At 36.2% G+C, this 144,179-nt stretch overlaps 1 protein-coding gene across 2 annotated transcripts; it reads left to right on the top strand.

The window, feature by feature from the left end:
- Nucleotides 1-30,262: 30,262 nt before the first annotated feature.
- Nucleotides 30,263-81,708, top strand: LOC131032646 (monodehydroascorbate reductase 2, peroxisomal). 2 transcript variants are annotated; one of them, XM_057963671.2, is made up of 7 exons: nt 30,263-30,591; nt 33,846-33,897; nt 60,364-60,444; nt 78,830-78,948; nt 79,196-79,415; nt 80,034-80,152; nt 80,713-81,708. In XM_057963671.2, exons 1-7 carry the CDS (start codon nt 30,472-30,474, stop codon nt 81,451-81,453), a joined length of 1,452 nt encoding a protein of 483 aa, XP_057819654.1. In that variant the 5' UTR covers nt 30,263-30,471; the 3' UTR covers nt 81,454-81,708. The 2 variants fall into 2 exon arrangements, 1 of the variants encoding a protein (XP_057819654.1); XR_009103490.2 differs by lacking the exons at nt 30,263-30,591; nt 33,846-33,897; nt 60,364-60,444; nt 80,034-80,152; nt 80,713-81,708 and adding exons at nt 69,974-78,470; nt 78,566-78,649 and having other exon boundaries at nt 79,196-79,211.
- Nucleotides 81,709-144,179: the final 62,471 nt, after the last annotated feature.

Here is a 144,179-nt window from a genome sequence, read left to right as displayed (position 1 = left end):
ACAAAGTTTGAAATGTTTTCACATGAGTCAAGGGGTCGCCTTTTTAATTGTGCAACTGCAATTGAGGGACTTCCATGTGTTTAAGAGGGACAACACAAACAATGTCATCGGATAACGGACTCACTACATCAAATGTGCACACATTAAAACCCAATTGTTGATGTAGGGATGTAACAGTTTGGGAAAGATTATTGATGGTTGCTTATGTGGATGGATTGAAATTAAACATATTGGATTGTGATGGAGTAACATCGTAGTATGTACTTGGAGGTTGAGAATAAGGGGGCAAAACATTATAATATGTGGGTATGGGAGATGATTGGGATACAAATGGAAGACTCGTGGAAGGAGGTATTTAAGAGTATTCATTAATGGGATGGGCCCTGTGACTAACATGTGTAGGATTAATGTTTTGTGTGCGAAGTAGGCATGATGGAAGATGTAAATGTAGGAACACTAGGCAAGGATGTAGGCATAGGAATAGAATGATTAACTTGACTAGTGGGTTGAGAATAACCAAGGACATTGGAACAACTTTTGATTGGCATGATATTAGTGCCAACAATATGAGCAAAGTCATGCAACAAATCGACACCAATTTTATCACTTTGCGACATTCTTTTTAATCATTCAATCAATGAGATTGTCTCACTTTTCAGGAATTGTTGGCTCATCCATTATTGAATATTTTCAAATTCATTGTCAATTTTCTCTAATTGGTCAACGGTAACACTGATTAGTGATTCATCTACATCACGGAAATTATGAGGAGAATGAGGATAAATAATGGCATTTGTTGGGTTGGAAGAAGCACCAACATTCTCATGAAATAAATTATCCAAATTAGGCTCCATATCCTTAGCGTCTAAACCTTGGGAAGCCTTAATTCTACAATTTCTTCTCACAAGAATATTGTAGGTAGGACTAATGGTAACAAAACTCATGCACAAAGGAGGGAAATTTGAATGCACAAATTGAAGATTAGGATTAAATAATGAAACGTTTTGTAAAAGTAATTGATTAACCAATTAATTAGGCAATGTAAATTTTGAATCACAACATAGCATGCCATAAAGATCAAATCTATAAATACACTTGAAAATTTATGAAACCCACGAGTTAAATTTAGAATAATATATTAGGGTTTTTATGAATTTAACCTCTAAATTTGTGTAATTCAATTGAAAATGAGATCTATGGGTGCGAATTTGAATTTTAAAATGCATAAACAATTGGGTTTGAGAGCACATATCAAATATTATGGTGTAAGAAGTCAGGTTCACCAAAATGTAATGGTAAAAAATGGGTTAGGGTTAAATTAAGATAATAAAACCACTAAATGACCTAATTAACCATCACATTAGGGAGGAAATGGAATCTAATGACAAAGATTCAAATCAGATCTTGGACTCTCTTTGATAGGGCTTCCTCCTTCCTAAATTTAATTTAGTTTAATTATTGAAGATTAGGGCAAGACAGTGAGCTATTAAGGCAATCTAACATAAACAATAAGCTATAGTTGTTGTATGTAGCCACCAACTTGGATCTAAGCAAAAGAATATGTTTCAAATATGTTCCTAGAAGTTTGAGCTGATTTTTCGGGACTAGGTAGTATCAATTTGCCATGGTCCTCTGAATTTCTCGTTGTCAAAAGTTGATCTTGTTCATCTTTATGAATTATGTTGATCCTCCTGATAATAACTCTATACTTGTTACTGCACATAGAGAAAAGGGTAAATATGTTGGCAATACGGGTTTGCCTTTGGTCAAACCCTGGTTTTGCATTTAACCATGAAATTGAATTGATAAATGTAAATGAAAGACTGGAATAGAATGCTTTCCTTTTGAGGGAAAGGTTGAAAATGCTTGAAACACTAATGGTGTACCTTAACAAAGTTTTGTTTATCTCCACAAAGTTATTAAGGTTTCATGTATATTGTCTTCATAAAACAAAGATTACGAATATCATCTTCAATGCTTGAATCTTGACTTCACTTATGCTCCAATACTTGATGAAAGACTGAGCTCACTTGAATTTGCTAGATTGTAGATCTTGATTTCAAATTGTTAGGTTTAAAATGAGAGGGGTAAACCTCCTTTTATACCTGTTTGTTGAAAATCAAATTGAATTTTAGTAATAGGCTGACACGGGGCTAGTTTTCTCGCTCACTAAAGATGACCATTAGAGGGGGCTAATTTGGGGCCTATTTAAGAGGCCTAGGGTGTATACACCTTGGTATTGATTTAGGTACATGGTGTGGTCTTCTCTCGTCCTAATTTGGACCCAGGGAGTGGTACACCCTAGTCCTAGAAATTAGGACTCCGAATTGGGAGCTAAGATGGAAAATTCATGAAAATGTGAAATAGACGGGTGGTGTAAGCAGAATCGGTATTGCAGGCAGGCCTTGGAAGATGAGACACCAAAGTGAAGCCTCAGTGAGGACAAAATTGCAGGCGAGTATAATTTAGGACGTTGCAATGGTTGTTTGTAAAAAAATATTGATCAGCCTACTGTGGTTATTAATCTAGAAACCAATGTCAATGATGCCTAGTATTTATCAAAGCATGTTATTATATATAAATTCATGGGCCTTAGAATTTTTATATGTTATGGAGACATGGATAAGTTGGAAATGGATTCTTGGAGGTTATATGTAAGTTGTCATAGCTACAAATGTTTTTTTTTGTTATATTTTCTCAAATGACAAATTAGAACATGGTTTTTGAAGGAGGGCCTTAGTTCCATAACTAGCTAGGCTTATTCATCAAACACTGGAATGTGGGATTTGATCTAGTAAAGGAGTTACGTTCTAATATCCCTTTCTAGGTTTCACTTTTAAGGTTGTTAATATAATTCTAGCGATCTAACATTTTGCAATCTATTGCAATGATTGTAAGGAAGCCCATAGGTCAGGATCCTGTCAAACCATTGACAAGAAGATTGCCACATTTAATTGTCTTTGTGTGTAAATTAATATAAACAATATTCTTCTTAAATACATTTAGATCAAATTGGGTAACAAGAGTTAGGTCTGACAAATTAATTATGAGGCACATTAAAGATAACCATATTTTATTAATTTTCTTTTGTGGTGGTGTTGAGCAATCCAAAAATCTTGCCAAATTTTGTCATTTGGTATTGCTAGTAATGATTGGCATGAGTTGAATTTGTGGGGATGGAGATTTCCTTATTATAGCTTATACACCTCTCTATTTTTTAAGGCGATTATTTCAAAGGCCCTAAACACCTTGTTTGTGGCTTATTTTCATTTGCTAAGTGTGTTAATTGTTAAGTCTTGGGCTTGTATTTGTATTGTCATTGTGTTTTCTGTGTTGTCCAAAATGGGTGGGGACAGGGTTAGGATTGAGCCTAGTGTGCATTATGAATTCAATAACGATCCTTCTATTTAGAATGTTTGCACTAAGGGAGGGGTTGTAGAGTTTTTATTGGGGATTATTGGGTATAATGAAAATATGTCAACCCATTTTGCTAAATCTTGGGATGATAGAAGAGTCACTATTGGTGGCATTTTGTTTGAAGTTACTGAATATGTTATCCTTGTTGCTACAAGCCTTTCTACCAATGGAGAGAAATAGAAGAGGCAGAGTCATATTTTAGACAACGAAATTCTAGCTCAATTTTTTAGGGAGAAAGAAGAATTGATGAAGTTGCAAGGGGCTTCGCTAGCGAAAAATTGTCAAAGCCATGGAATAAGGCGTGTTTAATGATTATGAAGTTTTTTACCCTAGAGGGTAGGTTTAAGGTCTACTACTTTTATCATTTCCCTTTCTTAAACCACTTTCTCAATCATGATTTTCTCTCTCTTCCTTTTTTCTTGCTTACCTCTCTTGAGATATCTATGCTTGAGGCCTTGGAGGTGGCAAGAACCCATGGGAAAAAAACTATTTCGCTCCATTAGGGATTTAATATTTCATCTGTATCATTTTCACTTTGTTCTTAGCCCTCACAGACAACCTGATAACTTTAGAGAATGAATCCCTCAACTCTCTTTCACCCCCTGCAATAACTATTCTTGACTCCTTGGGGAGTGGTAAAAAGATACATTTAAAATTGCCTTTCTATAAAAAATCCCTCTCATCCTGGCTCCCTAATGACTCCTAATATTGCCATCATAGTTGTTTCACATCGAGCCACATCCTCTATGACTAGGAAGACTGGGAAGACCCAAGCTCCCCCACCCCATACCAAAAAACAAAGAATTGAGGTTGATAGTGAGGTGGAAATAAAAGCTAAGGAAGATGTTAGCAAAAACATTAGTGCCAGCTATAGGCATTTGAATAGACTAGTGGGATGCTCGATGTGAAGTATTGTTATGCAAAAATTGCTAGGGTATGAAGAAGATTCTGATAAGGAGGACTCTATTGGAACGAGGATGCAAACTAAATTAAGGAGATTGAAGATGGTACTTGGAAAGTCAACAGTTCAACTAAATTGATTAATTAGGATTCAAATTAGAGATAAAGAATTGAACCCGTGGACCTTACCTAGGAAGGAATGGTAGAGGAGGTGGAGAATAAAGGGGAGAATGTGAATGATTATGTAATATGCAGGTCTATGATGATTGATTTGGATTCTTTAAAGAAGAAGGTGTTAGAGCGGGAATAAAAGATGGTGAATGTCTTTAGGTTTAGTCTATGGGTGATGCACAATTCAGACATCTCAATGTGCTCGATGCAAAAGAAGGTTCTTGGCAAGGATGTAGACATTGAAGGGAACTAGAAGGAATTGTTTAAGTTCCTTACTAAATACTGGATTAATGTGCTCAAGCAGACTAGTTAGGCTATTTTTTTGTGGTCTCTTACTAGTTATAAAACTATGGTTTGATGCTATATACTGGTTTATTTATATGCTTCTAAGGCTTTATACTCTCAATTACTATTAGTTGTTTCTGCTAGTTTTATACTAATGTGCTGTTACTATTAATGTTTTCCAAGGGATGCTAATGTAAGGGCCAACACCCTTGTTTTTGTTGCTTACTAATATAAAAAAAATAAAAATATAAAGTTGCCTTAAAAATCAAATAAAACCGAATAGGAAATAATTAATTTTTTTAAATAGAAATATGTCCATGTTTTCTTCTTTATATGGTGGAAATAAAAAAGAATACTAATATAAAATTAAATCTTCTAAATGGAAACATGCTCATGTTGTCTTTTAATCGCAAATGTGGAGCTCTTATAATAACTCTTAATTAAATAAAAAATAACATTTCAAATAAATCTTAGATAAATAGTAAATATATATCAATTCAAACAAAATTGAGTTTATTTAATATAATCAAACACTAAAAGTATAAGTAATTCTTTATTATTATATTATAAGATTATATATTGTTTTTTATTGTTGATTTTTTTTATATTAATATTAATAATAATAAAGATTACATTTTTAGTTTACAAAACTTGGCATATCCCTGCCACATCCAACTACCTAGCTTTTTTGATCCATACGAACTAGAGTTACAATATCTATTTCAAAGCCAACTAACCGTATCTCTCAAATCCTCTTTCCTATCATATCATAAAAGTAATGTTTCAATTATGAAGACTAATCCATACATAGGTAAAAGCCATACACAACAACCAAATCAAAATAACAATATAATCATTTATTGGTTTGAAGATTCTCCCTTTGGCCTTCCCCTACTCAGTCAGTAGTCTTCCTTCCTGAAGATCCATCTCTTTGTGTTCTTCCTTTCCGTAGTCTCCTAATCTTGAAGTGCAACTCCCCTGTTTCTTAAATAATCTTTGTAGTCACATAAATCTATCCATTTTAATCAAATAAATAGTTCGTATTTATTTGATTAAAAACCCACTAGCCATAAGTCAATTAAATTAATATTTAATTAATTCATCTTCAAACATTCTCCTATTAATTAAATGAATTATTCAATTTATTTTAATTAATTCATTCAACCAAATTCACAAATCAATTAAATGAATAAATCACATTTATTTCATTTAATCTCTTTTTCCTCTTTTAAATAAATTAAATAAAATATTTATTTAAATCATTTATCCCCCCACTTGCATTTTCCTACAAATGCAACTTGCACCCATTTATTGAAAAAAATGAATTTTATTTTAATTAAAATCCTATTTCCCTCAGCCACCAAATCCACTTGCACTCCTAAGCCCCCTTCTAGATTCTTCTAAACCCTCCCTAATTAACCTAATCCATCCCCTAATTATTGTCACATTCCTAAGCAACTTGGAGTCATTCGATCTTGTTCTTTCCGTACACTCTATCCTTTGCTCACCAACTTTAGATCCAGACCAAAACAACCCACATCTACTGCTTGCTTTGCATTTTGGAAGGGCCATATTACTAGAGGGAAACTGTTAATCTTGAAAAATTCCCATGTGCACCACCATGCCACACTAAAACATGCCAATTAGAAATTTCGGTGGTTCTCTACATCAGTGACGTCCTCTACTATCTCAGTTTAGTAGGGTCAAATCACCTACATTCCACACTCAACTTCACTTCTTGCTTCGCACATCTATTGTCCTCTTCACCAATTTCAAACAACTCCTTGCATGGGTCATCCCACCAATCTATTCTCTCATATCCATTCAAACTACAACCCCAATTTGAAGCCTTGTTAGCTAACATATTGCCTTCTTTGTCTATGTATGATGATTTGAAGTCTTGGAAATTACCAAGCTTCCTAATAATCAGCTTAATAAATTTGTTTAGTTTCCAATTTGGAGCCTCTCCCATAGATATGGCATTAATTATTATATGTGAGTCACCTTCTAAGTGTAGTTTAGATACTGGTAGTTGGTTGGAAAACATGATTGCAAGGAGTACAACTTACGCTTCTGCTTCATTGTTAGTGCCATTCTTTAATTTCTGGGCACCAATTGCTAATATTACACCATACTCATTGATGAGTCACATTTTTTGTCTTTCTATGTAAACTTTGCGTTGAATCAGGACTGCCATTTCATGATTCAAACGTATGGTCATGATAGATATAAGCCTTCTTGTGTTTGACTTGTGAACTTTGTTATATGCTAAACAACCTTGTAAATGATATAAGAAATCTATACTAATGATATGGGAATGCTTGATTGAATGTCATTTAAAGGCAATATTATGCATATGTATGTTGTGCATGTTAACCTTGGTGTATGGAGCTAGTAAGTGAGATTGAGTCAGTGAGGGACATATGTTGTTGTTTCGTGGAGTTGCAGTCACAATCAGATGGAAGTTGTTGAACCAGTCAAGCCAGTCCCTGATGTCATGATAAGACTCCTAGTTGCAATTGAGATAGTTGTTTGTTTCAAAACATCTGTCGTATAGTCGAGGAAATCTAGAGAGAACCTTGTCCTATATCTGTGCAAGAGACAGAGTCTTGAGATGATTCATCTTTTTGTTTATTTATTTTCAATATAAGTTGTCCTCCTAGTTTGTTGGGAGTGGATCGGTTGAGTAATAATTTATTAATAGAATTTCTTATAAATCCATCGGTTTAAGGATAGAGTGTGTAATGCAGTTCTTATCTTTCAAAACTTAGTGTGCTCTATTTTATAGTTTGAATAAAGAGTAAGAGATTTTGTTTCTGTCATCACTATTGTCAAGAAATCAATGTGTCAATGACACTATTGTAGTTCTTAAATCTAGTTAAGATTTTGGAAGCTCATCCAAGGGGGCCCACTTGGGGAGAGTTCCATCCTCATTGCATTATCTGGTAAGTTCATTTATGTTACTTAATTCTCTCAATTAACTATCTTGCAGCCACAAAAACTCCATTTTGTGTCTGTTCCTACAGCCAAGTGAAAACAAAGTATTATGTCACCAACTAGTCAGTTCATTTTTTGTATGAAGGTATATATTTGACATGTAATAGACTAGATTGATGTCGGTGAATCAACATTAGAATTTCATGCTTTCTATCAATTTCTCGTTATCATCTTCAGTTAAAATAACATTCCTCGTGAGTTTCTTGGTGAACATATAGTACAGACCTATTTCAAGCTATACATTCCTAGCTTCATAAGTAAACGAGTTTCTGTTAATGAGTTAGTAACTATGTGATACAAAGAATTGAACCATTAAGTCGAGGACATGTGTTTAAATTGCTAGGGCATTATTTGGAACCAACATTTTTGGCATTGTTATCGGGGATGGTGTCAAACTAAGAATTATTAGGGATATAGGATTTAGGATTTTTAGGTTTCTAGTTTGATGTTTTTAAAAGTATAGCCACCTTTGAATCATTTGGGAATGAGAATACAAATCTATATGTACATTGGTAATTGAGACAAAGTCTGCATGCATAGGGGACAAAGGAGGGATGCTCTAGGAAGATTCCTTCCTACTCGGTCTAATCTTGAAGATGAATCAATTGCACTAAGGCTTAATCTTTACCAAGCCCCAGAAATAAGCCCCAGAAATAAGCCCCAAAAATAAATCATTTTGCTAAAATCTTTGTGGACTTAGGAATCTGTGATACTTCCTCATTTGAACTTGTGGAAGGTGACATTAATTTCTTATATGAACCTCCTAAAGACAGTATGAAATCTTTGGTTGTTTATCAAGGTCCAATGGCAGCTCCTAGTGGTGGAGGTGGTGGAGCTTATGCACCACCCGCTAACCCTACTTTTGAATTCCCTATTACCAACGAACATGACAATGTGAAACTCAAGAATATCCCAATCTCCTCTCTTCCCATATTCTATGGCCTAGTCACAAAAGACACATACACCTTCTTATTTGAATGTGATGTGATATCCTCTGCAAAAGTTATGATTATACCACTGATGCCCATAGAATCAAATTATTATGTGCTACATTGAAAGAATTTGCTCTTAGGTGGTTTATGAGCTTAGGTAGGGATTCAATAGATACCTGGGATGAAATGAAGACAATATTTATGGGGAAATATAAGGACTATTGTAGAGGAATTGATTGACATGGTGATGATATCTTCAGAATGACACAAAAAGAGGATGAGAGTCTGGAGGAATATCTTGAAAAGTTTTTGTTTAGTGTCAAAAAGTCCAAGCACAACACTTTGAGTGAGGAATCACTAAAATTATTTTTTCTAAGAGGAATCAATGAGGACTGCATTAATGCACTTGACCTTATAGGAGGAGGAGATATCACTCAAGCTGAATGGGAAGGAATCAAGAGGATTTGTCAGAAATACTTTGGGGCTTCCACCAAGATGGGAAGACATTATGGGCCTAAAGGTACGGCAACAACAGCAAAATCAACATTTTCCAGAATGGAGATAACTCATTTGGTGAAGGATTTCAAAGAAGATATTATCAACAATTTGGCAAAACAATTGGATATACTTCAAACCACTGAGAAGCATATTGAGGTAGAATCTTCGAATACTGTCCTCATTGCAAGCAGAAAAAAAGGGATTGTAGATGTAAGAATATTTCAAGCATTGAGAGCAAGCATGAGCTTCCAGAATTCCAACCCATAGAGGATGAAGGAAAAGTTTTCTTTGTGGCACAAAGGAGACCATGGGTACCAAGGCAAGACAAATCCCTATGCAAATAATAGTACTCGACAACCTCAAAATCATGCCAATTGGGTAAATTATGGGCAAAATTATTGGGGAAACCAACAACATTCATGGACAAACTACCATAATATGAATGTACAACCACCTCAAGGTAATTGGCGGTCAACACCTCAATGGAGGGGAGGGAAATAATGGCCAAACCAATCTGTTGGTTTCATGCAACCACCTGTACCCCCTCCTCAATAAGCCCTATTGCCACAAGGTAGGCCAAATGCAAATGCACCTAGACCCACTCAATTTCCAGCTCATCCTACACCAAATCCTAATAGTAAAATGCAACAACAAACATTTGATACTGACCCTATCCAATAGCCTACTTACTATGTGAATATCAATAACATGCAACTATGCTCAGGAAAAGACTCAAGGGTTCCTCATTCACTTGTCATCACTGAAATTTCCTCAGAAGAAGAAGGACAGATAAAAAATGTTCATTCTCAAGCCACCAAGTCTACTCCAATAGGACAACCTGAGCCAACACAAACAATTGATCAAGAACCTCCATTTCCTAAAGACTAGCAGTAAAAGAACTTGAAATAGTGCCAACCTTTAATTTTCTAGATCAACTCAAGCATGTTTGTGTTAAAATACCCTTATTCCAGAAAATCAAGGATGTGGCCATCTATAGTAAATCCATAAGGGAGATGTGCCTGAAGAAACCAAGCAGGGAAAGGAAATATCCCCAAGTTTTTCATGTAATGGGTGAAATAGCAGATATCATGTTGGGGAAAGCAGTGGTTCCTAAGTATTCTGACCCTGGTAGTTCAGTAGTGGAAGTAACCATTATTGGGGTTTTGGATTAAAAAAATTGGCAATCTCAGAGGAGGGTGAATCCCCTTTGGTCACAGTACTAAAGAAAGGAGGCAAGTGGAGAGTTTGTGTTGATTATATAGAGCTTAATGCAACCACTAAGAAGGATCACTTCCCTCTACCTTTCATTGACCGGGTATTAGATAATTTAGGAGGGAAGCAATACTTTTCTTTTCTTGATGGATTTAGCAGATATAATCATATTATAATTGCACTTGAAGCTCAAGAGAAAACTACCTTCAAATACCCTTGGGGTACTTATGCTTATTCAATTCTTCCTTTTGGATTGCACAATGCACCTGCAACATTTCAAAGAGCGGTTATTAGCATATTCTCTGATATTTTTCATAACAGTATGGAAATATATATGGATGATTTCATAGCATATGGAAATGCATTTGATGAAGCCCTATCCAATTTAAAAAAGGTCTTACAAAGGTGTGAGGAACATATTCTATCTTTAAATAGTGAGAAGTGCTTCATGATGACGACAAAAGGCATAGTTTGGGGCCATCATACATCTCAATTGGGCATTAAAGTGGACCTTGCTAAAATAGAAGTGATCACAAATCTTGCGGTGCCTACAAAACAAAAAGATGTAAGGAGCTTCTTGGGGCATGCGGGTTATTACAGGAGATTCATTCAGGATTTTAGCAAGATAGTTGAACCCTTACATGGTTTATTAACAAAAGATGTTGACTACAACTGGATTGATCATGGTGATAAGGCATTCTCCACACTTAAAGATGCTTTATCAAAAACTCCTGTTCTGTGGGGGCCTAATTGGGAAATTCTATTTCATATTCATATAGATGCCTTTGGCTACAATGTTGGAGTTGTGTTGGGATAGAAAGAAAGAGTAAGTGAGCATGCCATATATTTTATCAGTAAGAACCTGCAAGGAGTAGAGTTACACTATACTGTAATAGAAAAAGAAATGTCAGCAGTAATATATTCCCTAAATAAATTCAGACATATATTACCGATTATCCAATGTTTGTTCATATTGACCATGCAACTATTAAGTATCTCGTGAATAAAACTTTGGTGGGAGGCCGAATAGCCAGGTGGTTATTACTTCTGCAAAAAATTGATCTCACCATAGTAGACAAAACAAGGAAGATAAATGTAGTAGCTGATTTTATTTCAAGGCTTTCCATACCCAACAATAAACCTGTTATTGATGGCTCGTTTCTATATGAGCACCTATTTGTGATCAATACTTATACACCATGGTACGTAGATATATCCAATTATTTGGTTTGAGGAAAAGTTCCTCCACACTTCTCACCTAAGGAGAAAAGGTTACTAGTCAAGAAGAGCTTTCCATACTCATGGATTGTGGGATGCTTATATTACACTGTACCAAATCATGTCATGCAAAGATTTGTTAGAGAAGATGAGACATATGATATTCTTCATGTTTTCCATGATGAGCAATGTGGAGGGCATTTTGCTACAAAAAGGACACCAATGAAGATATTGAACACTGGGTATTATTGCCCAACACTTCACAAGGATGCCATAAAGTATACAAGGAAGTGTTATAGATGTCAATGAATGGGGAGGCCAACTAAGTTTGATGAGATGCCTCCGAAGAGGGTGAAAATCACAAGAAGGTGGAATGGTTAGTTAATCAAATAAAACAATCAAAACACAAAAACAGGAACCATTGTACCTTGAAATTTTACCTTCTCATTCGGATTGAGCTCTTGGTGAAGTTGAGGATGTGCCCCTCTCCAACTTGATTTGATTAGCTCCTTGATGGGATGCAGATTGTTCTCCACACACAACAAATATGATCAAAGGATGGAGTGTTAAGTGGATGAGAGATATCAAGAGGATAATGGATATGGGTGGATATCTAAATTTGCCTATAGTATAGATGCACAAGGAGGATTTCAAAAGCTACATTAGCAACATGAGATTGCATAAAAAAGTGATATGGAATGAAGGGGAGGAGACCTCAATTTATATATTGAAAGGAGGAGGAATGGATGGTTGAGATTAAAAATCAATCAAGGGTTGAGATTGAAGGAGATGGATGAGATGAATTGAGAGGATATGGTGTGGAGACCGAGAGATTTTCCATAAAGGCATTTCCTGTCTCCACACTCCACGATGTTCACGGGGAAGATACCCTCAAGTACACTGGGAAGACAAAAATAATTTAAAAATTCCTTGGGGGAGGTCAAAGGAATTAAAAATTCCTCGGGAAGATGAGAGTGCATGGGGAAGAGAGGAAATTTGAAATCTTTGAAATGACCAAAGTTGTTTCATTTAAGGTTTGGATGGTGGAGGGGACAAACCATTTATGGCAAACAGTTGACTTTTCTCTAATGAAGATGATTAAGTTATGCAAATGATTAAGGAGAGGGATTAAGTGGGTTAATGAGTGATTAAGAAGCACGTGGAAAAGTTAGGAGGATGTGACATGAGGAGAGAGGATGAGTGGAGGAATTTAAAATTAGAGAATAATGTTAATGAAGCTTCTAGAAGAATTAATTAGCCTAAACGAGGGATTAAGGAAAGTGATTTGTAGGAATCACTTTAGTTAAGTTAATTAAAATTAATTAACTTAAAGAGGAATAAGAGAATTAAATATTCAAACGACTCTAGAAGAAAGAGAATAATTTCTTTATTTGATAAATTAATTATGTGGCTATAGTGACAGGATTAATTAAATTTAATTAATTAATATCGAGGAGAATAAAAATGACATAATTAAATTAATTAACTATGTAGAAAGGATAAATTAGTTTTAAATATTTAATTCAATTAATTTTAGAAGTCTACAACCTCTACAATCACAAGTGGTTGTCACTCAATTTGACAAATGGGGAATGGACTGTATTGGTCCTATAGATCCACCTTCCAATGGTAAATCTTATATCCTTGTTTGTATTGATTATGTTACCAAATGGATAGAGGTTAAGGCTACGAAGCATGCTAGGGATAATAAGGTTGCAAAATTCCTTTATGAAGAAATTTTTACTAGGTATGGAGTTCCTCGAGAGTTGGTCACTGATCAGGGGCCTCGGTTCACTTCCACTTTAATATCAACCCTAGTAAAAATGAGTACAACATTAGACATAAGAAGTCCACTCCATACCATCTGCAAGACAACGACAAGACATAAGTCACAAATTGAGAAATTGAGGCAATTCTTACAAAAATTGTGGCTCTTCATAAGAAGGATTGGGCATTTTGGTTACTTGAAGCAGTCTAGGCCTACATAATCACATGGAAGACAACAACTGGTTTTACACCATTCGAGCTTCTTTATGGAAAAATAGTAGTTCTTCCTATAGAATTTGAGCATAAGACTTTGTGAATGACCCTTGATTTGAACATAGACATTACTAATGCTCAACAAAAGCGTATCATGCAACTTAATGCCCTTGATGAATACAAGAAACAAGCTCTTCATCACACAAAAATAGTTCAACAACAACGTGTAAAATGACATGATAAGAATATTAGAGACAAAAAATTCTCTAGGAGATTGGGCACTTTTATACGACTTCAAATATCAAGATAACTAGGGTAAACTGCAAACAAGGTGGTTGGGGCCCTATGAGGTTGTTGACGTCTTTGATAATGGTCTTGTATGCCTCACCACTATAAATCCAATCCATTTTAAATTGTTGGTAAATGACCATCGACTTCACCTTTATCACAAGCCTAGTACTAAATAGAAGTTCTTGTAGCAATTCTCGACAAATTCAAATTTGTAACTTCCTGCAGCATCATCTAGTGAGCTTCCTGGTTTGCCACGTGCAGAATAAGTTCCAACTTTCCTTCTTCATAATAAAGTTTTCATGTCCACGTAGAAACCACGGTGAAGTGCACTAGACCTAGCAAGCAATTAGATAATTATGTCAATATAAGTTGAGTTAATGAAATATGTTAACAAGATGAAACACATTGTTGATTCTCTAGATTTTATGAAATATTAGATAAAAGTGCATTTAGATTAGAGAAAATTGTAACATATGAAATAGTTAAATGAAAACAAATTGTTAATTCTCTATCTTCAATGAGTTCTTATGTATATATATCATGCATAGCGAATGAATAAGGGTGCCTTTGGATAATTTGATAGAATGTTTGTATTGGTAGTGAGATTTATGACATGACTTCATAAATAGTTAAAGGATGTGCCTATGTGTGAAACATTGTGCAAAATGTAAATTTGTCTTCTTAATTGTGTGTAAATAGAGGCTAAATGAATGTTTCCATACTTCAATGGTGTTAATTATTGTGATTATTGCTTATAGGTGCTAACTCGGTGTCAAGAATTATAGTTTTGCCTTGCAAAATATGGTTAAATGGAGTACTCTTGAACGTATACTAATGATCTAGCATGCTTATTGTAACTAGTAAGAGTTTTGTGACCTGTTTTATCTCTTATGCAATGCTTTTACCTTGAATAATTGAAGCATGGTAAGAAAACTTTTATTTTCATTACCTTATTTTGAACTAGAAAATGCTTGAATTAAGATGTTTTATTGATTGATGAGTCCTTAAATGACAAAGATTGGGTATATTATTTGTAAGTATCCTAAAGGAAATATTTCAATTTTTCTATGTTCAAACAAGTTTTGGATTAATTCATGCATGTTTTCAACTTATCCCTTGCGACTTCCAGGAGTAAGTCGAGCCCAGGGGGGAGGATGTAGTGCCCCTCCCTGAGTCATCTTGCTTTTTTGTACAACAATATATCATATTGATATAGCTCAGTTTATTTAATGATGATTTGAAGGTATTTTATTATGTAGTGACCCCATTTCATGATTATTTTGGATGTGATGATGAATATGATAGTGCTTGTTTGATTGTGAGTGTCTTCTACTGCATTCGTGATAAGGGACGATGTCATAACACTCATTCATGAGCATGATATGATGTTGTGATTTCCTTTCACTTGTCTGTCTATTTTATGATACATGTTATGGTATATGTCGTTGTATTTATGTTGGTGATGGCAGGTTGTAGGTACTAGACATCGACTCCACCTGGCTTCACAGGTTTGAGCATGTCTTCATCCCAATGGCAAGTTGATCGAAGATGACATAAAAATCCATCCTACATTATAGGTTTAAGTTGATTACCCTTGTTAGTTTAGTGTCTTAGTGTGATTTATTTAACATCAACCGATCTCTTGAGTTGTCCTATGTTGGATTTATTTGAAGTGTTATGATTATTGATTAATTAAATTATCAACCAACTAATTGATTTACATAGTTTAATAATGTTAAATTAAATTAATGGATTTACATAGTTTATAATTCTCTTCTCTTTCGTCGTCCATCCATTTCATCTTCTATCTTTCGCTATCCATCTGTACCCATATTTCTTAAATCTCTTTTGATCAGTTTTATGTCGCATGAATATGAGAAATCACATTACCAACTATACTCATTATTTAATATGCTTCTGCACCTCAGGTATGTGCGTATATATCCTTGTGATTATTACTCTTATTCGCATCTCATTCAAACTATTTCATATTATTATTATTATTTGTTTTTATCACTTTTTTAAGTGTTGTCTTTTACTTCGTATCCCTTCCCATGTGTGGACCCATGTGAAATTTTGGGTTGGGGGGAGGAGTTATTATGTGCAAAAAGGCCTTATAAAGACATATGCGAAAATTTGCACATTGCTTGTGAAAAGTTTTATTTGAATTAATATCATAATAATACACTATGACGTAACATCATAAGATTAGAGTCACGTTTCCTTGCAAATTATCCTTTACACCACTCTGTTATCTTTAGTTCATACATGTGATAAAATAGGTGTTATAATTAACTCCGTAGAATGTGAAGATTGTGGGTAGTAGGGTAAGGAAATGCTAAGCTTAATATTTTCTTTTTAATAAGAAAATAATTTGGAAGGAAACAACTTCAGTGAGTAAGGAAATTGCTTTGTTTTGAGAAAGTTTAGAATTCCATAAATGGGAGTACTGCCCATTAGGCATGAACCTATAGATCATGAACTCCTTCTTTCAAATGGTGAGTGTGAACTTGTGTTTTGAGCAAGTGGGTGGCTATATTACTTTCTCAGGCTACAAAATTTTGGCAATGGTATAGCCTAGGAATTCGCATCCACATTTCAACAGGGAGAAGCAAAGGTATGAGGAATGAAGATAGTAGCTACAAAAGAGCGAATATCAGAAGTTACTGGGCTACCCCCAATTGGAGAAAAGTTTTTGGATATATTTGATGCAAGGTCAGCTAGAGCTAAATTCACACTTCGTGAAGATCCTCCATTTAGGATTAGCAAGCAAGGCATAAGTAGGATGTCTTTGCCAGAAGAACGGGCCCTTAGAGGAATATATATTATCAAATATCTCACTTGTGAAGGTCGACAATCTCTACTTCATGCCGTGCATTTCAAGTTGCTCTCTCATCTTTGCCATGACAAACAAACAAATGTTCCTATTTCATTGTATCATATGTTTAAGAAGATGACTATGGAGATACAAAAAGGTAGGGAAAAAATCCGTTACCCATCACTGTTTGATTAAATTGCTGGTAGAAAGAAGTTTGGAAGAAACAAGTCTTGGGTTATCTTGGGACGATTTTCTCAAGAATGCAAGACTTCATAATTTAGGGCTTGTGTTTCAACCCACTACTCCTAGGATGAGAAGGTCAATTATACTAGTTCTAGGAGCTTCTTACTTGAGAACCCTTAATGAACAACTTATTTCTTTAGAAGAAGGGGCAAACCCTAGAAATCTAAAATGGATACAAACCTTGGTTTCATCATTCCCTGCCAAAATATAATTTATATTGAGGCAAAGAAAAAGATTAGGAAGTAGGAGACAATTACTGAGAAAAGGGTATCTAGTGCTAAAAAGGGTAGTCCTCGGAAACTTAGGACAAAGGAAACAAAACCCTCGTTTGCAACCCTACCTACAACCAAAGCAAAAACATTGTTGCTAGAAACTTCTAAATGGCCTCCAAGGTGAAATTATAGGAAAATAGTGAAATCTCAGGATAAAGTAAGGGTAGTTTCTCAACAAGTGGTCATTTAGAGTGAAATTGAGTCAGAAAATGATTCTTTAAGGAAACTGGCAAATATGATGTATGATAAACCACCTTCCAAGTTACAAACCCCTTTGTCTTTCCCTGAAAAAGCATTTATGGAAAGAGATGAAGAGAGAACTTTGTTAGTTGAACTAAATGCACCATTAAAAAGGGGCAATCGGTCAAAAATAGGGGGAATGGTTGGTTTAGATGAACTTGCAGCAGTTGCAAAGCATATGGCTTCTACAAGTCAAACAAGAACTAGGATGAATTTGTGAATACCTCCATCATGTATGTGGTTGGGTTTATTATTACAAATGTATCAATCTATTCAAGAGGAGAGGGAAGTCTGGAAGAAAGAGAAAGAGAAATTACAGAATGAGATTAGGAAGGATAAAAGAAATTTTAAAATTAAAAACCAGTACGGGAGAAGTTATGGAATTGGTTCCTCAAATTGTTTATTGTAGACCTCCACCAAGGATATATTCTCTACAGCTAAAAGAGTTATATCTTTCGTATAAACTCTCGAGAGAATTCTTTAGTTTTTGTTCTTCTCTTCTAACTCCTAAGGAATTTCTTTGTGCATGTGAAACTTCAAGCTTTGTTGACAAGAATTAGCTTTGTGAGCTATACTTACACAATTATGTTGTCCTTGTCGATACCCATTGGAACCCTCTCCTATATATTGGCAATGTTCAACTCAAAGCATTTATGTCCTATATGCAAAATCAAAATAATTGGGGACAACAATTCAAGAAATACAGATACCCGGAGCTAACTACTCCATTGAAATTGAGGGATAAGACATCTGATTCAGATAATGTTTTGTGCCAATGGAACCAGATTTTCTGTGACACCAAATGAAGGGACACTGTTATGACATTAGGAGAGAAAGTATATCAAGAATATGAAAATATGGCTAATACTTCAACCCAAATAGTGTTTGGGTATCTTGCTCAAAGGTAGAATGGGTTACCAGATGAATTGAAGTAGAGAGAGCCGCACTCCCTTTAGAATTATCATGCCATGTCAAGAAGAGTAGTAAGATACATTTAGCTGGGTAGATCACTGTAGGAAAGATGGATTCCACTTACATTTCATCCTCCATTGTTGTTGTGGCTTGTTCAAGAAAATCAAGGTTTTTATTGGGATCCACTTATTCAAGCTACAGGAGAAACATAAGCTATTGATCTCAGAACAAAGACCTTAGAGGAACATGCTAGTGATTGAGGACAACCATTGGTTAGGTTGGGGGGAGCGATGAATTAGGATAGTCATTCATGATTCAAACATTATGGTCATGATAGATATAAGCCTTTTTGTGTTTGACTTGTGAAATTTGCTATCTGCTAGACAACCTTATACATGACATAAAAAATCTATATTAATAATGTGTGAATGCTTGATTGAATGTTGTTTAAAGGTAATATTATGAATATGTATGTTGTGCATGTTAACCTTGGTGTATGGAGCTAGTAAGTGAGACTAAGTTGACAAGGGACATCTATTGTTTTTTTCGTTTAGTTGCAGTCACGATCGGATGGAAGTTGTTGAACTAGTCAAGCCAGTACCTGATGTCATGGTAAGACTCCTACTTGCAATTGAGACAATTGTTTGTTTTGAAACATGTGTTATATAGTCGAAAAAATCTAGAGAGAACCTTGTCCTATATTTGTGCAAGAGATCGAATCTTGAGATGATTCATCTTTCGGTGTATTTATTTTCAATAAAAGTTGTCCTCCTAGTTTGTTAGGAGTGGATCAACTGTGCAATAATTTAGTAATATAATTTCTTATAAAACCACCAATCGAAGGATGCAGTATGTAATGCAATCCTTATCTTTCGAAACTTAGTGTGCTTTGTTTTAAAGTTTGAATAAAGAGTAAGAGATTTTGTTTCTATCATCACTATTGTCAGGAAATCAATGTGTCAAGGGGGCCCACTTGGGGAGCATTCCATCCTCGTTGCATTATTATGTAAGTTCATTTATGTTGCTTAATTCTCTCAGTTGATTGTTCTGCAACCACATAAACTCCATTCTATGTCTATTCCTACAGCCAAGTGAAAACATAGTATTATGTCACCATCTAGTCAGTTCATTTTTTGTATGAAGATACAGGTTTCACATGTAATAGATTAAATTGATGTCAATGAAGTAACATTATAATTTAATGTTTTTTGTCAATTTCTCGTTAGCATCTTCAGTTAAACTAGCAAATTCCTCATGAGTTTCTTGCTTCACATATAGTGCAGACCTATTTCAAGCTATACGTTCCTGGGTTGATAAGTAAATTAGATTTTGTTAATGAGTTAGTAACTATGTGCTACAAAGAATTGAACCATTATGTCAAGGACACGTGTCTAAATTGCTATGGCATTATTTGGAACCAACTTTTTTGGCACCTTTGCTAGGGATGGTGTCAAACTAAGAACTTATTCGCAAAAAAATAATTTTTTTCAAGATTTTAAAGTATCTCATGTACATGGAGAGGGGAACTCAGAGGCTGATGTGTTGTCCAATGTGGGATGTGAGATGGATTTCCAAGAATTGAAGTGGTGGGAGGGAGATGGGGTAACCATGGAGAGTACTGTTTGAGATCAAAGATTGTTTTAAAATTTGGTTGGTGTGATGAGATGTAATTTACTTTGCCTTGGGATGATGTTGAGTTGGTTTCCTTTGCATGTTTAATGCGCTATACTTCGAAATGCCACCAATTTCTACTCTCTCATTGACGTGGCACATGGTTATGGGATGAACAAAAGGTTACATAGGAATAACATTCATGGTTCTTGCAATGGCCAAAGGGAGTTGTCCTTTAAATGAGGGTACATTATTAGTAACCATTAATGGGCCCGCAAGATGTGGATTTCTAATTCAAGGCGAGGGTGAGCTGGCATTCACTCATAAAATTTGTGTGGAACAATCTAGAGAGTGACAAAAGGAAGGAGTTTTATACTACAAGTGGCATTCACGGAAGCAAACTTTTTGCTGCATTCAATAAAATAATAGTTGACGTTTTTTGGGAAGGTCTTTGAGAAGAGACTTAGAGGAATTTTTAAGTCTGATGATGATTTGTTCATGCAGATCATTGAAACCCTATTGGAAGAAGAATATTTGTGCTTTGAGTTTTGGTATCACACCAACTTTAACATCATCTCAATGATGGTGGCATGGGGCTTGGTGTTTGGGACGAAGGAGGAGGTGGTGTGAGTTGCCAAGGCATGTGTACCTGACCATTCTCTATGCAATTTAACTTCTTTGATTGCTAGAGTTGTGGTGGGTTGTGGCTTACGACACCCTTTTAGTGAAGGGATAATACCAAACAAAAATGATGTGGAGTTTAGGTCATTTGTGTTGTGGTGGGGTGGAGTAGAGAGAGAGGCAAGGACTAAGGAAGCCCAATTAGGTTGGGAGAATTTAAAGGACTACCTTAGGTAGAAAGAGGTGGAGCTACAGGAAGCCAAGAAGAAGGACACAAAAAGCAGACAAAATTCGCCCCTCGGGACTATTGGATCAAGGCAAGGACAAGAAAAAATGAAAATTCGAAAGTTTAAATGTTTATCTATCTTTTGTAAAGTTTAACATTAAATGTTTATATTTAAGACTAGTGGTGGATGGTTACATGTCATAATTTTGGGGATGAAATAGTAGTTTTTTCAGGATGGGTAGCTATGTATTGATGTAGGAGCATCCCTGGTTATTAGCAATCTCGCATCAATCAAAAATATTTCTTTTCTCATCCTGTACATTTCTCATCCAGGATTCATAATAGAAAAACTAACCAAACTAATCTAAAACAAATCTTAAGGCAGTGCCTTGTACATGCTGACTAATTCCCAATGTGTTGGAGTATGACAACCATGTTCTCTCCAATCTCCATTAATTTGACAGTGGCTAATACCAAGAGCCAGTTATCATCAGAGTTGAGTAGTCTGCGGAAGGGATCCAAATTCCCATTCCTAACCCCTACCCTAAACACCTCCCATGCCTCTTGGATGAAGTTCTTCCTCCTCTCCCGTGCTGCCCTTTTTTGGGCAATTTCCTTGTCTTCACTGTCTGACTCCTCCGATTAAGAGGAAATGTAGTTGGTGTGGTTAAAATAGATTCTGAGGGTGCTTACGCAATAATCAGAATCCAACTCTAGAATGGCATTTTCCAGGGCTTGTCTGTCAGACGGGCAGACAAAGTCGTCAATCCTTTGTATGGTCACTTCCTTTGAATCAAATATGTCAACCATAGGGCAAATGACAGCCTCATAAACAAACCCATCACACCAATGTCAATTTCCACATAGTATGTCGTTAGCCACTCGCCATACAACATTCCAGACCACATCGTTTGCTTGAAATAGCTGGTTGCATTGGGCTTGGATGGATTCCTCTCTACATAGGCAACTGAGACCAAAATGATGCACCATCAGTTGAGATAGATACTTCTAGGCTTAAGACTGCTGATGCTTTGCAAAAAGGATTAGAAAATCTGTTTGATGGCAACACACACAAGAGCACAAGAAACAAATGTTAGTGTTAGCAACAAAAGATTATCCTAAACAGGCATATCAAGAGAGATATTAAGCATGAAATAGAAAGCATACAAACATAGAATAGATAAATTGTACTCCTCCAAATGTTAATCAAGATGCTCATAGTTGCTCCTTCCTTGTTCCTCTCCTCTTCAAGTTCCACATGAGTGTAGCTCTCAGCTTTTAGCACTAGCCATGGATGTCATATGGAGATTCAAGATGGTTGCATATGATAAGAAAATGCTATGCAAGTGTAGATAGTGATACTATGAAAAAGCTCTATGCTAATACCAGTATAACAACAATACTCTAATGCTTCCTTCTACTTGAGGAGAAGGGTTCTATTTATAGAAGAAATAGGGAAATGAAGGGTTAAGATTGAGCAATCTTAACAAGGGTTGGGATTGAAAGATATTCAATCCATGTGAGACTTTCAACCCAATCCCATGTTGACAAAAGTCACCACGAGGAGGCTTGAGAGGAGAGATAAGGAGCATTATATGCTTGAGGGGTCATGATGGTTACCCTAGGGGGGTTGGGTTAGGGTTAGGTTAATGGATATTCTTTTATCCAAGGGATAAATGAATGTGCAAGGGTTAAATGGTTACCTTAGTAAAAGAAATAAATGCTTTGAAGAGACCCATGAGTCAAAAGGATGGTTAAGTTAGAGGAAAGTCTCTAACCAAAGGTAAAAGGTGAGTTAACCATAAATGGTTATGTAAGAGCCTTTAATGGTTTGGAAGACTTTAGAGGTTAACCATTTGAAGACATAAAGCCTTAAATGTCTTTCAAAGACTTTGAGGGCTTTGAGAAGTGACTCCAAGTTGCTTAGGAATGTGACAATATTTAGGGGATGGATTAGACTAATAAGAAGGAGTTAGAAGAATCTAGAAGGGATTTAGGAATGCAAGTGGATTTTGTAGGAAAATGCAAGTGGGAGGAATTATGAGATTTTTAATTGAAATAAAATCATTTATTTCAATTAAATGGTGTAATTTGCATTTGGATGGATATTTAAATAAATATTAATTTATTTAAATGTGAATGTGAATTTTGGATTTAAATAAATATTAATTTATTTACACGAGAAAAAGGAAGATAAAGCATTTAAATGCTTGAAGACTTTGAGGGAAACCATTAGAGGCTTAAGAAGACTCTAGAAATAGGCCATTAAGTTTGAAGACTTTAAGGGAAGCCATTAAGTTTAAAGACTTCAAGGGAAACCATTAAAGGCTTAAGAAGACTCTAGAAGGAAGCCATTAAGTTTCAAGACTTTAAGGGAAACCATTAAAGGTTTCAAGTGGGCGAGGATAAATAGGATTTTAAATAAATAATTTATTTATTTAAAATAGTTGTGCAACTTACATTTGTAGGAAAATGCAAGTGGGTGGAGGATAAAGGTGATTTAAATAAATGTTAATTTATTTAAATGCGAGAGATGGGATTTTGAGGGATTTAAATAAATATTAATTTATTTAAATGTGAGAGAATATTTAATTAAACAAATATGATTTATTTATTTAATTAATGGTCTGAATTTGGTTAAGTGAATTAAATCAAATAAATTGAATAATTTATTTAATTAATAGGAGAAGAGGGTTAAGATGAATTAATTAAATATTAATTTAATTAATTATTGATTGATGGTTAAATAATCAAATAAATACTAAATATTCATTTAATTAAGTGGATAGATTTATGTGACTACAACTGCAATCTGAACCATTCCTTATATAAAGTTTCGGTCTTTCTAGAGAAGTCTAGAGACCAGAGCAGGCCCGACTTCCAATCAAGCTTCATCTGAGCAGCATATCTTTACTATTCTAAGAACTTGTTAGGTCGTGGGTCATACCTTTATTTAACCGGACTGATACCAATTTGCCAAAGCGCATGAAAAATAGAGGTCTCTGGTTTGTCCTTCCACAAAGGCATGGCCTACCTCTAGCTAAAATGAAGCTCCCATGCTCTATCCACATTCACCAACATCTGATGCGCAATCTTAAGAGAGCTCAAGATCTGCGTTGGTTATGTCTGCACCTTAGGCCATAAAATTACCCATCGAAAGATTCCATGATGGCCCAGGTACCTTCCTGCTTCTTATCCGATCCCTGACTTGACTTTGTAGACTGATTCAGCCAAATCGTCCTTTGCAAACTGTTTTAGCTCATTCTGCCAATCAAAAGTTGAGATTTTCTTAGTGTATGATTCCAGTGAGACACCAACATTAGCTAGATAATCAGTTGCTTTGTTTTCTTCGCAGAAAGTGTGGGAAATTCTATAATTTTGAAATCGGTTAAGGTGCATTGCAATATCAACCAAATGTCGACGAAGCTTCCAATTGGGTGTCGAGTTGTTCTTGGTGGCGTTGATTATAATTTGTGAGCCCCCCTCTATTTCAACTGATGTAAATCCGTTATCAATACAAAATCTGAGACCTCTAGCCAGAGCCATTGCTTCCGCCTCATTATTGGAAGCAATGCCCATGTTTCCTGTACACTGCCCATAATGTCTCCTGCATCTTTCCTAACAATACAACCATATCCCGCGGCCTCTGGGTTTCCTTTAGCCGCCTCGTCAAAATTGAGTTTGATCCATCCTGCCATAGGGGGTGTCCAACTGGCATTTGCATGTTTGACACATTTGGACAATATGTTGATGTTAGGGGGAATCAAAGTACCCCACTCCAGCTAGATTTTTTTTGTCCCAGTTCAGAATATATTCTATCTTCCTACAATAAGTCCTGGTGTTGGCTAATTCACTGATGCTTGATTTAATTTTCTCAAGGAATCTTTCTAAAGTGGATTCTCTTTCTTCAAAGATTCTGCTATTTCGCTCTTTCCATATTTGCCATATCAACATTGATGGGGAGATTATCCATAGAGAGCCCCATAACGATTTGCGGTTCAGATTTGGCCAGCTAATAATCCAATTTTTTAGATTGATTTATGAAGCATAAGCCCAACCCAAACTTTGACATAGCCAGTCCCAACAGTATTTGGTAGAGGGGCACTCAAGTAATAGATGGTTGATTGTTCCCTCATTTTTTTCGCATAGGACACATATGCTTGGGCCGTAAATGCCATATAGATTCAAACGTTCACCAGTGAGGATTCTTTCATGTAAGGTTGTCCATAAGAAGGCCCTGGCCCTAGGGGCTACCAATTTATCCTAGCAAAGGATCATGGGCCAATCGCTCTTTTCCTGACTTAGTCTTTGTACTTGGTATCCAAGTTTGGTAGAATATTTGCCAGATTGTGTAACACACCATATAATTTTGTCATCCATATTCTTGATTACAATCCTCCTATCTTTTAGTAACTCAATTAGATGTTGCCGATCACCTATCTCCAAACTATCAAAATGAATAGGAATCCATTCATATAGTCCGCTTCCCGAAGAAGATTCCCTCGCATAGTCCGCTACATGGATCCCATATTTATCTGAAGAAGATTCCCTCGCATAGTCCGCTACATGGATCCCATATTTATCTTTAGCCTCATTTATCTAAATGTTGCCTTCAAACATTTTACTCAAGCTTACGTGTCCATCCCAAGAGTCATCCCAAAATCGAGCTTTCTTCCCGTCTCCATTCTTCCAAGAGAGATGGTTAGTAATCAGAAACCTGCATTCCTTAATGAGCCTCCAAACAACAGATCCTCCATATCCTCTGATGGCTGTGAGTATCCTATTGGGATCATAACTATCAAAGTATTTCTTACGCATGATTGAGCACCATAGTTTCTCGGCGAATCTATATATTTTCCAGATCAATTTCGCTCCTAATGCCAAATTATATTGTTCTAACCTTCTGAGGCCTGCACCACCCACCTCTTTCGAGTTGCAAGCTATATCTGAACGGATGAGTGGAATTTTCTTAATTTGTTTGGCTCCCCCCCAAATGAATTTTTTCAGAATGCTTTCTAGAGCTTGTATAGCTTTAGAGGTTAATTTAAACACAGACATAGCATAAATAGGCATGGCAGACAACACGACTTTGATCAGTTGTATTCTCCCTAGAAGAGCCAACCATTTATGCTTCTAGGAATCGATCTTTTGCCTGCATTTGGAAATTAGATCTTCCCATAGTGTAGTCTTGGAAGAACCGAAGAACAAAGGAATACCAAGCATTTTTGTAGGTAGGGAACCAACCAACCATCCAAACAGCCTCAATATTTTTGCTTGTGTATCCTTTTTTGTGTTGAAGGAAAAAATCTCAGACTTCTTGTCATTTATTTGTTGTCCAACAACATTGGCGTATAATTCCATAGTATCTTTGATGACCCTCACCTCCTGAATGGTTGCTTCACCAAAGAGGGTAGTATCATCTGCGAATTGTGAGTGCATGATTGGCTCCAAATCACGGTGGACCTTGACCCCCTGCCATATCGCTTCTTCCAGAAGTTTGGATATATATCGACTAAGTGCCTCCACCATAATCACAAATAAGAATGGAGACATCAGATCACCCTGTCTTAAACCATTTTTACTTTCAAAAAAGCCAAAAAGAGAGTCGTTGATTGGTACCAAATATTGAGGGGAGCCAATGCAAACCTTGATAATTATGATCCAGTCATTAGCAAATCCAAATTTCCTCATCACATCCAACGAGAATTCCCACCTCACCTTGTTGTATGCTTTTGAAATATCTAGCTTGATGGCCACAACTTTTTGTCTATCCACTACAATTGAGTGTATGGTTTCAGTAGTGAGGATAATGCTATCAATGATCTCCCGTCCTGGTGTGAATCCGTTTTGTTCCTTAGAGATGAGATTTGGTAACACTTTTTTTAATCTGTTGGCAAAAGCCTTAGTGATAATCTTATATATCGTGTTGCAAAGAGTAATTAGATGAAACTCATTAAAGGAGGAGGGATTGGATTTCTTAGGGTGACCACCAACACAATGTTTTTTTATTTCTCTGACAAATCTTCCTTTCAGTCTAACTTGTTCCACCACTTCCATAAGCTCAGATTTCACGAACTCCCAACAATTATGGTAAAAACTTGCAGGCATGCCATTCAGACCTGAGGCTTTATCCCGGTGGAGTCCAAACACTGCACATTGGATTTTAGTTTCTGTAAAAGGTTCTAGCAGCATTCGGTTGTCCATGTTAGTTACCAACATTGGGATTGTGTCCAGTAACTTAACATCACACTCCCCCTCTCAACAATCATCAGAGTTTAGAATGTTCTTGAAGTAGGCCTCAACTGCCTTGCTGATACTTTCTCTATCCTTAAGACAAGTTCTATCCTCCGAGAGAATTTCATTGATTTGATTTTGAGCTCTTCTGGCTTTGACCGATGTGTGGAGAACTTAGTGTTCTTATCCCCCTCCTTAATCCACTGTTCTCTGGCTTTATCTCTCCAATAAATCTTCTCTTTGGATAAAGTCTCTAAGAGACTAGCCATCAGTTCCTTTTCACGCCTGTAGTCTTCTTGATCCATTCCTTCAATCATAACTTTCGTATTTATAATTTCCAACTCGACTTCAATTCTCTCTTTCTCAGAGAAGATATTCTTGAAGACTTCTCTATTCCATATTTTGAGCTGGCTTTTGATGTAAGCTACTTTCTTAACAAAACAAAAGCTAGGCATACCTTTGATGTGGTTGCACTATTTCCACCATGTTTCTAGATTGTTTAAAATGGACTTGTCCCTCCACCACATATTCTGGAATTTGAAGTAGCTACTGCCACCCTATATCTCTGACCCAATTTCCAATTGGACCAGAAAGTGATAGGAGATGCAATATGGTAGAGTTTTGACAAAAGTCGCCATATCTGCCTCTAGCAAATAAGGCCCAATCAAGAATCTATCCAATTGTTCGACAATATAGGCCATTTCGGGACGTTTATTACTCCAAGTGAACCAACCTACTGATGGCTTACAATTTGTAACACCAACCTTTTGCACAAAGTGCCTAAAGTTTAGCATGTCATTGGTGATTTTCTTCGATCCACCCTTTTTTTTCTTTTTCTAAGAGATCAAGAATCGCATTAAAGTCTCCCCCAATTATAATTTTCCTGTTCCCATTGGTTGCTACCAATTGGGTGATATCATCCTAGAACATCGATTTCTCCTGGTAGTTCGTGTGGCCATATATATTCCAAAGTTCTATTTTCATCTGACTGAGTTTACACTTCACCTGATAGACTTGCCAATTCTTCCCCCCAGAGACCATAACAATATCCACCAAGGAAGATCTCCATAAAATTCCCAAACCATCGACTCTTCCATTTGCCGCTTGAAAGATGCTAGACCACCCTCTGCAATAACCTAACAAATAATCACCATCATTTGAGTTGCATTTAGTCTCCTGTAATATAACAATTTCGCTTGATAATTTGGCCAGATGTCATTTCAACATCCAGCATTTGTCAGGGGCCTTTGACATTCCATGTGGCGATCCTCATTTCTTCCCAAGGGAGTAGTTAACTCCCTTGGTAATTTTTCTATTCAAAAATTCGGTTATGCTAAGAAGCCCTTTTTTGACCGCTTCTTCTTCTCTTCTTTTCTTATTGGATTTCATGCCTTTACCTCTTCTACCCTCAGTCACATGATTTACCATAGATTGATTGATATTCCTAACATCTGTGATTCCCAACAAATCCTTATCCATTTTATCTCTAGACATCCACTCACTATTCGAGTCTGATTCCATTGAATGCTCAATTTCCTTGTCTGAATTTTCCTCATTGGGCTCTACCAAATTGGAATTCGCGTGGTTGGTTAGCATATCATGGGCTTGGTAGGAACTCTTTATGTTTTTCGGTCCAACCTAAACATAATGGCTCCTTAGTGGTAACCGTAGCAGGCTTTGGCTTGGCCTTCCAAATATTTTTTTTCTTTTTTGGGGTTTCGATAATTGTCCCTGTCATGGTTCCTCCTGCTGCAGTTTAGGCAAAATGCTTATCTTCTTTGATTTCAATTGATTGAATCCAGTTCGATCCTTGTAATTGTAATTTAACTTTTGGGGGGATTCGCCAAACCACTGCTATCTTCACCCTTGCATACAAATACAAATCTCCTGTAGCAATATCTGCATCAATGTCGATCAGGGTACCAAGTGATCACCCTATTTTTTCTAGGGCTTCCTTCGTCTAGTATTCCATTGGTAGGTTGTGTAATCGGATCCAAATCGACTTTTCATAAGGTTTGGTTTTGAGAGGGTTGAAATTCTGGTACCATTTTTGTATATACGGAGGTTTAGCTTCCATTGTCCAGAGGCCCCCTTCAAGAATTTTTTGGCGTTCTTCTTCTATCGCGAAAACCACTATAAAGAAACCTTTCGGCAAAAAATTGGTAATTTGGGGAGTTTTTCATGTATTTTTGATCCATTCAGTGATCTTTTTCCGGTCCGATCTAGGGCCAATAAATCTGCAAATTATCGCCTGCTCTTTGAGCGATTCGATGTCATCCCCAACCTCTTCCATGACATCGATAACTTGGAGGGATCCATCCTCTATGTTCAACTTTGGTTTCTCGCAAGCTTTTGTTGCTTCCTTTGGTTCCACACCTTGCTTGCTTTCTTTCGGTTTGTTCTGCTCTTTTTCATTCCCCATTTTTTTGTCAACATGTCAACAAAATAGTAGTTGATGCTTCCTATTACTTTGTAACATTTACATTTTATTTATATTGTTAAAAGAACTATTTTATTGTATTTGATTTACTTAAAATAAAAAATATTATATTATTTATTATTCCACTTAAATAAATAACTTTATTAAATTAAAATATTAAAGTCACTATATATTATATATATAAAAAAGAAAAAATATTTTATTTTATTTATATTGTTAAAAGAACTATTTTATTATATTTATATTGTTAAAAGAACTATTTTATTGTATTTGATTTACTTAAAATAAAAAATATTATATTATTTATTATTCTTCTTAAATATATAACTTTATTAAATTAAAATATTAAAGTCACCATATCTCTTGACTATATATATACTTAATATATTTCATTATATATCTATTTATTAAATATAAAAAAACTCATTCATCAACTTTTTGTTTACTTAAAATTTATCTTTTAAAATTATTTAATTTTATGTTCTCAAAGTTATTTTACTTATAACACACTCAATTTCAAATGTGCAAGTTCTATTCTACCAACCAAAATCACTATGTCATGCCTATAAATTGACAACAAATACTTTTAATTTAGAAAGTAGATGAAACAAAAATATTGTTCTCCAATATAATAATATAAACTATAAAAATTTAATATCTTTAACAAATATTTTTGAAAAATTAAAATTAAATATATTTTACAATTATAGGTAAAGGAGTCCTCTTTCTATTTTTAGCCAAAACATGGGCAATAATTGGAAATTGTTAGAACACGGAGTACATGCGCACTCAATAATAGAGTACCAAACAAACAAGCCGCCATTAAATCCAAACTACAGAAATCTGCCCTAACTCTTCCCCAGCTCCTCACTCCACACTTCTATATATAGAAATACACGGCTAGTTCAAACAACCAAAATTTTAACTGTTTCACTACACAGAAAATAAAAATTATGGGCAGAGCCTTTGATTATGTAATTCTCGGTGGGGGTGTTTCAGCTGGCTACGCAGCTCTTGAGTTTGTCAAACAAGGGATTAACCATGGCGAACTCTGTATTATATCACAAGAATCTGTAAGTTTACCCATCACAATCTTCTCTTATTCATTTATACAAAGGCATTGGCATATGTGTATTTAAGTGTGCGTATCTGGGTGTTTTGTAATTTAATTGTATAATTTCTTATGAATACAACGAGACTTCTAGCTAGAAATTATGTAAGCGTGTGTGTTGATGTGCATTCGTATGTGAGTGTTTTGTAATTGCAATTGCATATTGTATTATGAATGCCAACGAGATGTCTGGGTAAAAACTCTTTAAATATGTCTCTGTGTCTGTGTATGTGGGTGTTTTGTAAGTGCAATTGTATACTGTATTGTGGATGGCAATTAGATTTCATTAAAAAATTGCTAAAAGTAAAAAAAATGTTTAAATAAGAGTGAGACCATAACTTTCCAAGATCAGTTTTGGATCAGTGTGTAATATGAAATTGGATTTTTTTGGCTTTGGAGTTCCATGGTTCAGATCCCTTTTCTAATTTTGAGCTCAAAACAATAACTATCAGAGGATTTCGTTACAGAAAAGAAATTATGTGGCGAAAACCTGAAACAATTAGTTGCTAGAATAATCAAGAAAAGATTAGTTGTTAGAATAATTGGACTTGCTTTTATTGAATTGCAATTATGTATTGGTCAAATATTGGATTTTAACCTTTTTACCTGATGATGGTGAGATCTGAAGAATTGGAAATTAAACACTATATGCAGGTAGACCAAAAAATCTCTTAGCAATGCAATTCACTGTGAACAAATAATTTTTCAAAGTAAAAATGATAGTTTTTAACAAAAGGTCGATGTTTCCAATCCTCTCCCCTGCCTGAGTTGTAAAAGAAAAACTCAAAGAGAAAACTATTAGCCTTGAATTCTGAAACAATTAGTGATTTAAGTATTTGAAGGAGGTGTGCATGTTTTTGAATTTCAATTATGTATCATATTAGGAAATTATAGAATCTTATTTTGTAATTTTTAATTTTTCGCCCTGGATTTCTGTTGTTCAAGTCCCCCACCTGCTCTGAGTTTGAAATTGTAGAGGATTGAAAAAGTTGGAAATTCTAAATTCTTACTCCTGATCCCAGAAGCACATCCCAAGAGAAATGTCTGATTACACGTTGGAGCATTCTACTGGATTTGTGCCTTATTGAATTGCAATTATATATTATATTGGATGTGTATGGTCTAGATCCTTAATCCCTCCCTGATGTGCATTCCAAATGTAAACAAACATTTGAAATTCCGAAATAAGAAAAGTTGAAACAAAACAGCCCATGGGACTGGAATGTTGGGAGTTTTAAGTTTGTCAGAAAGACCAGTGGTAGACATCTTAATTTCCAATATTTGGGTCATCAGTTTCAGAATTTTGAGTTCAAAAGGTAATGATTTCCCAAGTCACAGCATGATAAATTAACTGTAACTAATTTATGACATTTCTTGGTATGAAGTATGAACCTCCCAATTTTACAAACTTGTGATTGTTCTTAGCACAATATGCTATTCTGGAAGCTTGATAAGACAAGTTGTTTGCTTTGAAACTTTATGTAAATCAATAAGAAATGTTTGTCTTTAGATTTCTAGATGTTGAAAACTAGGATATTTGATTTCTAGATTTTTTTTGGATCAATATTTTCTTTTAGATTATTTTGTGAGAGTTGGTAATGGGTTAGCACAATATGCTATCCTGGAAGCTTGATAAGACAAGTTGTTTGCTTTGAAAGGTAGAAAGATTTGTAGAATTGCTTTGTAACTTTATGTAAATCAATAAGAAATGTTTGTCTTTAATTTCTGGATGTTGAAAGCTAGGATATTTGATTTCTAGATTTTTTTGGATCAATATTTTCTTTTAGATTATTTTGTGAGAGTTGGTAATGGGGTCTCCACCCCTTTAAACTTGTGGATATTTTTCTCTAAGTAGTGCTCTGCCAGTGGGGATACCGCTGGACTTAAAATTTGATTTGTGGGGATAATGCACTCCACCCTTCACCTTGCCTCTAGCTCCTCCTCCTTGTGGGACTGCTGCTACTGCAGCTTCTCTTGTAATACTACTACTTATTCACTCTACCTGCTCCTCCTCTGATACTACTTCTTTACTCCCCCAACTCCCCATTCTCCTGTGCTCCTCCATCTCCTACTGTGCTTTCTCTGCCTATGCTCCTTCATTTGCTGCAGGTTACCACTGCTCCTTATACTCTTCCACATCATCTCCTTCTTGTGGACCATTGCTCTGCTCCTTTGCTCCACCTTGTTCTTTCCTACTTCTCTGCACTGTCCTCGCTTTTTCTTCTGCATCACCTACAAGCCTCCTTCTTGCCTCCTGCTTGCTTTCAATTGTAGCAGGGATACTGATCCAATAAGCCCACCGGCACTAAGATGTCATTTGGGGAGATTTGAACCTTAGTTTCCAAAATGAGAACCAAGTGGCCCTTTTGCTTGACCATAACCTCTTCGATTGTTTTGGATCAAACTTACTCTATATTCATAACACAATTGTATTTCGATGACATGACTTGTCCCTTTTGATGCAAAATGCCAAACTAAATATAATGCTCGCACTTTCATGGTGGGGGCAGGTTGGGTGCAGTAACTCATTGGCCACACATGATTTACATCTTAGCCCAGTACTCTAAGAGTCATTTGATATATTTTATATTTTAACTAGAACAGACTTATTTTCAATTTTGTATTTGGTTTAAGTGTCACTTTGCAGTTCCATATTACTTATATTCGATTTAGGTATCAAGCTATACTCGTTAATATTTATCACATTTCTGGATCTTAACTGCAATCAAATAGTTTATAATAGTTGTTTGTTATGTATGGATATTGTGGTCATGATCAGAACACCAGAGGAAGTTTGATAAAAATGCTACAACTGAAACTGGATGTATATTTTTCTATATGCCATTGAAGACCTTTGTCGTTATCCTTTTGTCTGTCTTCTCTCATTTGTTTTCCGTGGGATTAGGGGTTTTGTGTCTTTCTTTATGAGCCAATTGGAAAATGGTTTGATAGCTCTGGCGTTCTATATTCATTTCTGTCAACTTCATATTTATGCATTCCTATCCAAGGTGTTTGTGCCTTTCTACTGATGTTAGATCTCTCTCTCTTTGTTACCTGTGGGTTCAAATTTTTAAAACTATTTTATGTGTAGATGCAATGAAACATGCTTAGTGTGAATCCATAATTTGGTTTCTAACTCTTTTGTTGATTCACCTCTTTAATATCTGAATATTTTTATAGTTGTTAATATCTTATGTAGTTGTATGTATTATATAGGTTGCACCCTATGAAAGACCAGCACTAAGCAAAGGATTTTTGTTACCCGAAGGTAGCATATTTTATCTTCACTTTTCCTTTACTCAATAATTGAACATACTAAGGAAAACATGAAAACATGGTATGATGATCTGGAAAGCTTGTTTAGAATTATCTGTTTGGTTTTTCCTACAAATTTCTTTGCATGGTATGATTTAAATCATAGGAGTTACTAAAATGTACTGTGCTTATATTTAAATGGTTACTATAAATGGTTCAGTTTAATACCAAGAGGCCTAAAGTAAAATACTTTCAACTATAATAGAGGGTGTGTTTAGGAGTTTATTGACAAGATGCAGTGTGCCCCATCCAACACAAAGAGGCCTAAAGCAACATTCTTTCAATTATAAGAAAAAGGGTTTGTTTGGCAGGGAAACCCCTCAATGCCCACTGTCTACCCAGTCTATCCACCAATTTCTTAGTATTTAAACTAGAAAGCAACACTTGGACACCCTTGTATGAAACAGGTGATAAACATTTTTATCACATGGCAAGTACTGTCATTGTATCTTTATGGGTTTCTGAAAGTGAGTTCATTTTTACTATAATGACTAGGACCATTGAAGCAAATACTGTTCTTGGGAATTTCTTGGCATCCCAAAAGATAAAAGTAATTTTAATTTCTTGAGATATTACTGGAAAAAAATGGAAAAATATTGGGAACCCAAATAATGCAGTTTTTTTTTTTTTGAAAAAAGTAAAATTTTATTCAAAAACTCTTAAATAAAAACATAAGAAGAGGATTTCCAGATGGCCATTGCTACAGTAACATATAATATAATACAAATCCACAAAGGGATTCTACAAAAGCCCCAAATGGCAAATAGTACAGATTACAAAAGCAAAACTCCTCTTGGCTTCTAATCTCAAAAGCTGGAATTACTTTCCTTGATCATCATTAATTAAGTTGGTTAATTGCCAAGATTTGTCATTATTTAAATAATCTCAATCTGCATCATTCTAGTTGTGATCCCCTTCAAAGGCCCATTTGGCTAAATAGTCAGCAACCATGTTTCAGTCTCTAGAAAAATGCACAAAGGAGATAATCACAAAATCTGAGGCCAAAAGCAGAATCTACTTGGCAACAAGAGCCAGTCTCCATGAGGCATCTTGGAAATTCCTCTTATTGAGCAAGGAAACAAGAATCACAGACTCTATCTCACACAAAAAGTTTCTCTTGCCCATTGCATTGGCTCTTTCTAGAGATTTAAGCATTGCCCAAGCTTCCATTTGATTGTTAGAGTGTGAGCCCATACAAGAAGAGAAAAGAAAAAAATTGAGCCTTCATTATCCTGGCCAACATCACCAATTCCAACCATACCTGGATTGCCTCTAGAATAACCATCATTGTTAATTTTAAGGAAACCATAGGGAGCTGGAGCCCAATTTCCAGATCTATTCATTTTCTTTGGATCTGACCCCTATTGTTAGAGTCATTAATGGACTTCTTGTCATTTTTATGACATCCTTGGTCCATCAGTGAGAACCAATCAGAGATATGTTCCATGGACCAGCCTTGCCCCAGTTGATCAAGGACAAGGCCAATGGCCATGAAATGTCAAGTGTTGTCTTGTTGGGAGGCAAGTTCCCAAGTCTTTGAAACCCGTAACCTCGAAATCTCAAAATTCCCAAGTTCCCAAGCCTTTTAAAACTTGGAACCTCAAAATCTTGAAATTCCCAAGTTCCCAAGCCTTTGAAACCTGGAACCTCAGAATCCCAAAATTCCCAAGTTTCCAAGTCTTTTGAATTGCGGAACCTTGGAATTCCGAAATTCCCAAGTTCCTAAGCCTTTTGAAACTCGGATGCTCGAAATCTTGAAATTCCCAAGTTCCTAAGCCCTTTGAAACTTGGAACCTCGAAATCCCGAAATTCCCAAATTCCCAAGCCTTTTGAAACCCGGAACCCCGAAATCCCGAAATTTCCATTTTCCCAAGCCTTTTGAATCCCGGAACCCCGGAATCTCGAAATTCCCAAGTTCCCAAGCCTTTGAAACTCGGAACCTCGGAATCCTGAAATTACCAAGTTCTTAAGCCTTTTGAAACCCAGAACCCCGGAATCCCGAAATTCCCAAGTTCCCGAGCCTTTTGAAACTTGGAATCCCGGATTCCTGAAATTCCCAAGTTCCTAAGCCTTTTGAAACCCAAAACCTCGAAATCCTGAAATTCCCAAGTTCCCAAGCCTTTGAAACTTGGAACCTTGGAATCTCGAAATTCCCAAGTTCCCAAGCCTTTTGAAACTCGGAACCCCGGAATCCCTAAATTCCCAAGTTCCCAAGCCTTTTTCCTTCCTTTGAAACCTAGAACCCCAGAATCTCGAAATTACCAAGTTCCTAAGTCTTTTGAAACTCGGCAACCCGGGATCTCGAAATTCCCAAGTTCCCAAGCCTTTTGAAACCTGGAACCTTAGATTCTTGAAATTCCCAAGTTCCTAAGCCTTTTGAAGCCCGAAACCTCAGAATTCTGAAATTCCCAAGTTCCCAAGCCTTTGAAACCCAGAACCCCAGAATCTCGAAATTCCCAAGTTCCCAAGCCTTTTGAAACCCGCAATCCCGGAATCTTGAAATTCCCAAGTTCCCAAGCCCTTTTTCTTCCTTTGAAAGGCAGAACACCGAAATCTCGAAATTTCAAGTTCCCAAGCCTTTTGAAACCTGAAACCTTGGAATCTCGAAATTTCCAACTTTCCAAGCCTTTTCTTCATTGACATTGGAATCTCGGAACCCCCAGGTTTCCCACTCCTCTTTGCGGTAAGGTTCGACTTCTGACACTTCTGGATGACGAGATCAACACTCAAGGCTCTTAATGCGCCACCAACCCCTGCGACTTGTCTACTTTCTTTCATGGAGCTACAGGGGCGCATTTAATGTTTTTTGCAAGATTGCCTTCAAGTGGAGTACAAGGCCATGCTTATTTATGGTTACTTGATGAACTTAATGTAAGAACTACATGCTCTGACTTTGGAATGTCAAGCAATCCATCTTCTAGAATGACTTTTCTTCTAGGGATTGCCTTGTCAAGGTATGGCCAGATTGCTTGCATACACACCATGTCAGGTTTGTGTACCTCCTTGCCTTCCCTGACTAACATTCCTCTGTGTATGCCAGGGTCAAGGGTTCCCATCTTTGACCGTTGGTCTCTCCTGTGCGACTGGTTTGCTATATATAGGCTGTTAAACCTTATTGTAAAGGGTTCTCTCCTTGTTGGCTTGAGCTATTCTTATGCTCTTTCACTTCTCTCGAAGACTTGTGTATTTCTTGCATTTTTGCAACTGTAAGTCTGGCCATTAGCCTTAGAATGAATTGAAATTATCATTCTTGGCTCCCTTCAACTAATGCATGTTGTGTATGTTTCCTTACCTTCATTGTAAGTGTATGTTTTTGGCTTTCTCTCATGTATATGTTGTGTTAACTTGTTTCTGGGTGTGACTTGTGGGAAACCTTCTCCCCTTTTGACATTCATCAAATTCTAACCTCCATACATGTGTTTGGGGTCATTCCTGCAACCAAAGTTTGTGCATCTTATGGGTATTTCTATTGGTTCTTTGTGTCAAATCTGGGTCATTTTAGCATTTCCTGCTTCCCTTTTCCTCTGCAAGTTGTTAGGATAGGTTTAGAAGTAGAATTTGGAGTGTTGAGTTGGTTCAACACTTGCACTTGGATTGAGAAGGAAGCCGACCTTCTTTGGAGATTCAACTCTATTGCGCAAGGTCCCACACTTCAAGGTTGTTTCTACGTTTCACAAGGTTGTTGAGCTATCAGCTCAACAGGGGTGCAAACTTTTGTGACAACAATTTTTGGCACGCCCCATGGGACTCGTTCTTCATCAGGCTGAAGATTTGGTTTGTTCTTCAATGTTTTCAACCTTGGAGAGGCATCTTCCAAGCACCTGGCCACTCTGCAATTAGTTTGGCGAATTTGTTGGTACATTATTATTCTCTGGTTGAGCAGATCTGTTCGCTCTTTTAAGCATTTCATCAAACAAGTTCTACCTCTTGCAAGTGCTTTATAATGAATACATATCATGGGAATACATTCTTTTCCCATTCCTCCCATGCGCCCATTGGTTATTTTCCTTCTCATCAACAATATCAAACTAGGAATGCTCCGAGTTTCATTTCGAATAACCTTGCTGCCACAGGGTGTTAGCACATCCAATATGCTTGCCACCCTACCACTCGTGCTCAACCTTCTTGGCAAACTAACCATGCTTATCAACAACCCCAAGAGACCTATTTTGCTTCCTCCCAGCATGCCCATCAATATGTGAAAAGCATGGAAGATGTCAGCATGAGTGATGTAATGTTGAACTTCCATGAGCAGTTAGAAGCTATTGAGAGGGAGCAGGCGTGTAGTCTACAACAAGGTCAGCTTGCTTATCAGGCTCAACTTTAGCAACAACAGATTGAAGCCCAAAGACAACAAGATGACGACTTCCTTGCAAGGTAGCGTGCTTCTGCTAGGAAGGAGGAAATTAAACAACTAGTAGCTATAGAGATGCAACTCATACAAGAGGAGGGTTCGGCCCCTCAAGTTCCCAAATTTGAAATCCCAAGCTTCAAGCAAGGGAGACCTTCCAAGCCTTCAAATAAACCTGCTAGGTTTAAAATCCCAAGTTGAAAGGAGCTCAAGTTGTTGTTTTACAAGAGCCTCCCCCGCTACAACCTCCCTTGCAACATCCCCTACAAGATCAATCTCCTTTTACTGACACTATTTCACTCTTCAAAGGTGGACATGTTGTTTGGAAGGCAAATTGGCATGATCATTGAGGGGGAGGGGAGGTATTGTTTGCTAGTGGTGAGCTTCCTTGTACTCAACAAGATTGAGGTTTAGACTTGTTGCAAAGGCAATTTAAAGATAATCTACAATAGTAGGGCATTGAGCGAGAATGTGGAGACAACATGGAGGAGCTAGTTAGATCAGCCAATGCAGTTGATCATTTAGAAGTTAGAACATAGGTCAACCTATGACAAAAATGGTGAAGAAAATATTTTTGATGTCTCACCTACTTTTGTTCCATTTTCAGTGGATAGGATGGAGATTGACACTCCTTATGTTCAAAGGATGTGGATGTTGCTACACATGTTGAAGAGGCCACAAAAAATGATGTTATTGCTATAGGCAATATGGGGAACGGATCTTGCCATGAGCTTGAGGTTATTGCAATTGGTTGCCAAGAGGAAGAAACCAAAACAGAGAGGCAATCTGAAGATTTTAGATCTTATGAAGTGCCTCGTAAATCTGAAGTGCCTCATAAATCTGAAGTTGGTGTTGATGAACTATCAACACATGTGATTATGATGTAAGTTGGTTCTCCGCTATCCTAGAATGTGATGATGTTGAATTTGAAGTCTTCAGTCAAGGTGAAGGTGTTTCTTTTAGCATTAGGGACAATGTGCCTAAGCTTGAACGTTTCACTTGGGACCATGAGCAGCAACATACATGTGAAAAGAGTAATTCCCTTGTTGCTCAAATTGATAGTATACTCGAGCTTCAAAGTTTTCTATTTGATGTGCATGAGGAGTCCCCTTGTCTAGGTCAAGAAAGAGGTATGGTATGCTTTTCATTACCATGTGAGTTTTAGGCCTTTTCTTTTGGTTTCAACTCGTGCCTAGAGGAGGTCGGCTATTGTGGGGACAATGATGCCCCCTTGTTTGAAGAAGGTGCCTTCTTTTTTGCAAGGGGTAGTTCTTTTGAGGCTAACCTACTCCTAAAATACTCCCTCCTTGCTACTGTGTGTATGCTTGATGCATCCCCAAATGCCTCAAATGCTTACATTCTATGGCTTCCTTATGGTGGCAAGGTGAATGGTGAAGTGTTCTTTCACCATATAAGCAGTATGTATGGCTTGATGCATGCATACAAGAGACTTCAATTGTTGCATTTGGCTGGTGATTGCAACTATGGTATAAAGGAGATCAGCTCCTTCAAAAGATCTGTCTTTGATAGAGGCAAATGCATCAATTTTGTTGTAAATTAATGTAAATATTAGATTAGAGGTTGGTTTGCTTTCATAAGTGCTTTTGCACCTGCTGCATTCTCCTTAAGAGAAGGTATACTCTAGTATTCGGCTTCCCTCCAAGTGTTGGCACACATGTTTTGGGTCCTAGTGACTTAGTGCCCAATGGACGCTTAAGGCTTCTGGATTCCATGCTTAGTAGGCAGGCATCCTGTAGAGGTCGCCAAAATGTTGTCATTTTTATGACATCCTTGGTCCATCAGTGAGAACCCAATCAAAGATATGTTCCATGGATCAGCACTGCCCCAGTTGATCAAGGACAAGGCCAACGGTAAGTGTTAAGTGTTGCCTTGTCGGGAGGCAAGTTCCCAAGCCTTTGAAACCCGAAACTCCGGAATCCCAAAATTCCCAAGTTTCCAAGCCTTACTTAAGCATGGATTTCACTACCCAACTTCCTGAGTCGGATGTATTCTCCAGCATAATGGTGGTTGTGGACCGCTTTTCTAAGTATGCCATCTTTGCCCCCTGCAAGTTGCCTTGCACTGTCGAAGTCCCCGTGAAGCTCTTTTTCAAGCATGTGGTGAATTATTGGGGTGTCCCCATTTTAGCAGACTTGGATTTTGTGAGATTAGCCTATTATCCTGACCCTCGTAGGCTAATGTGTTGGATAGAGGGTCTTTTGAGGATTGGTATCATCTCCAGTGTTCAGAGTGCTTCAGTTTGGTCTTCATTTGGCATCATTCGGACATTATTTGCTCTACTTCCTATTTTTAGTAAGTCTTGGGATGTTAGAGATGGACCCCTGCTATTTTTAGTAAAGGGGGTATGGTCATATGCAGTCTCCTCATGTTAGCTCCCAGTTTAGATGACGTTTGAAAATACAAAGTATTCGTGGAGATATTAATGTTTAATTGGCTCAATTAAACATTAATTATTTGGAGATTATATTATTAAGTTATAAAATGACTTTATATTATAAAGCACTTAAATGAGGGTCTATTTATCATGAGAAGGGGGCCAAGTTTATTAATAATTTATGAGCACATAACCCAAGGTTTAATTACATTATTGATGCCAATGAAATATTATAACATTTTAATGTTAATTAAGAGCTTTTTGAAAAAGTTCGAACTTCTTGAGGAAATATAAGTGTGCAAAAGGAATTGAACTTCATTATGTGATTGGAGTTTTTGATTGAAGTTTCTCTGGAGCATTGAAGTGTAGAATACCAAGGGTTTCTGCAAGATTCAAGGCTTGTTGGCATTGGAGAGCGTGGCTTCTTCATTGTAACAGCATATAGAGGGTGTGCAATATCATCTGATTATGCTTGTGAGAGTTGGCTTCATTCAGAAGTCAATATTGAGCTGATTGGAGGGTTTATTTCAGAGTTTGTTTGCAGATTGAAAGAGACTATAGTGCGCTACAGTGCCGTGAACAGTGCGCATGAACAGTGCGCTACAGTGCCATGAACAGTGTGCATGAACAGTGCGCTACAGTAGTTTGAATTCTATAGAAGGGGATTTAGAAAGGTGAACAGCTATATATATTTGACAAGGGCTTTGCGTATGAGGATAATCAAACCAATATATCAAGGCAGCCATTGAAATTCTAGGTTTTCTATATATGGTCATTGTATTAGAAAATCATTACTTCATTGCATCATTTTCTATTATGATTATATCATGAAATACTTGGAGGTTGCATATGTTTAATGGAGATATGAGTTGCATATTCCACATTCATGGTAACATTCAACATTGATCAGCCACTTAGCTTTCATGCCAATTGTTTGCTTAAATGCCTAATGGCTGTAGGTATACATTGGGATGCATGACAAGTGTTTGTCTTAATGTCAACTAGCTGTACTAGTTAATTTCAGTCATTACATGTGTGTGTAAAGGTCTAAAACAGCTAGTATATCATTTCTATAACAACTTTGCATTGTTAGAAGCTTTCCATAACTTCATTTGCAGCCTACAAACCCAAAGAAGACAAATAAAGAATTCACTACAGCGGCTTCAAACATTGTATGCCAAGTGTTTGACAATATTCCTTGGGGTTCAAATAAGCGAAACAGGGTCAGATTAGCCAAGGGATATTACAGGGTATTTCATTGAGTATTGTTTCTGATAGAGATCCATGGTTTACATTAAATTTTTGGGCTGAGCTCTTCCATTTGGTTGGAATCGATGTCAACAAGTTATCATCCTCAAATGGATGGCCAAACTGAGAGAATTAACTCAATCTTGGAAGATTATGTACGTCACTTTGTCCAAGTTGATCAGATGAATTGGTCGAGTTTGCTCGACGTGGCTCACTATAGCTACAACATGTAGAAGTTGAGTTCTAGTCAGTTCTCTTCGTTTGAGTTGGCTACAGGCCAATAGCTCCTCTCCCCACATTGTCTTCTGAGTGGATACAAAGGTCTGAATTTGGAAGCTGCCAAGTACGTTAAGCAATTCACAGATCAGATGGATCTAGCTCGGTATAATCTCACTAAGGTGGTCAACCGAATGAAAAAGTTTACCAATGAGAGAAGAAGGTTGGTTGAGTTCAAAGTGGGAGATAAAGTGTTGCTCAAAATGGATCCAAAGCAGTTTAAGACGCTTAAGGGATTAAGTGCATCCATGATTCGAAGGTGGGATGGACTGTTCGAAGTGGTGCGGAAGGTTGGGAAGGTGGCTTACAACTTAAATCTATCTTTGCATTTGAAGGTGCATCCTGTGTTCCACGAAAGTCAGTTGAGGCCTGTTGATGTGTATTTTGTACACTATCAAACACAGAATAAAATACCTAAAGGTACCTTATCCTCTCTTGAATAAAGCCTCTGAATGCTGAAGATATCGCGAAAAGGATCAATCAGGGTGACTTCAAGGTTCTTTGCTGTAGGATCTCTACGTGTGGATAAGCTCTCTGTGGTATGATGTGATTTTGCTGGAATCACAAGGGGATTTACACTTGATGACTGAACGTTTGATTTGCTTTGAATATTGCTGGAACACAAGATTTTACCGGCTTAGATTTGAAAAAAAAAGAGGAAAAAAGATGAGGGCGAGGAAAGGATCTAATCTTAATACTAAGAATGTAGGAGCAATGAATGATCTTTGATGAAATTCTAACTAAGTCTTGTTTTGACATCCCAGGACCATCTCCACAAGGTTAGTGCGATCTTCGAAGGAAAGCTTTATGATGTTCAAATTATCACTACAGGCATAGACACCATCAGGCTGATGCATATCAATGAAGAAGCAACAATTGAAGTTAAGCTTAAGCTGAATGATTCCAGTTGACTACACAAGGCAAGTCTGCAATCAACAAACTGCTAGTAGTATGGATATATGAATTTCACCATCAATCAAGCACATTTCTTCCACTCATCTAATAACATGAAATCAAATATGAGAAGTATAGAGACCATGCAAATTGTCTAATCGACCCATAAATTTCACCATTTCTTCAATGAAGTTACAAGTCTTTCACAACAACATCTTGGCAACAATCTTTGCCTTCTCTTTCTATTCTACTCTAATTGCTATTCTATCAACTAGCTAATCACCTTCTAACTACTCTCTATCTCCTATTTTCTATTCTAACTCCTAACTCTCTTCCTATTACAAAATGAACAGTCGGGGCTTATATAGTGCCCACAATACAACTCGATGGCTAAGATCAATTTGAGATCAATGGCCAAGATTCAATAATGAAAACCCTAATTAGGGTTTGTTACGACCATTACATAACATTTAATGCTCGACCAATGAAATAATTGTATTAATAGGACACATGTCTTCTCTGGAAAATTCAACCAATGGATAGCTGGGGTAGGTACATCGAAGTTTGTGCCACCTCCCATGAGTTAGGTACATTGAATTTGGACATGCTGAGGTGGACCACACCGACTGGAGAAGTGATGACTGGGATGCCACCTCGTCTGACACTCGGTTGATGCCAATTTGGTAATGTTGAGAAGTTAGCTTTAATTAACTCTTCTGAAACTATCTGCTTCTTCAACGAACCCTTTGCTCTGACTTCTTGTGTCCTTGATTTGCAGGATGATGATGTACCTCGCCTTGGAATACTGGACTGGAAGAGGTCGCCCTTATCTTGATGATGCTGGATCGAAGAAGGCCGTCCTTGTCGATGCTTGACTGGAGGAGGTCGCCCTTATCCTTGCTTGATCTTCTTGGAGGAGACCGTCCTTGATTTGGCTTGATTTTCCAACTTCCGGGATCTCCATTTGATACCTACACAAAATATTAAAGTCAGTCTTTTGAGCATCAAACCTCAAAGCATGAAATTTAAGACCTTTCAAAGGTAAAACTTAAGATATTAATTTGAAAAAAGCCATGATAAATCAAGAATTATACATTTTCAAATTAATTATGAATGGAATTTGGATCTTCAAGACTTAGATTTTACAAAATTGCAATGGGATCACAATAAGTCTTGAATGAGATCTTCAAAAAAGTAATTCTTCATACCTTCCCTTGAGTACTTAAGTACAAAACCTTGAAAAATGAAGGAAGAAGACTGGATTTTGTTGGGCAAGATTTATAGCCATCCCTTGGATGAAGTACGCCTCCTTTAGCCTTCAAAAGAGCATCACCTTCCACTAGCTTCTCCAAAATCTGGAAATTCACCTTCAAACTTGCTTAATTTCACCTTCAATCTTCTGGATTTCACTCCTCAAAATATGCTCTTCAAGTTCGCATGAGAGATAATGCAAGAATGATTTGAATTTGCTAAAGAACCTCTCCCATTATATAGAGCGCTTACCTTGATTCTTGTTGAGGCCAACCTAGCAATTAAGCCTTAAAATAAAATAAAAAACCACCAAGAAGAAGGCCAACTTGATAAATAAAGACAAAATAATGCCTTGTGCGCTCAACCTTTAATTTTTTAACTATTTAAATTAATTTTAATACCTCTAAGATGTTTATTTTGATTATTTCAAGGTACAAAATTAATTTATTAAATTAAAACGCCTTTAATTTAATGCGAATTTGATTCAATATCTCCAAAGGCCTCAAAGTTAGCAAATTTGGTGAACTTTTAAGAATATCAACGCTCAAATGATGTGAAAATGAAGGACATCACCAATTTCGCCCTGGACCCTCAGTGAGGGTCAGGAGCGATTTTTCAATTTTGCTCTCAATCCTTCATTTTTTAAATGTCAATTCTCCTTGTGGGGGTAAGCAATGATCTCCTTCATTCATTCCATGCATGCTTGATTAGCTTTTGCAATGCAAAATAGGGACTTCAAAGATTTTCGCCCTGGGCCTCCAGTGAGGGTCAGGAGCGACTTTTGTATTTTAGCCTAGGATTATCAAGTTTTGAAGTCAAATCTTTGTTCACCACGCTTTAGAAGACCTTTTCCACCTTTGCACAACCTTGCCTTAGCGTAATCTTGAAGGGAAGTTGTTGGTTTTGTAAAAATCGCCCTGGGCCTTCAGTGAGGGTCAGGGGCGACTTTCCCTATTGTGATCAAAATTTGCACCCTTAGCATCTCAATCCTACTTCAAGACATTTCAAACATCATTTCTAACTCATGTCTAGACTTAGCTTCATTCAAATCTGGAGAAAAAGGCTCAACATTAGGTTTTTCGCCCTGGGCCCTCAGTGAGGGTCAAGAGCGATTTTGCAATTTCAAGCTTATCCATCCTTTGTTAGCTCTCCAAATTTTCTTCAATGGGTAAAACATACCTCTACGCATCCATTCCAACCATAAAAATTGCTTTGACCTTGCAAGAAAAATGTACTTTTGAGAATTTCGCTCTGGGCCTTCAGAGAGGGTTAGGAGCGATTTTCTCTTTGTTGCCCAAAATTCACCATTTTTCAAACTTTCAAACTTTCAAATGTATCCAGTAACGTCCAATCTTCTCTCCGAGAAACCCTGCACAAAACAAGTTAGCCAAAATTAGCGAGAAATAAACTTGAACAACATTTTCGCTCTAGACCCTTAGCAAGGGTCAGGAGCGAAATTTACAATCTAGGCTAAATTGCTCAATCTTTTAGTTTCAAACCACTTCACAGGGCAAGGTAAGATCATTTTCAAGGCCAGGAACAAGGTTTCAAATTCAAGCGAGTTGGCAAACGAAATCTACAATGAATTTCGCTCTAGACCCTCAGCAAGGGTCAAGAGCGAAATTTCTAATCTTGGCCAAAATTCATCATTTTCTTCAAGGTGTTCAATCAATTCCAAAGTCCAAACAAAATGCTTTGCAAATCAAAATTTGGTCAAATAAGGCTAGGAATGAGTCCTAGGTTGATTTTCACCTTGGACCCTCTGGAAGGGTTAGGGGCGAGATTCGCTTTGGACTCCCTGAGAGGGTCAGGAGCGAAATCCGCTTTAGACCGTCAGGAAGGGTCAGGAGCGAAATTTGACTTTTTGAACTCTCTATCAGGATAATTTTTATGGAATATAACATTTAAGTATAAGACTTATACTTTAAGTTATATTCCAGATATACTTTCAGGATGTTTGAGAGTGGTTTCAGACCTCCAGGAGTTATATTGCAGAATCTAGTTTTTTGAGGTTTTTCAGTTTCCAGACTTAGTCAAATTTCAGGATCAGGACATTCCAGACTTAGCCAATTTTTAGGATTAGGACTTTCAGACTTAGCCAATTTTCAGGATCAGGACATCACTCAAGCCGGACTTGCTATCCATGTGATCCCCTTGGCGACACTCAAAATGCAAAGGCTAACGGACAAAACCCTAAAAGACCTAGAAAACAAACCCTAGAAAGCAAAAAAGCAGGGGTCCCCATTTGCAATGGGGCAATGTGTGAAATGGTCACAACAAGGCTGCATTATGCTGATCTAGAGGACTCTGTCCGCAATGTGCCTACACATGGTCCTGCCAATGTGGTAGACCAACTTGACAAGGAGATTGAGGAGGTTTTGGCAATGTGAAGTTGCGGGTATGGAGTGAAAGCTTATAAAGAGTTCTTGGCTTGGTGGAAGGACAAGCGAAAAGATGAAGCGACTTGGGAGCGTGCCGAGTCTTTGTGGCGTCATCAGGAGAAAGTTTTGGAATTCCTAAAAGGGGCTCTGCTTGACCTGAGTAAGGTGTTGCACCACACCTCAGTGTTAAGAAGTCTTTGCGTGGAGTGAAGATGGAGCATCGACGTCGAGGGTGTCACCTATTTTAGGTGGGGGACAATATAAGGGGGTATGTTGGTTTGAAACGCCTCCTGAACATTCACTGTTGAGCTTGAAAGTTCGACCTGACCAAACTGGCTCGACTTAGTCTGAATTTAGTCTGAGAAAGTCTGAAATCAGTCCGACTTGAGGCTGATCTTGCTGAAGGTGGATCTTGGGTGCGCAACAACCCAAATTCATCTGAGTCTCGACTAGATGGATAATGTTGTCGAAGTGAGCTAAGTTTGAAATCTTTGTCACTGAGGATGAAAGAATGTTCTTCTTGCATTGACCAACCCCCAGGAAATGCAGAGCGGTGCTGGGCAAGAAGGTGGCAAGATCCTAGCCGACGCGGGGAAGGCGGATTCCTATTGGAGCCAACTTCTATGCGCTGAGTCAAGTTCTCAACCACCCGATTGCAATCCGACTTGCATCAATCCGTGTGTGCCCGATCCTTCTTAGCCGTGCGATGTGAATTGTGTTTGCTGGCTTACGGGGTGCAAATTCTTTAAGTCGAGTGCTTCTTTTCTTTCTAGAGGCACAAGTTGGATAAATTGAGTTGTGCAGATTGTGCTAAGTGGTGAGAGTGAATTCTGAGCGTAAGCTTGGTTGAGTGCTTGTAATAATTTTGGTGCAAATTCTTGAGTGCGGGATCTTGGGTTTTCAAGTCGAGTGACTTGCTGCATGAGAATTGTAGGCAAGGCTTGACGCTGCCATGGGGGAATAGTATTGTATAAATTTTCTTGTGCTGGTAGGCATTTTCGGCGGAGTCTGACCTGCCATGCTTTTCTGGAAGTTGCATTGTAATTCTTAGTGTTTAGATAATGGATAATGAACTTCTTGTCCTAAATTTTGTGCGTTAAGATTCTTTCAGTGCGTTTCTTTAGTTTTATGCTAAGTTGAATTCATAGTTAGTTTGCTTTGTGCGTGTTAATCTTTAAGCCGTGCATATTCTTTTTGTGGTGCGAATTTTTGTGAGGCGTAGTCAGAATTACAAACTCCTTGTAAACTCACTGGGACAAGTCGAGTTGTAAAGTCCCTGTTGAAGGCGGATTGCGGAGTGCAGCCCCCTTATAGTAATGCTACTATGAGATTTGAAGTTGTTTTGTTATGAGACGCAATTTAGTAAAAAAGTTCCTTAAATTTTGCTGTTTTTCAATGGGTTTTTAATTTTGCTAAGTTTTGCCGAGTCTTCACCAAGGTTTGGCATTGAGTCCAAGTTTAGTAAAAAATTGGCTTGCCAAGTTTTTGTTTAGCCCAACTCTCAACACTATGGAATGGACGTAATCACATTTATAGCTCTCATCACATTCACATAGAATTTATCCATATTTCTTGTTTCATTGCAAACTATCCTCCTATTTCTTTCAATCCATGGACCAATCAACCATTGCTTTCTTCATTTTGAAAGATCCTCCCATTTCCTCTTAATCCACAAGTACCGACAAATCATTGTAGGAGTCATCGCATGTAGTATGTTCAGTATTTCCAATTGCGCTTTCATTTCCAGCTAGCAATGTGCTCATAAAAGAGAGAATGAAAGACACAATTCATGCCATACGATCTCAGAATGCTTCATCAAACCTCTTGTGTAAAACCACAAGATGATGAACATCTGCATCTTCCCAATGACAATTCACACATCTTGGAGGTCTTGGGAAACCTTTCTTCTTTAACGGATCTCCCATGAGGATCCTTTTGAGAATTGCCAGCTGAAGAGATAAACGCATCTTTTTCCAAGCTTTAGTTGCCCATACTTTTTTTCAAACTTCAAAATTATAAGCTTTCAGAGCCTTGTCAACTTGTGAAAGCTAACCCTTCTTAAAAATATAATCCTCTATACCAATTAAAATTCTATCATAGACTATTCAAATCTCTCTCCAAGCAACTCTGGGTTATACGGGATGTGTTGAAGCTCAAGCATAGCGGGGCTTATTTGATCACATTTGAGTCCCAAATCCTTCCATCTGTGAACATAATATTAACCATTGTTTTTTGTAATCCAGTAATCCTTAGCCTCAAGGCTCCAGGCATAAGTACCTCTAAATTAGATCTCATTTGGTTCCACTTATTGAGAAAGGAGGTGACAAAGTCAATCTCTCTCCCATCACAGATTACCCAAAAAGACACTCAATGAATTAGGAGTCTAGCTAAACTAATGTTATTCTAAATCTCAAATCCTTCTAGAAGAATTGGGGTAGTAAAGACTTTATTTTAGGGTCTTCACCTTTTAAGTATTATTTTGCTCCCATGTAAAACCTCCATACCAACTTGGTGCTCAATGTTGTATTGGCTGTTTCACAATTCCTTACGCTTGCTCCTTGCGACTAAATGGGGGAGCAAATCCTATCCCAAGCAACTAATGGAAACTTCCTCTGCTCACTCAATCCCTGGCACAAGAAGCATTAAATGATAGTGGGGAATCACTTAAAGAACAAACTTGAGGAGGGTTAGATGACCTACAAAAGAAAACCATTTTCCTTTCTAACAATTTCTCCTAATTCTCTTCACAAGGTAGAACAAAAAGCTACTCCTGACCTTACCTATGAAGAGTGAGATCACTTAAGAGGTATCAAGGAGCCGGGCTATCTCACAACTCAAGATCTGGGAAAGAAAACTTTGTTTGTTAATCCTCATATTTAGGAAGAATTTTTGAGATTTTCTTTTCATGATTAATTGATCTGAAACATTGTCATAAAAAATAATCTTTTAAATACTATTACATTCCCTGGGAGTAGGCTTAGTCACCATCACCGTGTTATCTACAATCTGCAAATGTCTTACAAATTTCATCAATGGCTGAGATTTTCAAACCTTTGCGGTTTTTTATATCCCTCTTATCTAGCAAAGTTCTACCCAAAGCCTTTGCTAAAACAATTCTCAGAAATAAACCAAATGAAACACAAAAGAAATAACTGGCAAACATGAACACAAAGATTTCTTGTGGAAAACCCTTTCAGGTAAAAAACCACAACATCAATGAGCTTTCAATAACTTAAATGGACACCAACCCAAAGGGCACCAACCTTGTGAACTATCCTTTGACAAGCAAAAACAAACAAAAACTCTACGCTAGATGCAACAAATATATTTTTATTGATTTGCAGATTTCTGGAAATAAACTGGAAATGAAAGAAACAGAACCATAAAGAAATTTGCTGTCTGAAGACATGTTCCACCTTATCACATATTCTCAAAAGCACTCACAAAACTTAGTGTCCGCGGATAGCTGTTTGTATCCCTGAAATCTTCATGAAACTTTGAGAACTCGGTGACTTCTAGAAGTCTGAAATGAGTTGCAGACTTCCTAAACCCTGAACTTCATGGCTGATTAAACTATTGCGATCCTCAATGGATGCTGGATGCTGATCCCATGCAGTTACACTAACATGCAGATCTTGGGTGGCCGTCCAAGCTGGTTATCATGGGGTTTTCGTCCAAGGGCAGGCAGAGAAAAATAATAAAAATCAGAATGATCAATAATATGATCTGCCTTAACTCTTCTCCAACCTTAAGAAGACAATCAAACCTAAAATCCACGCCCACTCTACTTCCTTTAAATTAGGCGGCTTTCTTAATTAATTCCAGTGATAATACTTTTGCTTAAAAGTATTCATCAATTATGTATTTAGCTCCCCCTCCATAAAGCATAAGGAATCTAAAGCAAATGTTTGGATAATGAATTGCAATGGCTCCATCCTCATGACTGAAAATCAGGATTCACTTAAGTGAACATGGACCCCGCCACCTTATTGAAAACAACCTCCTCTTTGTTCACTAAAATCGACTAAGTGTTGGAGGAAAACTTACACTTAGCGAGTTGTTTACTGAGCTACAGCAGTGCTAGAGAGGGGACATGAGACCTTGATAACAAAATTTTTTTTTGAGAGCACCAACTCTCCAAATAGCTTGATCAACAATGACGAAGCACCTACTCCATCAAGGAGGCACCAACCTCAAGATTTTATGACAGTCTTTCAGAGATAATATTCTCAGATTCAAAGCATCAAAAGTCTGATTTTCAATCTTTTCAATCTCCAAAGAAAAACACAGAATTGTTAATCACTGAAATTTGAAATTACGTCCCAACACATGCCAATGCATTCACATGCTCAGCACAGCACTACTGGACAGTTCCATATTGTATTAACTCAGTGATTTCTGTAATGATAAAAGCTTATATTTCACTCTGTAGCATCTCAAACAAGAGATAGCAGCAAGAGATAGCAGCACACAGAAACAGCAAACAGCATTCCTGAAGCACATTAAGATATATCTGACTTCCAAACTGCCTTTTGCTAGTCTTCTTGCAATCTGCTCAAGACTTCATACATCAAAAGGAACGCTCAGAATCAAAGATACAGCACTGGATTGCAGTCTTTAAGAGTGGAATGACTCAATCCACCTCAAAACAATTCAAAGGATACATACACGGCTACACCCTTTTAATTCAAACAACACTTTTTGAAAAAAAATTCTCCAAATCGTATCTCGCCACTTCCAGCAAAAAGGCAAAAAAATTTATTTCCATGATATGTTTGCACAGGTTATTATTTCAACACCACAACCAAAAAAGAACATTCAGTGATCAAATCTCTTCCTTTTAACACCACACAACTTGAATATTTTTCAGTGTTAATTTTAGGCAATCAGATGTTAATTTAAGCAATTAGATTATAATCAGACTGTGAATGAATAGTAACAGTAATAAAACACAAGACAAAGACACAAATACCCTGGGAAAACCTCCCTCTTGGAGGTGAAAAACCCAGCCTCAAAATGCAACATGTATTATCTCAAATGTAGGCAATTACAAGGCTATACACCTATCTCAGATCGCTGTTCAATATATCAAAGAAGACTGCAGCCCTTATCAACAGCGAATAGCAAGGAGGATTAGCAACAGATGTCTAAGATCAGATGCACACAGTAGGAGTCCTTATCAAGTTCACATGAGGATCTTTGACCACTTGAATGCAGCCCTTATCAACAGCGAATAGCAAGGAGGATCAGCAGCAGATGTGTTCACATGAGGATCTTTGACAACTTTGCCACACACAATCAACCTCGATGAGTTCGCACAATAGGCTTGTATAATTTCGCATGAGTGAAGGAGAGATCGCTGCTTGAAGAGTAGATAACCTTTTGCATGAGATGAATATATGTTATGACTTCATTTGCTTGTTAGATTTATATCTCATCTTTGGCGTCAACCCTCAAGTTGGCTTGCATTAGATAATTTATTTATTTCCATTTATTGTCACCATGTTACATGAGTTTGGGCCCAGCCCTAAGTTCCATTTATTGCCTACACGTTACATATGTTTGGGTCTAGCCCAAAGCAACAATTTAGTGTCACCACGTTACAAGTTACAATTAATTTTCTCCACGCTACATGATTGGGTCCAGCCCAAAATTCGATTTACATAATAGATAATACATGTGTATTTTAGTTGTCATTGACAACATTAAAATACAATAGATAGGTATCCGAGCTAGCTACTATATCAACACTCCCTCTTAGCTATGGAGGATATTTGCCACTTGTCATGATCCATTCATGACTTTCATCTTGCATTGCCCGCAAGAATGAATGTATAAGCTTCATAGAGCATACCTGCAATAAAACACATAAATATCATGAACTCATTTCATGATGTCCATCTTGTATTGCCCGCAGAGGATGGATCCACCTTGCATTGCCCGCAGAGGGTGGAAGAGGTCTTACACCTCAGCCTTCTCTCAAAGAAGGATATACTGTCACCTTGCATTGCCCGCAGAGCATGGAAGAGGTCTTACACCTCAGCCTTCTCCAAGAGAAGAATACAATGTCACCTTGCATTGCCCGTAGAGGGTGTAAGAGGTCTTACACCTTAGCCTTCTCCTAGAGAAGAATACAATGTCACCTTGCATTGCCTGCAGAGGGTGGAAGATGCAGTCTAAATTGCATCACTAAGATCGAGACTCCCTCTCAATCCATGCTGTGTTCTCCACGACTCCAAGCTTCTCTTTGAAGTACTCAAACTTCACTCGAGCTAGAGGCTTGGTGAGAACATCTGAAACTTGTTCAACAGTGCTGATATATTTCAGCTGGATGGCACCTCTTTGTGCCATACCACGAACATAGTGATAATGAGTTTCCACGTGTTTTGACCTGTCATGAAAAATGGGATTATTAGACATTTTTAATACAACTCTGATTATCACAATAAATAATAGTGGATTCCCAAGGTTGTCCAAACAACCCAGCAAGAAGTTTGCGAAGTCAAACTGCTTCTCTAGTTGCCACACTTGAAGCAATGTATTCAACTTGAGGACTGTTTCCTATTGACCCAAGAGATCATAGCGGAACCCAAGCTGAAACAAATTCCTGAAGTGCTTTTCCTGTAAATAACACTTCTAGCCCAATCAGAATTAGAGTAGCCTTCCAAATTGATCACTATGTTGATTGGATACTTCGGCCCATAGCCAACTATTCCACGCGAGTATCTCAGGATGTGATTGGCTGCCACCAAGTGAACATGCTTTGGCTGGTTCATGAATTGGCTAAGTGCACTCACTCCATAGCAAATATGTGGTCTAGTGTTAACTAGATACATCAAGAATTCAATCAACTGGCCATACTCTGAGGGATCTGCAAAATCAGACTTAGCTGCAGAAATACTCAACTTCTTTAAGTTAGTTTCCATAGGAGTAGACATAGATCTACAATCCATCATATCAATGACATATTTTCTTGACTAAGGATAAGATCTTTGCCATACTTCTAGTCCTAGACAATAATGCATTAGGCCTAGATCCTTCATTCCAAATCCAGTGGCTAATTCTTTTTTATATCTAATGATGAAACTATCTCCAACAGTTAGAAATAAATCATTCACACATATATATATATATATATATATAAGAAACAGAATTAGTAGTTCACTATTGAATACTTTTAAAGTGAAGATTAGAATCAGCATCATTCTTGCAAGATCCTAAACTAATCAAATACTTGACAATATTCTCATACCAAGCTCAAGAAGTTTGCTTGAGGTCGTAAAAAGTTTTTGTTTAATCTGCACACATGAGATTCTCTATCTTGATTCTCATAACCTTCTAGTTATTCAATATAGACAACATTAACAAAAAAGTCTTTATATCTAACTTCTAACCTGCAACATTAGCTATAGAGGTTCTAATATTAGTATAGCTAGCAGCAAGAGCAAATGTTTCCTTCTAACTATGAGCTACACATCTAGCTTCATATTTTCAAAAGAAAAAAACTTCCATATGGAACTCCCTCCTAATTCTTAATATAAAATTGTTGTAATCAAGTCTCATGAAGATTGCAGAATATAAGAATCAGTCAAGGAAGGCAGCCATAAATCAAAGATGAGAAGTTCCAATCTTTTCCTTACTTCACTTTTACGAAATGGACCCATAGCACAATCATTATGATCAAGGCATACCTTCAAGTGAAGAAACCGAGCTCCCTCTTAAGCTTGAAGGCATGGTAATTCAAGAAACTCTTGAAGAGAAGCATCAACATGATTAAATATCCCAATAGAATGAATTAACATGTAAAGTAACTTATCTAGACTTCCACCATTGACAATATATGCCAAGATTGCTCAAAAGGATATTGCCAGTCTATGATCAACTTCAACCATAGTGTAAACGTACACAACACTCTAAAATTGTTTCCATAGTTGAATAATAGAGAGTCAGCTATATCAAAAAACTAAGGAAGTGTATGACTTCAGAAAACATTTTACAAAATCCATAAGCAAGGTATATAAGCCAAATTGTCTTTCCAGCCAATGCGTAAAATCAGATATGAGTATCAACCACTCAAAAGGATACACATTGTAGTTGAGCACAACCGTATGATCAAAAGGCAACTTCAATAAGTTAGACACCTCATTCATCTTCGGTTTCATCATCAAGATAATACTTACTTCAAGGAATGTAATAGGTAGTATGCTTAAATTGAAGAGATAATGTCACAATGAATATTATGTGAGGATGATGAAAGCCATGACAGAAAATGCATTAGAGCTAAAGGCAATTCTCTACACAAGAGGAGCAGAGCAAGGTTATAATAACAACATAAAAAAGGACATGAGAGCCTATTATGAAGAGTTGAAGAGAACCAAGTGTTACACAGTCACGACCCTACATGACAACCTTATCCAACCATAAAACAGAACAGAAAATGCAGTCCATATGATGTTAAGAGATTTGATGCAAATCAAGAGACGCACCATAAGAGTATATAATTCCAGAGCTGCAAGACTATTGAGCATTTCAAGACTTAGATAGAATACACTGCATCAGAACTATGTAGCAAGTATCATAAAGGATCAGATCATAATATGAAGATAGTAAGGTCAAAATTGGGCATAGATATTAAGTAGGATGTCTATCACACCAATGACTAAGGTTCTATGATTCTGAATCTCCTATAAATTTATTCATCTTCCTATTTGTGCTTGCTGTTATATCCATCATAATACTCCTAGATTTATATCTGAATACACATGCTGAAGTCTTAAGTGCCAAGGATGTATTTAGATCAATTCATCAATTCGGATCATTACATATTCATAGCAAACCACATCAAATAGGTTGAGAGATAAACATACTTAAAAATAGAGAGTAGGGCGTAACCAACTTCAATAATTCAAACTGGATTAGAACAAATTCTTAACACAAGAACAAGGCTCAAACTAGGGTGATTGTTCCAAACCTTAGGAAGAAAGTTAGGCAATACTAAGATTTGAAAACAAGTGCACAAACCGACATATGAAAACATCCTCAGATGAAGTAGTTTACAAGCAAGAGAACCTTGTGCACTAGATAAGACACTAATAACAATAAGGTAATCAGATACAAATCTCCAACCAAGTGGGACCCTACAATTGAGAATAGAGGAATGAGATCACCTGAAATCTTATTCTTGCTATCGTCCCATCAATGCCTTCAATTTGTCAAGCAGACATTGCTGTTGAACTTTCTGATTCACGGTAGACTTCTTGAATTGCTTTAGCTTATCCAGATCCAAAGGCTTAGTCAGATCCTTATCTTTCACAAACTGTAACGGACCTTCCATGATGTAAAATTTAGGGCACCTTCAAGTCCGTCCTCTACTTTCAGACATGTAACCATCTTGCAAAACTAACAACAAACTGAAAGTGAAGGACAACTAATAATCTGATTATTTAGAATGAACCTAAAGCTCTGATACCATGTTAATTTTAGGCAATCAGATGTTAATTTAAGCAATTAGATTATAATCAGACCGTGAATGAATAGTAACAGTAATAATTAATTTAAGCAATTAGATTATAATCAGACTGTGAATGAATAGTAACAGTAATAAAACACAAGACAAAAGACACAAATACCCTGGGAAAACCTCCCTCTTGGAGGTGAAAAACCCAGCCTCAAAATACAACATGTATTATCTCAAATGCAGGCAATTACAAGGCTATACACTTATCTCAGATTGCTGTTCAATATATCAAAGAAGACTGCAGCCCTTGTCGACAGCGAATAGCAAGGAGGATCAGCAGCAGATGTCTAAGATCAGATGCGCACAGTAGGAGTCCTTATCAAGTTCACATGAGGATCTTTGACCACTTGAATGCAGCCTTTATCAACAGCGAATAGCGAGGATCAGCAGCAGATGTGTTCACATGAGGATCTTTGACAACTTCACCACACACAATCAACCTTGATGAGTTCGCACAATAGGCTTGTATAATTTCGCATGAGTGAAGGAGAGATCGCTGCTTGAAGAGTAGATAACCTTTTGCATGAGATGAATATATGTCATGACTTCATTTGCTTGTTAGATTTATATCCCATCTTTGGCGTCAACCCTCAAGTCGGCTTGCATTAGATAATTTATTTATTTCCATTTATTGTCACCACATTACATGAGTTTGGGCCCAGCCCTAAGTTATATTTATTGCCTACACGTTACATATGTTTGGGTCCAGCCCAAAGCAACAATTTAGTGTCACCATGTGACAAGCTACAATTAATTTTCTCCATGCTACATGATTGGGTCCAGCCCAAAATTTGATTTACATAATAGATAATACATGTGTATTTTAATTGTCATTGACAACATTAAAATACATTAGATAGGTATCCGAGCTAGCTACTATTTCAGCATTCAGTTCGTATTTCTTTGTAAGAGGAAAATGTCTTCAACTGCACTCCGACACCCACGACAGCATCCCGTAATAGTCAATAATGACTCTCTGTTATTAAACTTTGAGGAGTCGCTGCAGTAATACCACGCCATCATTGACCACAAACTCCATGATATTACTAATAAAGACACGCTGCATACTCAGCAGCCACAAATTCAAAAACAAATCTGCCGAAAACTTCAGATTGGTCCCGAAAGAAAATAAAAGCCATCCATGCACCATCCATATTACTTTGCACGACCTCCTAATCATTTAAAAAAAATATTCGCCTAACTTGATAAAAACCTGCGCTAAAAAATTGGCACCTTACGTTACAAAGGATATAATAATTGTGAAGTAAAAAGCCACGATTCCCTTTATCAGCCAAAAGGAAGGTCAGCGGTGGAGTTATGCAGCTGTTAGCTAAAAATAGGATACACAAAAAAAATTCTCCAAGAAAAGCCTCCGCACCAAAATCTGAAGCCATACAGAAAATAAAATACGATTCCACTAAAAAATTGATTCTTTTGACTATTCAAAGCTGACATGGCATGCAGCGGCTGACAAAAGTGACAAGTAGGCACTCACACAGCCTGCTCAACCAACACTCAAGCATACAAACACCTCAAGCAGGTAACCAAGCAGCTCAAGCTGCTCAACCAGGCATACAGGGAGCTCAACCAAAAATCACAAACAGCAACTTAGCACACTCAACAAGCCTTTGACATCAATGACAAATATTCCGAAAGGGGGGAAATTAGATCCCCTTGCATCATGCCCTGCAAGGTTTTAGAGGAATCCTTAGGGCTTCCATTGATGAGAAACAAAATTGGAGTAGAATAGCTATAATTAACCCACTCTCTCCAAGGCTTAGAGAAACCAAATTTCTAAAGAATCATACCCATGAAATTCCATCTCACCTAATTACAGGCCTTGGAGATGCCAAATTTTAAAGCAACCCTTTCATTCCTCTTGCTGAGAGAGAATGAATAATCTAATAAGTTATAGTGATACAATATGGAAGTTGACAACCTCTGAAAAAGTTACCTTGCTCCTATGCAATGATCTTGAGGGGGTCTCTTTCAACCTGTTAACCATTACCTTATAGATAACTTTATAAACTGTATTAGACAGGAATATTGGCCAAAAGTCTTAAAAATTATGGGCACAAACAAAACATGTTAGAGATAAATAAATAGGTTGTTTAAATTTGTAAGTTGTATGTTATAGGAAATTGTAACAGACTGCCCTATTTGCCAATTTCCCTTAACAATCTAGCTGAAGGTATTTTGTCAAACAATTGGTTGTCTATTGATCAAGGTCTGATTTTTGTTTAGCTGAAACCTGGTGTGTTGTAATTGTTTGTTTTTGTTTAAAATGTTCACATTCAAGGGTTACATGACAATCATAATACTTCCATTCAACATTCAAACTGATAACTTTAATTTGAAACTTAACCTCTGTTATACTTTCCAGAATTACTGTCACTCGTTCATTACAAATCAAACTTCAAAGAGTTCACAATATTTTTGAAATCTAATACCAAGATATAATTTCGAACATATGGAACCTGGATCTTAAAAACTCTGCAACCATAATAGTACACTGTGATGCCATCCAGTCAGCAGCTGCAATCACTTAATCACGCCCAGCCAAGGTTCTACGCCCAGTTTCAATAGCCAACGCCCAGTCTTAAGTTCTACGCCCAGCTGCAGATGTATCGCTCAGCCAAAGTTCTACGCCTAGCTTCAGCAGTAATCGCTCAGTCAAGAGTGCTACGGCAGCTGCAAGGGTGACGCCCAGCCAATGATGGAGACCGTGTCCAACATATACTCCTTTCCACGCCCAACAGACACAAAGGTTTTGTAAGAGTAACTGAATGTACTTAACGTCTGGCCTGAATACTGTAAAAACGTAGTTTCCCTGTATATCACCTTTCTCTATGCCCAGCTGGTCCAGATTTAATCGTCCAGCAGTAAGTCAATCACGCCCAACAAGATAACTTGAATACTGTTCACAGAATGATGGGTTCGAGCTGTCTTAACTTTCTACCAACTTATCAAACTTGATATTTCATCTTATGTCCACACTGTCCCTGTACGTATTCACTAAATATACAGAATTCATTGCTGTTCAATACCACACTTGCTGTGGAATACTCTGTGGTCTCCTGAATCAAGAATAACCTTCGACTGAAACCTCCAAAGAAATTCACATAACTCAGTACTAAGTTACAGCTTCTTACCACTTTTCAGTGAGCCCTGTAATGTCTTTAAACCAATCTGAAAAGTTCAAATTCTACCATTAATGATCAATTTATCTTTAAAGACTTCCAAACCTGGTCTTTCACAGGCAAGAGAAATGTTACACCTGAGGAATTTCATCCCCAAATGCCAAGATGACTTTCCAGATTTTCTCCAGAAATTAGCTTCACAATTTCCAAAACACAATTCCCAAGATGTCTGAATCCTCATTAAATGCTCATATTTATTACTTCTTTTTGGCACACATCCCAAGGCACTATCAATGTGGGATAAATGAAAAGTAGAATAAAATATTATTATCCTCTTATGTCTCCACAAGGAAGGGGTACTTTTAATATTTCTTTTTTCACATTAGCTTCAGCATTAAATAACCCCTTAAGTTAAATAATTAAATTTAACTTTAGAAACTTTTGCCTGAATAATTAATTCCCCCATTTAAAAAGCATTCCAGGTGAATAAATAAATGCACCAAAATGAAGTCAACTAAATTTGCTCCAAAAATTCACCCAACACTGTGCCCAAACAGACTTACTATAAATAGTAAGTTCCTGGAAACCCTGTCAAATCAACTCCGTTTGGCCCGAAACTGAATTTTCCTAGGCCAAAACCATCACAGATCCCTGCAAAGTCCTGGTTAGCCCTCGGGACCATGACAAAAAGGGCTAACGACAAATCACCAGATAATTGCTAAAAAGGGGACATTACAAAAGTGCTTTAAAATCAGACACGAAAAATCACATTCACTTCTGTATCCATGTTTGTTGGAAATTCTCTTTTCCAGATTGCATCTTAGAATTGTCTGTTATTTTTCTTTTTGTATAGCACTGTTTGCTGTTTCATATGAACTGTTAACGTTTTACCTTTTAATAAATTTGTTGAATGATCTGGAAATTTATAGCCTTTGCTTTGTACTAAATAACTTGGTTGACATGTAGATGCTGCTCGTTTGCCACATTTCCATACATGTGTTGGCTCAAATGAGGAGAGGTTGACACCAAAGTGGTATAAAGAACATGGTATCTACTCTTAACAGTAATATTTATATTTAAGTACAAAGAATTATTAAATATTTCACTCTAAGCTGCATTCTTTTTTCTGTACCAGTGATAGGTTATTTTTGGGGAGAATTATAAAAATTGGCATTGTAAATTTGTTCACATCTTATCTACTTACAAGCTATGTATGTATCGGTGACATCAGGGTTTTTGGTTTTTTCTGTAATTGCATGAAGATTCAATTTCCTATCATGTTTTAAATGTGGGTTTCAACAAATTTTTCTTAAGTATCCAAGTTTAGGTTACATTTTCTACTTTCACTCAAGGCACCATTTTTGGAAATTTTCCTATATTCTCACTTTTTTCACCATTAATTTCCTTATTCGGGTCTCCTCATCAGAGCACGCTGCGCTTTGTGTATGGAGACCTTAATTTTTGAAGTCTGAAATTTTCTGGTAGCTAAACCTTGATATTAGGCTGGCTCTCTTGTTTTTTAATATATTGAGTAAAAATTACAAATATGGCTCACTTGAGGATCATTTATGCAAAGTCGACTGGACAAAAACTCAAAAATTCTCAAGTATCAAGCCCCAATCAAACCAGCTATGTCAAGGTCATCAAAGTATGAGACCTAGTCCTCAGAGCAGTATCAAAATACAATGCATTTCGGACCACATACATCATACCAGATCAATGTAGACTGCTCCAAAGATCCAAAAAATATGGTCCATATATCATAGAAAACTCGATATAAAAAACCAACAGCTAATCAATCTTTTTGTTTTTAATCTCAGAAGTGATTTTCTTTTCCAGCAACTCCAGTGTCACTGTTAGCTGATCCTTCTGTTGAATGGTTGTGTGTTCCACACATCTGCAGCCACTGGTCTGGGTACTGCCTAAAAGAGACTAGGATATGAAGAACTGAATTCATGTTGACCCTCAGAGGAAGAACCAGCTGGAATAACAATAGGAGAAGCTCCTACTTAGGTAAAACTGGTAGGAATACTCATCTCATCTGTGTGAACATCTTGTAGGTGCTATGCATCCAGGCCATGGTTTACATTTTGAACATCTACAACCCAGCTTTGCATGATATCCTTTTCATTGTTATGCTCAGAAAGAGAAGGAACAGGATCACATTAGTGACAATTTTTTTTAATGTCAATCACATCCTCTTCAACCTGTAGGCTAGCCTATAACAAATCCATAGAAAGTGTTGACTTCTCAGAAGAAGCCAATGAGCCCTCTTTCTGTCATCTTGAAGCAAATCCTTACTTCTAGCAATCCATTTGTACCGAATATTTTTAGAAGACATTACATGTCTAGATATAAACTTATTTTTAACAGTACATGAAAAAGAATCAAACAGAATGGCGAACAGACTGATATACCTTTTTACATGAAACCTAATCCAAGGCAATGGAAAGACATTCTCGACCAATAGAGCAAAGGGGCAGTTGAAAAATAGGTGCTTGACAGACTCAAGATTTCCACAGACAGAACATTGATTAGCAACAAGAAGGAAAGCAGACAGAGCCAACAGCTAACTTATTATGTAAGAACAACCATCTGCAAAAGATTTTTTTAAGGATTAATGTGTACAATCAATTACATTTGAATGTTTTAGACCACACATTAGGGTGTCAGTCCCAAGTATTGTTAAGTTTATTGGAAACTACCTCGTGTATGAGAGCAGGCAATAAACATATTTGGAACTGGCCTTAATCAAATTGGTACCACCTTTCCATCTAATTTTATCAAACCATTTCTATCTATCATGCTGCAAGTCGTGGAGGACCATCTCCAAAAGTGCTAAGCAACACAGAATATGTTCCTTTAGCATTTTTTGAGATTATCTCAAGGGATAGCTCATAGAGCTCCCGTAATCTGGTCAAAACATTGAACTCCTTTAAGATGCCAAATTTTGGCTGAACAACCACTTGTAAGAGCCAAAGACTTGTCACTATACTGTAGATTCCACCAAATAGATTTATAGGGAAAAAACAAGTTTCCACTATCCAAGCAATCAGCAGGACTGAGTGTATAGGCCCTAGCCAACTCTAAAGCTTTCAATGCAGATAGAAAAATAGGTGACCTTTTTCACCGAACCTTGAAAGATCCAAACAGAATGTCAGTCATGGAGATCGTTCCTATCAGGTTTACCCTTGGGAGTACTTGTGTATATTATATCTTATCAGAACTTTCCAAAATTCATTGCTTGTCAATGCCCTGACAATCTACTTAACAGAAAAGCTATATCATGCAGGAAAAGATTTCTCATGTCCATACCATCAATTTCTCTGGAGAGACAACAAATTTCCCATGAAACAACTTGCCTCTCTTAACTCCTCTTCATCAGACCACAAGAAATCCTGGATAATTTTATTCATTAGGTTTAGATGGGATGAATGGGAATAATAGATAGTGTAGGAAGAAAATATCTTCTGATGTACTTGAACTCTCATAGCCAATGAAAGCAAATGTAATTTTATTTAGTTGCATTTTTAGAAATTTTATCCATGACCCATTGCCACATCTCTTTAAAGGACTCTTTAAAGGAAGGAGACAGTGCAAATAGAATACCTAGCTATCTGATCATTTCGAATTGTTCTTCCATTCCCATGACCAATCTTTGATCCAATTAGAAGATTCCATCCCACCAAGCACTATAAACATGTGTAAAGTCAATTTGGGCCTTGAGGCTAGATGATAGTTATTTAGTCTATTCTTCATATTAATAAATTTATCAAATTTAATTTAGGAATCAAGGCTCTATTATCTGCAAATTGGATTTCCAGTAATTTGCTCTGATAAAGGAGAACAAAACCTTAGCAAGAGGCCCCAAGGAACAATCTTTGAGAAGGTATTTTATAGACTCAACAACAATGACAAATAAGATAGGAGCTAATGGGCACCCTTGCCTACTAGAACGTTGCAAATCAAAAACATCAGTAAAAACCCCATTATTGCTTATATGAGTTCAAACATTCTTAAATAAAACATCCACTAACTGGCAAAATCTTTCACCAATTACCAGAGCTGTCATGAATAACAAAATAAAAGGCCATTCAATTCTATCATAGTTTTTTCAAAATCCAACTAAGTCATTCATATAAAGGCTTTGGCCTGCTGCATACCATTATAACTTGCAATCAAACTATTCAGGATGTATCTCCTCTTTACAAAACAGTTTGAGAGGAAGAAATAATTTGAGGGAGCACATTTTGCAGTCTAGAAGCAAGGATCTTGGCAAATATTTTGTATGACATACTAAGGAATGTTATTGGTCTCTATTTCCTATGTTTTGCTGAGTTTCCGGGATGGGGGGATGCATTTCAAACAACGACAAATAAGATAGGAGCTAATGGGCATCCTTGCCTAATACAACGTTGCAAATCAAAAACATCAGTAAAAACCCCATTATCGCTTATATGAGTTCAAACATTCTTAAATAAAACATCCTCTAACTGGCAAAATATTTCACCAAACACCAGAGCTCTTATGAATAACAAAATAAAAGGCCATTCAATTCTATCACAGTTTTTTCAAAATCCAACTAAGTCATGCATATAAAGGCTTTGGCCTGCTGCATACCATTATAACTTGCAATCAAAGTTTTCAGGATGTGTCTCCTCTTTACACAACAGTTTGAGAGGAAGATATAATTTGAGGGAGCACATTTTGTAGTCTAGAAGTAAGGATCTTGGCAAATATTTTGTATGACATACTAAGGAATGTTACTGGTCTCTATTTCCTATGTTTTGCCGAGTTTCTGGGACGGGGGGATGCATTTCAGGGATGGGATTTTTTTAGGCCATTTTTGGGGATATATATATATATATCATAACCTACGTTACCCCAAGTTTCCGGGACGGGGGGACGAGTTTTCGGGACGGCAAATTTTTTTGCCAAATTTGGGGACGGGGGGGGACGGCAAAGGGGACGGCTGTATAAAATATAGGGAAAATTTAAAATATATAGGAAAATTCTAAATGTTCATATGAAAACATGGATAAAGCATGCATCTATACATTATATTCATATGAAAACATGGATATAGCATGTGTATGATACTATGAAAACATTTTAGAATGCAAACATCGAACATACAACATTATCAATAGACTCAATACTCAATATGCACTCATAATTCAGAATTTCAATTCATTCACATTGTCAATATGCATATCATAATAGATATTAAAGAAATAAAATACATAATGGAGCCTAATCAGACTCGGAGGTTAAATTTTCACTACTTCCATCAGCGCAGTTCCCCCCTATATTTTTTGACGGGGGTTTGGGGGCAGCGCCCCCAACTTGGGGTCAAGGGGCATTGCCCCTTGCGGGGTCAAGGGGCAGCGCCCCTTGCGCGCTCCCTGTCGCGATACAGGGCGGGGTCGAGGGGCAGCGCCCCGCGAGGCCAAAAATACTTTTATTATTTTATATAGGCATCGGGTGTTATTTTTCTATTGGCAAAAAACCCTTCATGAGATATTTCACTCCCTCAATTATGCAAAAAACATCATTAAAAAAAATTTGAAAATACGACTTTTTTTATTTTAATATTTTTCCCTAGCCCTAGATGTGGGGGACGTCTGGCCGTCCTCGGGACGGCTGGGACGTCCCCAATCCGTCCCCAGCCGTCCCCGGGACGTACGGACGTCCCCCACAGCTAGGGAAGCCGTCCCCCCGTTTCGGGGACGTCCCCTCAAAATTTTGACAATTTGGGGACGGGGGGGGGGACGTCCCCTGGCCTTCCCCAAGTCCCCGAAACGTCCCCGGGACTGGGACGGGGGTTTTCAGGTAGGGGACGCGTCCCCGGGTTTCGTAGATCATAACTGATAACATTGATAAAATTGCAACTGTAATCATATTGACATATACATCATAGAATTAAAAGTAAAACACAACAATAGAGTTCACATGAGAGTTGAACAAATTAATAATTTAATAGTAATACTTAACTGCTTCCATAATTCATGTCAATGTGCATATGAAAAATAATAGTATTGCATGCACCAAAATGCCCAAAGGCTACAAGTTTGCACTACAAATGTCAAAAACTGTAGAACGTAATGATGAAAAGCAAAGTTTGATGACTCAGACTCGATCCAGCAGCCCAAAATTTTGAGGGGCATCAATGAAAAGATGTACAAGTTGTTAGATGAGAGAAGAACCTAATGATAGAGTGGGTGTGGGGGTCGTTCCCCTTCAGGTTGGAAGTGGGGGTTCGGGAGCTATCCCCCCAATTTTTTTATTTGGGATGATTGAAGAGATGAAGCATAAATGGAAAAAAGGGGACGGCTGGCTGTCCCTCAGATGTTCGGGTATGTCTCAGATGTCCCCAATGTGTCTTGGGGATGGCCAGCTGTCCCCTTGGCATTTCCGAGACATCCCCTCCAATTGGGGACATCCCCTAAAAAAAGAGACTTTTTGGGGATGCCTTGAAAGCTCCCCCAAGGCTTCCCCCATCCTTGGAACGTCCCTGGGACGGGGACAGGGGCCAAAAATGCAGGGGACGCGTTCCTGTGTATCATTGTGACTATTTCTTAATCCTTCTTTAGGGAACAGTTTGATAATACCAGTATTAATGTTTGTACCTAAAGAATTAGCAGAACTTTCATCAATAAAAAGATCAAAGACTACCAAAGAGATCCATTCCTTTTGACGTTATAAAACTCCTTAGAGAACCAATCGTTGAACTACATTGGATCCCCTTCTTTAGGGAGCAATTTGATAACACCAGTATTAATGTTTTTACCTAAAGAACTGTTGTGACCATTTCACACATCGCCCCATTAGGATGGGGACCCCCTCTTTTTTTTCTTAGGTTTTGCTTTTCCCTTAGCTGGGTTTTCTCTTTGCTTGCTAAGTTTTGAGTGAGTGAGTGGTCGCCTGGGTTGGGTTGATTAGGGTTTCCTTCAAAGCTGGGTGCAGTTTGAATTTGGGAAGTCAGATATTGTCTACCTTGAACCCTAAGGTTGTCGCAAGGGGTGTTTTACCTTTCAGAGGAACAAGGATGGATAGAATGAGTGAAGAAGTGGTAGGTCTCAAGTCAGGGTAGGTCTGGATTGATGGTTTTCTTGTCAGAGTCTTGTTTTCCTCCTGGTCAAAGCCTATTAAACAGAGTCAGTGGCCAAGGGGAGACTCCGGATTGGAATGCATTTTTGCCTTAGGAAGAAGGTTTGAAGCGATAAAATGATGGAAGTTAGCCTAAAATAGGAATTTCGCTCCTGACCCTTCCAAAGGATCCAAAGCGAAATTCCACAAAGGACCTAAATTCTTCACCTAAATCATTGAATGGTTGAGCAAATTTGCAAGGATATAGAAGGAAATGGATCTAGGATCAAGTCTAAGACAAAGTCAAGTCAGTTTGGAGGTGAATTGAGCCTAAAATAGGAATTTCGCTCTTGACCCTTCCAAAGGGTCCAGAGCGAATTCCTCTACAAGACACTCCACCTTGACCCAAACTATGAGCTAACCCATTCCTAGGCTTGAATGAAGGTAAAAAACACTTGTTTGAATGATGAAATGTGAAAAAATGAAGTCAGGATCATAGCCTAAGGTGAATTTCGCTCCTGACCCTTCCAAAGGATCCAGAGCGAAATTCATATAAATCCTTTTTTTCTTCACAAAATCTCCAAATGGATGCCAAGGTGAGCTTGTTAGAGATCAAAGGAGGCCGAACAAGTTATGTCCAAGCCAAGGAAAGGAGAAGGGAATCAAGAAATGAGCATAAAATGAGAATTTCGCTCTTGACCCTTCCAAAGGGTCCAGAGTGAAATTCATATTTCCTCTATTTTGCTCTTTAGCATGACCAAATTTGTAACTTCTAAGACATGGTTTGGAGGCCTTGGACATGTATTTGCCTTGGAGAAGAGTTTTTAGACTTTGAGATGATGAAAGCTAGCCTAGAAAGAGAATTTCGCTCCTGACCCTTCCAAAGGGTCCAAAGTGAAATCCTCCATTTAGCCTTCTCTTGGCCTTAAAAACCTAGTTTGACCTTGCCTAGACCCAGTTGGATGGAGGATTGTCTTGATCACGATGAGAGGATGTTGAACTGATCAAGTCTGGAGGAGAATGAGATGAAAGGAAGTAAGAAACTAGCCAAGAGTGAGGATTTCGCTCCTGACCCTTCCAAAGGGTCCAGAGCGAAAATCCTTGAAGACCTCAATTTCTTCCTTGTCTAAGCCAATTTCCTAGTTTATAAGGCATTTATGGAAGTGTTTGAATGTTCTAGCCTTAGGGAAGTGAGTAAAGGTTGAAAAGACAAAGGATTCTAGCCTAGAAGGTGAATTTTGCTCCTGACCCTTCCAAAAGGTCCTGAGTGAAAATCTACCGAGAATTCATTTCCTTCTTTGTTTGGCCAAATTTTGATTTGCAAGGCATGTTGAAAGGAGGAATGGACATATTTGTTGCCTTTGGAAATGTTTGAAAGCAGTGGAAAGTGAGGATTTTGACCAAGAATGGAAATTTCGCTCGACCCTTCCAAAGGGTCTAGAGCGAAATTCTTTACAAACCTCCTCTTTATACCTTGCTTGAGCTTAAAACCTTGTTCCTTGGATGAGAAATGATGAAATTTATCTTGTAAGGAAGAATGAGATTGAAAAGATGAAGGATCAAGTCAAGAATGAAAAATTCGCTCTTGATCCTTCCAAAGGGTCCAGGGCAAAATTTCACCAAAACCACCTTTTTTTCCAATTTTAGGCCAAGGCAATTGCAGACTAAAGTGAATTGAGATGCGAGAAGTCCTTAGGAATGACTTCAAATTGCCAATGATTATCAAATTTGAAGGAATTGAGCCAAATAGTGAATTTCGCTCCCGACCCTTCCAAAGGGTCCAGAGCGAAAATTCTTTAATCACCTATTTTCCTTTCAAAATCAAGTCAAACTTGGGTTTTTTATTACTTGGATGAGTGAGGAGAGGTGTTTTCTTTCCTTTTGAGGTTGATTCAAGTTGAAAGGATGGAGGAAGAAGCCTAAAACAAGAATTTCGCTCCTGACCCTTCTAAAGGGTCTAGAGCGAAAACCCTAAAAATCATCTTTTCCTCCAAAATGTGAGTGAAGTCAAGCCTAGAACTAGGTGAGATAAGCTCTTTTGATTGCCTATGAAGGATTTTTGATCATCAAAAGTGTGGATTTTGAGCTACAACTTGAAAATCGCTCCTGACCCTTCCAAAGGGTCCAAAGCGAAATTCTGGATAGGTCCTTTCCCTGACTAGGTTTTTGAGCGAATTTTCCTTTTTAGGCCTTGTGAAGATCAAACCAATGTTGCCAAGTTGAGAAGTGGATTCAAAATGAGGGACTATAGATGAGTTGAAGTTAAGAAAGTGAAATTGAGTGTGGATAAGCAAGCAAAAAGTGAATTTCGCTCCTGACCCTTCCAAAGGGTCCAGAGCGAAATTCTTATAATCACCTAATTTGCCCTTGGTGGAAGCAAGAAAATTGAATTCCTAGGCTTTGTTGGACTAAAACAAGCATATGCTCGCAACAGCTCACCTTCTGGAGGATTTTGGAGTGAAAAAATGAGACAATTGAGGCCTAATCAAGAAAATTACTCCTGACCCTTCCAAAGGGTCTAGGGCGAAATCCTTGAGGAAGCCTATTCTTCACCTTGTTTGGGCTAAGACAAAGACAAGTTGCAAAATTATGATGATAAGAGCATGAAGTGATGACAAATCAAGGTTGTGAGGATGTTGATTAATGGGGTAAATAAACCTAGGTTAGAAGTTCAATCAAGCCTCCTTGTAATAATTTAAGCCTTCCTCATACTTTGAACATTTTAGTGCCTATGGAGAAAGTGAGCCTTCATCAAACCTTGATCAAACTCTAGCATCCATCTTCTCACTAGGTTGCTAATCAAACCTCATTTAAGGAGCTAAGACAAATTCGCATGGGCTAAGGCACTTATTAAATAAATCAATTAATTTCTTTCATGCCTTCAAAATCAAAATTTTCCACACTTTGGCGCATAACACATTTTTTATGTGTTTATTATCAAGTCGGCCAGGCTGTAAAGTGGTTTTTTTTTTTTTTTTTTAACATATTAACCAAGTCGGCCTGATGGCAAAATGAGGTGAGCGCCCTATAAAGGAAAGGTATGTGTTTGAAATCATTAATCAATCATTCATTTTCTCTCATGCGAATTTGAAGAGCAGAATTATAAGTGCGAATTCCAGCTGGTTGAAGGTGAATTTCTTGATTGAGAGCTGGTTGAAGGAGAATCTCCAGATTTTGAAGGAAGCTTGAAGGCTGATTGAAGGTTGAAGACATCAAAGGGAAGGACCTGAAATTCAAATTAAGGACCTTTGTCCAGCAGATCTCCATTTTTCTTTATCCATTTTTTCAAGGTTGATAGCTAAAAATCAAGGAAAAGGTATGTATAATCAGATTTTTGAAAGCTTATTCAAGATTTAATTTAATTTTTCATATCAATCCTTTGTAAGGTTAAGTCTTTCACAATCTGATTTAATTCATAAGTAATATTAATTTGAAATTCATAATTCTAAGGATTTATCACATTATTTTCAAATTATAATCTATTTATTTCCTTGAAAGGTCTTAAATCTCCTACCTTAAGATATTACGCTCAAACCTAACTTAAGCCTTTTGTAGGTATCAAATGACGACCCCCAAGGCCAGTGGATCTACTACCCGACAAGCTCTCATCAAGGAGGATCAGAAGAACGATGAATTGGAGACCAGGATCGTGTCCAAGTGGAGCAATATTGGAGACACCAATCTAGGAAACTTCAATGTGAAGAAGTTTCGGGAAGCACCTTACATCGGCAAGCCGTCACCTGTTGCGAAGAGGATAATTGAGAGTGGCATCATCAAGGCCGCAGGTTTCCCTCTTGCAGTCAGGTGTCATGAGTTGATGATTGAATGTGCCCGACACTATGATTCACATTCAAGGACAATCATAGCTGAGGATGGAACTGTCTTAGCCTACCTTTCAGAGGAAGCTATAAGTGAAGCTTTACATCTCCCGGAGTAGAGAGACATTATCTACAAAAGTCTGGAAGGAGCTAGGTCTATCTACAAGGATGATCCCGATTCCTATTTGAACTTCATCAACAAGAATTGGTTACTCAAGAGCAGACCTTGCCTGAACAAGATTCCCAATACGCCGCACAAAATTGATTTCCAAGAAGAATTCAAGGACTTGATAACCATGCTCAATCAGGTTACTGGTGCCTCCCAAGCCTTCTTCTTCGACAAATGGATGTTCTTCTTCATACAAGTGATTGTGCAAGGAAAAGGAAATCTCAATTGGGCTAGAATCATTAGTAATAACTTGGACGTGCAGTTGAGGAGGCTAGCCCCTACCAAGTCATTCCACATGAGTTCATGTGTTATATATTCCTTAGTCAGGAGTTTTGAGTATGCAGGGCTGCCACGCAGAGGAGTTATTGGAAGAGGACCTGGAGAAATAAGAGTTTGTGATTCTTATCTTCAACTACATCATCCGCCAAGGAATGACTACAAGCTAATCAATGACACCTTCACGATGTATATCACCAGGACATTGCAAGGAGGGATTCATCATCGATTGTCTGCAGAGGCACAAGAACTCGTGAAGAAGCATGGTGCATGGTTCATTCAGTTTCCAAAATTCACCTATATCAGGGTCCATGGATGCCCTTCACCTCCCTATATGTTGCCAAGGTATCCTACAGATAGGATAATATTACTTGAGGTGACTAGGAAGTTTGCAGCCTATGCTAGAGCATCAAGACATAAGCATGGAAATGGAATCCCTGTACCTATTCTACTAGGGAGTTCAATTGAAAGTATGGCCTAACTCTCAAGCCGTAGAGGATGCAGAAAATGAATTATCTGTATGTTCGTTCACATCCTTTGCCTCAAGGGAGAATTTTGACCCTCATGGTCACATGGAAGAGACAGTCGGGAATAAGTACAAGCATGAGTTTCAAGTAGAGGACTTTTGGATGAATGTCCAGGATGATGTAGAGGTCAAAAGAAAGATGCATTCTAGATTACCCTTGGATCTCATCAGGAAATGTCTACTAGTTTCGATCTCGATTTGGCACATCGGAAACCACTCTAACCACGACATCGTATACAATGATGGATTAAAAACTACTAGTTTCGATCTCGATTTGGCACATCGAAAACCACTCTTCATGCTTTTATGGTTATCAAAATGTCATCTAAATGTATGGTTATCGAAATATCATCAATAATTCAGATATTATTCATGCCCCCACATTTGAATGGTATTAAGGTCTGACTTCCATATTGATCTTTCAGGATATGGAACTTGGATTCGAATCCCAAGTTACCGAATTTACAGAGTAGCCGATCAAGCCCAGGATAGTGGTAGATATCTCCAATCTTCCTATGAGAAGGAAGATAAAGAAGTGAAGGTAGATTGGAATGAGCCCGAAGTTGCAGACTTAAGAGCATTGATGGATCCCGTTTTAAAGTGCACTCGCAGATGGGTGGACATACATCATCAAAAGTTGAAAGAGCAGAATGTATCTATGACATTCACCCTGGAAACAAGAACAAAGGAAGGAGAAGCAAGTGTGAGTGAGAATGCTTCTCATTCCAAGGGATCAAAGAGAAAGGAAGGACCTAAGAAGAGAGAACCTTCCAAGAAGAAGCAAAAAGTGAATCCTGACCGTCCATCGAGTACATCTTCTAGGCATGAGAAGGAAGCAAGTCAAGGAGAAGATCGGAGACAGATAGTGTATGAAATTGATGAGTCTATGGAATCCATGGTGCAGAATGATAAACAAGGTAAAGGACAAACACCTCAGCATTCATCGAGTCAATCTCTCCAGGATGGTGCTAATGAACAACAAGAAGAAAAGAATGATGATGAAGCAACATCTCCTTTCAGGGAAGATAGACCTCTGCCTAAAGAAATACAAGTGAGGGAAAGAAAGTCTTCCATTCTAGATTGGCTAAAAGAAACGCTGACAAGGGTAGTTGTGGTCGAAGAGGAAGAACAAGTGTTCGACTTAGAAAGTCTCATAGGAAGTTCTCATGAAGAGATCAAAAAGAGGAAGGCCACAAAGATGTCAAAAGTAATTAGAGATGAAGTAGGATCCAAAAAGGTACAAATAGCTACACCAGTGGTAGACAAGTATGAGGATGAGATTCTAGCAGAAGAATATGATCTAGAGACAGTTGATCTTGGTCCACTTACCTCCGAGCAGGCTATGGAAGAAGCAACTGATTCGGTGAGAGCACTTAATGACAAACTCAAAGAAGAAATGGAAAAGAATAAGAAGCTAGAAAGAGAGGTCAGTGCTTGGAGGAATTATTTTAGCCATCTTTATCAACCTTTGAGACGACAGGATCTAGCAATATCTCCTTTGCATGCACTTCCTCTTGAATCAATAAATGAGGCAGAAAGGGTAAAGAGTTTGGTCCAACTCATGAGTTCTTGGATTGATGAATCTTACAAGGTAGCCATTGAATTTGCAACAAGAATGATGAAGACAGTCCATCGGGCTATCCAGGTCCTTGAGATCATCCATAATCTAATGATAACTGTGGATGCATTCACTCACACTAGAGATGTTATCATCTCGGTCTTGCAAGTGATAAGAAGGACATCGAGACAGATTCTAGCACAAGAGAAGATAATGGATGGAGAAGCCCATAGCCTTCTGCAGTGGTCAACTTTGCTCCAGATGAAGGGAGTTCTTTTCGAAGATATCAATACCAGATGCAGCCGAGTCGAAGACACCATCCGACCTATTCAAGACAAGGTGTTTGATGTATTGTGTACAATCCTTGACAGAAGGATAGAGATCGAGACAGATGTGGATGTCCAAGAGTTGGAAGGTAGGATCAAGAGCATTTTCTGCAAGGAAGAGAGCATTGTCACAGAAAGGCAATGAGATCAGATGAATGCTACTATGTTCCTGATTGAGAAGACAAAAGAACTTGACCCTGGATGGGAGGCGACCCTTCTCATAGCTTTTGATCAAGTCCTTCACTTGGAAGAACAAATGAAGAATCTTCCTGAGATTCCCATTGCTGAGATTGAGAAGATTACGTCCAGATTCATTGAATATGCTAGAAAGGAGCATAGGAAAGGGAACAAAGTTCTAGATGAAAAGTTATTGTTAAATGACGTGGCAACTTAATTCCTATTGGGCTATGTCTCCTCGTTATTTGTGCCAATTCCTATTGGCTATGGATTGATAATGTTTATCTAAATGGGGACTTTTTTGTAACAAACCCTAATTAGGGTTTAGGTGTCAAAATCTCAGCCATTGATCTTCTTTTGATCCAGGTCGTTCATTGTATTTGAGAGTGCTATATAAGCCCTCACTCATTTCATTTCAGGGTTAAAGAGAGTTAGAGAGAGAGTTAGAGAGAGAGATTTAGAATTTATAAGTTTAATATTGTCAGCAGCAGAAAAATAAGTAGTGAAGAGAGAAAGTTGAACAATTGTTGTTTTATTTGGCTATGAGATCAATGAAATATTGAAGTTATGGTGTTTTATTGCAATCCTTGTGGCTATTTTCATGGTTGTTTATCTTCTTGAATCACTCTTAGTAGAGATAGCATTTAGGTTTTAAGTTTGAAGGACGAATGTTGTGCTTAATCTTTGATAAGATTCATATTCCAAACCACTAGCTCCTTACTGATTGTAAGTACGCCCTGTGTGGTCAACTGGAAACATTGAGATTGTTTAAGAAGTTCAATCATTGTTGGAGGCATTGATATGTATCTTACTGATAGTGTCTATCCCCTTGGTGATTTGAAAATCATTGAATCCCCTTAGAAGATCACACCAATTCCAGTGGAGGAGTAATCTTTTGGCAATACTGAAATTGGTAGAGTTTTATGAAGAGCAATCATCACTGAGTCATTCTTAGGATTAGTTTAGTCTCGCCTCCTTAAAACCTTTATCTTTTGATCTTTTTGAAACATCAGTTAGTATTAAGAGAATCCTATTTCCTCATTAGAAAAGTAATCACACGAACAAGCTTTCCTTGAAAGTACGTAAGGCCCCTTGTAAAACAGTAAACACAACGAGCACTGGTGCTTATCCACGAGTAGAGATCCTACATAACAGAACCTTGAAGTTCTTCCGATTGATCCTTCTGCGATATCTTCAGCATTCGGGAACTCTACTCAAGAGAGGATAAGATACCTCTGGGTATTTTATTCTGTGTTTGGTCGTGTACAAAAGACACATCAACAAGAACCAACCAAAGTTTCTTCATTACAAAAATCAAGGAGTACCAATGGGATGCATTCCTTGTTGACCTTATGAAACTCTGTAAAGAACCCATTCATTCCAGGAGCTTTCTCAGTTTAAAAGGTGCCAATCACTTTCTTAATTTTATCTACTGTAAATTGTAATATCAAAATCCAACACAGTAAGAAGAGTGAAGTCAAGCTTCTTGGGTACCATCTCAGGGATGAGCTCCCTAGCTTCAAGGGCTTGAGCATCCAACTTCCTAGAAGTAAAAATATTATTATAGAATGATTGGAAGGCAATTCTAAGCTGCTCACCATCTTCATCCAGTACAACTTCAATCTCTATAGCATCAATCTTTTCTCTAGAGTTCAACCATTTCATTTTGGGTCCGAGTCTATCACTTCTCCCCAACTAGTTCTGCACACACTTTATTTGTTGTTTCAAATTCATAGCACTTTCTTGAGGAGCAAGTTCATGGGGGTAATTTTGTAAATTTTCATCCATACTAAAAATCTTTTCCTGATTCTATAAGACTCCATTATATATTTAGCTTTTGTTCTCACCATACATTCTCTAAAATTTTTGGGCAACTTCAATAGCATCCTCCCACCTGACAATATTAGCCCTTCAATACGTGCTTGATCCTTAAGATGGGAGACATTGAGTTTATATAACCCTTCAAATTATGGAACATTAAATTGGGCAGAGTTAATACATGTTCCCACAAGTAAATCAGCCTTTCAATACATGCTTGATCCTTAAGATGGGAGACATTGAGTTTATATAAGCCTTCAAATTCTGGAACATTAAAGTGGGCAGAGTTATTATGGAACTTCAATTCAATAGGACGATGATCTGAAAGAGTATCAGGAATGATCTTAATCACATTAGAGTCAATACTTGGAAGAGTCCTAAAGAAAATTGTGTCATGGTAAAATTTGTTTGATCTAGAGTAAACCCTTTCATTGCCACCCTGAAACTTACTCCAGGTATACCAAATACCTTTACTATAAGATTTACCTTGAAAAAATGGATCCCCAATATTCTTTTTCCTCCTGAATATAGATCAGAAAAAAGTTAATTGCCTTAAAAGTCAAAAGAGTTCCCTCCATTTTAACTTATCTTCTATCATGTTCAAATCCCTCCCAATAACCTAAGGGACATCTTTCAGATCTAGAACTAATCAATTCCACAAATCAACCCTCTGTATAGTCATTAGGTGCATAAACAGAACATAGACGAAACTTCTTATTGTCAATAGTCAATAGGGTTCAAATAATCCTATTATAGGGAGAATAACCAATTCAGTAGCAAATGCAATGACTAGTAGTTAATAAGGATGGAAGTGCACCCTCTACCCTTGCATTATTCAGTTGAAAATTTGAAAAACAAGAAGCACTGGACCAAATAGTGTGAAGAGAACTTTCAAAACCAAACTCAACAGCTTTAACTACTTGGAAAAGCAAAAAATATAACTCTTTTTTTGACCAGCAAAAGGACATAAGGATATATGTCCTACAGGGGCTCCGATTCCCCTAATATTCCAGCTAATGATCTTCATAACCATCTAGACAATAGCAGGTTAAAGGAAGGGACTGAGCTCTTTCCATCCTTTACAAAGCCTTTCAACACAAGGGGAGAGTTTGTTTTCTTTCCCTTTACGGTTCTTAGAGCTGCTTCCTAAACCTTTATTAATACTCATCTTTTTCAAGGATGCACCAGACAACTTATTGCTTTCGTTGTCAGAAATCATAAGTGAAGGGCTATTGATGTCAGAGAACTCATTATTGCTGGAAAGTATCTGCCTCTTTACAGGGGACTTTTTAGAAATATCTCTATTGGGGATATCTCCTCAGTCCTCTAAAGCCTTTTCTTTACATAAACTTGTTGACTAGCCAATTGGGGAAAATTGGGGTTTGGAATGTGGCACCACATGGACAGGCTGCTTGGGAGGACTAGATCACCACCAATTCCCTTTAGAATAGAATCACAAATACTCTGCATAGCAGTTTTAGAATAGAATCACAAATACTATGCATAGCAGTTTTAAGGGTTATCTTTTAGGGCTGAATCATTTTAGGGGAGGTAGAGCACTTCATCTGGGCATCTCCTTGTTCAAACAAGGCAGAGAGGCTTCTTTCTTATACCATTTTAGCACTCCCATTATCATCATTCCTATGGACACAATTTCCTTCACATAGAACATCATCTCCTTTATTATTCAAGGGTAGTCTATTTTTCAACAACAAAGAGCAGTCCTTACTAACAGGGCTATTTTTTTAATATAAAAACAAGAGTTTAATCCTTCAGCCTGTTAACTTTGCATGAAAAATCAGAGCCATGAAGCTACTCAGTAGAGGCCATGTGCTTGACTTCCAAGTGTTATTTTCTAAAAGGTTTTGTTAAAATCCCTCATCTTCTTTCACAGTAAATCCAGAAGACTCCTCTGGCTGTGCATATTGGTTCTCACTTATTGTTGTAGTCACTCACAAAGGTTCAGCTCTTGTTTACTTTCCAGCATCAAACATAGTTGCTGCTACAATTAGGCATAGTTTCCTGCAACATATTTCCAAACTTGGTTAATTTTCCATTCGAAAAATTCATTTTCTCCATTGACTTTGGTGCCTTTATAGTTTATACCCATTGGCAGATGTTAAGTTCCTTCAATTCCGCTTTAGCGATGGGAGGGCATCTGAAACAAGGGCGACACAAGGATAGAACAACTGGCGCTATTCAGGTCTCTTTTAATATTTCTCATATAAGTGTATGAAGTTTGAACCAAGGGACAGCCAGCAAGAAACTAAATGCCTTTGGGACAACCTATTGCTGTTTCATCTTTTATTAAGGTCCTTCTTAAAGCCTGTCAAATCCTTGCATATTCTCTTATATTTTGACTCATGCAAATTTGGAAGTCCCTAATGAAGATATTGATGCTCATATGGAGGTGATGAATGACTTGTTTGAGTCTTATTTAATATCTGATATGTGATTGCCATTAATGCCTGTTGGACCATAAGGGCCCCACTGTTGTGATATCTGTGGTGGTCAGCATCTTTAGTTGGTTCTCAGAGTGTGGTTTTGGGTAGTGCTGTCCTTTTCTATGTTTCTCTGGGTGCTTGGTATGCAGTTTTCTTAAGTTCATTGACTGGGTTATATAATTCTCTTAGGAAAATTGCACTCATTCTAGTATCTGTTATGGAACAGTACTAAATTATATAGACATGCTTTTATCTAGCAAAATAAACTAAAATGTTTTTTATAATCCATGAATATAAATGATGCCTCCCTTTCAATTTATGGTCAGTTTGTTTTATTAAAATTCCCCATGGTTCCAAGCAGTGAATATTGTCATGCAGAATGATTGGAAGCACAGTTTCATGGAATGGCAAGGACTTTCCTAATCCGCATCTTAATATGGCTCCCAAAATGTTCATGTTCTCTTAGGATGCTGTGGAATCCTTTGCATATATCAAGCCATTCTTGTATTTAATTTGTTTTATCTTCAATTTATATACCTCAATATATACTTCTAGGTCAATTTTTTAGTTGTACATATTATTATTACAGGCCCACTTCCTTATCTGAGATCTCAGGTTCTGATGCCATTGTGGTACTCTTTAGCTATGGTCTAGAATGCAGGCTATGTTTATGATTAATATAATAATCATTTCCATACAATTCATAAGCATAAATACTCACTGCTCACATATCTTTGCAGATTAACATAATTAGATCATCTGCTGCTTTTTGAGCCATTCAAAACTTACTCCATGATTTTGGTTTTCTTTTTTACATTTTTTTATTTCTATTATGTAGGTATACCAAACATTATAACGCTTTTTGAACATCTGTAAGTATTTGTGGTGGGATCATGCTAACATCCTTTGAGTTCTATAAATGGATAATATTAGTAAAATACTAAAATGCCATATTGTGGGATGAAAGGTTACAAGAGAAAGCAAAGATGTAAAATTATTGGAAAACATGGAGCAATATCCCAGAGTTCTATGATGGATTTAGATTAAAGTTGTAAGTGCACGTTTCATAAGCCTCACAAAAACAGCAATTAACGTGAATTATGATGCAATAATAATTCACATTATTTTAGAGGATGGTATTTAATTAATGCCTTTTTCATTGGTGCTGGATGCTTAGTCTTTTCACTTGGTGTATTATTAAGTATTGAATTATTGGACCTTGCTTTGCTAGGAATTGAGTTGGTTCTCGGAACTCATGTAAAGTCAGCTGATGTAAAGCGGAAGACGTTGTTAACTGCAGCTGGGGAAACCATTACGTTCAAAATTTTAATTGTTGCAACTGGGGCCCGGGTATGATACATTAATAAAGATTTGAATGTTTCATTTTTTTTTTCTCTATGTATCTTTATTTTTACTTCTCGATTCTTGGATGCATGTATATACTATATATGAAGAGACAAGAAACATGTTCATGCTTGTCTTCATGTGCTTTTCTACAAGTACTAAATTAGTAAATGTTTACCCTGTAGAATTACAGGCACAGCTTCACTGCTGAGCTGATTAAGTTGTTTTCATATCAATTTATGTTTTCATCTAGGTTTTGAAGCTTGAGGAATTTGGAGTAAATGGCTCAGATGCTAAAAATATATGCTATCTGCGAGATTTAAACGATGCAACCAAACTTGTGAATGTCATGGCCTCATGCACTGGGGCCAATGCTGTTGTAATTGGTGGTGGATACATAGGCATGGAGTGTGCTGCAGCATTAGTTACCAATAAAATACATGTAACAATGGTGTTTCCAGAGGAACACTTAAGTAAGCTTTTTTTCCTACCCACATCTTGTGTATACTTAATTTCATCTTTTTCCATTTTATATGCATGTAACAATGGTCTTTCCAGGGAAACACTGAAGCAATCTTTCTTTCATATCAACCTTGTACATACATAGTTCTATTTTTCTTCTTCATTTTATTGTAAATACCACTTGCTGATGATTCTTGACAATTACAATGTATTTAGCATTGTTTATGGTTCCCATTTTTAATGCACATTGATTCGCTATCCATTAGTACATTTGAGTTTATAACATAGCATACTTAGTTTCATCTTTCTCCATTTAATATGCATGTAACAATGGTCTTTCCAGAGAAACACTGAAGCAAGCTTTCTTTCATATCAATCTTGTATATACATAGTTCTATTTTTCTTGTTCATTTTATTGTAAAATACCACATGCTGATGATTCTTGACAATTATAAAGTATTTAGCATTGTTTATGATTCCCATTTTTAATGCACGTTATTACACTATTCATTAGTACATTTTGATTTGGGTGTACAACATAGCATAATGATGGTCATAGAATAGTGCTTTCAATTGTTTTGTTTTTGATAAATACTGGAGATTCACCTTCTTTAGGTCCATTATTTCAGTGGCCCGGTTATTTACGTCAGAGTTAGCAGCTTTCTACGAGGACTACTATAGGAGTAAAGGTGTTCGGTTCATTAAGGGAACTGTAATGTCATCTTTTGAAAGGGATTCAGAGGGTAAGGTAAGCAATTTGATTATCATCATAATATTTTAGAATTATTTTATTAGCTGTAAGTCCAATATAATGGGGCAAGAAAGGTCACACTTATAATTTTTGGTTTTAAACTGACTTATTCATCCGTTGCACACAAAAAATGTACCATGCAAACACAGCTAGTATCGATCTAATAGCTTTTCGCTTTGAAAAGCTCCAGAAATAATTATTTTTACAACATGAATATAGATTTTAATTCTGACTCTGGTGTGGTGTAACATGGAGAATATTTTGGCACCAATGACAGTGAAAAATGTTTTATCCATAATATTAGCACATAATTGTGGATTCATTTACTCTGTCGTATATAACTTTAAGTCGTACCATTTTAACTTAGTAATGTCTCCATATTTAACCAAGGGAATTTACTAAGTAGTTTGACTGAATTTCAGCTGCTTTGGTTCTTTTAAATAAATTGTTAGAAATTGATTTGCCAAGTCTGAGCCTTTTCTTGTTCTAGCAGCTATGCAATTTTCTTATTCTTTATGGGCATCGGATGATATTCTTTTTCATTTTTGACATAACAGGTTGTTGCAGTGATTTTGAAGAATGGAATTCGCTTAGCTACTGATATGGTTGTGGTTGGAATAGGTATTAGAGCAAACACCGGGTTGTTTGAAGATCAACTGGTGTTGGAGAAAGGTGGCATCAAAGTCAATGGAAAAATGCAAACAAGCAATGGTTATGTTTATGCAGTGGGAGACATGGCAGCCTTTCCACTAAAGCTTTCAGGAGAGCTACGAAGACTGGAGCATGTAGACTTTGCTCGCAAATCTGCAAGACATGCTATTAAAGCAATAATGGCTCCAGATAAGATTAATGACCTTGATTATTTGCCATACTTCTATTCAAGAGTTTTCACACTCTCTTGGCAGTTCTATGGGGACAATTTTGGGGACCCCATCCATTTTGGAGATCCAAAACAGGGAAAGTTTGGTACATACTGGGTGGACAGAGGACAGCTTGTTGGGGTATTCCTTGAAGGGGGCAGCAAGGATGAGTATGCTGCCTTGGAGAATGCTGCCAGAATAAGACCTCTCATTGAAGATAAAAGTGTGCTATCAAGCCAGGGAGTGGAGTTTGCACTCTCTCTCAAGGAATCTCCTGCTCAGGATTTTGTTGGAGTAATGACTAGTAAAGGCAATTTGCTGGTTGAAAACCTACCTCCATATACTCTGCAAGTCACAGCTGGGGTCTTTGTTGCTACAACAATTGCTGCATTTGCGTTTTGGTATAGAAGGAAGCAGCGTAGATGGTACAAAATTTAACTACAGATATAGTCAAATAGTTTTTTTTTTTTTGCAATTGCAGAGATAGTAAGAATTGGTGATCAGATTATTTATTGATGTATCTCACTAGCACAGATGATGTATATAACATATCATTAATGTATATGGTGTTATATCAACATATTGTTCATATGAGTCTGAACTATTGGGAAACTTTGTATGAAACAGGGGCAGGAAAGCAATCCTTTTGCAAATGTAGAGATGGTAAGAATTAGCGAATGGATTATTTATTGATCTCTTTAGCACAGATGATACATATAACCCATCTTTATTAAATATGGCATGATATCAATAATTTGTTTGAGGCTGAACTATTGGGGAAGTTAGTATGGACAGGGGTAGGACAACAACTTTAAGAAATCAGAAACATACAAATTTCACCCAGAACTTAAATCCATTCAATTCTTTTTGGAACAATTTTCGGTTTTTTTATTAAATCAAAACAAAACAAAACAATTATATTCAATCTTCTACTTCGCTTTGGCATCATACTTAGCTGACCACAAAATTTATTCTCTCTTAGTTATTTGTTGTTTTAACAATGACCTAAACATCCCACTTATAACTATGAACTAATTCTAATATACTTCTGGATGGTTCTCCCAATAGGTGTCCTAATCGTTATAGTGACTGGTTCAAAATTTTCATTTGTACTGTCTTTGTTGCCCCGACCACAGATTTGGTGCTTATTGAAAACGTTCTTGTACCTTTGAAGTTGGCTCCCTTCCCTGTGCTATTTTGTGGGGGGTGATACGGCAGTCGTGTGCCCTAGTGTTTCACAGTCTTCCTCACTTGTTTCTCTGACATCGGCTCTCCCTATTGGCCATTCTCTCAATTTTGGTGGTGGGTGCTTGGGTGTCCCTAGTCAGAATAAACTGCTTGGGAGTTCCAACAAAGTGTTTTTACCCCCTACACAAGCAGTTGTAGTCGATGGTATAGCTAATTTCGCCCTTGTTCAAGAGATTGCTGTTTCTTCAAGTGCCCTACTTGTTTGTTTTACTAGGTTGACTATAGGCATTGATTGTTTGTGGTCCTTTGCCAACATTGTTAGTGTGGGAGGTGTTGCTTGTTCATTGGCAAAAAAAATACGGCTCATCCCCTATGTCAAATCTGCCCTAGTGGTGATTTGCGTATACGACGTGCTTGAAAATGAAGAATTCTATTTGTTAGGGGTGTTATACATAGAATTTGCAATCTTTGGCCTTTCCTTCCCAATCTACATATGGGTCTCGGATTCTTGTAGGCCAATAAGAGGGCAATATTGAGCTCTTCCCCTAGGCCAAAGGTTTCTTCATAGCATCTTTTAGTTTTGACTATCCTTAAGATAGGGATTTTGTGCTTAAAGATGGGTAGTGGTTGTGGGGTGAACACTCTCTTGCTTAGGCTTTGGTTTGCTTCCTTCAACCTCCCTTTTCAACATCTCAATGCAAGATTTGTGTGGGTTCACCGTCCAAATTTTGCTCTTTAGTTCTAGGAAGATTCCTACTATGAGGTTGTATGACACTCTTGGTTATTTTTTGAAGGTTGATTCAACCACTTCTTACATGGGTTGTTTTACTTTCAGTTGTATTTTGGTGGACATTGATATTTCCAAGCCTCTTTATGGTGATGTGACATTTTTTTTATGGTGGGGGATGGGCCTTGGACTCAACTGCTTGACTATGAGGGTCTCTTCTTCATATGTAAATGCTGTTTTACTATTAGGGTACCTAGTTGTTGCTTGTCCACTTTACTAGTCCAGGGCATCAACAATGTGGTAGAAGAATGCTTGTGAAGATCACTTGATTATTCATGCTTTTGACTTTGATTGATGGCTCATCTCAGGGATATAAGTCTTCTCACGATCTTGATTCTCTTGTCTCTAGTGCAAATTTGGAATGTCATGCTCGTACCGCTCCATCAAAGAGTTTCACCGTCTAATCCAATCATCTAGCTTGCTATATCTTTAGCATTTGGTGGACTTCAACCTTCTTATGTGGTGCCCCCTCATTGTTTGACTACCCCTCATCATTCCATTGCTCCCTTTGTGCACATAGATGCCCCCTTTGTTCCCCAACCCCTAACCTCTTGTTTTGAGGATTTGGATGATAGTATTTCATAGACCATTGTATGAAGGCAAAATAAAGGTCTACCTAAATGTCTCTACCAATCTCATACTAGTATGAAGGGTTTGAGATTGAATAGGGTTGAATTTGAAATTATCTAGGTGTGGTCTTAGGGCTCCAAGCTTTATCTTTTATTTATTTATTTATTAATGTAGTATGTGACATCTTGGCTATAGATTTGTCTCACTTTGTTTCATTTGTTGAGTTGTTTGCTTTGTCCCATATCTCATGGAACTTGTTCTATTTGTTAGTTGGCTATTCTATTGTACAAGAATTTGAGCCCTTTCAATCCCACTTTTATCAATATAGAAAACAATGAACTAATCATTTGAACAAGAAGCTCCCATTTTAGCACCAACTATACCTAATTTTATAGTCTACTGATAAGGTTTAGAATACAAAAACAATTTGTTATTTACTTAAGTCTTTGTTGCTCCTATTTATTGAATTAGAATCACTGTAAGTTGTTTAGGTTATGCTTCATGACTATGTTTGCATAGCTGATTGTTTGACATTAGATTTAATAACATTCTCTTCTCGATGTCAAATCCTTGTATGTATAACTTTGTCTTCAATCTTGAGTGTATTATCTTCCCTATTCCTGTAGTCACGATGCTTGTTGATTGTTCCTTTGACTTGCAAAACTTAATTTCTAACTTTCATGTCTTGTATTAACTCTTTGACATTTGTTATGTTTTTGCATGAACTACTAGATTCTTGATTGTTTTGCTCCACCATTATCACTATATATTGCTTTTTTGTTCTCACAAATCTTGTAGAACTCTATTTAATCAAACAATGCATGTACATGCTACTATTACTATAACATACGTTGCTTTTATAATGAATAATGCATGTTTGAATTGTATTTAATCAATACATTTTAAAAGTTAAACAATGTCTTCATTTTCTCTTTCTATAATTATTATTTGATTTTACTCAACCCAATTTTGGATAACCAAACAACTTCAAATCTTCAATTCAATAGTAACATATTTTATGATTCTTTGTTCTTTTTACATATTTTAGTATTCATTTTATTGCATATAAATGTCTTTTTGTAAGTTTAGTCATATGCCTTGAAATCAATGCAAAAATAATCTCTAGCCTTCTAGTTGTCAAATACTTCAAACTTTAAATAATATTTGTGTTTCTTTTCATTTACATTTGATGATCCATCTTATCTTATAAATTCTTTTTAAATGCAATTGGTGCATCAACTCTTGTACAATTTAGTATATTAGACTTTCACATATCTTGGGCATATTTAACTTGACAAATAAAGGTTTAACAATGAAATTGAAGGTTTAACAATGAAATTGACATTCCTCCATGCCCCCATGCAAAGAAAATATTATCCAGATCTAAAAATCATTTCAAATTCTTTTATCATTACCTTTTTTAATTCTTTATTCATTATATTTGAGCTTTCTGCATAGGTTAACTCCTTAACATTTAGTAAAACAAAAAATGTTTTATTACATTCCTCCTTAGAATATAATGTAGGCTCATTTTTACTTCATATGTCCATTTGCTAAAAACCATGTACCGGTTCTTGAATACCATGCTCTTGATGTTTGTTTCAAACCACATAACATTTTCTTCACTTTGTAAACTTGTGCTTCTTTGTGGTCTTCTTCAAATCGTTGTGGTTGATATTATATACTCCTTCAATGAATTCATAAAAAGTGCATTCTTCACATCTAATTGGTGTACTTTTCATATTTTCTTTGCTATTAATGATAATATCAATTTTATAGTGCTATAACAATAGGTGTAAGGCCCCTTCATAATTTATACCGTACCTTTGATCACATATGTTTACAACCAATTCAGCTTTGCATATTTTAACATTACCATCACCCTTGTACTTAGTTTTGTAAGCCTATTTAGTTTGTATTGCTTCTTTGCTTTTGTTAACTTAACAAGCCTATTTTTTGTATCTTTCAATAGTATTAATCTCTTCTACCATTGCTTTAATCCATAATTTTGTTTAAATGGTTTCTTCAAACTTAGAAGGTATCTCAATATTTGAATAAAGTTCATAATTAACTTCATTATCTCCATTGCTTTCTCTAACTTGATTTCTTATTAATCTTTTATCAAGATTATGATTAACATTAGACATTGAGAAATGAGTTGAATTGTCTTTTTTGTGTGATACTATTTGAACTTAATGTAAACAATGAATCCTTTTTTTTAAAAAAATCCCAAATTGTTCTTGTTCTTTATCTTTCTTCAATGGATCAACATAGACTCCTCCAACAAATATAACATACCTTGAAATAATGTTCTTCCTACCTTGTGGAGAATAAAATGTATAGACTTTGTTTCCTACACTATAAGTTGTAACTATGCACACTTCATGTTTTGCATCCAATTTCTTTCTATTCTCATCATCTATGTGGACATAAGCTAGACAAACAAATATTTGTTAAGTGTATCATTGTAGGCTTCTCTGATATCAAGCTTCATATGGTGCCCCATTTCTTACCACAAAAGTTGGACTTTTATTCAAGGTATAAACAATAGTGTTATATATCCACCCGAAACATTATATCCATACTCTTTGCTTCCAATGCGCTTCTTGTTGATTCCATTATTGTTGTGTTCCTTCTTTTTACTACTCCATTTTAGTGTGGTTATAATGTGTTATCAACTCTTTATTGATTTCACTCCATTAAATTCTTCTAAAGAAAATCCATCTCCTTTATCTATTCTTAGTCATTTTATATATCACCTACTTTCTTTTTCTAACATAAATTTAAATGTCTTGAATATTTCAAAAGCATCCTCCTATTCTTCAAAACATAAATCTATGCATCTAGCAAAATCATCAATAAACATAACCATTTAGTAGTTCATACCTATGCTTTCCTTGAACATAGGACCACGCAAATTTGAATGAATAAGCTCTAGTGGTTGATTTTCTTTCCATGTTCTTATGGGAAACATGTTCTTTTGATGCTCTTCAATTGCATAATTTTTCTATAATTCCTTTCCTCTTGCTTGAATCTTTAGAAACCCATGTACCATATTTTCTTAACATGACATATTTTGGTACCTTTGGCACCATATTGAACTTGCAGCCTCAATAGTGACATAACAAAAAAATAGTTCACATGCTTTGATTCTCAATGGAAACAATCCTCTTTTTTCCTCGTCCCTTATCACACGTGTAAATTTATCATCAATTATAACTTTAAGTAATTTCTCCATTACTTGACCAACACTCGTCAAATTATATTTTATTTGTGATGAGTGGTAAACATCAACAATTTCTACATTTCCTTGTTTAATGTCTATATTTAATACTTACTTTTCACAAAAATCAAGTATTTTATTATCACGTAATCTCACCCTACTTTGAAAAATTTCATTCATATTTGAAAATGTTGCTATACAACTTGCCATTTGATTATAATGCCTTGAATCTAAAAACCATATTTCATTGCTTGCGTTTTCAATTTCGTGGAATGAAAGAAAGTAGTGTAGTGGTCTACATTTGTTGAACCTTCATTTGCATTCTTGTACACAATTTTCTTTTCTTCCTTCATTTTTCAAATTTTCAATCTATAATTTCTCTATGACCAAATCTCTTGCTATAGTAACATTTGTTGTCGTATGTATCTGCGAGAGTCTCCATGGGGCCGATTTCACCAAATATGCAATTGGCCACCGTCCTTGCATATTTGGAGTCGACCGATAATTAATAAAGTGCGATGCATTTGTTTGGAAAACAAATATATATTTATTAAGGGGGGCCGACGTTTGGAAAAGTCCGCCACTCTTATGAAAGGTCACCGTGCTCTAATGAAGGGTGGTCTTGGTTCGAAAGGAGACGACTCTTGATAAAGAGTCACCTTTGCTTGGGTATAAAGGGAGATTGATTCTCCCCTCCTTGGCAATTATATACACACACAATCATAGTCCGCACATTCAAGGTAGATCGAATATCACCACCGATAGTTTGTGTAACATAAAGAGTGGATTGTTTCATACATCTAGCTTCAAGGAGTGAAGTGACTTTTTGGTAAAGACATCTTGCTATTTGATTAATATATTAAGAGACATTTGTTGCTAGGTTTTTCTCCCTCATGTTGGATGGTTTTCCCAGGGTATATGTTGTGCAAATTTGATTGAATTGTCTTATATTTGCATTCTATTAATCTGATCATAAAATTAACATGGTAACAGAGCAGGTTTAAGAAGATCGTGATAGATTTCTCTAAAGAAGCGAAGTTATCTTCTTCTTCTCATCCTAAAGAGTAATTCTTAGTGTCACTATGGTGAATGGACTTAAGGTTGAAGATAGACTTGAAGGTGCAACAAAATTCACTTCATGGAAATATAGAATTCTAATTGCACTAGAAGAAAATGATCTTCTTGAGTTAGTCGAAAAAGTTGATATATCTGAACCAACCGATGAAGATGAGAAACTTCAAATGAAGAAGAATGACATAAAGGCCAAGAAGATGTTGATTGATTCGGTGAAGGATCATTTAGTGCCTCTTATCTCCAAGATGTCAACTGCTAGAGATATGTTCAAAACCTTGGAAGGACTTTATGAGATCAACAACACTAGTAGAGCCCTTGCTCTAAGGCAACAACTTCATCATCAAATCAAGATGGTGAAAGGAGAATCAGTCATATCATACTTCATGAAGATTAATGAGTTAAGAGATCAACTAAGCACCATTGGAGATGAATTTGTGGACAAAGACCTAGTCATGTTAGCATTGAATGGTCTTCCTCAATATTGGGAACATGCATCATCTTTAGGACTTTATGAGATCGTCTTTGTGCAGATTGTATCCAAGAAGAATCTAGATTGGCTACAAGGGGAAATGGTTGAAACTCTCACAATGAAGACAATCATGTTCTAGCCACTCAAACTACAAAGAAGAAAGGAAGAGATGGGAGACAAGACAACTTCAAGAGAAACAAAGATAGAAGTTCAGTTTCCGCACCTAATTCTAAGAAGAAGAAAGATCTTTCCCACATCTAGTGTTTTAGATGTGACAAGTATGATGACTATGCAAGAGATTGTTTGACAAGGCCAAAACAACATGCTTCTATGGAGAATGTTGGTGAAGTATCTCCTTAAAAGGAATATAGGAACAACCAAGAAGGGTTTCTATTCATTTATGCCCTATCTGGCAATGTTCCAACCGATAGCAACACTTGGTTGATTGATAGTGGCACTTCTCGACACATCACAGGTTATAGGGAACATATTTCAGACTTGTAGGAAAGAAAGACTAATCTTCAAGTAATAATTGGAGATGATGCATGCTACTCAGTGAAAGGCTTTGGATCTACCTCTCTCAACTTAGAGTCTGGCATCCCTCTCCATCTAAGTGATGTCTTGTTAGTACCCAAGCTCAACCATGAGCATGATGGCACTTGTAAGGTTGTGCCATGGGTAAAAATACTAAGAGTCCATTTCATAGTAGTGAAAGTAGGTCAAAAAGTATATTAAATTTTGTACATTCTGATTTATGTGGTCCTACGTCAATAGCATCCCTAAGTGGATTTTTGTATTATGTAATTTTCATAGATGATTACTCTAGGAAGACTTGGATTTACTTTTTGAAGTCTAAAGAGTCTAAAGACGTCCTAGATAGATTTAAAGAATTTAAGGCATAAGTAGAAAACTTATCTGCAAAGATGATTAAAGTCTTAAGGTCTGATAATGGAGGTGAATACACTTCAGGATGCTTTTATAATTTCTGCATTGAGGCAAGAATTAAGAGGGATCTTTGTGTTCCTTACAACCCACAACAAAATGGGGTTGCAAAAAGAAAGAGTAGATCCATAGTTGAAGCAACTAAAACCATGATTTATGACCAAGACTTGCAAACCTTTCTTTGGGTAGAAGCTTCCAGAACAGTAGCATATGTTCAGAATAGATGTCCTAATCGGATATTGTAGAATATGACTCTAGAAGAAGCCTTTCTAGGGGTTAAGCCTGAAGTCAATCATTTGAGAATATTTGGTTGTCTAGTGTATGTCCATGTACCTAAAGATAAAAGAACCAAGTTGGAACCTTCTAGCAAGAGAGGAATATTTGTGGGCAATAGTGAAACTTCAAAAGCCTACACGATTTACATTCCAGGATAGAAACAGATAGAGGTTAGCAGAGATGTTACATTTGAGGAAGATGTTGCATTCAGAAGACCTAAAGGTTCATGCATGGAGATAGATGATGATGACCCAGAAACTCTGTTTCACCCTCTGGGAGTAGCTATGGTGGATATCATTCCACGACACATATATCAACAAGGATTCCTCCCTAGCTAAGAGGGAGTGTTGTCATATGTATCTGCGGGACCTTGCATATTTGGAGTTGGTCAATAATTAATAAAGTGCAATGCATTTATTTGAAAAACAAATATATATATTTATTAAGGGGGGCTGATGTTTGGAAAAGTCCACCACCCTTATGAAAGGTCACTATGCTCTAATGAAGGGTGGTCTTGGTTCAAAAGGAGCGGACTCTTGATAAAGAGTCACCTTTTTTCGGGTATAAAGGGAGATCGATTCTCCCCTACTTGGCAATTATATACACACACAATCACTGTCCGCATTTCAAGGCAGATCAAATATCACCACCAACAGTTCGTGTAACATCAAGTGTGGATTGTTTCATACATCTAGCTTCAAGGGGTGAAGCAATTTTTTTGTAAAGACATCTTGCTATTTTATTAATATAATAAGAGACATTTGTTGCTGGGTTTTTCTCCCTCATGTTGGATGGTTTTCCCAGGGTATATGCTGTGCAAATTTGATTGAATTGTCTTATATCCACATTCTATTAATCTGATCATAAAATTAATAACATTGTACTAGTGGCTTTCTTGATTTAAATCTACTTCTACCTCTTAAGAAACCATGAATTCTACTTTATCCCCTTCCTTTGAAGTTAGAACAAAACCCTTGTACGGACTCTCCCCCTTATTGCTTTGAGGGAAAATAGTACTTTCTCCTATTATTATTGATATTTGTTTTTGATATAAATGTTTGATTTAAACCACTCATATACTTTTTTTTATTTTCATATGTAAGTAATGATCCAATCAATTATTCAATCTATAAGTATTTAAATATTTACACTTTTCTAACATTATATCAATATGCATCCACTTAGGTGTAAGAGATCTCAAGATTTTCTTCACAGCCGCATCCTTTTCATTGTCTCACTATATATATATATATATATATATATATATATATATATATATATATATATATATATATATATATATTAAACACAATAATCTCCACCTTTTTTTGTTATTTTTCATTCTTAAATTCTCAAAAAACATTCTTATGGTTTGAATATTTGCAACTTACTTGATATGATTTTTTTCAAACTTGTTCATACTTCTTTTGATGTTTTGCAAACTATAATTCTTGAATAAATACTTGGATTTGAGTATAAAAAAACACTTTAACATCATTTTTCTCATCTCCTTTTTTCCTCTATCCTATCATTTGCATTTAACATAATTTAATCTTGAAGATTGACATACCCGCTTACTACTAAATTCCATACTTTTTTCCAGATTAAAACATTTTTCAACTAATATCTCCAATAATCAAAATTCTTGCTTTTAAACTATGAAACTAGCAATATATCATTTATAACTACAATTAGAACATGCCAAATAAAGTTGAAATTTTGTTTTAAAACTCGTCCAATGTAATTCTCACTTATACTAATAAACGCTTGTGTTAACTTTGCTTTGTTAAATGTGACTCTAATTCCACTATTGGGAAATTTCATATCAAACAAGAGTAGAACAACCACCTTATGAAATCATAACATAAAATATATTTCAGTCATAAGATTTTAAAATCATTCAAATTTTTTTTGAACATTTTTTTATTATATCGATTCAAACAAATAATATTCAGTCTTCTAATTCACTTCATATTGAGATTTTCCTCACAAAATCTCTTCCCTTTGTTGCCATTCATCGTGACAATGATATAGACAATCTACTTATAACAATACATTAAATACAAAAAACTCTTGATGTCTACGTTTGACGTCTCTCCTACTCTACGAGTTTTGAATGAAGTCGTTTCTTCCCTACCGGTGTGCAATGTCGTCTGCTTAGAGGCTACCATTTCTCCTGGGTCTTTGAGCCCAATGGCCCCTCCTTTGGTGCCTTCTCCTTCGTAGCCTGCAGTCGTTGTGCCTATTGTACCCACCTTCGTTGCCCTTGGCTCTAGTTTGTTTTGGGATTTAGATACTTTGGGCTTGCCCTCAATGACTCCATAGGTTGTGGGTGGGTTAGACACTGATGTGGTTGGTGGTAGGGCTTCCTTTGGTGTTGTGGCCCCCCTTCCTGGACCTTTTTCTATTGCTGGCGGGTGAAGCTTTTCTCGTGTGGTCAAATCTGCCACTGCTCATCCTCCCAAGGGGAAACCTCATCCTCTTTCTTGTGCCAAGACTTCCCTTGTGGTGGTTTGTGGCCAAGATGTGGTAGAAAACATTGGCTTCTACCAATGTTGTGGGTTGGTGTGCAGATTTGTTGGGTTATGGCATTCTGTCCCTGATCTTCATCATTGGGTGAGTGAAAAAAGAAGCCTTTGGTTGCTGGTGGTATTGAGCTTTAACCTTGTGCTTAGGGTTTTTTAATTATTTCCTTTACTTCTCCTATTGACTGTGAATTGGTGCTGGGTAAGTTGTGGGCTTGGGGAGATAACTCTCTCTTGGTCAAGCCCTAGACACCTTCATTTAACCCTCTTACTGAACCACTCAACATGCATTCAGTTTGGGTGTGTCTTCCCAATCTCTCCCTTCATTTATGAGAGCATTCTTGTTACGAGGCCATTGATATTGGCCAATTATTGAAGTTTGATGATTCTACGTCCTCCATGGGTCATTATACCTTTGTTCACATTTTAATTGACATTGACATCTCTATGCCTCTCATTGTGGATGTGGTTCTCATGGTTGGGGATAGGCCATGGACTCAATTCTTGGATTATGAGGGCCTCCCCTTTCACTATCGAAGATGCTTCTCAAGAAGTCACTTAGTTTCAGATTGTTCTCTCTCTTGCCATAAAGGTGTTGCTACTTGGTGGAAAGACACAATTGTTGATTATTTGACTATCATGGCTTTTGATTTTGATGATGATGTCTCCTCATTTGCAGATGAGGACCCCTCTTGAGATGAGGTTGTGCCTCTTATTGTCGATGTGGCCTTTGTTGCCCCCCTAGTCTCTTTTGGTGTGGCTTCCTCTAGCCTTGAGGCTTCTTCTCCTTCTACTCCTATTCTACAAAAAATGGTTTTCTCTTGACGAGTCTACTCCAGATGCTGTTCTGCAACAATGCTTTCCTCCAGTTGTGGACATAAACACTAAGGGGATCTCCTAGCTTGACCCTTTTTATGATGTTCCCAATAATAGTATTGTCTGGACTGTTATTTGTTGTAGGCAGAAAGGGAAGTCTTCCCCCTCACCCAAAATTATCTAAATTGAGTTTTGGGTGTTTCTCCTCACTCTTGGGTCGAGTCCTTTTAGGCTATTACTAGTTTGGTATGCCTTTAACAGTGGTTCTAACTTTTTGTTAGAGGCCTGTTTGACCAGAGTTTGTTTAGGGTCAAGACCCTTGTTTTGCTGCTTATTTAATAAAAAAAATGAATTAACAATATAAACATAGTTTGTTATAAAATACAAAAATAATTCCATTTTTATGTTTAACTCTCTTGATCCTATTTTTAGTAATCACTTTTTTGGTACTCCTATTTTAACAGTTAGGATTGTTGCTCCCAAAGAACATTGTTGGGGATGAAAACTACTATTGAGCGCCTAGGATGCACCAAGTCATCTATGCCCCTCATACACCATAATGGATGCTCGTTGGATATTGCTACTGCTAGGATATGTTGTTGCCATTGATGTCAACATATTCCTGTGTTTTGGTGTTGTAGAGAGTTGTTTTGGTAATCCGGTGTTTGCAGTGAGTTAATCTGGTTGGTTTATCTATTTGCTATGCTGAATCAACTATAGATACTTCACTCTTATTGTATTCATGAGGCTATATGGTGAATTAATCAAGTTGTGGATCCCAATACAAAGATTGGCCTTTTCAGTGTTCAATGATGTACTATTTTGGTGTTTGATCCATTGTGCTTTGGTATGATCATATCTTGTGTTGCGGATTTGAGAGTGTGTTTGGGATGTCCGTGTGTATCTTCATTTTAGATGGTTTGTGATTTGATGCTCTGCAAGTTATCTTTCTTGTCCGAGTTGCTGCTATTAAGTGTGCTTGAGTGTTAACATGTTGATCATTGGATATTTGATTAAGTGGTGTTGGTGCAGCTATTGTAGATGGTTTTATCGTGCTTGTTGGTGTTTCCTAATCATGTTCTATTTGTTTTGGTGATTTGCATTGATCATTGTGCGCGTTGTTGAAGATATTATGGGTTCGGTGATATTCTTCGTGTTATGTAGTATTTTCGGTAGTGTAACGTGTTGTGGTTGATCTTGGCAAGATTTATGGTGGTGGTGCACGTTCGAGGTGTTGATTTGGGTCCATGCTATGTTATTTATGATATTGTATTGGTCTAGTGGTTGATTTGTGTATCAAGTGATGTAATTTTGTAATTAGGTGTTGAGGGTTTGGCCGACCTTGTTGTCAAGGTTGATGATTTGTATAAATAGGAGTTGTATTCATGTAATTTGGGTATAGGTGTTGTGTCTGCATTATCAGAGAGTGGTGTATTTGAGAGTACGTGAATTTATCTTTCGGTGTGGTGTATTGAGCAGAGAGTGTTGCAGGGAAGACAATTGAGCTTAACTAGAACTGTCATCGAGCATTAGCAGATGCTATTCTTTTAGTTCATCATAACTGGATTGTAGTCCGAATATCTTTATAAGGTAGTGAACCTTACTTGAGGGTTGTATTCTTCTAGGTCATTGTATTTTGAGCAGTGAGCTCTAGGCAGTGTTCCTGAATGCATGCACATTTCCCATTGTAATATTTACACATACTACTGCAGAGTATCATCTCATTGTAGGTTGGTTCCCATTGTGCTTTTTACCCTAAACGAGTTTTCCATGTCAAAAATATTGGTGTTATGTGTGTTTCTATTATTGTGTTTATCTTTATTCTTGTTGCAGTTGATGAGATTTGAGATTGTGCTTAAATTGTTTAATCTGGTGAAAACTGATTCATCCCCCCTCTCAGTTTTTCTTCATTGTTGTTGCCAACAATGCCTTGGTGCATTGTAGGGATTGGATAGCCATTTTTGTCAGGTATTATGCCTTCATTGATCTTAATTGTCTCCATGGTCAATCATTTGACTCATATTTTCCAACACATGTAGTCTATTGTTTCTATTTTACAAATGTGGAGGGCGCCCAATTCTATATTTCCATGATAATTTTAAATTGTTTCTTTGTTAATTTGAAAACATAATTCAAAGGGTGTGAAAATTTCTCCTATAATGACAAGTAGCACTTAAAGATTTTTTAGAGCACAAATAGAGCATATGGACTTGTTCATTGTCTTGCAAATTTTTTGTTTTTGATTAAGGAACAAACAGGTTTTGAAGGGACCCAAAACCCTTTTTACAAAATGTTTCTTAAAGATTGTAGTGTCGTAAATTGTACACCCTTTCTAGGGTGGTACAATTTCACACTTAGGTTAGCACCCGCCTTATGTGTTTGCATCTTGCATTGTAATCTCCCTTTAAGCATTTAATTAATTAATTTAATTAAATCTAAAGTCCCATTTCATCACTTCACATAAAATTGGGGCCTTTACCCTAAGTGTGCCCCTTTTTTATTTTATTCCTCCAATAAATCATTTAATCATAAACCCTAATTATGTCCCATTTCAACCTTTAAGGCCTGGTGTTGCATATCAAAACACCTCAAAATCATCTATAACCTTGGGATTCGTTCTAATATCATCATATCTAACGGCCCTGCAAATTTGGTGACAAGTTGGTCAGACCATGTGTGTTCCTGCCACGGTCCTTGGCTTTTTTCCTGAAATTTTGGGAGCACAATTCTATGATATTATAATGCTTAACCCCAAAATATTGGCAGGAAATTCAATTCCTAGGTCAGCCTAAAGGCGAAATTAAGTCAAAATTAAGATTTAGGGTTTCATACACAAGAGCTTTCTTTCTTCATTTGAAGGCATCTCATAAAATATAGGAAAAGGCTATTGGAGCAAGCACAAGGAGCCTTCTATGTAGTGAAAGAGAATCCTATGTGGAGTCTTCAACAACATTCAACAACATTCATCAAGAATTTAATCAAGCATTCATCATCAATTAGGGGCCGTGATGACATTGAAGAGTAATAGAAGATCTAGTGGCAATATCTCTCCCTTGGGGATTGTGTAGCTCTAGTTCTAGCACACACATTTTCAGTACATTATTGGCTATTTGTGGAGGTCGAAATCACCAACATAGGGGTTTTACTAAGGCAAAACCCCATATAGCCACCCAAATCTTCCCTTTTCAGTTGCAAGTGTAGACACAAGCATCCAGAGGCAGTTTCAGATTTGGAAAAGGCATCAGAACCACTTAGAAGTCTCAGAAGTGTAGAAATATGTCAAGGATTGGGGCATGGCGCCCTGGTCCTGCCCAGGACAAGGGAGTGGCACCTTGGTCCCTCCATTTTTCAATGAAATTCAGAACGCTATAGACTTAGGACCTCCAGTTTGCAGTGTCTTAGTTGCAGCCTCCTGTCTGCAGAAATAGGACAGTGGCGTGGCACCCTGGTCCAAGTCAAGTTTGTTAAATTTGCAACATCAGGTACACATCCAAAATCCTCTCCCTTTCATTCTTTCAGTAACTCAATATCAGACCTGCAAGTTTGTTCAATTCTGAGTTCATTTATGCTTCATTCTTCATCTCCTAGTCTAGTTGATCAATCAAACCCTAGTTTTCTCATCATTTGCAACAAGAGGAATAGAAACCCTAAGAGGTAATCCTTGACTCTCTCTTTCTCACAAGAAGTATCCAAAGTGATCTATCTCCCTACACTCTTTCGTATTCCCAATGTGTTGGCAAAAGTGGGATTAGCTCCTAGTTACTCGATCTCACTTTTCACACCCCCACAAAGATATACACAAATTAGAACAAGAAGCCAGAAGACAACAAAAAACCAGAAAAAAGCCAAAACCAGGAACAAGACAAAAAACAAAGAAGAACCTAATTTAAATTCTTGAGAGCCTCTACTGCCTTGGCTTCCAACTGAGTCATCTTGAGGGCAATCTTTTTCAGATCCTGAATGTCTTGGTTGGTAGCTTTCTTGTTTAGGTTGGTTCTAGTCCTTTTGGAAGGATCTATGTACTCATCCCATGTCTTCTAAAGCGACTCCACATCAACCATCATCCCTTTCTGCTGGAGGCCTTCAAGTTTCCCCCCCATAGTATTGACACTTTCCGTCGAGCTCTTGCCCACTTTATGGTTGTAGGTCACTAGGGATATAAGGTTGTCATTAATTTTTTGGAATTTATTCTCCAACTTTTTTAGTTTGCCATCATAATCCTTCTTAACTTTATCTTCTAGATTTAAAATCCTATTGTCACAGTCTTTCTTGAGATTATTGACAATGCTCGTAGTCTTTTACATTGATTTCATAATAGATTTTCTTTGTTCAGCACTTCACTGTTCAACACAATGATTGTCCCGTTTACTAGTAACAACATGAAGCTTGACATTAATCTCTTTGATTTCATTGAAGACCCATTTTTTCATTCTAAAATAATCAATTGTAGAATCATGGGCAATAGCAAGAACATCGTTTGAGTTTTCTCTGTCAAGATTGAGATAAGGGGAGTCTGTGTTGAGATCCTTGGGAAAAGGAGTTCTCTCAGTCCTATTTGTAATAGGCATCGACTTATTCGGCATGACATGAAAGGATGGCCCATAATCAGAATTGGCAGCAAAAACAGGGGAATCTCTACTCCTCTTAGCTCTTTGGCCAATCTTCTTTTTGACGTTTGGCCAAGATTCTTAGGTGAATGGCCATGATGAAGAGGTTAATGAAGAAGATAAACAGGATTAAGAGGTACAAATGAGATGACGAGATGGAATAAAGAGGTGGAAGAGAGTGAATAAGATTAGAGGTTAATTTGAATTAAGGGCTAAGATTAAGAGGTGGGTTGACTTTTTGGTTCAATGAATGTGGACGTTGGAGAAATGACAAAAAGTGAATGAGGAGGAAAAGGCACTTGTCACATGACCACAAATTTAGATTATGATCCATGTGAACAAGTTGGAGGGTGAGGATTAAAAAAAAGAGGATAATGAATTAAATAAATAAATAAGATCTTTTATTTAATTAATAGAGGAAAAAGGCGGTATTAGAAATAATTAAATAAATAATAAATATTTATTTAATTTTAGGAGAGAAAAGGCTAATGAATTAAATAAATAAATACATAAATTTATTTAAAAGAGGAAGAAGCTAATGAATTAATTAAATAAATTAAAAATATTTATTTAATTAATAGAGAAAATAATGGTAAAATAATTAAATAAATAATAAATATTTATTTAATTAAGGACAATTTTAGGTGTCTACAGATATACAATAAATCTATTACAACTAAAGAAAATCCTAATCAAAGCATAATCATCACATCATATGAAAAATAAACAACATAATTATGTCACAATTAATCCATGTGTAGATCATAATCCATCAGTTAATCTAATATATCAATGTTTAACATAATAATGATAAATGAAGAATAAAATTGACAATTGAGGTTATGATATCCTCCTTCCCTTGAGCCTTTTATTCCCCCTCCCTCCTAAGTATGGATTGTCTTTATGCTTAATTGTCTGATAAACAAATAGGGAATGCATTTTTATGTGGTTTTTCATGTAGTGTTATCTTCAAAGTATTTGGTCCCATTCAACCTCACACTAATATGTGGTTCTATTGTGCAATCAAACCTATTTCTAATCAAGTCATCTTAGATGCTTGATCACACTACTTCTAGATCATGTACATGAAATGTAGGCCAATACAAAACACAAGTAAAGCTTGTGTTTTTTCAAGTGTGATACATGGAATATAACATAAATCTTGTTAAATATTGGTGGTAAAAAATGTCTATATATAATTGGTTTGATGATATCCAAGGTCTTGAAATTTATTGCAAGAGGTGCAAGTTTAGATGAATATATATCCAAATTTTAGTGTCTATTTTTTTTATGTCTTGAATGTAGGAGCACCTTAAGACTTTAGCAATTGACATCACCAAAAATAATTTTTTTACATCAAAATTTGGTTTGTTTCTCCCCAATTGGTTTCATAGGCATGGATGAGCAGTCCATATTCAAATTTGAATTTCAAATATTTTTTCCCTCTTGATCTGGGCATCTCACTTGGAGAGAATATATGTTGAACTCCATTTGACACTTGTGTTGAATTTCATGACACTCCATAAAAAGTAAAGAGTGACCACAATTATATGGGAGTGCTTGGGATGGTGGATCACTTTTATCTTTCTATTAAATTTGCAAGTGTAATCCCCATTTGCATGCTAATTTATATTAATGAAGTTCCCACATGAGCGAGAAATACAATTAATTGATAATCATGCATGACATGGTTTTATGATGGTGGCTAGGTGGAGGGAGTTAAAAGTGTATTCTTTTACTCTTGCCTTGCTCCTTCGAAAATGGATTCATAATTAAAGAGGTAATTATTGCATGAGTTGTCTTCGGACATGTAGTGTCACAGTTTAAACACTTCATTGGTGAAGCGACCACCAAGGTTCAAATCCATGCTGGGCCATTGTGCCTTCGCTGGGCCATTGCGATCATGGATTTGAACAAGTGAAGTGTGGGGATGATGTCCCCCATTTGTGGCCTCACTGGCTCATAGCTCCGGGTCAAAAGCGTTCACATGGAGCTAGAGGGCGTGTCGTGCCAGCGTCACTGATCACGTTAAAAAGTTTACCAGGCATATTTTTTTTTTTAAAATAAAAATTATTGCATGAGTTAAAAAACTCATCGTTGGTTGATTCTCTTGAATATGTGGAAGACTAATACCACTTTTTGGAGTTACATTTGAGGAGGTACACATTTGAATCTTCTTGTAAAATTTTGAGTCTTGGTGCGATATTTGAAGGAGAGGTAAAAAAGAAGGGATTGAATATTGTAATGTTCTATATTATTTTCTTGTAGGTTAAATGTGAGGGAAGAAATGAGAGACTTAATTTTCAATCTTGGGAGGTCAAGGGTGAAAAGAATGTTAGTGTGGTATATTGGATAGCAGGATAGAGCTTCTAACTTGTAATTTTCATGTTCTATTTGTAGTCTTCAATATTGTTGTCTCAAAATATGATTTATAAGGGGATACTTTGTCAATGTTTTCCCATGAAATTTTATGAAAAACATGTTACAATAAGATATATAAAATAAACAATTACCCTCATGTGATGGTATTTTGGTTTTGGTTCAAAAATCAATGAATGTTTTTTGGTTTATGGATTTATTTAATATTTTGGATCGGTATTTAGGAATCATATGTGAAGATCAAGACATGTTTTGGATCTCAAACATGTTCCCTTAATGCCTTCAAAAGTAATACTAGAAATTATCTTGTCTAAGTTCAGTGTATACAACTATTTGTTGAGTTTCCTTTCATCCTAGTAACACATTGAAATATCATAAAAAATAGTTTGTTTATGTATAATTATATCTCATGTCATATTTTGTTAGAAGTGGTGATTTGCATGCTTTTAATAAGGAGATAATTGATATTGAATTCACTCTCCAATATTAGTTGTATTAGGTTTATAACTGAGTGAAATGACGTGGATTAGGATTTCTAGCTTAGAAATGTAAACTAAGAAGTTTGGTGATCACTATTTCCATTTATTTTATTAGGGAGGGATAATAAACAAGATCTAACTTTAGTCTTAAGGAGAGATAGATGCTATCTTATCATTCTCCTCTTTTTGTTGTGTGATTATGTGATTAGATGTAAGAATTAAAAAATTGACAATGTCTAGCATAAATATAAAGGCACACAATTGAAATCAAACACAAAAGAACAAATATAGAAATAAGACAAAAAATAGCCTGTCAATAAAATCCGAGCCTAAAAGTGGTGGACCAATGTACTAGGTGCCTTAGTCTTAGGAGGTGTCCTGCAACATGAGACGTTGGATCCTAGATCAAAAAGCTCTTCAGATCACACTCTCCAAAATTCAACCAAAAAGTGTCAGACAGGTGAGTGAATTGACATAGTTTAGGGGTTTCTGACTATTTAAAATTTAGAACTATAGGTCTTAGTTTTCACTCTACAACTTTGTGACTTTCAACAAGCAAACTTGTGACCTATGCATAAACAAGAGAGAAAAGTGTTGTGTTGTATAAGGGCTTGCCTAAGTCAAAACTTGGGTAGGAATTAACCTCCACTATAACAATGATGATTAGAAAAGAGAGCTTACCCCTGGTAGGGTAGTGGATGAATATGAAGTGAAATGTTGACAAGATTATAACTCAAGATTGATAATGATGGTGATGCAATGCTCTTTGGATGAGACTTTCAAGGGTTGATACAATAACCTGATATGATAAGGCATACAAGACTCGATCATAAAAATACACTTGCATGTAGGTTGTTGTAGCTCGATACTCCATAATAATCATTTGAAGACAATTGCTCAATAATGCTTGCTCAAATGAAAGTGCTTGATAATGAGAGGATGAAAATGATTTAGAAAGGATGCCTTTATATAGGGATCACAAGGTATTTTCTATTTTAGGTCAACTTCTAACAATCATATTAAAATATCAAGATCAAATAACAAATGACAAGAACCAACACTTCGACACACTTGATTTTGGGCCCTTTGGGGAGGGACTATGACACTAGGCACCTTAGTCCTAGCAAACTATGGCACCTAGCACTGTAGTCCACCTAGAAGAGGGTGAAATAAAGGCAGATGCAAAGTGCACAAGTCAAGGACATAGGATTTGGTCACCAATTAAGCATATGATGACAATTTGGTAGTGACAACACCAAAAATAGGTTGAAAATGAGCTATGAGAGGGAACACTAAAGCAAGGGCCCAAAAAGGAGTATGAAATTGTAAAGGGATACCATTTTTGGCACTAGATTTAGAAAATATTTCTCACCTACTACATGTTGTCCTTGAGTACTTTTCCTATCAACATATCTCTTTTAAATCCACATTTATCTTCTCTTTGTTATTGCATGAACAATTTATTTATTGATGTCACATTTTGTTAGACATGTTTAGTTCAAAATATTCTCTCTTACAAGCTATTGTAACTTAGTAGATTAGACTAGCGAGTCTTAAAATTCTACTAGTGGAAATTACTTCTATTGCTTGTACTAATAATCTATTGAGTTCATCCTCACATATTACCGAAGACCCAGTTAGCTCTCTCTTTTTTTGACAATTTATCTCAACATTGTAATTGAATTTCAATTTAATTGCTTAACTCGTTTGTAATGCATTTCAAAGAAAATTTTCATTCAATTATATCATTCAAGATAATTAGAGCATCTCTTGAAAAAACCTCTCATCAAATGTATATATCACCTATAATGAGGTGTGCAACCTTAGAGAATATTTATTACACATAATTATATCATATTAAAACTTAGATAATGGTAACTCTTAGACTAAGTTCATGTTGACGCACCACAAATTGTACTTGTATTCATCTTCTTGGAGCTTTAAAAAAAATATGAATACTCTATGATCTTATGAGCTATAGTCACTATATTGATCTAACAAACCCATGCACACTAAGTATGTTGTTGATATCTAAGGTATTATTTAGCACTACTAATTTACTATTTTAGCCCATTTTATTCTTAATTACTTATTATAGCTCTATTTGGGGAAAGTTACTACCATAACTTTTTAGATATAATGTTTACTACAACGAAATATTTAAGGACAACAATGTATAAGAACTTGTGTTTAAGATTATGATTAGTCCATTAATTATCATATTACTAGAAAAGGATTGTGTATGTTGTTAAATAATATCAAGTACATGTTTATGAATATTAAATCTATTTGATTGACTTATTGTTTAATTCTTGTGAGGGATGATGTTAGGAGAGTGCTTTTGGGCATTTATTTGACAATAACTTTTTAACTCACAATTTTGACACAAGTACCTTTGTTATTGTTGAGAACTTGGATCCCATTATGAAACCATCCTAGTACATCTCTAGTTGGATGGTTCACCATTTTTACATAAGATTCTTAAATTTATCCACTAAATAACCCCGCTATACCAACACTCTATAGAGGAGACCTAAGGACTAGTATACTTGATTCCTTGGTAAGAGTCATTCATTGTTTGAAAAATACCGAAGAATGATATGTGACACCTTTGAATGCTAAGGTTAGGATATATATGCAAAAAAATTGCAAAGTGTAATTAAAGATTTAGAGTTCAAAATTTTAATTTTTAAAAATATTTTCCATGAATTTTCTACAAGCACATCCTCTATACACTCCACATTTTTTTAATCTACAAGACCATGTTTCATTTTAGGAAATTTATTGAGAAAGTAGAAACTATATTGAATACACCTTTATTTAGTTTATAGAAAAAAATATTTCTTCATTACAAGTTATTGATATTTAGCATAGAAATTTTATTTTCTTCATTCAATGTACATAACTAAATATTAAAAATATCAACAATGAAAGAGGATTTATACAAGATCCAACCATTAATTAATGCTATTTTAATGCATTGAGGTTTTTGTTAATAGTATTCTGGCATGAACAATTATCTTTTAATTATTGAAGGATTAGTCCATGAAAACATTATTTGCATGGAGTGTCTTATAATGTTTTGTATGGTATTCAGGTAAGGTACTTGAGAAATAATCAATGTTTTCCTCCCCCAATTAATTATTTTTCATTTCTTAGCTTCATTATATATTCTATAATGTTAAATACTTTTATTGATTGTTAAAGGTTAATTCTGAAGTCATACTCAACTTCTACATCATTTTGGAGGTTGTACTTTAGCTTTATTGGAGTGAGTATGTTCATGATCCATAGATATATGCCTAGCTCATTGACATTAAAATATAGAAACCCTTATAATTTTTCTTAAGTACAAACTTCTTTTTAACACTTACACGAGTTATCTATATTATCCTAATAATTAAATCTCTTTCTTTTCTACTAGTGGGAAACCTTGAAAAAGTAATGAATTCCATCTAACTAATCTTGTTACAGATTTCATGGATTAAAAATTGATTTGAAATGGTAGAGGACCTCTAGTGAATCTCTTTAGGATGATCTATATCATAGTGTTCTTCTTCATCCTTAGAGAGAGTAACCTAATGTTAAGTGACACAAGTGTCCTCATCATGGTGAAACATCACCTAACTTGTAATTTATTGGTGTGGAATATTCATACTTAGAATAAAGAAGGCAAAGAGTGGAAAATTTGACTTACTCAACTAAAATGACATCATTGCTTATTTAACTAGAATAAAGTTGGAAGATTATATTATATGTCATATTAACCTATAATGCACTTAGATTGACTTTTTAAAGAGTAAAAGAGACTTGAAGGATACTATGCACCATCCAAAATCTCATCCTCTTACTGTACTTTCTATGAATTCCAAAAATAAGTTCTTTAATTAATTCCCCAAATTATGTGGTGATCTGCATCCTAAAATTTCATTCTCCAACAATATTGTCTAACTTTGTTCCTAAGAAAATTCCTAGGATTTTTTTTCCAACTCCATTTCCAAATCATGTACCCCATTCCCCAACCCAATTATCCAACCATATTTCTATTACAAGTGTAGTTGCCGTTGCACCACATAGCATCATGAAATCAACAAAAGACTGAATTATCTCTAGTTGATTCAACATAGCAAACAAATAAACCAACCAAATGAACTCACTACAATCACTGAATCACCAAAGCAACTCTTTGCAACACTAAAACACATGAATATGTTGACATCAATGACAAACACATATCCTAGCAACAACAATATCCAACAATCTCCCCCTTTGGCATTGATGACAACATATGAATGTGAAAAACAATCAATGCAAAGGAATAAGTCAACACCAACAATCTCCATCAATCTCCCCCTAAGATCATGCCCACAAAGCTCCAAAGATAAGACAATTTTTCACATGCTTCTCTCCCCCTTTGACAACAATGCCAAAGACAAAATGCAAATCATGCTTCTCTCCCTCTAAGAAGGAAAATCTCTTCCCCTTACGATAAAATCACAACTGAACATTTGCACCACTTACTATCTACTCTGGTTGAGTAGCAACACCAACTCTTGAATCTAGATAAGAAGATAAGAGTGTGAAATCCACTAGATTGATGCATCTCTCCTACAACTTCAGAAAGCAAATAGAAATACTCATCAAACATTGCTAGGCCAAATGTCCTTATAGAGATTCTTCACAATATTAAAAGAAGAGTTCCAACCACAAATAGTAGCAGACAAAATCCTTCTCTAGCATTCACAATCCACACACAAACACACTGCAACATGAAAGACATCTATATTAACACCACTCTACTCAACTTTCTCTGCATTAGCTAATAACCTGAGAAACATGGACAAACACAATTCTATAGCATCCTTGAGTCCACAAAATAGTTTAACATAGTCTTCTCTTTGTTTCTGCCTCATAGGCAACAAAGAATGAAGATACCGAACCTTAGACCTCACTGCATCATTAGCATCTTTATAAATATTATTGAAAGAACTGGGATAACTCAGTAAGTTCAAACTCAATGGAGTCTATTTCATTTCTGAATTGTTTTGTAGCCACATGCCACCTTAGACAATACTCGTACAACTGGGATGCATGGTCCATCATCTTTCTTAAATTAACCAAATTCAACTTGAGATCATAAAGTGCCTTCAGGAACCTTTCAGTCATCTTTTCTGATACATTTCCTTCAGTGTAGGTTTCACAGGATTCACTATAATTATTAGCATTAGTTTCTATCCGTTCAATTAGCAATTTTATTAAAATACCCTTGGAAGAAAATCAACAACATTTAAGGGAACAAGATTGTTCCAAAGCAAATATGTAGCACACACCTTTTCAATAGTGTCCTAATCATAAGACAAAATAATGAGATACAACTCACCAACTCTTTTCAATCCATCAGGCTTCACAAGCATCTCGAGAACTTCATTTTCATCAAAAGAGCCTTCTTCAGAAGAGTCAAGGGTAACAATCACCAACTTCCTAGCCGAATCACTCTTCTACATACATACCATCTCCAAGTTCTCTTTATCACTCTCAACAATGACAACTTATGTAGATTTATTTGATATCTGTTTTCCTTTTGACACCTTAGAAAAAGAAGAATATGCTTCTTCAGATGATTTCTTCACTTTCTTGCCTTTCAACACCAATTCAGTCTTGCTAGATCTCTTTCCAGCACATCTTCTCATAACCTCTTCATAAGTTCCAAACCTTTTTGCATTTTCTATTGACATTGTTGGCATTAAGTTGTCATTGATTCAAACTGGTTTGGCAAGGTCACTGGTAAGTAAGAAGTGGTGACCGGTATAAGAAGAGAAAGACATATGATGACAATACACATGTGAGTAAGCAGACAAAAGGAAGGCTACCAGTACATATGACCTCTGTCATTTGCCGGTAAAGCAAGATTACCAGTAAGGCACAAATCAGGATGAAGGTTGTTTTGTTTGTTATGAAGGCACAACACCCGGTGAGAAGAACAAAGAGGATGTGCTGCCGATAGAGAGGATGTTTGTTGGTCATATCGGTAAGGTGAAATGAGCCGGTAGTCAACCTTGGTCGGAAAAGAATGGCAAACCGACATAGGAATCCAAGCAGAAGTGGATGTCGACAAGCATGATAGTTGGATGCCAGGTGGAGGTATTGCACGGGTTAGTGGAGTGTGCATTGACATAACAAATCAACAAGTAGGTCAACTTTTATGAAGAACCCGCAAGTCATGGAGGATGCCAGAGGATTGCAGCTCGAGAAAGGCAAGATGGCAAAGTGACTGAAGTGATCCTACAAGATGATTTGATCCTCGTACCCATTTGATGAAGGAAACATCAAAGCCATTAATGGCGAATGACAGAGAAAAGTAGAAAAGAATGGTGCAAACCTCCAGATTTAGAAAATGCACATTGGAATGCAAAGCTTCGCTAGTATTGATCGATGTCATGAAGATCATATCCCTAGAAAAACAAATATAATCAAATCTGATTGGGTTCAAGTTGGAGAAGGAAAAACCTAACACAACATTGTTGAATGTGGTTTTAGGTAGGAATCCAAGATTATAAATAGATGAGCTCGAGACAAAAAAGAAGTGTGCTTGATGTGATGAAGGAAAGTGAAGTGATTTTGAGTGCAAAGAAGGATCATCTTCCTTAGAATTTATTCTAAGAAAGTTGTAGAGTGAGTGAGTAGACAAACCGGTGAGAGGGTTTAACCGGTAGTGACAAAATACTGGTAAATTGTTGAAGTTCTAATAGTTAAGCTAACCAGTGAGGAGTGATTGATTAAGAAGGAATCCAAGTGTGATATAGTGTGTTGTGTGATTGAGGGTGAAGGAAGAGTAGCCAAGAATTAGAGAGATTAATCTCATAAACAATAGTGTGAGATCCTGGTAAAGAAGAGAAAACTGTTAACCAATAGAAACCTATTTGATCAAGAGTTGCAAAACTAATTTGCAACAAGAAGCTATAAATATATCAAAATTGTATTTCACTATACATCACCAAGTTGGAGCTTGGTGTAGGGGTTGGTTCTCCTTGGGTTGGTGCCCGAAACTTTTGTAATTCACTGTTTCACTTGTGAGGCTGGATTGGAGCAATAGTCTCTAGCAACATTTCTCACTGAGGTTTTTCCCATATTGGGTTTTCCTCGTACGTCTAGTGTTGCGGGTTGCATGTGTATGATTGTCTCTTTTGGTATCCTCATTTGTCTTACCGAGTTGATTTGTTTAGTTCTTAGGATAATGACTGGTATTCTAAGGTTGCTTTAAAAGGGAAAAGAATTTAGGAACCACTGATTCACCCCCCTCTCAGTGGTACACTGTGTTCAACAATTGGTATCAGAGCTAGGTTCCTGATTGATTAAAGCTTGGGTAGATTCTAGACTTAGAATACAATGACAAGAAATAAGTTTACTTCCTCAAAAGCCCCCATGTTTGATGGATCTAACTATGCCTTCTGGAGCAGAAGAATGGAGACCTATATTTCCTCCTTTGGTTTTGATGTGTGGATGTCTGTCAAGAATGGGTATACTGTCCCTAGTGTTCCTCCCATTGATCCTGATGCCAAGGAGTATGAGAATAATGCAAAGGCTAAACATGCTATCTTGAGCGGGCTATTTGATAATGAGTTTTTCAAGGTCATGCACTGTGCATTTGCCAAGGAGACTTGGGATAAAATGCGGAGGTTATTTGAAGGAGATGCAAAAGTCAAAGAAGCCGAACTGCAAGCACTAAGGGGCCAACTTGAAGGCATCAAGATGAAGGATGAAGAAAAGATTGCAGACTACCTTCACAGATTTGATGAAATTGTGAATACCATCAAAGGACTTGGGGAAGAAATTACAGATGAGATCCTTGTCAAGAAGGTACTTAGGTCTTACACATATGTATGATACAAAGGTTTTTTCCATAGAAGAAGCCAAGGATCTGAAGATCTTTACAATGAATGAGCTGTTTGGCTCACTAACAACCTATGAAATGAGAACAACCGGTGATGCATCGTTAAGGAAAGAGGCAACGTTCAACTCCACCCAAAAGGGCAAAGAAGTAGCTGCTCATAAAGGATCTAGTGAAGACTCTGATGCAGAGGTAGAAAAATTTGTTAGAAAACTCAAAAGAGGTTCTGACAAGTATAAAGGAAAGCTACCAATCAAATGTTTCAACTGTGGTAAAGCAAGACACTTTGTTGCAAAATGTCCTTATAATGAAACTAGTGGAGATGAGTCAAGAGGTTTTAGCAGATCTACTGGTAAAGATAAAGAAAGAAATGTCTACCGACAAGGAAGCTAAAGCTACTAGAAGTAGAACAACCTATACACTATTGAGGATGATGTCACAGATAAAGAAAGTGCATCAGAAGATGATTACCATGAGAATGACATAGAATTTAATCTCTTTATGGTACTTGATGAATCAGTTGTAGAAGATGAGGAAGAAGAAGACATTGAGACTGAAGTGGATCTAAAAGGAGAGATTATAAGTGCTCTTGAGGAGCTGAGTAAAACAAGAAGAGAACTCAAGAAGTTCAAGCTTGCTGTTGTAGATGAACAAGGTCTCTTGAAGCAATCCTTGGATGAGTCCAATCAAGTTATATCTGACTTGAAACTGCAGTTGGAAGAAGCCAAGAGGATATGTGAAGTTACATCTTCTGATCTGATGAAGAAGGAAAAGGAGAATCAAGATCTAGAAGCAGAAATAGTGAAGCTCAGAAGGGAGCTTGAAGAAAGTAAGGAAGAAATAAAAGTGAGAAGCAAATATGAAGGAAACACCGAAGCCTTAGACAAGATGTTGAGCAAACAAAAGCAATCCAAAGATATCGGTGGCTTAGGATTTGAAGAAGGTCAAAGTTCAAACAACAAAGACACATTCTCTAAGGAGATACAGTTCACTTCTTCCAATGAAGGTAAAGAGAAGAAAACGTTCACAGTTAGCAAGGATACCAAGAAGAAGACATATGCATATGCTGTTAGAAATCGCCACACAAACCAGTATACACAAGCAATGAACTGGAGGCCACACTCATTGTATCGACATGCAAATCCAAGGAGAAATGAAAGAGTTGACCATGAAGGATTCACCAAAGTAAACAACATGAAGGGAAGACCCCTGATGAGGCATTCATTTGCAGGACCAAGGCAACCTAACTGGTATGTTTCAAACTTCCATGGTTACTGTTAATAGTGTAACAAATTTGGGCATAAAATAGCTGATTGTAGATTAACCAATAAGCCTACTATGAGTTATGAAAGTAGAAATCCTTTTAATGCACTCTGGGATATGAATGTTGTCTGTTATCAGTGCAATGCATATGGTCATAGGAGTTTTGAATGTAGAAAGAATAAACCAGTGCCCTACAATAATTTTAAAGATTCGTCTTTAAATGAAAATGTGAAATGCTATATCTGTCAAGAGTTTGGACATATAGAAAAGTTTTGTAAAAACAGGAAGATCAAGCAGAAGAAGACAAATCCTGATCAAGAACTAGTAGTTGAACTGGAGCACAAAATAACAATTGACAAGAAGAAGGAAACCAAACAGGCATGGGTTGAAAAAGAAAAGGACAAGGCAGAATCAAGTCTGATAGTGCAAATTGCTTTACATGCTGAAAGGAAAAATCTATGGGTTGTAGATAGTGGCTGTTCCAACAGCATGACTGGTGATAAAAAAGAAATTTATCAAACTTGAAGACTGGAATGGTGATTCAATAAGATTCAGAGAGAACTCATCCATCAAAATAAAGGGAAAAGGTACTCTAAATATTGATGGAAAATTGAAGTCACATGATGTATATTATGTGGAAGGCCTAAAGCACAATCTGCTGAGTGTGATTCAGATGTGTGACAAAGGTTATAAATTCACCTTTGACTCAACTGGTTTCCAGATGAAGAAAGAGTGTACTGGTTAGGTTGTGGTAGAAGGAAAGAGAACATATGGCAATGTTTACAATATGAAGGAATGCTATGAGTCCCGATGCATGATATGACAAGTTGATGAAAGCTGGTCATGGCACCGAATATTAGGCCACATAAACTTTAATAACTTAGTTGTAGTAAGTAGAAAGGGGTGTGTAAGGAATATTCCACCCATCATCAAACTGGTAAGCATATTTTGTGATGAATGTGTAAAAGGGAAGCAGACTAAGGTGAGCTTCAGGACAAAAGAGCACAACACCTCAAGACCACTTGAGATTATGCATACAGATCTGTGTGTTCCAACTAGGACAAGAGCTCTTGCCGGTGAAAGATATTTTATGCTCTTTATTGATGATTATTCAAGAATGACATGGGTCACTTTCCTGCAAGATAAATCACAAGCATTTGACAGATTCAAGATGTTTAGGAAGATGGTAGAGAAGGAAAGTGGGTGCAAGATAAAATGTCTAATATCATACCATGGTGGAGAGTTCACATCAAATGAGTTTGAAGATTATTGTAAAAAACATGGAATTAGAAGGCAATACTCAGCCTCTAGGACAACACAACAAAATGGTGTGGTAGAAAGAAAAAATAGGACAGTCAAGGAGATGGCCGGAACCATGTTAAATGAGGCTAGTCTACCAAACACATATTGGAAGGAAGTTGTTCATACTACTGCATATACTTTGAACCGGGTTCAATTAAGAACAAACAAAAAAATGACACCTTATGCGTTATGGTATGACCAAAATCCCTCACTCAAATAATTCAAGGTATTTGGAAGTAAGTGTTTTATCAAGAGAGATATGGATGGTCTAGGTAGTTTTGACTCTAAGAGTGATGAAGGAATCTTCCTTGGTTACTCATCTAACAACAAGGCCTACAAATGCTACAACAAAAGACTAAGAAGAGTCATTAAGAGTGTGCATGTAAAAGTTGATGAGGATATGTACAAAGGAAGTCAATCACAGGTAAACCGATATGATGATTCTGGTGATGAGGGTGAGGAAGCTCAGTCAGACAATGAACCAAAAGAAGCATCCAAGAAGGCTCCCAACTAGTATGTGCAGTTGAATCACCTGGAAGAGCAAATTATAGGAAATAAGAGTGATGGTGTACAGACTAGAAGAAGACTTGCACGAAATGATGAACAAGTCAACTTCTACCTCATGATTGAAGTAGATTCTAAAAAATTCAATGAGGCCAACAAAAGACATGAATGGATGGATGCCATGGAAGAAAAACTGCAACAAATTGAGAAGAACAAGACTTGGGAATTAGTCCCTAGATTGAAAGTCAAGAACATCATTGGCACTAAATGGGTCTACATGAATAAGATGAATGAAGAAGGTAAAATTGTTAGGCATAAATCTAGAATTGTGTGCAAATGTTACTCTCAAGTAGAGGGCATTGACTTTGAAGTAACATTTGCACCGGTAGCTAGATTAGAAGAAATTAGAATGTTTCTAGCCTTTTTTGCCCACAAGGGCTATAAAGTATATCAAATGGATGTAAAATATGGCTTCCAAAATGGAAATTTGGAAGAAGAAGTGTACATGGAGCAACCAGAAGGGTTTCTGATACATGATGATGAAACCTTTGTGTGTCGTTTGAAGAAGGCCCTGTATGGTTTAAAGAAAGCTCCTAGAGCATGGTATTCAAGATTAGATCAGTACCTGAAGGAGCAAGGATTCAGAAAGGGGAGTGTTGACAATAATTTATATATAAAGAAAAATGGAAACCACGTGATCATTGTGGCTATGTATGTAGATAACATTATTTTTGGAGGTAATAAGGACACCCTTTGAAAATAATTTGTTGATTAGATGCTGTCAAAATTTGAGATGTCAATGCTTGGTGGATTGACATACTTTCTTGGTTTGCAGATATTACAACAAGATAAGGGAATCTTTATTTCACAAACCAAGTTTTCAAAGGATATGTTGAAGATATTTCAAATGGACGATTGCAAACTAGTAAGTACCCCCATGGTGACCGGAAGTAAATTAAGCAAGAATGATGAATCACCGGTCATGGATTAGACATTATATAGATCCATGATAGGTAGTCTATTGTATCTAACTACCTCTAGACTGGATATAGTATAGGCAATGTGCATGGTGGTGAGATTTCAAGATGCACCTAAGCAGTCACATATGATTGTTGTAAGCAAAATATTTAGGTACCTCCAAGGAACACTCAACTATGGATTGTGGTACCCTAAAAAAGGAGAATTCATCTTGGAAGCAGACATTGATGTTGATTGGGAAGGTTGCATTGATGACCAGAAGAGCACAAGTGGTGGTGCATTCTTCCTAGGTGACCGGTTGGTCTCATGGCATAGCAAGAAGTAGGATTCAGTCTCTTTATCAATTGCTGAAGCAGAATACATTACTACTGCTACATGTTGTTCTTAGGTGCTTTGGATGAAGCAGACCCTCAAAGATATATAGGTGGACATTACTGATCTTATTCTCATCTGGTGTGATAATTCAAGTGCCATAAACATATCAAAGAATCTGGTGATGCATTCTAGGACAAAGCACATTGCTATCAAGTATCATTTTCTCAGAGAGAAGGGTGAAGGACAAGAAGTAAGGATGTATTATGTCCCTATCGGAGAACAAGTAGCATACATTTTCACCAACCATTGCCGGTAAGCACTTTTGAGTACCTAAGACACAAGTTGGGAGTTGTGTCATTTGCCTTATGCACTTGAGAAAGGAAGGATTTATATGGTTCAAGGGGAGTTCATAGCAATATCTATAACTCTTGAACCACATCTTAGTACTGACTGCAATCACTGGTAGCAGCTTAAGGAGGAGCTATGTATGGATCAAAGGGGGAGTGTACAGTACCCTTTGTCATTGTGTCAAAGGGGGAGAAATATGTGCATATGAAGTGTCTTGCATTAAGTTGACATCAATGCCAAAGGGGGAGATTGTTGGCATTATCGACATTAAGTTGTCATTGATATCAAACTAGTTTGGCAAGGTCACCGGTAAGTAAGAAGTGGTGACCGGTATAAGAAGAGCAAGACATATGATGACAATGCACATGTGAGTAAGCAAACAAAGAGAAGGCTATCGGTACATATGATCTATGTCATCTGTCGATAAAACAAGATTACCAGTAAGGCACAAACCGAGATGAGGGTTGTTTTTTTTGTTACGAAGGCACAACGCCCGGTGAGAAAAACAAAGAGGATGTGCTATTGGTACCGAGGATGTTTGTTGGTCATATCAGTAAGGTGAGCTGAGCCAGTAGTCAACCTTGGTTGATAAAGAATGAAAAACTGACATAGGAATCCAAGAAGAGGGGGATGTCGACAAGCATGATAGCTGGATGCCAGGTGGAGGTATTGCACAGGTCAGTGGATTGTGCATCAACGTAACAAATCAGCAAGTAGGTCAGATTTTATGAAGAACCCGCAAGTCATGGAGGATGCTAGAGGATTGCAGCTCGAGGAAGACAAGTTGGCAAAGCGATTGAACTGATCTTGCAAGATGATTTGATCTTCATACCCATTTGATGAAGGAAACAACAAAGCCATTAATGGCGAATGACAGAGAAAAGTAGAAAAGCATGGTGCAGACCTCCAGATTTAGAAAACGCACATTGGAATGTGAAACTTCATTGGTATTGATCGATGCCATGAAGATCATATCACTGGAAAAGAAGATCTAATCAAATTTGATTGGGTTCTAGTTGGAGAAGGAAAAACCTAATACAACATTGTTGAATGTGGTTTTAGTTGAGAATCCAAGATTATAAATAGATGAGCTCGAGACAAATAATAAGTATGCTTGATGTGACGAAGGAGAGTGAAGTGAGTTTGAGTGCAGAGAAGGATCATCTTCCTTATAATTTATTCTAAGAAATTTACAGAGTGAGTGAGCAGACAAACCGGTAAGAGGGTTTAACTGATAGTGACAGAATACCGGTAAACTGTTGAAGTTCTAACTATTAAGCTAACCAGTAAGGAGTGATTAATTAAGAAGGAATCCAAGTGTGATATAGTGTGTTGTGCGACTGAGGATGATGGAAGAGTAGCCAAGAATCAAAGAGAGTAATCTCATAACCAGTAGTGTGAGATCCAGTAAAGAAGAGAAAATTGTTAACCAACATAAACCTATTTGATCAAGAGTTGCAGAACTCATTTGCAAACCAGAAGCTATAAATGTATCAAAATTATATTTCACTATACATCACCAAGTTGGAGCTTGGTGCTCCTTGGGTTGGTGCCCTGAATCTTTGTAATTCAGTATTTCACTTGTGAGGCTGGATTTGAGTAGTAGTCTCCAAAAACATTTCTCACCAAGGTTTTTCCCATATTGGGTTTTCCTCGTACATTTGGTGTTGTGGGTTGCATTTGTGTGATTGTCTCTTTTGGTATCCTCATTTGTCTTACCAGGTTGATTGTTTAGTTCCTAGGATAATGATCGATATTCTAAGGTTGATTTAAAATGAAAAAGAATTTAGGAACCACTGATTCACCCCCACTCAATGGTACATTGTGTTCAACATTTGCATCTCTAGGGATCTTACAAATTATTTTCATAATTTCCATACATACTTCATAAGGAAGCTTATCCACCCATGAAGTTCTAGGAATAACAACCTCAATAAAACAATTGTCCTTATCTACTAGGAAAGTGACATCATCTATGTACCATTCAACAATCTTTAGGGGAATTTGATTCCTCATAATCAAATCTTTCTGAATATCTAAAAAGAACTTATGACAAGCAACATCATAATTATCCAAATTATCCAAGTAACCTCTAATGTGAGCACTTGCCAAAACATCTCTCCTCCATGCAATATTATTCAATTCAGGTAGCACATTGAGAAAGTAAAATACTAAACTTACAATAAGTGAACAATACCGGAAGGGGTATAATTCAATCTTTGTCAATTGGAGGTTATCCAACAATTTTTCACCTTAATAACACACAAAGATCATAATCAACATTCTCTTTTACCATCTTATAAGCCATAAACACTATTGTGGAGGAGGTCAAACCTTCATGATTCTTGAAATACACTTTATAAGAGAGTCCCATAGTTGCATAGTAGACAAATAATTCAATAACAATATCAATTCTCAATGCTCTTTTATTAGACACAACACAAGTCAAATCGTTTACTTCATCATTCCTTGCAAATTTCAACGCAGGCACAATTTTGAATGAACATAAGACAATCATATCCCTTAAGGCTTCTATCAAAATTTGAAATGCTCGATCCAACCATAGACAATCCCCATAAATTTTTCTTAAAACTATCTTAATTATTTTCTCACCATAAATCATACGAAAACTATTCTAGGAATCCAAACCCTTATGCCCTAGGATAACATATTTTGCCCTAAATCTCTATGTTCCATCTACTAGATGAATTGCTTTGAAATCATTAATTTTACTATGACCATACTCTTCCAAAGAAACATAAATATAAGTGAAAAGGTCTTCTTTACATACCACATTTGTTACAAGTGTGGTTGTCGTTATACCAAAAGATCAACTTGTTAATGCCCAATACGACCACTAGACTTAAAGAATCCACAAGAGGATGTTAAGCCATGTCACAAACCTGAGTGCTGCACTACACAACACAAGGAGACCAAGGGCCCACACCTTGCAACAATCCCCCCCCCCCCCCTAGTGCAAGAAAGGGGTTTGAACTTGTGACCAAGCTCTGATACCACTTGTTGCAAGTGTGTTTGTCGTTGCACCAAAAGATTGACTTGTTAATGGTTGATACAACCACTAGACTTATAGAATCCACATGAGGTTGTTAAGCCATGTCATAAATCCAAGCGCTGCATTGTACAACACAAGGAGACCAAGGGCACACACCTTGCGACAACATTATTAAGAACAACAGAAAATGCACCAATTGGATCACTCAATGCAAAAATAAATGGTCTAAATTAAGAACTATGTCTTGCTTCATTGTTACTAGTGATGATATTAGGGTTCACCATTAGAAAAATATTTCAAACAAGAAAAATATCTTGAATTCTTCTTCACTTCTCCCCACACTTTTTTGTTCTTGGATCACAATAGCACAAAGGAATTTTGAGTAAGAAATATATAGTCATCAATTAGGATTTCTACAAAAATCTCATACACTGTATACCCAAGGTCACCAAAAAAGTTTTGAACCAACAAACTTGCTATGATTCCACTGGAAATCACTTCCATACTTTTGTAGTTTTGAGAGCAACTCAACACCAAGCCAGGAGGGGATGAAAGATATGCTTCAAAATCTTCCCCTCAGACACAAAAATTTGAGTTAATTATCGGAAGAAGGGTTTGCACCCACAGAAGGTGCGGATCCATCCTCAACCTTATCTTTAGTCTTATCATCAAATTTATTCACCCATTTTATCTTCATCTTATCCTCTTCCTTATTTATATCAATTTTACTTTCTGGACATTTAGATTTTTCAATTATTCTTCTACAATATGTAGCAATATGACCCATGTTGTTACACTTGTGACATATTGGACCTTTCTGAGGTTTGCTTCCATTCATTTTGTTATTTCCAAATCTTCTGCATTCAAAAGATTTGTGTCCATATGTTTTGCAAACATAGTATATCCCATTGAAAGAATGAACATAACTTAAAATATCTGTATCCATTTCTCATCATTCTATTTATGCATTCAGTAGCCTTATGCCCAAACTTATTACAACAATAGCATTTGATGCCAATAAATTATTTTCTATTTTGACTTCTGCATTCTCTAGCTCTATTCCAAATCCATTACATGAAAAAAAATTGTTATTAAAAGAAGAATATCTGATAGGATCATAAGGAGCCCTTCGAACTTCTCTTATGTTTCTAAAACTTTGACTTTTTGGATCTTTGTCATTTTTAATGTTGTCATTTCCTTTATCCTTTTCCAAACATTCACCTTCTTCAAATCCAAGTTCACTTTTGTCTCTAATCCGTCTCTGATTATTCAAAACAACATCCAATACTTCACTGCCACCTTTGAGTTTTAATCCATTATCAATCTATTATTTTGCAACTTTCAGTTCCTCAAGTTTAACAAATTCTTCTTCAAGCTTTGATTCAAATTCATCAATAACCTTCTTTCCTTTATCCAACAAGACTCTTAAAAAATAATCTTCTTTATGTTCTTATGCTTCTCTCTGCTATCATCCAGGTCTTCCAAAGAAGATCTCAATTCTCCTTCCATGTCAACTATACCATCCACATTGTTCCATCCATTCCAATTCACATCATCCATGTCATTCAATTCTTCTTCAAATTTAGTGTTCAAAATCCAAGATCTGCCTCAATGGTTAAGTTGACTCTTTAGGAACCAAAGCTCTAATACCAATTGTTTAACAGTACCAGAAGTTGAGAGGGGGGTTGAATCAACATTCACAAAACTTGAACATATTATATTATTTTAATCATTGTAATTATCCCAAATCATTTGCATGAAAGTAAGCAATACAAACATCTAAAACACTTTCTCAAGAACACCGATATTTTAATGTGGAAAATCCAAACTAGGAAAAGCCATGGTGAGATTCAACTCATAATATATAATAATTGTTTTTACAATGAACATAACTTCCTACCAAAATGAGCTTACTGCTTCGGATTGGAAGACTGAGGCACACAAACTCATACAAGCTACAAAATATGACTTTCTCAATTGAAGATCACTTCTTTAGTGCAAGATACCAAACTACTCTCCCAATACAAAAGAAATAGCAAATTGAATTGTGTAGGAATAAAATTTGTTAGAATGCGGATAACAACTCACGATGAACACTCATCTATTTTCTCAATACCTATTTGAATCTTCGTGCAACTTTCACATCCACCACTATATCTCACATCTGACACTCATTCATATCACCATCCATCCATGTCTCTATTCCTCCATTCACATATCTATCATAACCAATTTGCTCAATATATATATATCAGTCACATCCAAAAGAAACTTTACTAGGTCAACCAAAATGTGTGCATAGCATCGACCCAAAAATACATCATCTGGAAGGTACGAGAAATGTGTGAGGGTTTACACCAAGTCGGCAATCCTTCCAATTAACATCAAAAACCTTTATGCAAAACCAATCAGACCAATATGCACAAACTGTTACAATAATTTATCTAATAAACATATATTATCTTATTCTGGACCTAAAGAAAATGGTTCACCCCAAAACTACCACAACATCTTGATTTGCAAACTAGTCATGATAAGAAAATCACTCCAAATGGATAATATGATCACCAGAGAAATATCTGGTACAAACATTCATTTCAGACCACAATAAGTTTCACCAAAGTAGACACAAAAGAGAATAGAAATATATACAGACCACATAAGGAATGCCAAAACTTCTGAAAACACATTAAATCATTTTCATATGTACTTCCTTTCAATAGTGTGACATGAATCCACAATCAATTATGTAACATAAAAACATAAAATAAACATCCGGACCAATAACCTGATACACCATGTAGTATCTGAACATATATACATACATTTGAATCACTTAGCAACAAAGGTTTGACATCAATGACAACATTTACATCCATATGTGCAACACCCTAAGCATTTGGGAAAGAATCTGTAATGACAATACATAAAAAATGTAGGATTAAGTCAAATACCAAGGCATATGAATCTCATAGGCTTTTGGGAGGATTCAATCATATAAATATTATATTGTATACACAATACAATCCCTATAGATGATAATAAAAGATTTTAACCATCATATGGGAAGGGGCCAATAGGATGTATGAATAATCAAATAATGAGTAGCTTATGATGAAGCATAGAAAATCCAAATCCAAAATGGAATGCTTTGTTGAAAATAGCATTGAGTTTGCAAATAAAACAAAAAAATTGGTTGGATTTTATGGTGTTGGCTAGTAAGTTTGTAGGGGGTTAGTATTTGGCACCTAATAGCTACAACATGACTTTTGTCATGAAATCTTATATCCACATAGATTATTTTTGTCATTATGGTTCCTAATGGGAGAAGTTTTTTTGTTAAATTTAGTGTGGTGTGGTCGATAGAATAATACAATTTTCTTTTTTATTATATCAAGTGGTAGCCCTACAAAATCCCATTATCATATCTAAATATATATAATTTTTATATCCATGGATTTTGTTTACTACAATCATTATAGTTAATTAGATCAAGGTGATATGTCTCCATACTTGGAAATTAATCAAGGACACTTTGTCATCAAAATTACATCTAACTAGGGTTTATAAAAAAAATCATTCCTTGTATAGCCCATATTATATAGGAATAGATTCTTGAGAAGTCGCTAATAATAAACAACCAAATTTTTAGAAGTAAGTCCATTGATAATGAGCACTTAAAACTCAATTGGTAATATAGGTAACATAATAAAAATAAAAATGATAACATGATCTGATTTCACGACACATGTATTTCAAACTAAGAATTTCAATCCTCAAGCTAATTAAGAAATTCATATTTTTATGGATAATTATAGAGAAAATATAAGGTTTTAACTTGAGAACCTCTACGAATAAGATGTTAATGAATTAAGTCAACTTCAAGTAAGGGGTAGAGATGAGAAATGTTTCATTCACAAAAATAAGAATGATATTCAAATAAAGGGCTATTTTCAATTAAATGGGAGACAATTTAATTAAAAAAGGGTCATTCAATTGATGAACACAATAGATTTAGTACCTAGGAGTTAAAAATCCTAAGTATCAAAAGAGAAATATTAAGTAACAAATGTTGCATGGTAACCTGCCCCAACCTTGGGGCCAAATTCTATACGTAACATGCCCCAGCATGCAGGGTGGTTGTTAGATAAAAAGTGACACTACTTTGGGTTGCAATTGTGTCATAAAATGATAGGATAGTTATAGTGATCCTTAAACCTTTTATTTTATAACCCTAGAGTTAGATCAATAATGAACTCCTTTAGCTATTTGTATATGCACAATTCTTAGCAAGGTTTTCTTGACAATTTATTAACTTGAAGCATGATAAGTATTTTATTTAATAAAAGAAACTTAAGTAAATAAATAAAGTACACATATGAAAATCAACACATGACACACATAACAAACATCTCATTCACTGATTCAATAGTAGTACATGGCGATAACCCCTTTGTATTCCCTTGCTTACTTGACCTCCGAATCATTGTTATTCACTCAACAACTAACTTGGAATAAGTATAGATATAGATAGTTGATTACATATGCACCATAATGACATTCTAAACTTCTATCAAGATGGCTATTTTATCATTATGTTATGTGTTGTCATTGATGTCAAATACTGCGGTCCGGATGTGGTATGTTAAGCAACAACGTATGTATGAGATGGGGTTGTGCGTATGGAGGTTTCTCAGAATTCCTAGATGACTTGGCTTTTTAGAAGATGTATTGCTAAAATTATTCAATGCTATTATTGGGTCTGGTTTAACCCAGAAGTCAAGATCTTGGTTTGGAAGTTGAGACTGTGCTATGGAAATTATGTAGCGCGTGGATGATATTTTGGGTCCAGCTTTGGCAAAATGTGTAGCATGTTGATGTGTTCGATGAAGAGAGTTGTGATGTGGTGTACTTCTCATTCCTTCCCACCATTGGAATATTTAGTAGTGACCTATTTTAGATCTTTGTCTTGGCCGACTTGGAAGATTATGTTTTTTCGGAGACACTATATGTAGGTGTATAATTTGATGAGTTGATGTATGGATTTTTGTGTTGAAGACATGTGAGATTGAAAGAATCTTGTTGAAGTGTTAGATTTGTACATTGCGGATTTTTATTGGAAGCAATTTTAGCTATGCAGACCGTGTTTCAGTGGTGGATTTTATTTTCTATCTTAATTCTTCGGTAGTGAGCCTTTCTAGGTAGTGAGCCCTCCGACAATGAGCCTTTCTGTATAGTGAGCCCTCCGACGGTGAGCATTTTAGCAGTGAGCCATCATTTGTAAAAATCACTTTATTGGTGTCACCTTAACCGGTGTTTTCATATCGAGAATTAGCATTCTCTGTGGTTTTTCCCTTCTTGGGTTTTCCACGTAAATTCCGGTGTTACTTGTGTCTGATCTATTATGTGCATGCTTTATTTGTTTTGATTAATTATATTAATTATTTTGGATCTATTAATTAAGTCTACACAGAATTTTTATTGTTAACTGATTCACCCCCCTCTTAGATGCCAAGATATTCCACAGGCTATAAAATAAATTAAAAAAACAAACTTGTTATCATTCTTTTGCAATACTGATAACATGTCTTAATGTAATAAGAGTCACTCTTAATAATGTCTTTAATAGAAGGTGACTCAACATACATGTACAATATTATTGAAGGTAACTCTCTTTCACTTCAAGTGTTCTTCAACAACACAAAATACCTACAAAATCACAAGTGACCTTCACTTTGTTGCAAGTTTAATTACAACATATGCCTAACTTTGGAACAACCTAATTCGAACATTCTATATATTTTTTATTAGATAAAGTATAAAAATATTTAAACGTGTTCATATTTTTGACTAAAGATTTTGAATTTAGGCTTTTGCACTAGGTGAAAGAAAATTATGATGTTTTGACAGACCTTATAAGATAGGATATAATTTTGAGGTATCTCTAGGTTTTGTGGTGCAAAATATCTTAGTACATATATTATGTAGAATGAAAACATGATATAATGCATCAACATATGATTTCAAGTTTAAATAAATTCAAAATGGCGAGTCATGTGAGTGGGTTGCATATTAATGTTTGAGAAAGTATTTATTTTTGTGTGAGTTAGGTTTTCTCTGAATGATATATATTCAAAAATACAAAATTTATTTGAAGGCCTCCAGATAAACACGACTTTCATGTTTATGCTTGTATGGAGAAATGGTCCAAAGATGAGAAAATACATAGTTATTGTAAAGTCATCTAAACCATGGGCCCCTAATCTCGACAACATCACCAAGGTCCTAACCAAAGACAATTAAATCAATCTTGAGCACATTATTAATTCTTAAATTATCAAATATTACATGGCAAATGGATTACTCAATATTAATTAAATATTTGTTTAATTAATTGAATCATTCCAAGAAAATCATTTTGATCAATTATCTAGTTTAATTTATTAAATATCCTAGCATATTTAATTAATTAATAAATTTTCCATTTAATCATGTAAAAAAAGAATTAATTTATTACAAAAGAGGAATTAGTTACAAAGCAAGAGTTAAATTGAAAATAAAATAAAAGAATTGAATTGAGAGAGAAATCAAACTTGAGATATTATTTCCTCTTCTAAATTTAGAACTTGAAACTAGAAAAACAATTAATTGAATTATTAATCATTCTCTAAAACTGGAACTCAAAGCTTTTTAGAAAAAGAAGTTCAGCTGCATTGAAAAGACTCTTTTCTTGAATAAATAAAAGAATTACCTATATTTATCACAAATGCATGGAATTAATTAAATCTTATTTCCAATGCAACTTGAACTTATTTAAATGCATTTCAATTAAACTATAATTGGAATCTATCTCAAGGTTAACTGAACCTGATTTCTCAATTATTTTCAATTAATCCTAAATTGAGCTTTTTCATTATCTCTCTTGAGAATTCTCTATAAATTCAGCCTTCAGTTCTCATTCAAATCGCTCTAGAGATTTTTGAGAACACGCTTGGAGATTATTATTATGCTGATTTTGCTTTGGAGTCATTGAATATATTGTGCTTTTTGATTATTTGCATCCATATTTAGTTTATCCATTATTGCTTGAATTCATTATTGCTTGAATTATTCATCCATCTTGCATCTATATAGTTAATATCATATAGATTAAATCCTTCATCTTGGTGTAGTCTAGTCACTAGTATTGCTTTTAAAAATCTGAGAGCAATCTTATACTTGCATCTTTTCAAAGGCAATTAGTCGCTTTGTTATGGTTTATTATTTATTGATTATTGATTTACTAACCATACATGTAATGACTTAATTGAAGTGTTGTCCTTGCAGCTATAGACCTTTTTCACTTTTTCACACACACATCTCTGGCACCCACCATGGGACAAAAGATTACATTTTTCGGCCTCCAAGACTGACTTTTTATTTTTGTTATTTTTCAGATTTTTGTCTTTTTGGATTTTCATCAGTACAGTCTCTGCGTAATATCGTACGACATTTCTCATAGACCAAAATGACAAACTGCAGGTGTCGTACGAACTAGAATCCTGTATCATACGAGCTAGTAAATACTATCGTACGATTCAGTATTTTTCCTGGTTATAAAGAGAAAAAAAGAGAAAATTTTATGACTCTGGTTTTCTGTTCAAATTGATTATACTAATGACTAACCTTGGTTGTTGATCTGTCTATCTTAGAATTTTTCACAGCCTAATCAGTTTTTGCAGAACACTTGTCGAAGAATATGCTTGTCGCACAAAGATAATATGACTACTGATTTGTTGTCTTTGCAGGTTGCCTAAGAAGAATCGACCAAACATCGTGTATTCTTTCAATTCATTTTTAGGCACCTAAATTGCTATTTGGTTAAAGAACAAATTTGTATTTCATGTTTTAAGTAGATTATGAGATGTAGGAGAGTATGCTCTTGTCTTTTTTTAGACAATAAGAAATCCAGATCCTTGAGGCGTTTTCTTTGTTTGAGATTTGTACATCTTTAGCAGGCTTGCCCTCCCGAGGAGCTTAAAAACTCTAAAAGCCATTACGACCTAAGTGGGAACGACTAAATGCCAAATACTCCAACTCACTATAAAATAAATGTGATTTGATGAAAATCAAGTAAACGACAGTGCTCAGGAATAGCTCTCCTCAGTACCTTCGGGTATATTGAACCTTGGTTTTCAAGGCTGGGAGACCTCTTAATTGAGTTTATACCTCGACGTGCCGAACAGATGCCTTACTGGATCCAATTAAAAATTAGAAGCTACCCGGTTCACCTCTAAAAGGGGGATAATATTTGTGCAAGAGAGATAGTAACTCTCCCAAGATACTTGTCATTTTGTGCCCCCATTAGCGTTTGGAGTCCGATAATACGATGTTGAGAATCCATTGCGTGAGACTCAGCCACCGTATTCTGATTAGCTATTGGGTGTGTACCTGAGTCTACAAGCAAAGGTTTTCTTCTCTCACCAAATTTCGTAGGGTTTGCATGCTGTGATTGGAGTTACTATTCATACTACGTGTTTTCTATGTTTTCATCCCTGAAACTAAAACTGAAATACCAAAAAAACTGGAGAAAACAAGAAACAATTCAGTGATCAAAAACTCTGTCCATGTTAGAAACTAGTCTACCCTAAGTCAAAATTCTATCGAGAACTAGTCTATCTTAAGTCGAAACTCTGTCTGTGTCAGAAACTAGTCTATCCTAAGTCAAAATTTTGTCCAGAACTAGTCTATCCTAAGTCGAAACTCTGTCCAAAACTAGTCTATCCTAAGTCGAAACTCTGTCCAAAACTAGTCTATTCTAGTAAAAAAATAGTCCATCTCAAAATTGGTTATACTTAGTTGTCATACTCAGCTACTGAAAACTCAGAATTTAGTCTCTGTCCTATGAACAGTCATACGAATCTAGTCATTTATCGTCCTGCTTCATATCCTGTGTCGTATGAGTCTAATTATTTATCATTTGAGCCCCAATACTGTGTCATACGAATCCTAATAGTCTGTCATCTCATGCTGAATCCTGCATCGTATGATAAAACATTGCACTGAATATTGTTTCGTCCTAGAGATACCCATATGTCGTACGGTACTAGGCAGCAACTCGTACAAAACACTATTGTTGTCGTCCTGAAGCTATTGAATTGTCATTCAACTCATTAAAACTTGTCATATGAATCTATGATTTTGTCAGTACAGAAACAATCAAACTTGTCTAAAACAATCTACAACAAGCATAATACTGGTTATCATCATCCTAAGCATAAACAGATAAAGACAGTGTACCTTTGCCATTTGTGTTGCACAATTTGGTCGATCATCTTTCAGTTAGCTCAATCAACTACTTATCAAACTTAAGTCACTTAGATAACATCTTATACATGATAGATCATTCCTGAAACCAGATTGAATCTTAGTCACTACTCTCTAATCAACTTAGATAAACATCTTATACAAGATAGATCTTTCCTGAAACTAGACTAAATCTTAGTTGCTTCTCTCAAACAAATACGTTAACTGAACAACTAGCTTTGAATTTGATCTTGACCTCTGCATCACAAATAGCTTTAGGTCACACTAATCCATAAAAATGCCTACTCAAAACATGATTTCTCGTAAGAAAGAGGCCAAAGGAAAAGGACAAACCTTCACATATCAAGCTAACCCAAATTACATGAAGGATCCGCTCATTGATAAACCTTCATCATCAGGGGTACCAATTTTTGATGAGCTTGAATCACCCACTATACATGAGACATAACACAATGACAAAGACAACCTTAGTATTCATGAAACTGATAATGATTCCTCATCAAGTGAAACTGAAGGCTCTGAACCTCCAGAAAAAGATAGTCGTGAATGTCAAAAGGGTAAAGACTTCCGAAAAATGATGAAAGCTATCCTGGCTAGAGAAAAAGAAGACTATTTCTTAGAAATAGCAAAACAAGGTGCGAAACTTCCTACTGCATATGATGTTCAGACACTTGTTACTAAAAAGGAAGAATCACCTATGATCATGGTACACAGACAATTACAAGCCTTGCAAATTGAGATCACATAACTAAAAAATAAGGATAAGTCCCCATAACAATATTCTCTGGAGACAATATGCCCCTTTCCATTTGACAAAAAATTATACATGCCTCCATTTCCTTCACGAGTTGAGATCCCAAAATTTGACAAATATGATGGTACCTCAAATCCTCAAGATCATGTTAGGGAATTTTGTGCTGTCTATATGGAGTTCATGCACAATCAAATGTATCTCATGCACCTTTTTCTGAGGAGTTTGGGAGGAGAAGCTATGGAATGGTTCTCAAGTCTACCTAAAGGAATAAAAATGTTTGAAGAACTAATCCAAGTGTTTTTACAACAATACTCATACAACATTCGACATCTTGTGACTATGATCAAGCTTTGCAATACTAAACAGAAAACAAGGGAGCCTTTTCTGACTTTCCTCCAACGTTGGAGAAATATGTTCTCTAGGTATTCACGACCTATCCCAGATTATGAGAAAATGGATATATTTGTCAGCAACTTGGTCCTAGAATTGAAACATAGTATCCAAATGCAAGTACACCCATATTTTAACAAAATGGTAGATAATGCTACTTGAATGGAGGATGTGCTTATAAAGAAGGGGGATACCTCACCTTGGAAAGAAACACAACCAGGATCTAGCTCTAAAGAGAAGAACAAGTATTGGAAATTTGGCAAAGACAACAACAAGAATGTTGTTAATGACAGAGTAGTAGACATTGTTAAAAATGACTCAAATCCCACAATATTCAACTTGGCTAGTGGCACACAAGCACTCAAAGCAGCTAAAGCTACAGCAAAAAATCCTCCAAAGAAAACAAAAGAGTGGTTCAAAGAGAAACCTTGGCTTTCCAAACCTAAGCGTGATTTCACTCCTCTTAAAGAATCATATGAATCTGCTTTCAAAACTCTATTGGAAAACAACCTAATAACATTACCAGATAATTCTAGGCCATATGATCCGGAAATCAAACCAAAATGGTGGAGAGAAAATGAATACTGCGACTTCCATCGAAATAAAGGTTATAACACAAACAAATGCATGAAGCTCAAGCATGAGATTCAAGATCTCATAGACGCTGGTAAGATTGTTGTCAGGAATCACCCAACCAATGCTGATCACAAAGGATTTAAGGACCCTTTACGTGTTTACGAACAAGGTGATTCATCAAAGACCAAAGGAGGTGCCAAAGTAAATTATACTTATACCAGTAATGATAACGTCATCAACATGATTAAGCCTTCCCAAGCTGAATATTGCAATGTGATTATAATCCAAGATAAAAAAAATGAATCATGATATACAAGAGCTATGACTTGATCTCAAAAGAAAGTCACTCTCCAAGGAGCTAGTTCTTCAACTCTGGCTCAAGCAACATCAAACCTACCGGCCTTGTTAAACAAACAAAAAGAATCAACATTTGATAAATTTAAATGGCTAACTTTAACATCATCCTTTTGATATAGCGTTGTTGAACAATTGAAAAGGACAAATGCTCAAATCTCAATCTTTGAATTGCTAAAAATCTCTTCTACTCACAAAGAGATCTTGGACAACGCCTTGCTCACCACTAGTATTCCAAAAGATTTAGACATTGATTGGTTTCAATCCATGGTGGGTCATCTAACTTCACCTCACTATCTGACCTTCTCTGAGGAAGATGACAACTCACTAAATCATCCATATAATCAGCCATTGCATATTGAAACCATGATCCATAAACACAGAGTCAAACATGTTTCGATAGATGGAGGTGTGTGATTGAATATTTGTACTTATAGTCTGCTTACACAACTAGGATTTTCTAAAAAATGTCATTGATCTGGGCAAGAAAATAACAATTAAAGCCTATGATGAAGAAGAAAGGACCTCTAAAGATCTAGTGTCATTACCAATCAAGGTAGGACCTATAGAAACATATGTCATTTTCCAGGTACTTGATCTTCCTCTGTCATACAATATCTTACTAGGTAGGCCACATATTCATGAAATGAAGGCAGTTCCATCTACATACCATCAATGCTTAAAATTTCCTTACAATGGAGTTCAAGTCAGTATTCCTACTGATACAAATGTCCCATGTAATGCATTGACAAAAGGTGCTGATACCTTTGTGCCTCATAATAGAGCAGCCTCTACAAATAAAAATCTGGAAGCTCTGATGAAAGACTTAGAAAAGAAATTGAAGATTACAAATACTGGCATGGACGACTACAAGATAGAACCAGTACTTTCATTAGTCTCTCTCCCTCCATCACCAAAACAGTTGGGCAAACCATCAGAGGCTATGAGAACACAAACTTCAACTCTGAATATCATATATGATGGTCTTTTTCTACAGTCTTCTACTTCCCTGGTAGATGAAATAGAAGAGGATGCAGTTCTTAAATGGCTTTTCAAGGAAGATAGTCAAAACAAGGAAGTGCAACATTGTGAGATTTCCTCAACACAATATGGTCCTGGCTACAAAATGATTCAACACATGGGATATTCAGGTTCTGGTCCTCTGGGCAAACATTAAGAATCCAGGAAAAACATCAGACCAAAAACATGCTTCTAAGATTAAGTGGAAGAAAAAGAAATTGCCTTCAACATTATAGGAAGTAAACACTCAACAACTTCAAGACAACTATGAAACATAACAAGAGGAACTAGCAATCTAGAGAGAAGAAACAATTAGTACTCAAGTTCCGATGGTGTCAACTACAACAATACAAGAAGTAGAAGTCCCAAAAGATATAAAAGAGGAAGTAGAAAGAATTAGGGACATACACTGGTAGGCAACAAGTAGAAGATTAAGAGATTGACTCAAATAAGTATGAATGGGGTCCATATCACCTCTCAGATACATCCACTACAGAAACTCCAGAAGAGTCTACTAGTATCATAGATAATACTTAAGAGCTGATGCACATTAAACTAGAAAAGGAAATACAAGCAATCAGACTAAAAAGACAAGCAAACTATGAACAAGGGTTGAAGGAAGGAGGAATACCAGAAAGTTTTTCTATTATATACCCCTCTAATAAAACAAAACAAATCAGGTATAGCAATACACAAGAAGAATTAGAAGCTACAAACGTAGACCCAATCATCAGTCCAGAGGAAGCTGAATGGAGTAGACGACAGGGAATCACAGAAACATCAAGATCATGTCAACAGGTGTGTCAGATACAAATGATAAATAGGCCAGATCTTGAAGGAATTTGCAGCATTAAAGATGTCGGTGTTGATACCATACATATACTCACTAAGGCACTTGAAGAAGACTCAGAAACTTCGTCTGATGACTCTGACAACAATCCTATTTATGAAAATATCTGCTCAGCATCAAACTCTGAATTATCTGATGTAAATGATGAAAATCTATCTATTGATCTTATTGCTGTTGAACCAAGATATGAAGTCTAGTCTGGCGTAGAAAACGATGCTACAACTATGTCTATCGGATCAGGTCAACTAAATATTAATGTGCACTTTGATAATCATGTTCTGACTCTTCCTAGTCTCGAGACATTTACACAAGGTATCCTTCTGGAACTCGACTTTTCGATCTGCAGTTGTGATGACAATACCGTGAGCTTCGTCAAACCTATCCACGCTCTATCCTTGGTACATCCTGAATTAATTGACTATAGTCTATAAGACCAACCCATGAATGTACCTGCTTTTGCCAATGACTACACGCTAGCCTATTAGCTAAACGTAGTTGAACCTATGGACTCTTCCACCAGCGAACAGAGTGAAAACATGACTGAAACAAATATCAAGTATCTTAGTCGCAAAAATAAGAAAAATAAAAATAAGATTTGATGGCGAAAACCACATTGTGGTGGTGCCAGAATCTAAAAAAGAGAAAATAAAGGATGTACTTAAGGGTGAAAACCTCTCAGAGGCACCTGAAGGTGAGATACTTGATATATTGCCAAGTCACTTCCAAGAGAGGTCTTCTATATTGATCGAGCCAACTCAGCTAGTGAACATTGGGAGTCAAGAGACACTACACATCATTCATGTAGCTCAATCATTATCAACGAAAGAATTGAAAGATTTCACTCAACTGATTTCAGAAAAGAAGATCAATTTTGCATGGACATACTTTGATATGCTAGGCCTGGATCCTGATCTTATCATGCATCATCTTTCTATCACACCAGGAGTTAAACCAGTCAAGCAAAAACTTTGTAAGATGCACCCTCAAGTGGCCCTGCTAGTCAAGGCTAAGCTAGAAAATTGCTAAAAGCTAGGTTTATTAGAGCTATAGACTATGGTGAATAGATTTCAAACATAGTACCTATGTCAAAGGTAGACAAATCTATCAGAGTTTTCACAGACTTCAGAGATCTCAACAAAGCTTGTCCAAAGGATGACTTTCCATTGCCAAACATTGATATGATAGTAGAGATGACTGCTGGATATGAGATGTACTCACTAATGGATGGATTCTATGGCTATAATCAGATCAAAATAGCTCCTAAAGATCAAGAAAAGACAACTTTCACTTGTGCATGGGGAACCTTTTGCTGGAATGTCATGCCATTTGGGCTAAAGAACACAGGAGAGACCTACCAAAGAGCAGTAACCACTACCTTTCATGACATGATGCATAAGAATATGGAAGATTATGTTGATGACACTTTAGTGAAGACTATGAGGAGATCCACACATATTCAAAAGCTAGGCCCTATACTAGATAGAATGGAAAAATTCCAACTCCGTCTAAATCCAAAAAAATGTGCATTCAGAGTAACATCTGGGAAATTACTTGGCTACATCATTTCAAGGAAGGGAAGCGAGGTCGATCCAGAGAAGGTCTAAGCTATAATGGAGATGCCACCTCTGAAGAACATTAGTCAAATGAGAAGTTTACAGAGACGTTTTCAATCAATCAGACGCTTCATTTCTCAGCTAGTAGACAAAGCTCAACCTTTTATAAAATTATTGAGGAAAGGAGTCATATACAACTGGGATTAGGAATGTGAACATCACCTTCATCACATCAAAGAGTACTTGTCCGACCCACCAATATTGATGCCAACGATTCAAGGTAAAACATTGATCTTATACATATCAACAACGGATTCATCACTAGGGGCACTTCTGGCACAACATGATGACAATAAAAAGGAATGAGCTATCTATTACATCAGTAGAACATTGGTGTCTTATAAAATGAACTACACCATAATAGAAAAATCATGCTTGACGTTAGTCTTTGCATCAGAAAAATTGAGACACTACATGTTAGCACATTCAGGACCAAGCTGGTGGCTAAAATTGATCCGCTCAAATATCTTCTCAACAAAGCAACACTTATAGGAAGATTGGCAAAATGGGTCATGATCCTTATACAGTTTGATATTGAATATGTGGAAAGCAAAGCCATAAAAGGACAAGTAATTGCAGATCAACTTGCTGAAGCTCCACTTGAAGACACTCAACCGCTGCATATAGAGTTTCCAGATGAATCAATAATGCACCTTACTCAACAATCCTGGAAGATGTTCTTTGATGGATCTTTCACCCAAAATGGTTCCGGTGCTGGAATACTATTTATCACTCCTCAGAAATATTCAATCCTGAAGGCTTACAAGTTTTCGTTCCCTTGGACAAACAACATTGCAGAATATGAAGCTTTGGTAAATGGGATAAAGTTAGCTATTGAATGGAAGGTTGCAGAATTACACATCTATGGAGATTCTTAGCTGATCATCAATCAAATCAATGATACATATCAGACTCGAGATGAGAAACTAATGTCTTATAAGAGGATGGTTGATGATATCAAGAAATATTTTTCTTTTGTATCATTCCAATAGATCCCCAGATCCACAAACAGAGCAGCAGATGCTATGGCCACCTTGGCGTCTATACTTGAGTTACAAGAATCCAATTTTCACTTTGAATTCCTGGTGGAAGAGTTACACTACCTTGCCTATGATTATCCTGAGTCCTAGATAGTCTGTTCTATTATTGGACATGACTCATCTCGATATAACCACATCTACTCTTATCTGTGCGACCAAATTATCCCAGAAAATCTTACTCGAAATGAGAAATGAAACTTAACCCGAAATGCTTCACAATACGTCATCATTGCTAGCGATTTGTTTAGGCGAGGTTTGGACAACACATTTCTTAGGTGTCTAGAAAATGAAGAGTCTAAACATGCATTATCGGAAGTCCATGAAGGTATTTATGGATCTCATTCGAATGGTCTTACTTTAGCTCGAAAACTACTAAGGGCTGGCTACTACTGGCTAGACATGGAGAAGGATGCTATAAAGTTTTCTAAAACTTGTGAACAATGTCAGCTACATGGAAATCTCATACATCCTCTAGCAAGGGATCTCATACCCTTCATTACACATTGGCCTTTTCAGCAATGGGCTTTTGATCTCATTGGTCAGATATATCTTGCATTATCTAACAGACACAAATTTATCATAACTGCCATTGAGTATTTCACCAAGTGGGTAGAAGTGGTTCCGCTCATCAAAGCAACCAGTAAACAAGTGGCTCTTTTCATTCTAAACCATATCATTTGCAGGTATGGGATACCTTCGTCCATCGTGACTGACAATGGAGGAAAATTCAAGAATAAAGATCTGGACGAGCTATGTGAGAAATTCAAAATTAGACAACACTGGGCATTCGTATATTACCCTCAAGGTAATGGACAAGCTGAGGAATCTAACAAAAACCTGTTGACTATCTTACACAAAACAATAAACAAATCTGGGAAGGATTGGCATCTATAGCTCAATCTTACATTATGGGCTTACAAAATAAGTATCAGAACACCTATTGGGGCTACACCTTTTTCTTTGGTGTATGGGTCTGAAGCAGTATTACCTATTGAAGTATAAATACCATCTTTAAGTGTTTCTTTGCAAGGTCTTGTTACTGATGAAGACTATAGGATATCTAGATTGCAAGAACTCGAATTGCTGGATGAACATCGACAAGTGGCGTTTGATCATCTCATAGTGTATCAAAAGAGAAAGTCCAGAGGATATAAGAAGAAGGTTCGACAAAGAGAATTTTAGGTTGGTGACCTAGTTCTGAGAGAAAATCCTAAAAAATCAATAGTTTCGAGACAACAAAGGGAAGTTTGAACCCAACTGGCTGGGTCCCTACATCGTTACTGCAGTATTTGGCTCTGGTGCCTATTTGATCTCAACATCGAAAGGAGAACAAATCCATGAAGTGATTAACACCATCCATTTGAAGAAATTATTGACTTAGCATTCTCTGCTCCAAGCAACCTGTACAATTGAAAAAGTCCTGAAAAAAATCAAAACAGAAAAAAATCATAAAAATCTCTTGAAAAAAGAAAAAAAATACCCTGTTGAAAACTTGTTAAACAGGCACCTTGGTAAAAAAAAAAGAAACTCTGCCAAGTAGGTGAAAACCTGGCAAATAGGTGCCTCTTGTACACAACGTTCCATCTATCAACGCAACGTTGACATTTCTCGCTTTCATGTATCTTTATTATCACTTGCACATATTTCAGTCACTTTTGTGACATTTTGGTTCGTTGCAACCCTCATGGCTTGAAATTGATTAATGTCCTAGTCTTAGGTTAATCGACAGAGAAATTTACATGTCCTAAGCAGTATCAACCAAGTCATCTTTCCGTCAGTGAAACCTGGTCGTCCACTTTGAGTCAGTTACCTGTCTCCTATCTACCAAAGAGTTTTTTTATCACTGAGTACACAAACAAAACAACACAATTGAAAACAATCACTAAATAGTTTGAGCTATGAATGAAAATTTACTTTGTATGCTGTCTTTTATATTGATTTTCGATTATTATCCCTCTGAGTAACTCGAGGAAGTCTATCTTGACTAAGAGGAGCAAGGATTGGGGGCATGATATTTTCTTTGTTTTTTGCTTGTAGGAATGATTCTAATGATCTGGAAACATCTAATAACTTGGGTGTCTATGATAAGAGCCTTCACATCAAGGTGAAATCACCACACATACCTCGACTCCACTTATTTGTATACTACAAGGAGGTTCCCATCATTTCTTTGTTTGTTTTGAGGGAATTTCTTTATTATGCAATCCGGGTGCCTGTGAAATCTGTCCAAGGATATGAACGAAAAAAGGGTCATTGTGAACAAGATAATTAATATTGCACATGAAAAGAAAGGAACTCTAATCTTCCTGTTATGTTTGTTATGCTCAGTGATGAAATTGAAGCATTTTAAATCCAGTGACTAGGTTTAGGTTGCATTTCATTTTGCATCTCATTTTGTATTATCATTCTATATTTTGTGAATTTAGAGTGATTTCGGTATGGTAATAATCTCTTTATCTTCTGAATGAGAGTTGGATAAATCATCATTTCTTAGCTAAGTGGTCTCTTTTCATCATTTTTCTAATCGAGTACTTGTGTATTGAGATGTTAGCTGCATACATAAACATTTTATATAGATTCATACATTTCATTATTACTCATTTGCATTCACCTTATTGCATAGAAAAAATAAAAAAATGCATTACTTATTACTTATTTGCATTCACCTTATTGCATAGAAAAATAAATTTTTACATTACTCATTACTCATGTGCATTCATTTATTCACATAAGAAAAGAAACAAAAATAGACATCCATATTCATTTGCATTACATACGTCAATACTGAAAAGAAATGCATACATATAGAATAAAGCAAATAGAAAGCATCTCAAAAATGAATCAACACAAGTACAATGAAGTCAAATCAGATCTCGTATATATATATATATATTGTATATATTCTCAGAGTACAAAATGATGTCAACTGACATATACAAACTCCCATCGAAGCAAGAATTGTATAGACTACAAAAAAATGGGTGTGTCTACAAAAAATCTCCGAGCTACAAAAAAGAAAATCTAGCTCTCGGCCTCTCCCTTATCACCAGGTGGTGGAGGAGGACGAGCCTGCTGACCGAGATCCTGCCTAGGTGCCTGAGCTCCCTCTGATCGTGCCATATACTGCGAGTACGAAACAACCTATTGTGCTAATGGAACTGCTACGTTGTAAACCACAACATAATAGGCTGCCCAACTCATTTGATGAAGGACCTCCTATCGCAAAGAGTCTCGCTCTGCTCTCGTCTCTACTATCTGACGGTCTCGTTCTGCCAGCTCAATCTATGCCACTGTCAACTGTGACTGCAGATCTGCTAGACGTGCTCTCATTGACCGTGCTACGTCGGCCCCCTGCTCTCTCGCAGGCTCTCCACCTCTAGCTCCACCCTGCTCCTCCCGTCTCTTCCTAACCTGTCTCGGAGCTACTCGCTCTTCCTCACCTCCACCCAACCTAACACCAACACTCCCTAGGGATCCACCCTCACCCCTCTGCTGTCTACCTTTAGCTGGAAACCTGCTGCTACTAGCACCAGGATCGCCACCTGTCCGCCTTAGAGCCTCGACTCTCTCTCCCTATCCCTATCTCTATCCCTGCCCTTGTGTGGGGGCATCATCCTCAATCTCCTCTATACCCCCGCATCCCTGTACTGGGGCAATACCCTCGCATCTCTGATGTCATCCATGTAGTCCCACCAGAGTCGCTGTAATCCAGTCAACTCCTACATACCTAAGGCATAAGATAATCTTGGTGCCCATCCCCGCCTCTCCTCATCATCATAACGTGTGTATGCAGTGAACTCCTAAGAGATCCCCTGAGGTCTACCATACTGCCTGATCACTTGAGAAACCACGAGCTGCTCAACCATAGTCTGTGATCTGCCAATGAGTGGGTGAGTAACAAACAGATCTCTGCAAACAATCCTCCAATCATCCCATGGCTCTAGACACCTGTAAGGTCTCCATATCACGGCTATCAAATCATCTAGCTACCATCTCCAAAAATATGTCTTGCCCAGATGGGGCTGAGTGACAAAACCTGAATATCTATATACAATAGGCTGACCAGGATCTCTGCCGTCATCTACAATAGACCTGTATATTGGGAGGTGCTCCCAGGCCCATACCTGTAAAATAAAAACTCTGGCAACCATGCTCTTCCCCTCCCTATAAACAATCTCATGCATCTCGTGATACATGTGTGCTAATATACAAGAACCTCGACCTAATCTCTGAGGGGTATCAACAAGCCTCTCTAGCATCCTACCCCATCCACACAAAAATCCCTGCTGTCCCCTATCCGGCATAAGAAAACAACCGATAAACCTTGCCAAGACGCAAGCAAGTGGAAAATACTCACTGTACCTGCTCATCATCATGTCCCAACTGATATAACATGTCAAAATGTCTAGATCCCTGAACACATGTCTGACAGCCTGTAATCCAGGAAGCTGCGTTGCATCATAATCAACCTTACCCCCAATAAAAGGGATACAGAGAATCCTGTAAACATCCTCGGGAGTGATGGTCATCTCCCCAACTGGCAAATGGAACATGTTATGTTCAGAATGAAATCTCTCAACTAACGTCGTGAGCATATTGTGATTCACACAGATATTAGGTAAATCAAGAAGGTGGGTCAATCCGCACAAATCAATATGAGCGTGGTCAACATCTGACAACTGCCGAACTAATGTCATCATTGGTGGATAGATGCATCTGAAAAGAACATGAGGCAATCGAACTTGCAAAACCAAACAACGAAGCATTAGAAAACATTTCAAATAAGCCTATAAGAAAAGTAAAACATTGCGCAAATTCAACTACGCCAATTACAAAATCAAAATTTCAAGTTTACACCTTCAAAAATGCTTATTGTTTTCCAAACGACAAAACATCATAGGGGTAGAAACTCGTACGAGTCAGAAATAGACCTAGTACGACAAAAGACTCGCATATGAAACAAGACTAGCCCTAGGACGACAAAATGGGATCTTTTGAATGTTATCGTACGACATAAGGGTAGGCCTAGTACGACAAAACTAGTGGACTAAAACAAAAAAATAGACTTAATTAGTTTGTTGTATGAGACAGGATCCTATCTCGCACGACAAAATGAAAATGCCCAACTTCAACATGCAAAAAATTGAAAAATTCAATAAAAAAATTCAAAATTAAAATGAATAACAGGCTTAAGATCGATCACTTACCGCTGGCTCATAGTTCCGTGGTTGATTATGTCATCTCTGGTGCTCGAATCGATGCACATGAGTGGGAACCACCATTTTTCTTTGCAGAAGGCTTTTTGAATTTTTTTAAACTTGGAGGGTTAAAATGAATTGAAAATGACACTTTTACCCCATATATAGCAAAACCCTAATTTTTTTGACTTGCTTTGATGGACATGAAAATTGTACCCTTAGCTAATTCGCTCGTTCTAATTCCATTTTCAAGATCGAAATCAAAATCTGAGATCATTTTGCTAGTCAATTTCATAAAACTATGGACCACTTAGCGCTTTTCAACAAAACCTCATTCTTTCTTCAAATCACGCTCATCAATCAACACTGAATCTCAATTCATTTCTCATCAATTTCTCGCTTAATTTTTAAAAATTCCTCTGAATCATTTGTGCTCAAATAACTTATCATCGCCAAAAATTTCCTAAAATAATGTACCCTTGCTCTTTTTCAATTTCGCTCCTAAGGAGGCATACAAGTGACCTCATTACCTCACATCTTCAAAGTTGAGAAAATTTTCAAATCTTCATCAAAGTCGAGCAAAAATCTTTTTCAACTAAAGAAAATCAAATAAATTCTTATTGCTAAGGGGCATCTTAGCTTCATCGCTTCACATCAAGTTGAGATCTCTTGATCATCCAAATTGAATCAGTCTCTTAACGTCAATCAGTTTCATTAATTTTCATCAAGCTGATTATTCGTCTAAACTCAATCAAAAGTTTAAAGAGTATCTTCGATCACACACTCAATCCAAGCAGGTATTCAGTTTCATCACATCAAATCAAGCTGGACAGTTTATCTTCGCTCATCGTATCTTGATCAATCAAGTTCAAGATCAATTTTATCTTCGCTTGCGGTGTCTAGATCAGTAAGATCCACTTCTTGATCAATCAAGTTCAAGTTCAGTATCTTTGCTCTCTATCGTTCCTAGTTCAATCAAGTTCGGGATCGGTATCACTTTAATCAAACTCTATTCAACTTCATCGCTTCAAATCAAGTTAAACACCTTGCTCTTCATCTGGTTCGTGATCAATCAAGTTCAGAACTGGCATCTCCTAGACATCAACTATTCTTTGAACCAATGCGCTCCTCGCACATTAATTCAAAGGGGCAAATGTAATACCCTAAAATTGGTCATCTAAACCATGGGCCCCTAATCTTGACAACATCACCAAGGTCCTAACCAAAGGCAATTAAATCAATCTTGAGCACATTATTAATTCTTAAATTATCAAATATTACATGGCAAATGAATTACTCAATATTAATTAAATATTTGTTTAATTAATTGAATCATTCCAAGAAAATCATTTTGATCAATTATCCAGTTTAATTTATTAAATATCCTAGCATATTTAATTAATTAATAAATTTACCATTTAATCATGCAAAAAAGGAATTAATTTATTACAAAAGAGGAATTAATTACAAAGCAAGAGTTAAATTGAAAATAAAATAAAATAATTGAATTGAGAGAGAAATCAAACTTGAGATATTATTTCTTCTTCTAAATTTAGAACTTGAAATTAGAAAAGCAATTAATTGAATTATTAATCATTCTCTAAAATTGGAACTCAAAGCTTTTCAAAAAAAGAAGTTGAATTGCATTGAAAAGACTCTTTTCTTGAATAAATAAAATAATTATCTATTTTTATCACAAATGCATGGAATTAATTAAATCTTATTTCCAATGCAACCTTGAACTTCTTATTTAATTGCATTTCAATTAAACTATAATTGGAATCTATCTCAAGGTTAACTGAACTTGATTTCTCAATTATTTTCAATTAATCATAAATTGAGCTTTTTCATTATCTCTCTTGAGAATTCTCTATAAATTTAGCCTTCAGCTCTCATTCAAATCACCTCAAAGATTTTTGAGAACACGCTTGGAGATTATTATTATGCTAATTTTGCTCTGGAGTCATTGAATATATTGTGCTTTTTGATTATTTGCATCCATATTTAGTTTATCCATTATTGCTTGAATTCGCTATTGTTTGAATTATTCATCCATCTTGCATCCATATAGTTAATATCATATAGATTAAATCCTTCATCTTGGTGTAGTCTAGTCATTGGTATTGCTTATAAAAATCTGAGAGCAATTTTATACTCGCATCTTTTAGAAGGCAATTAGTCGCTTTGTTATGGTTTATTATTTATTGATTATTGATTTACTAACCATACATGAAATGACTTAATTGAAGTGTTGTGCTTGCAGCTACAAACCTTTTTCACATTTTCACACACATAGTTATACACATACATTTATTCTAATAAATTGGGTCTTATATGCATACATTTATTCTAATACATTGGGTCTTCTTGGAATGAAGTGTTACATTGATCAATAAGCAAGCCAAAAAACAAATATTTAGATGACTATATTGGATGTTTTTATTTAAATAATGATTATTCTTGAATATAGTCTTAGGATTAGGTGTTGTGTGTCTTGCAGATTATTTATTTAATATTTTAGTATGTCATAAATTTGGAGTCACACGAAAAAGAGCTCTCGGCTTGAGAAGAATCTTGATATTACTTACAGTATGATACATTACATCACATGGATATTGTAATGACACATGCAAGAGTATTTATTTTTTTATCTAAGAAGTGTAAGAGCATCTATGACATTTTAAGATGCATAAGAGAATCTAGAACACATTAGAGCATGCGAGAGTGAGTTACAAAGTGACATTGGAAAGATTTGAAATCACAAGGTGTACTTGATAGTAATTAAGACTTGAAACCAAAGTAATTCAACAATTCAAAAATGAGGGAGAAGCTTGAATGAATAAAATTTTAATCTAAATTATAATTTAAACTCAACACTAATTCTAAGACATTTGGAAGAAAACATAAAAGAATAAGTGAAAAATAAAGTTTAAGAATGAAGTTATTTAATACTACCATCAAATATGATTCTAAAAGTAGAAAAAACTAATTTGAAACTAATCCTTGCTTATTCTTTAAACAATAAAAGAACCAAGATGGGTACAATTTTCCAAGGAGAAATTGGTTATGAAGACAATTGTAGAAGACTACCATATTTCATGAGCAACTTTAATACACAAACCCTTACAGTCTTATATAAAAAAATATTTCATGGACCACTCAATTAGAGTGTTTTGGTTGAACATACAAGAGCCTCACAATCATGAAGATTATAGATATGGTATGAATCATTAAGTTTGATCTTCATCAAATTACTAAGTGAATTGCATAAAAGACTTGAAGAGATCAAAATTCGAATTGGAAAGACATCAAACAAATAGGAATACAAGGTAGAAATATAATCATGTTTCAATATTAGAAATGAATAGTTTCCAACCCTTAAAAACACTAATTCATTAGGAACCTATGCTTTCAAAGGAGGAAAAATTTGATTCAGTTTTTCATCAATTAGCTACAAATTTAAATTCAATTTAAATCTCCAAGATAAAAAGGCAGAAATTCAGGGAGGTGAGCAATAATAGACCTACTTTAAAATCACCATGTTTGATAATTTCTAAGCATCAAATTTGTAATCAACAATGTATACGAACCCTCCACCAAATTTGTTGTAACAACCTCTTCTAAAGGTCTCATTTTAGTCTTCATGCCCACAATCTCTAATTTTCATTAGCTCCATAATAAGAAAAGACAATTGTTCAATTTGAATGACCCGATCACATAACTCCAACAATATTCCCTATTTAACACATTATTTCAAATGAACACCTACTATCTTAATCGATCAATAATATTAAAATAATCTTGTTAAAAAAAAAAAAGAAAAAAAAAAAAACTTATTAAATTACCTCTGTATAATGCCTTAACATCAAGTAAATCCAACCCATACCCTAAATTTAATTATAAAGAACAAAAATACTAGTATAACTTATATATCATCCCACTCTTCAACTCGAATTACTAGCACATCGTGTGTATCAAGCTTACAATTCAGTACTAAATTAGTAATAATCAACGGTGTTGATAAAACATGTCAAGATCAGTGGCGAGGGCTTAAATACTCGAGGCAAGTCGCTCACTATTTAAATCTATCATTTGAACCCACAAGCAACACGTGTCCACCTCCCAAGTCAATTAAATCTCACGTAGATCAAACGATGGTAAAAGTTATATCAAGATCAAATGGTATAATCAAAGTCGTCAAGTGCTAAGTTTTTCTATTTAAGCCAATAATTGACACGTGGTGACCTAAGGTCGTGAGTAAATATACCATGATTGACTTAGTCGATTATATGTGGGACTAGTTGTCTTTGTGTTTTGGAAGAATCGTTTGATTAGAAATGGTCATATAAATCATCATGCTACAAATTTTTTGATCAAGATTCATTATAGAAGCACTGACACCGAGAAGAAATTGAAAATGTGTTAGTTATTGTGTTCCTTGATCTCTTAGACGGTTTGGTCTAGTAGACGCCATTAAAATTCATTCTATTCATTCACTAATATAATTAAATGTATACACTTAAATCAAAAGTTGTTAAAATAAGACATCTACATCTACAACAAAGTTCTATAATAGTAAAATAAAACATGAATATATATCTATTGCAATATTCAAGATATAGATGTGGAGAACTACTCAAATAAGACCAAACTTGATCGGGAACATGCCCAACAATAAATACACATGGGAAACCATAGGAAAAATCCGTAAGCTAGAGTGGGAACTATGTGATCAATTATCAATAAGACTATGAGCAATTACAAAGGGCAATAGAGCACATTCAAATAAAGTGTACAAGACTAATTGAAATTTTGAAAAAAAGGGTTGTCTAGTTCGAGAAGAACTAGAGCATTTTGTGTAAACCACAACAATAGTAAAAATAATACTGAGGATTGCAATCAAAAGGAAATGATGATTCCTAGCTTGATTGATAGTAATTAAATCTCCTAGATGATGATACAAGTTTGTAGTCAATCTAGGCATGTAATAAACATGCAGGTTTGATATCATATATTATAAGTATAACATGTATACAAAGTAATAAAAAATAAGTGTAAAAATACATATACATTTGTATGTAGGTTACACTTAATTATCTTTAATTTGTTCATAAATCTCTTATTTTTTTATGATTAAGTGTTATTAATGTAAAATTATAAAAAAATATTGCATACAAATTTTAAAAAAAAGGCGTATAGAATGGCATCACATCTTCAAAAATTTATGTAGGAAATTTCAAACAAAACAATAAACAACAATCGCACCTCTACACAACAAGCCCTACTCTAACAAGAAGTGGAAGTAAATCTCTATAAAAGGGACTTCCCCAACCATTCAAAAAGTCTTAACCATAAAAAAATAGGCTCCCAATTTGTAGTATTACCATTATTATTAAATATTTTGAAATTCAAACTCTCTTAAAATATCCACCCATCACCAAAAGATTACAGTTCAAATAATGAGAGTGTAGGTATATTCTTTGATTACGATATCCACTAAGAATCAAATCTTTTAAAAGTATAATAAATAAAAAATGAGGTCGAAATAATCTTCCAACAACTTTGATAGTGCAAATATCCTTAAATTCTCAATTCTCAAATCGTAAAATAACAATCTATACCCACATACCAATTACAAAAATACACAAATTTATCATAAAACCTTTTCAAAAAATTAAAAAAATTCCACCCATTACACCGACCTCCCATCACCAAACCTCCTCTACCTTTAATAAAAGCCAAAACATCCAGATTTTCTCACAATTAATTATTTTTTATTTAGAAAGGAATTGCAATGACAACAAATGGCAACGAAATTCAATCGCAATGTATTTACATCATTATCATTAACAACATTAGCTAATGACGAAAATATTCTAACTTAAAAAACATTGACTTACTAGTATTCCTACCTTAAAAAAAAAGGTCAAGTGTAATTCATAAGTTAGTAAACCATCATTGACGCTCTCATTCAACTTTATTATTTCTTTATCAATTTCAAACAACATTTAATTGATTATTCTACTTTCAATAATGTGATTGACTTGCCATGCCCACCTTATTATTAGGTGTTGATTCATTCTCTTCCAACCTTTGCTATATTGATTTAATCATTACATCTACACATAACAAAACAAAAAAATGGCCCTATATAATAAACCACCATGACATCGACTACTTTCTACATTGGATTTTATTAGTTATTAAAATGTGATCTAATTATAATAGACAATTATAGAATAAAATGTTGATTATAACATTTTCTTTTTTTTTTGTGTTATATCAGAAGTATATTCGTGATCTAGTTCAGTGTCTAATCTGTCTTGTTTTGGTCTTATTTATTGTCAAGTTGGGGTCAAAAAGGGGTAAGCCTAATCCCTTGGGATGGACACAATGACCCGCAAACCACGTGCATCAAGAAAATCCAAACCTAGAATCGAACGTAGTACCAATGGAGAACAAACCCATGACCCAAACCAACTGTACTACATATAATTATAATATATCAACTATAACATATTGATTATAATGTATCGACTATTTATGTGAAGACCCACCTTAAATTTAAAGAACCAACATTGCTATAATTATAAGATTCTATAATCAGCTTTTTTTATCATATGCCTTTTCTTTGAAGAGGTTATCTAAACACAGGGAATTGAACTTTTTCTATAATTGCATTTCATAATGGTGAGCTTTGGTGAATTTAATTTTTGTTTTGCTTTTAGTTTTACATAACTTGGTAGCAATTTTAAAATGGCCCCTTTACGTAAAATGTGTCCCTAATTATAGTTTCTTGACGTACCATCCTTTAACATTCGTTGGAAATAAAGTTGCACTCATAAAAAGGAAAGAATTATGGTTTTTAGTTAAGAACTTAGATTTGACTAGCAAATCTAAGGTAGGGAATATGTGTGAAAATGAAAACAAGGGACATCATGTTTTGGGGTAACTCAAAGAGTACCAATGAAATATTCAAAAAGATACAACGAAAGTAGTACCTTCATATAATTTATTTATGTATTATAAAATTTATTGTTTTTTATATGATTGTTATTAAATTTATAGATTGATTATATGATTGTCTAGTTATTTTTGAGATTATAAAAGTGGTATT

This window comes from Cryptomeria japonica, chromosome 11 (assembly GCF_030272615.1).
Source record: "Cryptomeria japonica chromosome 11, Sugi_1.0, whole genome shotgun sequence".
Taxonomy (NCBI): Eukaryota; Viridiplantae; Streptophyta; class Pinopsida; order Cupressales; family Cupressaceae; genus Cryptomeria; species Cryptomeria japonica.
The sequence above is the reverse complement of the archived record's forward strand: the minus strand, read 5'-3'. Positions and strand labels throughout refer to the sequence as shown.

Excerpts from the sequence above, each read along its gene's own strand:
- LOC131032646 (XM_057963671.2), top strand. The coding sequence starts at position 30,472 with ATGGGCAGAGCCTTTGATTATGTAATTCTCGGTGGGGGTGTTTCAGCT. Across the intron at positions 30,592-33,845 it reads GTATTATATCACAAGAATCT|GTTGCACCCTATGAAAGACC; the intron begins GTAAGTTTACCC and ends TGTATTATATAG. Across the intron at positions 79,416-80,033 it reads GTTTCCAGAGGAACACTTAA|TGGCCCGGTTATTTACGTCA; the intron begins GTAAGCTTTTTT and ends CCATTATTTCAG.